Raw genomic sequence first — 144,179 nt, 5'->3', positions numbered from 1 at the left:
AGAATCCCATGATTGGGACTCGTATGTCATAGTCAAAGTATAATTGTTTGTCCACAACACATCTTGGTGTCTCAAGTCCAAGGACCACTTACACAATCGTGACGTGAATCAACCTGATTAATTGTTTGGTATAGTACCATTCACGGATTCGTACGGATCAATTCAGTAAACTCTTTCCACTAAATATCACCCTCTATCTATCCGTAATGTCTCCACACTAGTGGCTAGGGGACTGGCCATACTCATCTTATGAGTCAGGCTAGATAGTGTTATTCTATTCGGATACTTTAATGTCCTTCTCGAGTATCCTTCAAATATGAATATTTAGAACACATGCTTAAATACTATTGATCTCTGTATTACGATCTCATCATATTTCACCAAGTCTGATCATGTATTCATGGACTTCATTATAAGCATCACACATCCATTTTAATGAATATGTTCTATTAATGAACATGGAGCGAGATATGGAATATGTGATTGGCTTAACGATCACATATATTTCCGTCATTGTCGTAATTGGATACTTTGATTTCATTCTTGAATATCAATTGAAGAGCAATATTTAGGATACATCTTTAAATATGAGTGATTAAGAATTATGATATCATCAAAGTACATATCCTTGAACTTTGTCAATAAATATGGCTAGTTATGAATCCTTAATGATATCTGGAATGAGTGATATTCTTGTGGGTTATAGAATTACATTATCCCCTCCCTAGTGAAGAGAGTTTCATATGGTCCTCATAAATATCTTTATATTCCAACATTTGAAGAGCTTTATCAAATGTAAGAAATGACAATGATAGTTTGGCAAACTACTATGCCTCAACCAACAAGTTTGAGTGGAATCTACTCATTAGGGCCGATGGATCATCCTATTTTTTAAACATTTTATATTTTCCATATCTTTAAGTTTGGTTCCTATGATCAAAGAGCAAGCTTAAGATAGGTGATAAAACAGAAATTGGAGTTACTTGTATTTTTTAAGTCTTCTCATTTATGCAACAATATTTTTAATTTTCCTTACACGCAAAGAGCAAGGGTAGAATCCATAGTGAGAAAGTATTGAATATGTGATTTTTTGGGATTTTATATTTTTGCAGGAATTAAATATAATTTAATAAATCATTTTTTAAAAATTAGATACACTTATAATTATTTTAATGAAAATAATCAGAAAAAATATACAAAATTAATATTATAAATATCATGCTCTTTTCAATTGTCAATCTAGGTCGGCCTTAAACATTAATTAATAAAATAAAGGGATATTTGATAATGGTCATAATTCTAAATAGTTTTTATCTTGATCCTAAATATATAAACATTTATCAAATGAGAAAAGGATTACAATGGATAATCATGTGTGTATTAAATGATTAATAAATAAAACGTAGCATACATTGCTTCACATGAGGTATATTCATGTTACCGGAGGCCATTACAACTCAGTTTCTTATTTGATTCATAGTTATCTCCTCAATACAACTGACACTCTTATTCTGGTGTCTTGATCCACTTGCAAAGATTGAGGCATGTCAATTTTGGTATCATAGGTTAATGTAAGAAATGATTGCTAATTATCACCTAAGGTTTGAATTATTATAAAATATAAATCTTATTTCATAAATACAACTCTATTGGTTAAAATTAGAAAATACTTAATTTCATCTATCTATGACTTTAGTAATTAATAGTACATTACTTGATTAAGTAATAATTATATTAAACTTAATAATTAAATATCAAAAATATAGTATATCTTGCATCTCAATTCATCCTGAAACCAATTGAAGATAAATAAGGGCATTAATAAGAATTCCATTAAATCAAACAATAAAATTAATATAGTTTATATACCTTAAAATTTTTAAGATCATTTTCAAGTTTTATGATTCAAGTATAAAGAATAAAGACTTTAATTTAAGTGGCTAACGTAAAACCTTGGGGGAGGGGGGGGTGGGTGGGGGGGGAGGGGAGGGGGGGAATTAAGTTCTTTAAAAATTTCATTTTAATCTAGTCATCAATGTGAAATAAGGTCTAACTATCTTTGGAAATGAGGTAAAGGATAGGTAGACTATTATTTTCCCATAATATCTTAATGTTCTTCAGGGTTATCCAACCCAAGGTGAATATGGGCCCTAATCATGTATGTGAGAATCCCCCCCCCCAGAAAAATACTTGGAGATAAGGCATAAAAAACATACCAATCAAATAAAATATTTGGGGAAGGTTTTTCCTTTTTTTTTGATAGACCCAACATGTCTCATGTAATTATACATATTTTAAAGTCATTTTAGGATCATTTCATACGTATTTTCTCCAATTTTATAAGAATTTTATATTTCATGCAATAAATAGAGCAAGTAATAAAATAATGCATTTAATGTCATGTTTTACAACTTTAAATATTTCTTTGTAAAAATATATTTAAGACATTTTTATTTTTCTAATTCTGTATTTAGTATGTATCTATGCTATTGCAGGGAAGAAAACAAAGTTGGAGAAATAAATAGAAGAAAGAAATAAAAATAATAATAATGAAATGAAGAATGAAATATATTTCGATATATAAAAGTAAAATTCTTTTATTGAGCCAGCTAAGGAGCCGACCAGGGGCACCAGCACCCATGCCAGCCCAGGGCAAGCGAGTGCGCATGGCACTCAAGCCCGCCCGCAGCCGGCAAAAGGCAGCACCCGGCAGGCAAGCCCAAGCCGGCCAGACAAGGGGTAGACAGGCCCACAAAGAGGCCCACAACGAGGATCACACGCTTTGAAGAGAGGTATGGCTTTGATTTTGGTTCACTTAATCATTCATGCCAAGCATTTCAAGCATCTTTCGACCATTAAAGGGGCCCGAAGGCCTCCATTTCAAGCATCTTTCGACCATTAAGCCTTCACTGGCGACGGGGATCCCTCTCGGAGTCAGAGGCAGACTGCAATGTCGTGCTGTGGAAGACTCAGTTAGGCTTTAAGAGGGGCTGGAGAAGCTCAGATCTGTGCCAGGACGGAGGAGAAGAACGAGAGAAACCGCATACCAAAGCTAGGCGGCGGCGATCGGCGCCGCCACTCTTGCTTCAAATCAGGATGGATCAGTGAGTTCTTTTGTCACTCTTGTAGAAATTTAGTAGGATTTTATCATCATCTTGACTCCTATTTGTTTAATCCTTGATCTAATCCATTTTGAACAAAATTAGTCACCACAATTTCATTAGGACATTTCATTAAACACCGCATGTGTTCAGTGAATACATCTTGATTTACCTAAGTTTGACCCCTATCAATCTTATAAAAATATAAAAAATATAAACACATCCTTCTTACTCATCTTCTATCGGGCATTCTGTCCAATACCTCAAGGTCGTTCAACAGAAATACCCCTAATCTTCGTTTTTCTACTATTAAAAATCCTATATAAACTCTATAAAAACCATATAAATTTTAAATAAATCATACATCTATCTGATTTTGACCATCTCTTGGGAATTTGGTCGAACACCTCTCGGATGTTCGATTAAATCACCCTATATTTCATTAAATTGACTATAGAAGAATATATAAAAAATATATAAGTCATATAACAACATATAAAAGTACCTATACTAATCCTGAGTATTCTACACCTTTAGGTCATTTTATATCACAATAAATACTTCTTACTACCTCTTTAGTCCCTCTTAATATCTCTCTATACTTATCTAAACTCTTACTTAGTATTTTATAGTTACATAATTACTTATTCTCTTCCTATCTATCTTCGTAACATGTATAAATACTTTTCTAACACCTCTTGTTCTCACTTAGTATATATATCCATCCTCTTCTTAAGTACTCTATACTTTTTCACTAGCAACATTCTTAAATATAATATCTAATCTATTTATTCTTTATTATTCTTAGTTTCTATAAAATACATATTCATATAATATAGGATATTCCCTCTTCTATACTTATCTTATTAAACTAATCTTCCCTATACTTACTTATTACTTAATTCTTCTTATATTCACTATCTTTAGTGTTATTATTATTATTTCTTATTAACTAACAACACAATTATTAAATATATACCTAAAGGCTAGTCCCTGTGGAGACGAATTTACTCACTCTATACATTTGAGTAAGTTTCTATATTTTATCAAATTTATTTGATTGTAGGCAAATTAAATTCACAACAACAAATTAAAATTTAACGCACAATTTGCCTCCGTCAAATACCCCCAAAGACTTCCATGAATGGATGATGTTTAATTTCCTTCAACTTGACCCCAAAATCGTTTCTTATTTGGCCCACAGAGCCTTCACCTAGTTAACCCCCAAACTCCAATAGCATCCATTTAAATTTTGTATAGTTAGTTAATAAAATACTCACAGATATGTAGATACTCTCAACCAGATAGATTTTCCAGGATACTCAATAAGATAAAAAAAATAAGGATTTTTTTTATAACTCTATTGTAAATCATCCTCCCCACTTGGTTATTTCCTTTTATCCTCAATTTTTCAATGCTCTTCCTTTTTTCCCCTGTAAATTATTCAATACAATGTCAAATGGAATTATTCTAGATTATCTTTTCAAATAATTGAATAAATAGCTCTTGTTTTGAATAAAATTTTAAAAATCTCTAAAGGATGATCCATAGGTGAAGGTTGTTGATGGTGAAAATCTTACATCACAGTATTGTCCTCCTTAAAATTCTTCAATCCTTCATTAAATGGTGTAATTATTAAGCATGAAGATTTTAACATATATTAGCAATATATTCTATTTTCATTAAGAATTAAAAAATTAGCTAAAATATCTAACAAATGATATTTAGACCAAGGTCTCTGATGGTACGAAGTCTAAGGCACAATCTTGTTTTCCTTGTTACTTCTTTAACCTGCACTAGGAAAACATAATGCGAATTAAAAAATTGGTGTTGAAATTTTTTATTAAAATCGTGTGAATATCTTCCCTTTCTACAATCTTGGCGTTGAAGGAACATATGATTCTTGATGTTTGTAGTGAAATTTGCTATTAGTTCTAAGTCTGCCTGTGTGGGTATCGAGAACGAAAGGGTAAACGCTGTAAATTTTACAAAGCTAACATACAAATGAATTGATAATGAGAGAAATAAATATCTGCTTAAATTTGAAATGGGAATAATTACTAATTTGACATGCAATATTTAAGCCATAAAAGGTAAAACCAATTTTTTAAAAGTATCTGAAATAAACTTCTTCAATATATTATAAACATTTAAATTTGTTCTTGTACATTTAAGCTCTTATAAAATAATCCATTAAGTCCTATATAAATATCAAAAGTAGGTGGATAATTCCATGTTGGCCATCATGTTTCACTGGCAACCGTGGTCTCATTAACATAAATATTTGAAAAAATATATATCACAATAATTTTAGGCCTGAGTCGATGATTTGGCCCATTTATCAGATGGTTAAACAACACATGTCCAACATGCCATGTCAATTTGTTCGAGCCATGAACACTCAATACCCAAATTATGTCTTTAAATAGAGTAAAAATTGAGTAAAACTGGAAGGGGGTTTTAATATTTATTTACGAGTTTATATTTCCCCAAATCAAAAAGAGAGAAAGATTGAGATGGTTTTTTACAGAGTACTTTTTAATGCCTTCTTCATTGATTTTTTCAAGCCTAGTTACCTAATGGATCAGTGATTTCCCTAATTACATGTGCCTTTTTAATGCACCCAAATATTATCATTTGATGACCACTGTACCTAGATATCGATTTCTATGCGTGGAGTGGATGAAAGTCGAACCTAGGGTTGGGAAGAAATGTTTCTTTCGTTTGCGAACATGCAAACGAATGAACACGAACACGAACAGTCCAGATGGGACACAAACATGTTCGCGAACGGTTTGCGAACAGACGAACCGTTTGCGAACAGGTGGCATTCCCGAAGTAATGTTGTTTTCAATATAAATTATTATTATTATTCACTAAAAGAAAGAGAGAGAGAGAGAGAGAGAGGGAGGGAGAATGGGGATCTCTCTCTCCCGCCCTCATCTCCCATCTCCCGTGCCCCAACCTCTCCCCTCCCTCCCTCCCTAACTTCCTCTTTCACTTCGTCTCCTCGCTCCCTCTCCCGTGCCCCCTCTCTCTCTCCTCGAACCTCTCTCCCTCTCTCCACCCCCCTCTCCCATGCCCTACCGTGTGCGGCCATGCCCCCCTTTCTCTTCCCCCTGTCCCCCCTCCGGCCTCTTCATCTCTCCCTCTCTCTCTCTCTCTCTCTCTCTCTCTCTCTCTCTCTCTCTCTCTCTCTCTCTCTCTCTCTCTCTCTCTCTCTCTCTCTCTCTCTCTCTCTCTCTCTCTCTCTCTCTCTCTCTCTCTCTCTCTCTCTCTCTCTCTCTCTCTCTCTCTCTCTCTCTCTCTCTCTCTCTTTCTCTCTCTCCCCCAACCCCCCTCTCCTATGCTCCCCTCCCCCTTGCTCCCTCTCTCATTTCTCTCTGTCTCTCCCTCGCTCCCCAACCCCTCTCCCGTACTCCCCTCCCCCTTGCACCCTCTTTCTCTATCTCTATCTCTCTGATCATACATTTTTTTACCGTTTTAAAAAAGCGTAGGGTTCGTGAATTTTGGAATTTTTTAATCCCTTGTCGTTGTTGATTTTAGCTTGTACAATAAAATTTATAAAACCTTAACTTAAGATGTATAATGATAAGTAGAGGTATCGTCCAAGGGAAGCTAGTAAGAAATTCAATTAGTGATCTAGCTAAATAACTGGACCCTAATTAGGGCTAATTTAATATTCAATGAAGATCAAATCACCCCAATTAGATGAAGAATTTAGAGAGGGTAGAAGTGATGGGAAAAATAGAAGAAATAGGGAGCTCTAAATTGAATTCTTTGATCAAATTAAAAGGATCAAAGGAGTCAAGTAGAGGGTCTAAGAAGGAAATTTGATTTGGTTTTAGCTGGTTTTAGGGACTTGGTAATTCAAAATTTACTAATTATTAGATAATAAAGGGCAATTTAATATCTCCTAGAAATTAAACTTTTTATAATTTTTTTTCTTAATATGCAAATGGAATAGCAAGATCAATTTCATAATTTCTCATCTCAATCCTAGTATAGGCTTGTACATTCCGCTCAAGCCAAGCGATTTAGAAATGCAGACCAAGATCAAGAAGAACAATCACAAAATTTACTAACACATAATCCAAATCACACTAAAAATCAGATACAATGAAATGGAAAGCACCTAATAGAGTTGATGCTGGATGAAGCTCGTCTCTGTCTTGCAGTTGTGATAGAGCCACCTCCAGAATGACCCCCTCCTCTTGAAATTAGGTTTTTATACTTAGGTTACATGGTAAAAATTACTATTTTACCCTGATTTAGTAATTAATTATCATCCATCACTGTAGGCTTGATCTGAATCATTCAACCATACAGATAAAATAGGAGGTTGAGACAAGCAAATCCATAAAAACATCACATCCATTAGACTTCAGCATCAAAAGCTATTAATAAATGAATATTGACCAATCATAATCGTTGGATCAATTTTCATTTATTTAATTTTATTTTATTTTACAGGCAATGTCGTGTCGTTTTCTGATTGGCTGATGCATTTTGAATTTCAAATGGCGGGTTCATTCCCGGCGCGCCACATACCCCATGTCCTGGAATAAAGATAAAGAAAAAACAATGAAAAATAGACCTAATAAATAGCAATTTGCACTTACCAGTGCACCGTCATATTTCAAACCAATCACAGAGTGCCACGTTACCTCCCGTTCATGCACTTTGTATGCACAGCACGGGAGGTGAACTTAACTCCTGGAGAAAGAATGGCCTAGAATTTTGCAAAAACATCCCTGTTTAAACATGCAAGCGTAAATCCACGCCGCTCAGAAATATTTGTGTATATTCCATTCGCTCTCTCTCTCCTCCAATTTTCCTGAAAACCGTTAAAAAAATCATGATTAATTGCAATAAACCCCTGAAACTATTTTAATCGTATATTTATCCCTGCACACACGACCGAGAACTCTTTTTAAGGGCATAATTGCAACAATAATTTACGAAACCCCCCCCCCCAAGTTAAGATATTACTTTAAAACTCATATTTTCCTTATAAATATACTTTTTCCCATTTAAAAATTCATTTCTTCCTCAAATAAATTCCCAAAAAATTCCAATAAAATACTAGAAAAATCAATAATTCATCCTGCCATTAACTAACATTTTAAACCTGCCATTTGCATTTTAAACACAAGTATTTCAAGCTTAAATAAATTCCAACAAATTCATAAAATTAACAGAAAATTAAGGAAAAATCAGAATTCACTTGGAAAAATTAATTTACACGTTATATATGATAAACCCTATTTTAGACTCATTAAATGCATAAAAATGTGATAATTTCTTGAAATAAATACCAAACTTTTGGTGTTATCAATTCGCAAACGAGCACGAACGAACCGAACACGAACACGAACTGAATTGTTGATCTGTTTGTTCATCGTCAAACAGTGTTCGTTCGACGATGCAACACAAACTTCCCATCCCTACTCGAACCAGTATTGCATTTTAGGTTTTATAAATCCAAATTAAGGGATATTTTATAGGCCTTCACTTGGTATTATCGCATGTTCTTCTCCTAGCCCATTAGATGTAGGATCCCACTCTTGGGTGGATCCTATATCAATCGTTGATCTTTGGCCCACTTATTACCTATGTCCTCATCTTTCAGACATTTGAAATATCATAACAAATAACCACCATACTTATATGAGGCTGATTAGGGTCAGCAAAATACAATGCATAAATTCAATAAGATCAATCACTTGATGACATGGTAAAATATCAATGATGCATGAAAACTAATATATATGATGAATATGGTGACTTTAAATCCTTTTGGGCCTTTGATGCTCCTAATATCATGTTATTAATAAAAAATAAGAATGTTTTCATTTTATTCATATTTTTATGTTTAAATAAAATTACGTACTTTTACAGTAAAATATGAATGTTGAAATAATTATTTATTGGATATTTAATGAAATAATTCACTTCCTAATTATAATTTGGAGTGACTTGCTGATAATTACAAAAACATGGTAATTTCATGCATTTATGCGGTTATTCTCTTTCAAACGATCATAAAATATTGTATTAAGGGTTTAAATGATTTATCACATTTTAAGAATGAAATCCATGTTGTACATGGCGACAGTAAAATTGTCATCACTTGGCCGTGCTCTACCGCTTGGCAGCGCATACCACAGCCATGTCCATTTTGTAGATCGTAACAAACAAAATCATCCACTCAGACCATTTGCACCACCGCCATCAACCATCACCAGGTGCTGTTGAAATGCTGACAAAGGTAGTTATTTAGAATTCAGCATTACTTTCAACTATAAAATTATTTTACAACTCCCAAAATTATTTTATAAATTCAAATAAATTAGGATATTAGTAAAATTATTTTATCACTATTTTAGAAATATTTGTAATAAATTTTCTCTAAATTTCTTTGATTTAATTATATTTAATTCCTAAAATTAATATAAAATCCCAAAAAGCTAGAAAATAAAATAAATTGAACTTATTCAATACTTTCTTCCTATGGATTCAACCCTCTCTCCGTGTTGTAAGAAAATTAAAAATATTTTTGCATAAACCAGATGCTTGAAATGATGTAACTATTTCCATTCTGTAACTATTTTTACCAACCGAATGGAGTGGGCTCTCAATTCAAAGGGATCACTGGATCAAGATTCAAGAGCATTAGCCAGAATCTTAGAGACTTCTCCTTCAATTTGATTAGATGATTGCCTCATTATTATCCATTTTTTTTGTTCTTAAATGCATATCAGACGTGATCTGAACATAGATTTTGAAAGTTCGTGGATATCATTAAACAGATTTGGATATTCCAAAATGATTTCAATAAATATTCAAAGTTATGTCTCATTGCCTTAGCCATCTCAATTGTTCAAGACATATTGACCTGATCTACGTATTATAACTAGCTCATGTCAAATACATGTCCATAAATTTTTAGGACAACACCCACTGAATATAAGAACCAAATGGAAGGAAATTTCTCTCAGTGATGAGTTTTTCATGATAATAAAATGATGCTGACGTTTGATAGCATGATCAAACATTTTAAACATATGTTTCTGACATAAAATGTATATCAGATGAAGATAATTATGACAATATACTTCCAACACACCATATATGATGTGAACATTAAATCAGAGAAAATAAATTACCAAATGAAATTATGAAAAATTTAGGATCATTCATATCACTTGTCAGGCCAGGAAAGAACGAGATGAGTTAGAAAATCATTTGTAGGGATGAGATAATGGTTCGTATTGTATGAGTATAACTTGAAATATTCAATTTTTGAGGGAGACAAAAATTGGAAATATAAGAGACAAGAATGCAGGTGATTCTATATTTATTAATATCTTTTATTATAACTTTATACTTCTTAGAAAAAATCATTTAAGTAATAGAACTGACATTATGCCGTCATCCACTAACTATAGGAATTAGCTTGAAGAAATTTCACATGGGACCTTAAATTTCATTTCAATGAAAGAATTAGACTTTTGATAGCACAATCAATCATTTGAATAATTTTTTTTGGACCTTAAATGTATATCATAAGAGGTTATATGTTGTGTTTTGGTGTTTCAGGGCAGAGCATAATATACTGGAATGGAACTTTACAACTTACTTAAATTCAACTGGAAAGTTCAGTCCTTTTTTTGCCTTATAGATAACCATCAAATTCATTGGAAATAATCATAAATATTGATGGACTTTTCTTAATTTTGAGATCAAATACAAAACCTGGAAAATCTTATGCTGATTTTTTAAATTTTTTCAGACTTTTTATGGCACTAACACAATGTTTCCTGCCTGCAAAAGTAAGTATTAACCACATCATTCTTGAATAAAAAATTTAAAATGGGTGTACATGCTTATATTCAAACGGAATGTTTAGTCACTTTTCCCCCTAAGTTGACCATTGTATCCACATGAAATAACAATTATAGGGAGTGACTTTCTTAATTTTGATATGAAAGATATGAATAATATCCATAAAATATTATACAAATACTACACTTTAATAGTTTTCTCTCTTTTTACAATACTTATACATGGTTTCTTGCAAGGTCAACATACAACTTGACCATGTTATATGACAACAACTGAAGGTAATATGTCAACAACTGCTGACCAATCTACATACTTCACCACAAGCGACATAATTCGTTCAGCAGCAGTCCAGATTTTTTTGATCTTTATGGTGGAATATGCAAATACTACTCATTACAAATATGGTCAAAATCATTATTTAACGACATCTGAAAAACACATCCCTGAATCGTCATTAGGGGCACAAGTAAGCCCTTAATGAAGGGTATTATTCCTATAAAAATTTCACAATTATTCTGAGCTAGATATCTGATATTCAAAACTAGTATCCGGCATCATCTACAGTGCCATTACCCCGACCAATATCCATCATTGGCATCCGACCCAGTCCAGCCTTCCTAGATATCAGATTCTCCTATATCTTAATTTTCCAACATGGGCAAGTTGCGCACTTGTAGCTGGGCACCGTCATTCAATCGAAATCCCAGAATTGGCACTTAAAGGATTCCCAAAGAGCCGGTTTGGGTTTTCTTTGTTTGATCTTAATTGTGAATTATGTACGATTTCCATCATTTTTTGGGAATACATCATAATCACCCAAAGAGCTGGTCTGGGTTTTCTTGGCTTGATCTTAATGGTGAATTATGTATGATTTCCATCATCTTTTAGGAATACATCATAATCACCCAAAGAGCTGGTCTGGGTTTTCTTGGCTTGATCTTAATGGTGAATTATGTATGATTTCCATCATCTTTTAGGAATACATCATAATCACCCAAAGAGCTGGTCTGGGTTTTCTTTGCTTGATCTTAATGGTGAATTATGTATGATTTCCATCATCTTTTGTGAATACATCATAATTACCAGAAAAGCCGGTCAGGGTTTTCTTTGTTTGATCTCATTGATGAATTATGTATCATTTCCGTCATCGTTTGAGCATACATCATAAATACCACTCTTTATCCATAAGGGTCGAAAGAATTAAATAATGACATCATATAATCATATTCCTGGATCGTAATTAACAGAGTGATTTCATCCATTTGGGAAGGGTATTTCCGATCTTCATGGTCAAAAGAATTAAATATTTTCTGATAACGGCATATCGGATAACCCAGATCTGCTGCCATCCACTGGGTGGCAAATATACAGTTGAAACCACTAAATCTTAAAGTAATGCCATGATGTAAACAGGGACAAACAAGATAAATTACATACCAGTGATGCGATTATATATTTCCCAAAACTCGCTTTCCAGCACTGAAATCATTACCTTTTCAACGGGAGTCAACCCAGGACTGAAGACTTCAAATACCTAACCACAACATTTAATACAACGTAATCATTAACATGAGAATAAAACTATATTAGAAAAAGGAAGATTTCTCGTCCTATAATGTCCCATCAATCACTCACCGACTACAAATAATTCAAGCTGGACGTTCTCGCCTTATCCGCAAAGAAGAGACGTAGCCGCAGGGAAAAGGCTCTTATCCAGCTCTTCACTTCGATTGAGATCGGCCAACGCCATGGGGTCAGCTTACTCAGAAACGATGGCGTTCTTATCCCTTCACCGTTCATTTCTTTCATCGAAACCCTTCTCTCTCACCAATACAGCCAGATAAGAGCAACACCTGTGCCGTGCTCTCTCAAAATTGTCAAGCAACGTGATACCCTTGCCATCTCTCTCTCTAAATTGTCTGATAAAGTCGACAGCGAAAGCCCAACGATATTCTCGAAGAGCCCATCAAGTACTGCAATTATCAGAGAGAGAGAGACTAAAATGTACACCTAGACATGGTTTGTTCTGTTCTGTTCATTTACAACTAACAAAAAATTCGCACAAAAGAACCGCACAGGGCATTCGCACAAAGCGAAGAAAAGAACCGCACACAGATCTGTGTGATGTTCTGTTCGAATTCGTTTTTGTTCTTTTTGGTTTTCCAAACAGGAACGAATAATTCGCACAAATTCAAACAAAAAGAACAGAAGGACCGTGTCTAATTAGACCAGGTGAAAGGATGAAGAACACTTGATACAAATGTGATAGTGAGTGGAGTTATCTACGAGAGAATAGTGAAATTTTGAGTAGTGAAGTCAACTCCATCGGTGGAACATCTTGTGAACTAGTAGTTACTGGAAACTTATTCATGGAACTCTGCCATGTGAGGGACCAAGGAAAGAAACTACAAAGGTGGTAGGTCTGCGTAGGATGGCAACGACGGCGCAACGCACTTAATGCGATGGCTTTATCTTCACTCCCCTTTGAAAAGGACTTGCCTTTGTCGCCTCTCTCCCTCTGGTTGCGTACAAGCAGACTAATTATAGTAAGGAGATGAGGAGAGATAGGCTACACGCGACGTCTGTGAAGCTAATAAATGACGGCAGTTGCTGCGCCGACGAGTAAGAAATCCACATCTCGCCGACAGTTTTTAACTTGGATCTTCGGAAAAAAAAAGGGTTTTTGACTTCACGGGTGGAAAAAAAAGCTGGCCGCAGTACGCCATTAATTAAATAAGTGGCGTTGTATAGTAGAGGGGAGAATCTGTGAAGGGGGGTGTTTCTTTTTGGATAATACGAATATTTCTCTATATACCCAACATTATTCACACAGTTTGAGAGGAAAAGGCTTAAGAAAGAAAGCTAACAAGAAAGGAGAAAGATGGAGTGAGGGCTGCGTACCCGTTGCAGAATACTCTCTGGCTGCTGTCAGGGAAGAGGAATTGCAGGCATTTAAAGATAGGCGGTAGAGCAGTGGAGATTGTTCTCTACGGTCGGAATGCAGCTCGCCGGAGTATCTCTTCTGCTGCTGCAGCTCTGGCTTCTCCTCTCCGGCTTCGTCGCCGGTAGAGTAACCTACGATCAGAGATCCATTGTCATCAATGGGCAGCGTAGGATACTCATCTCCGGTTCTATCCATTATCCTAGAAGCACCCCTGAGGTTGTTCTTCGTTCTTCTTTCTCTGTTCATCAATGGCAATGTGGGTTCTTCTTATTTTCCCTCTGCGGATTTCAGATGTGGCCAGATCTCATTCAGAAGGCCAAGGACGGAGGCTTGGATGCGATTCAGACTTACGTTTTCTGGAATGGGCATGAACCTTCTCCTGGCCAGGTATTTCAGAGACTCGAATCTGATTTGTTTCTCGGCTGCGTTTCTCATTAATGGCTAATGGCCGCAGTATTACTTTGGAGGGAGGTACGATCTGGTTCGCTTCATTAAGTTAGTGAAGCAGGCTGGCCTCTACGTTAATCTTCGGATCGGTCCTTACGTCTGCGCCGAGTGGAATTTTGGGTAACGACTCTTGTTAATTGTAATAATTCGTGGAGTAAGATCTCAATTTTCTCTTCGTCGGCAGGGGATTCCCCGTCTGGTTGAAGTATGTTCCTGGGATCCGGTTTAGAACCGACAACGAACCATTCAAGGTTAGAATTCGGCTGAGCGTAAGCGTAATTAAATCGGAATTAGGAAAATTTGAGTAAAGTTTTGTTCTTTTACTTGAGAAATAGGCGGAGATGCAGAGATTCACGGCGAAGATTGTGTCCATGATGAAGGCAGAGGGGCTTTTTGAATGGCAGGGAGGACCCATCATTCTCTCCCAGGTTTCTCTCAAGTTCTTCGCCACCTGCATGAGAAGAACACATTAGAAACCGAGCTGTTGAATACTGATTAATCAAGTTGTTTTTTTTCTAATCATGTTCTTAGATTGAAAACGAGTTTGGGCCGCTCGAATACGACGGCGGAGCGCCCGCGCGTTCTTACGCCGAGTGGGCTGCAAAGATGGCGGTTGGCCTCAACGTCGGCGTTCCTTGGCTCATGTGCAAAGAAGACGACGCCCCAGATCCGATCGTATATCTCTCTTCTTAACTTTCAAACTAATATCGACAGTATAATAATCTGCAAGTTTGATTTTTTTTTTTTATATTCGACAGATAAACACCTGCAACGGGTTTTACTGCGACTATTTCTCTCCCAATAAGCCGTATAAACCGGCTATGTGGACCGAAGCATGGTCCGGCTGGTGAGTTTACTAAATCTTATAGTGGGAATTTCTGGGCAAACTTCTCTTGAATTACTTTGTTTTCCAGGTTTACAGCTTTCGGAGGCGCAGTTCCTAGCAGGCCTGTGGAGGATCTGGCCTTCGCCGTGGCCAGGTTTGTTCAGAAGGGTGGCTCCTTCGTTAACTACTACATGGTATGGTATAGATTTTCTTGGTATTCTAATAAAAAAATGTAAAAAAAAATGAAAATTTGCTGACCTGTTCGTCTTCCAGTATCACGGGGGAACCAACTTTGGGCGGACGGCTGGCGGACCTTTCATTGCCACAAGCTACGATTACGATGCTCCAATCGATGAATACGGTTGGTTAGAATCAAGCATCCATGGGAAATATAAGGGACCATAGTGAAATCAACGCATGTCCTTGGTCTCCTTTGCAGGGCTACTGAGGCAGCCCAAGTGGGGTCATCTAAGGGACCTTCATAAGGCAATCAAGCAGTGCGAGCCGGCCCTCGTTTCCTCCACCCCATCCTTGATTTCTCTCGGCAACTACCAGCAGGTTTCTACCTATCTTCATCTCTATCTCTGTTTTCTGTTCTTTTCTTTCTCTGAGTCTGAAAGCCTTCCGGGTTAATTGTTCATTCAGGCCCACGTTTTCAAGTCAAGTGCCGGTTCTTGTGCTGCATTTCTGGCCAATTATCACTCCACCGGAGACGCCAAAGTAACCTTCAATGGGTTGCAGTATGTTCTTCCCCCCTGGTCGATAAGCATCCTTCCAGACTGCAAGAACGCCGTTTTCAACACCGCCAAGGTGGTAAAAATGAGGTTTTTTTTCCTTAATTTGAGCTAATTCCGGACTTTGGGTTTCTTTCCTCCTGATATTCCGATGGAATTTCCAGGTCAACGCCCCGGTTGTGCAGGCGAAAATGACTTGGGCAGGTGGGTTTGACTGGATGTCGTATAACGAGGAGACCAGCGCCGACCAAGACAGAGCATTTACCAAGGTCGGACTCGTGGAGCAGCTCAACATGACGTGGGACTCGACGGATTACCTATGGTACACCACCGAGTAAGTGGGCCCACCCAGCTCAAGCGCGTTGACCGTCTGACCTCAGCTGTTGACCCTTTTTAGGGTTGACGTCGGCGAGGGAGAGCCGTTCTTGAAGTCCAACCAGTACCCGACGTTGACCGTGATGTCAGCGGGCCACTCGATGCATGTCTTCGTCAACGGGCAGCCTGCGGGTAGGTCTGAAGGCTAGTCAAAGTCAACTATCTTCGTTGTGTTGACTTTGGGCTCGCAGGGAACGCTTATGGGAGCATCGATAGCCCGAAGTTGACTTTTAGTGGACCGGTCAAACTGTGGGCGGGCAGCAATAAGATCTCGATCTTGAGCGTGGCCGTGGGACTGCCGGTGGGATTTTAGGAAATTCCGGGTTCTTCTGATGTTCTTGGAGCGCTCTGGGTTTATGGGGTTTTTGATCTTTCTGTGTAGAATGGAGGGGAGCACTTCGAGACCTGGAATGTTGGTGTTTTGGGGCCGGTGGTGCTCAACGGGCTTGCTCAAGGAAAGAGAGATCTTTCGTGGCAGAAATGGACGTACTCGGTCTGTCCTCTGTTCTTCGCAATTGGACAGGATTTTGTTGATCGTCAGTTGATATTCTTCCGGAGATCTTCGCATTTGACAGGATTTCCTCCAATGATTTGGTCCGATGACTTAATATTGAGTCTGCCCTTGATCTTCGCAGATGCCGAGATTTCTTTGATCTTGAGTTCTTACGATGATTTCGATGACCGTCTCTGCACCGATCTTCGTATTTGCCCGAATTTCTGAAATCTTGTGCTGCCGTTCTTCCAATGATTTCGATGATCGTTGTTGCACCGATCCTGATGTTGAGTCTGCCCTCTGATCATTGCAATTTACAGAATTTCTATAATCGCGAGTCTGTCCTCCGATCTTCGGCAGAATTGCTGCGATCTTGAGTTTTTTTCCGATCATTTTGATGGCTGTTATTGACCAGATACTAATCTCGACTGTCCTCCGCTGAATTTCTGTAATCTTGAGTTTTCTTTCTTCTGATGATTCTATTACACTTTCGAGTCGGCCCTCCATTTTTGCAATTGACAGAATTTCAACGATCTCGAGACGTTGTTCTTCCGATAATCTTGACGATCGTCGTTGCGCAGATCGGGCTCAAAGGGGAGCACCTGGGCCTCCATTCTCTGAGCGGAATTTCCACCGTCGAGTGGGCAGGAGTGAACCCCAGGCAGCCTCTCACCTGGTACAAGGTCAGTGTGACAACCTCTCAAGAACAATTACTATTTCCCGATGAATTTCTATTGAAGAGATTGGTTTCACAGGCTTACTTCAACGCGCCGGCGGGAGACGATCCACTGGCTGTAGACATGGGGAGCATGGGAAAGGGCCAGGTTTGGATCAACGGCCAGAGCATCGGTCGATACTGGCCTGCTTACAAGGCCTCCGGCTCCTGCGGTAGCTGCAGCTATGCCGGAACCTTCAACGAGAACAAATGCCTGAGCAACTGCGGCGAAGCCTCTCAGCGATGGTTAGGAGTGCTAGCGCTAGGGTTAGGGTTAGGGTTCTTGCTTACCTGATCGCTGATCTGATCGGATTTGATCATGGCAGGTACCACGTCCCGAGATCATGGCTGAATCCCACCGGGAATTTGATCGTCGTCTTCGAGGAATGGGGCGGCAACCCCGCCGGCATCTCGCTGGTGAGGAGGACTCTGGACAGTTGAAGACTCGAACGATCTCTCTCAGATTACTACACAGACGGCACCTCGCCGCGAAGAATCTTGTACATAAATTCATCCGAAACGATGAACTGAATCCCATCGCCGGTGATTGAAATATCAAAATACCGATCTGCAGCGGTTTCTCTATCTCGAATTGTTCTCGCCATTGAACTTACCGATCAAATCGCAGTTTAGTGCACAGAGCGAAATGAATGAATAGAGGAGATAGAAGGATGAGAGAGAAGAAAAATACAGAGGGAGATAAAGAGAGAGAGAGAGTCAAAATTGTGTGTGCCTAGTAAGGAAGAGATAGTGTGAGAAAGAGGAGACAGAGGGCAAGGATCCCAATTTTATTTATTGTTGAAGTTCAAATTTTCTAAAATTAGGGTTATTTTCTCTCCTGTCAAAGGCCTATAAATAGTTCATTGTTGTATTAACAAGAGGGTTGTTTTACTGAAGTGAGAACTTCTTCGCAAGGACTGCCCTAAACCTCTCTCTGCCACTGCCATGCCTTGTTGTCGATGCCAGGAGAGGGGAGCATATCATGTCAATTGCCATCGCCTGCCCCAACACCGTCTCGTGCCGCTATCGCCTTGCGCGTTCTCCACACCACAACTTGCCACGCCACGGTTCAACACCTCACGTCATCTACCATTTAAGTTTGGACGCTGCCTCGAACCCTGCAAGGGGTAGCTTCCCCTTGACCTCCTGCCAACTGACTGTGCAGTTGGTTTCGCTCTAGGCCCTGTCGAAGCACATGTCATCCGTTCCACCCTCTTGATACTTCTCTGACGCTCTGCATCACCATATCGTGCTGCACTCATGCCCCACTCTTTCACTTTTGGTGATCCTCATTATTTCATCTAGTGTTTCCTCTGTGTTTTTTTTCCGTCATTGATGACATCAAATATGTTGTGATAAATATGTATTTTTATGATTTATCTTACAGTTTATATCAAGAATATGCACAAAAATTATCACTTATTCATGCTGAAAATAAATTGACACTCAGTTTTGTAATTGGTCCTGATTAACGGGGTTTATGAACTAACCCCACTTGATTCCCTTGAATCAAGTGGTTTATTTTTCTCATGATTTCCTTGAAGCTTCACTTATAACAGGACTCAAGTAAATGGAATATTAATGGTGGAGAAGAAAGGGACCTAAAGCACAATGAAGCCCACTATGGAGCAGGCCCAATCCGGATCCCAAAAGGAGCTTAAGCCCACTCAAAGGAGAGACCTATTTGTAATGAGAAATTCAAGTGGATGGTTGTTGTTTCTTTCTTATTAAGGGGGGCACGAAATTGACTAGTAAAATTGCCAAATCCTGGCCACAAATTGTAGGTTTCTCAGATTGAGAATCTAGGATTCTTATTTATATACCTTTTCTCCCACATTGTAATGATCCCTGAATTTCTATCCCAAACAATTTTTTGGTAGCCTTGAGTGCAACCATGTTTCTTGGATCCACTTTGTTTGAGTGTCAGGTTGAGTGAAGATGGGAATCAGATCATCAAGTTTGGTGGGAACTGAAGAAGAATATATCCTTGGCCCGAAAGGGAGTGACACTAGAGGTTCGTGCATTTTTGGAGGTTCCTGCCTTCCACAATCAATTTTTCTGGCTTAATTATCACAGAAAGCGATAGTCAAGACTCATGGCTTTCTAACACCGCAAATGGTGCTAAAAATTCGTATTACAGCTCAAGTTATTGAATTTTTACTGAACTGAAAAATCGGAGATCTTTTATGTTTTTCTGTGCTGACACGTCAAGTCCGAGGTGCCCTTGTGGGAAACCCTGGCTCCCTCTGCCAAAAAAATCCTGTAATCTATTTTTAGTAGTTATTATTTGATTTCTTAATATTACAATATTGAAATAAAGTTTATCTTTGAATTTATTCTCAACATTATTTAGGTTTTCCTTCATTTCATTTGCTTAAAAAAATAACAAAACTATTGCCTCTCTTAGAGTTAATTTTTATTCTTATTTAAAAAACTATAATTATATAATCACATGGAAAAATATTCTAATTGATTTGTGGGTCTTTGTGGTTCGACCCTTACTCAGATATATACTAAGGAAACATTATAAATTTATTGTTTAATCCAAGAATTAAGGATGACTTGTATTCTTTTTCACAGTTATCACTCATTAGACTTGAGTATAATAGTTTATTGGAATAGGTTTGTGTCTTCTCATGGTCGTCCGTCCAGGATTTTGGACTTGGAGTTTTTGTTTTCAACCCAGTTGTTGTAAGACACCCTCTCCACCCTTGACCGGGAAAACGGGCTACACCATCATCATCTTCTCCACATTTTAATGTTTAAATTGATTGTGTTTATTTGTAGTCTTTTTTATCCATCATAATGAGATTTGAAAGGAAAGGTAAAGGAGAAAGAGGAGAGAGAGAGAGATAGGAAACCAGAGAGTTGAGAGAGGGCAGATGAAGAAGAATGAAAAGAGATGAGAGAAAGAAGACAGAGAAGAGATAGGAGAGAGGGGAGAGAGAGAAGGGAAAGCAGAGAGTTGATAGAGGAAATATATAAAGAAAAAGAAGAGAGATGAGAGAGGAGAGAGAAGAGAGAGAGGAGATAGGAGAGAGAGTAGAGGGAAGGGAAAGCAGAGAGTTGATAGAGGACATATATAAAAGAAAGAGAGGAGAGAGGAGTGAGAAGAGAGTTGAGATTAGGCAAGGGGATTCCAACAGATCGTTCAAATGCACGATCGGATCGGGCATTCAAACGATCGAATCTGAACACCGATCTGCCCCGATCAAATCCAATCCGAACCTGATCTAAGCATCTGTTTGGATCGGATTGTTCGAACAAGGTGGCTGTTCGGATCGAATGTTCGAATAAGATCTGATTCGAACACGTTGTTCGAATCGGATCGAATCGAATGTTCGAATCCAGCGGTGCCAGCGGCCGCCAGCGCCGGCCAGCGTCTGCCCAGCGCCGGCAAGCGGCCGCCAGCGGCCGCCTGCGCCACCCAGAGAGTGTCGCTGGCGCCGATGGCCATTTGTTCGAAATTGTTCGAACAAATGGCAATCGAACACAAACAACCCAATTTGTTCGTTCGAAACTTTTGATCGAACTCGAACAAAGGGTTTGTTCGATCGGAAGATTCGAACAAATCGTTCGAATCGGCTTGTGTTAGTTCGAATCTGTTAATCAAGATTCGAACGATCCGATCCGATCCGATCCCCGATGCCTAGTTGAGATAGAGGAGAGAAAGAAGAGAGAGAAGAGGGAGAATAGAGAGAAGAGAGAAAGGGAGTTGAGATAGAAGAGAGAGAAGAGAGAGAGAGAGGAGAGAGAAGAGATTTGAGAGAGAAGTGAGAGAAGAGAGAAAGGGAGTTGAGATAGAAGAGAGAGAAGAGAGAGGAGAGAGAGGAGAGAAGAGATTTGAGAGAGAGAAGAGAGAGAAGAGAGAGGAGAGAGAAAAGAGAGGAGAGAGAGAAGAGAGAGAATAGAGAGGAGAGAGAAAAAAGAGGAGAGAGAAGAGATAGAAGAGAGAAGAGAGAGGAGAGAGAGGAGAGAGAAAAGAGAGGAGAGAGAAGAGAGAGAAGAGAGAGAAGAGAGAGGAGAGAGAGAAGAGAGGGAAGAGAGGGGAGAGAGAGAGGAGAGAGAAGAGATTTGAGAGAAGAGAAGAGAGAGAAGAGCGTTGAGAGACAGAAGATAGGAGAGAGAATAGAGAGGAGAGAGAATAGAGAGGAGAGAGAGAAGAGAGAGAGAGAGAGAGAGAGAGAGAGAGAGAGAGAGAGAGAGAGAGAGAGAGAGAGAAGAGAGAGAGAGAGAGAGGAGAGACAGAGAGGGGGGGGGGAGAGAGAGAGAGAGAGAGATAGAGAGAGAGAGAGAGAGAGAGAGAGAGAGAGAGAGAGAGAGAGAGAGAGAGAGAGAGAGAGAGAGAGAGAGAGAGAGAGAGAGAGAGAGAGAGAGAGAGAGAGAGAGAGAGAGAGAGAGAGAGAGAGAGAGAGAGAGAGAGAGAGAGAGAGAGAGAGAGAGAGAGAGAGAGAGAGAGAGAGAGAGAGAGAGAGAGAGAGAGAGAGAGAGAGAGAGAGAGAGAGAGAGAGAGAGAGAGAGAGAGAGAGAGAGAGAGAGAGAGAGAGAGAGAGAGAGAGAGAGAGAGAGAGAGAGAGAGAGAGAGAGAGAGAGAGAGGGAGAGAGAGAGAGAGAGAGAGAGAGAGAGAGAGAGAGAGAGAGAGAGAGAGAGAGAGAGAGAGAGAGAGAGAGAGGATAGACAGAGAGTTGAGAGAGAGAGAAAGAGGAGGGAGAGAGGAGAGACAGAGAGTTGAGAGAAAGAGAGAAAGAGAGAGAGAGAGCAAGAGGAGGGAGAGAAGAGAGACAGAGTTGAGATAAGTAGAGAAATAGAGAGAGACAGAGAGTTGAGAGAAAGAGAGAAAGAGAGATAGAGAAAGAGAGGAGGGAGAGAAGAGAGGCAGCGAGTTGAGAAAAAAGAGAGAAAGTGAGGAGAGAGAGGTGAGAAAGTGAGGAGAGAGAGATGAGAAAGTGAGGAGAGAGAGGTGAGAAAGTGAGGAGAGAGAGATGAAAAACTGAGGAGAGAGAGAGTGTACAGAATGATAGAAGAGGGAGAGAGGGACAATTTTTCAAAAATACTTATACCCCTTTAGGTGGGAATGAAACTTTGATCCGCCCAAATTTGCGGACGGACGTTATTGGTCCGGTCCGTTCCTACTGAAATTTGGTCGGAGCGGAGAACCGGAAAGATCTTTGTTTTTCAGCGATTTCTTAATTGACGAAGCTTGGCATTGGATGATTCACGAAGTGAGTCCCTGCTTTCTTGTCGAAGGGTTGTTTTGCATTCGTCCCTTTTTTCGGCTCCTCGTTCTTGGTTTGGCATCGTTGGCAATCGCGATTGTTCGATCTTATGGACCTTATATTGCATTCTGATTATAATATCCATCCGTGCTTTGACGGAAATGAATTTCGGCCTCATCAGAGCGGGCGGGTGTGGAAAAATTGTGGTATTTGTGTAGTTTGGAGCCATTCGTACCCTCGATTTGCTTGATTGCAAAACTGGGATACTATGGCGGACATGGTTCTCCATTTATGAAACTTTCGTTGATGTGGATGACACCGTGATTCCCATGGTGGTTGGATATTTGGGATCTGGGAGATGCGTCTGCAGCTTTAGCGTAGTTTCTATTTTATGATAATGATTATATGCTTATCGACTTAGACTTGATGGGACGATTTTTTTGGTATGCTGGCATGCACCTTAGTTCAACGTCCTTACAAAAAATGTATCTAATCGCAACTTCCTCTGATATGGCCTCCAGACTTTACTGGATTTCTGCATCAGATTCAGATGATGAGTCTATTATGAATGACATACCTTGCCAATAGTCCAGAGGCAACATTTGCTAATGAAGCAGTTTTAAAACACAATTTGTTGTAATCATGCTATTATAAACTGCACCAGGTTACAGTTCATTTCAAATGATAATTAATTTGGTGGAATAACCATCGATTGATTGGTTTTGTGACTTTCTGTCTTGACTGACTTACTCTAGGTTCGTTTTCGTTTGCTAAATCTCATTGGACTGTAAATTCAAATTCATATTTATGATCCGTGAATTTTTTGAATTTCCTTGAGTTTCAAAATTAGGTAAGGTAAGCTAGATACTATCCTGCTACAAATCGGGTTAAAAAACTAAAATTATGTCATTTTTTTTCCATCGATGGAAAATAAGTTTTTTCCGGAACATGATTGCTATTTTATTGCATTTCAAAAATAAATGGATGGATACCTTTCTCCACTTTTTAAACTAAGATCATGAGTAAAATAAGTGAATGAAATCATGTAATATAATCAGCACATGACTTCACCTTTCTTCATCTGTCAGTCAGTTTAGGCTTGTCTTTCGATGGTAAAGCTTGAAGCTCAATGAGCGTTAAGTTCATCGGCCTTGTCTTGCACTTCATTAAATGTGGGAGTGGCTTGGGGAAACTTATGAGCTGGGTTATCTTGAACTTTTTAAGTATGAGGTGAAATGGGTTTTCACTCTTAATCAATCAGAGCACTCATTCATCTTTTCCTTTGGTTATTCTGCCTTATTAAGTCTGTTTTTTTTCTTCTTTAAAATTTATTTCCCTTAATCAGTGCAATTATTGAAAAAGAGAAATGTCCAGGTTTTCCTTTTGGCATTATGATGCCCTTGATTTCAGTTTGCCATCTTTTCTTCTGGGGTTATTAATAGCTCTATTCCAGGAATGGAGGTAGCTGATCTTCACAAAGTATGGGAGATAAAGGTCCTCAAAAGGCCCCGAGAAGATGAAGCCCGGAGGATGCTCGAGAGTGTTGCAAGGCAGGTTCAGCCTATCATGCGCAGACGGAAATGGAAGGTCAAAGTCCTATCTGAATTCTGGTAGCTGGAGATTTGCTTTCCTCACTTTCTATTTTTGAGAACTTTTGGAATTGAAATAAAATGATTCAAAAAAATCTCACTTAATGATCCTTGAAAATGCAGCCCAGCCAATTCAAGCCTCCTTGGTTTGAATGTGGGGCGAGGCGGTCATGTGAAACTGCGCCTGCGAAGACCTAGGGGAAACTTTGACTTCTTTTCTTACGAGGAAGTTCTTGACACAATGCTACATGAGCTCTGTCATATTGAGCACGGCCCACACGATGCCTTGTTCTACAAGCTCTGGGATGATATTCGAAAGGTCAGCTCTGCCTCCAAATCCTTTGGGAATTTCTTACATGGACCATGGAATGTGAGATTAGCATAGAATTTTCTCTCAAACAAGCATGGATAAATCTCTCTTCTTTATTTATGTTTAGTGATATGAAATTGCTTGAAAATTTTTAACTATGGGTGTGGATAGTTAACAAGTGGTACCCCTTCAACCCCAATTACCTCGTCAACATCGACATTATGCTCATCACGATCGTCAGCCAACCTAAAGTTTGTCATCATCAACAAGGCTCGATGACATTGACATTGATGACTAGCAAGCCCTCGCATTCAACCGTCGTTGTTGGTGGGACGCAGCAGACACTATTTTCCTCAATTCATTCAAAAAGGGTTTCTCATCCGACGGTTAATAATGTGTCATTTAGTGTTAAATTCCTCCTTACTGTCAACTTAAACACCAAATGTTTAAAAACATTTTATTTTCATTTCATATTAAAGGCCATATGCACTTTGGTCATCTCAATGGAGATGCGTCGTAGTCCTAATATGTAATGAAGGTACAAAAAAGGACTCGACTCTGGAGGTGCGCATCCACTTCAAGCAGCTTCAGTTCTTCATTGCAATCTTTGCAGGAATGCGAAGAACTGATGGCAAAAGGCATAGCTGGCACTGGACTGGGATTTGATGCTCCTGGAAGGCGACTGGGAGGGTATTCTCTGCAACCTTCTCTTTCATCTCTTCGAGAAACTTCACTAGCGGCAGCAGAAAGGCGTAAAATTACTGCCAGCTTGCTGCCTCCGGGCCCAAAGCGTCTTGGCGGAGATGGCAATATTATGGCGTCTCTTACACCAGTTCAAGCTGCTGCAATGGCTGCGGAGCGGCGAATTCTAGATGATCGATGGTGTGCTTCTGAGTCCCAAGAACGCTCTTGGATTAGTATTGCATCCGATGATGATGTGGAAGAACATGGTTCCAAAAGATCTGCTGTGATGTTGAACACATCAGTGACTGAGGAAAGACTTGGGAAGCGCATCCGAAGTGCAGACTTGGGCGGTTGTTCCGCAGGTCATGATTTACAGCCTTCAATCTCTGGGACTACATTTTCTTGTGGCCATGTCTACAACTCTGAAGACCAAACTGCTTGGGAATGTCCTGTGTGCACCCTAATAAATAAGGTAAAAGGCGCCTAACAAGGATAAAATTTATAAATTTTAATATCTCATGCCATTTTTATATTTTTTTCCTCTCAGTAAATTACCAGTTTCCTCTATCCTATGGGTTGTTGATCAAGACAACCATGTCCTTAAATATTCAGGCTAACTAATTTTGGTTAAGAATTGAATTCTTTTTATTGATTGTTTATATCTTTTGGGGATTTAGCCATTATCTCTAGCTTGTGAAGCTTGCGGCTCTGAGAGGCCGAAGGTCACAGGAGATGGATCAAAAGCGTGGTCTTGCAAATTCTGCACCCTTGACAATAGCGTGAAGGCAGAGAGGTGCTCAGCATGTGGAGAGTGGAGGTACTCGCGTGGTGCTCCAGCTTCCACTCGGGGACCCAATTTGGGCACTTGATTGTGGCTGTTGACTATAAAGGTGCTCCTCTTTTTCCACCCTTTAATTTCTAAAATATAATATTCATAGAATTCTAGAACGAGGCTCCATATTCTGTAATAGGAGCCTCGTCGACACCAGCAACCGGGAATCTGGTAGCTAGTAAACAGAGGTATTCTCTTGATTTTCAACTTAACAATCCATTTCTATACACATCTCGTGTAACCCACATGCAATATTGCCTCTGCTCGTTTTGCAATGCCTGAATCCCTTATGCAGTATGTAGCCCATTAATCATAAAAACTAGTTTGGGCCTGAGGAGTGCATCAACCTACATAGTAATATAAAACTCTCTACCGACGGAGATCAACATCAAAAAACAGGAATGAAGACTGGGCGACATTCATCTGCTGTTATCCAACTCACCTGCTCATTATCCTTGCTCATTTCCTACTGAAGAGTGTTAACCCGGGAGTAGTTTAATGTTGTCATGCCCAAAGTGAGAGTTGATCTCTGCGTCAGGTGTCCATGGAGGTTAAGTTTTTTAGATGTCTAACAGCTTGGATGTCTCAAGAGACATTCATGGGATGGTCAAAACTATTCTTGATCTTATCAAATATTGATGTCACAAAAAATTTCAATTTCAGTATACATCAATAATCTTGCTACTGTAGTTAGGTTTGCATGCAAAAATAATTCCCTTAGAAAACAGAAAATAAAGAGATAAGAAAACAAGACAAATCTGATCAAGATCTGCGCAACAGGGTCTGGTCTGCTTACCTGTTGTGGGGGTTGGTTGGTGGTGAGGATGTACTACGTGGGATATGGAGATCTTCGAATGGATTGTCAACCCTCAAATATAAAATATGGAATCGTTCATAGACAGTAGGCAATCGCCGGACTGCGGCAATCACCATGTTCATCCAACAGGGCAGGGTTTTCACTTGGTCCATTTGGGCATTGCAACATGTACATTTCAATGTTTTCAGTAATTCTATAAAAGTTTCAATGACACCAAGGATCCTCTATAATGAACAACTCCCTACTGTATAAAAGTCATCCTACTGTGCTCAATTTTTTTGGAAAAAATCGAGAACCTTTGAGAGAAATCATGTGATTGATCCATGCAAATTTCAGCCCTAAATTTTAAGTATGTGTAGGAAAATAAATGCTTGTAATTGATGCATGAATCTTTCTTTTGATCTTTATCCAACTACTACTTATGGACGCTGCTTTTGATTGAATTTGTTTTGCTATAAATAATAATATTTTAGAATGCTCCTTTTTTTGGCAGAGCCTTCATGTAGGTTATCTTAAAAATTGTCTAGATGGATGAATAATAGGTTATCTGAAAAATTTAACGTAAAAGTGTCCCTTAAGGTATTTGGGAGTTTTAAAAGTTCACCATTGTGAGAATACGTTTCCATAAATATTAAGGATGAAACTGAAGAGATTGTTGAACCTTGGATAAAGTTCTTAAGATATCATTTCTTGCAACAATATAGTTAAAAAAAAAAATCATTTCTTGCAACAAATAGGATTTGAAGACACTGATGACCACTTAAATATTTGTATACAATCACTAACATCATATGAGGATGTGTGAAAATATAAATAGATAAGCTATAGAAATAAAATAAAACCTTGAAGAACTTAACTGCAGTAGTAAAAAAGGCCTTCATACCTATCAATACAAAAGCATGATGAATAAATGAATATACTACTAGGATAAGGACATATAATAAGGAAAAGATTAAAAATTGGGTGGAATCTATGACAAGAAAAAGGAAGAAAGTGAAATTTCCATTCTCCAGAGCATAAATTCTTTATAAATTAGTATTGTGATAACCTCAATATCAGGGTTTCAATTCATCCTTGTTGTTTGTGAATTTAATCAGTAAAAAATATAAACCTTTACCCACTTTAGTAAATCTAATGAGAGATGAATACAATTGTCTTCGCAGGGAACACTAATTAAAGATGTAATATTCTTTAAAAATGATTAATGAGATGAGATGTATATAAAATATGGGATTGATGGACGAGAAAATGTGAGCTGAGAGGGTAATAAAATAAAGATGATTATTCTAGATAGTGATAATGGCTTTCTTTAATACGTCAATATGACAGTATTAATGATTGAGAGCAATACGGTACTGTGATAATACACAATTTTAATAGGTTAATATGACAGTATTCACATATTTCTTTGCATGCACATATTATGAAGCCTAAATAATTAAATCCATTTTTAAAATGAAAATTTGATATTTTTTAAATGTTAAAAGTATTTTTACAGATTTTACTGACATTACATTATGAAACAAATATATTTTGGTGTTGAATATCATTTTTCCTTTATTTTTTGTGCATGATATTCATGAAGATATGATTTTTTTGAATCAGAAAATATATTTTATTTATATTTTGGATTTCATTTATTTTATATGAATTTATTAAGGCATTTGGGATTAATCCTCGATTGCACCACATGGTGTGATCTGAACTGTCGAACTGTGATGCATCATTGTTTTCCACAAAAATTAAGTCATTGATCATTGTAAAAAGCACAACTATGGCATCACAAATCATGATGCCATAATGACCACTGATTGCTAACTGTTTTTCTTTTTAAAATTGCTGTGATGACATGGCCCAATCAGAATAAAGGCCTAGACTTAATATGACTGCAGAAATGAAGAGAGTGGAATTAAATTTTTATTTTTTTTTCTATTTTATCACTTTTGACTAGTCAAAAGTTGTAGCACCAACCTGATGTGTCACGAGACACGTCACCACATGTACAGGTGGCGCTCATGTATCTGATAACCAATGACACTTAAGAAGAAACACATGTACGTGGAGCAAGCTGATGAGGCACCATGTAACACACATCTTTTCATTGTTAAATTATTATTATTTATAATGATAAGATACCACAAGCCTTTTTTTTGTATTTTTTCCTCTAGGTACACATGGCATGACCTGCGCCATCGATGGAGGATGATGTAGAATAATCATGGCTAATCATCACATTTATCCCCAAACTAAAGAAAAAACCCTGATTACGATTTGGTGGTGGTGACAATGACGAGGGGAGAATTCTTTAGATTAAATCAATGACTAGGAATTTTCCAACTTAAGGGTTTCGTATCTAACGATACAGAAATATGATTGAGATGAAAATTTAAGGGCAGCTTTATCTTTATCTCCTCTATATATTTTTATGGTTGGATCTATATTCATCCCCCGATCTTTGTAGAAAACATCTTTACACTCACTTTCTCCTAGAGAGGCAGATTGAAAGAGAGTGAGGTTTTGAAGGTCCACCAAGGGTTTTATTGGTGTCTTGAGTGCTCGGATGAGGTCAACATATAAGTGGAGAGGCTGATTTGCATCAAGAAATCACCCTCATTCTGGGAAACTTGGTAATGTAAAGTTAGTCTCTTGCCTAACATTGTCTTCCTCCATCACAAACATTAGTCAGATCCATATCCCCTTTCTCATCTGCTCCACACCAATCCATCACCATCACACATCATCTACATCATCATGATCGAGCCCTTTTTCTCTCCTCCATTTAGATTATAAACAATTAAACACTATATTCCTCTATTTCCCTTCTCACTCATCTCCTACATCTATCATTTTCCCCTTATGCCTTCAACTATCTTACTCTCTCAATTCCGTTCATCCCATTCATGTCATGCTTCCTACTTCTGTTCTTACATCCTGTCACACCTTATTTAAATACTTAGTACCTCCCCTCTCATCTCATCATTTACATCGCATCATTACCTCTTACCCTGTACACATCCTTCTCATCCTAACCAAAAAACTATCTAAAGATACTAAAATCCCAAAGATATGTTCCATGTGGAGATGACATGTACTCATCCACTTTCTAGCATTATTGTGTAATTATTGGTGTATCAATTTTATTGATTGAACTCAAATCAATGTCATAATTTGAACCCCTAATTTGAGTTTATCAGAGTGATAACAATGAGACAAAAGAGTAAATCAAATGGGAGTGACATGATGAAAAAAATGATTCATTCAAGGGGGATGACAAGTGAGATGACAAAAATACAGATACATGAAAAGGGTAAGACATGATAGAAATGTATAAAGATGTAATGTTATTGTTGAACAGGAGCATGAAATGGATATAAGATAATGATGATGTTGAAAAGAACCAAAGCAAAGCTGGTATGCTTACAATATATCCCCACATTTTGCAAGATCACTTCCAGTTGGGATCGTATCGAATGGCAACACAGTGGGTCACCATTTCAAAACCAAAAGTATATTAATTGATTCTTAAAAAATAAAATCCTAAGTAAAATAAAATAAATCTATATCCTCACTTATAATATTAATAATAAATATATTCCTAATCAGACACTTAATTTCTTCAAGAATCAGATATCGGAGAATCCTTAAATATATTCCAAATCAACAAAAAAAATCATTTTTAGATAGTTTTAATCATTTTAAGCTGGATTTAATCATTCTGTTTTTGTATGGTTATGCTAAAAAGTGTATGTCCTTATTAAACTATCAAAATTACTTACTCCTTGTAAAGTAATTTGTTTTTGTTACAATTCCCATGATATTTGTTATCTTTTCATATTGATGAGAATAAGATTACTCTATACCTTTCACGATATCACCATTGATGAAAGTTACTTCTATTATGGAATCTTTCATTCCAAACTACTGACAAATTATTCTCTGTAACTACTCAAAATATATAAGCGATGTTTCTCTCGAAAAAAACTCTTTATCTAATAATAAATGTTTACTCCCAAAGTCAATGCACTTATTATATTTCACCAGATTCTTCATCATTCGATTATAATTTTTCCCTCAGTCTCATGTTTGTTGAAACCAAGCATCCCTCAATGAAGCACCACGTCACCTCTAGGTTTAATGGTTAACTCCTTGATATAGATCCTACTAACTCTGCAAACAATCCTTGATATTCAATTTGGATTTCATCCATGCAGGATGAATAAAATGCCCTTTTTGTAGTGACACCAGGATGGTGGGACTCTCTATATAGGCACATTCCATTTGCTAGCACAATGATATTGTTAGATGATAAGAATGACCATTGTATGGGTTCTCTTGTCCTTAAATTATGCATTAATATCCTGTGAAAAACATTTCACTGAAAATATAATTTACATTTGATTCCGTATTCATATGAATTTCATCAACTTCCTTTTTTTGATTTTATCACATGATTCCCTGCAAAAAAGTGATATCAACATGAATAACGTAAGTCTTAAACACATGTCAGTCATTGGAAGTCAGTCCACTTATTGGTGCCTCTATGATTTGATTATTTTTTTATTGTACGTACACATATGAAAACTGAAATCAAAGATAACAGGTCTCCGGGATCAAAAGGACGGAAATGAGGTACAAAAGGACGGAAAGGTCCATATCAATTATAACTTCCGGAGGTGATGATATTGAGGCAGATATGCCTGTTTTATGAATGAACAGAAGTTTGTTTTCTCCCTCACACACCTGAATCTGCATACGTGGAGATAAAATGAATGATAAAGATTATCTTCGAGCCTTGACCCCAATTCTGTAGGCCAGCAGGGAAACATGTAACTACTCTGACTGCTCTCAGATTTTTTCCTGTTTATTTTTATTCTCACTTGTAACTTGCAAAATATCTGGATGGGAAGAATGTACAAGCCCTTGTACGAGACATTTACTCGAGACCACTTCTAGGTTTGAGTAAACCACACATAAATGATTCAAAACTAGCAAGTTTTTCTTCATTGTATTATTAATCTTATATTTTTAATATCTTATAACCTTATCATAGCCGTCTCTCTTTTATCTATTTTGTCTTTGATCATCAAAAGAAGATCAATACATTCTGGATCATTCTGACATTCTCTCTTTTCCTGTCATCTATCTCTATCTACTTTTTATCACATCCATCTTCCTTTTAAATAACAGAACATTCATATTATTTAAACTTTGTTATATGTGGAATAATCTCTTACTCAACACAAAACTCTATATCAGGTGCCTAAAGAGAAGCATAAATTTATTGCATGTCTCATTAAAGCAACCAATATTTTCAGACTTAAAATGATGTTATCAATTTTAGTCGTTTCCACGGAAAGAATGTGTCAATTTTAGTCATTATTTGAGCTAATCAGATGAAAGCAGAACATCATAGCTAACATCAAAATCAGAGAGATTGTGAAAAATAAGGGTAAAGCATGATTCTGATAACAGTTTTCATTTAAAATTATTGGTTAAGTTGTTTATTAATATTAATTTAAAAATTATGTAACCACACTCACATTAAATATATCCCTCTGTTCAAGGGAATACCCTTTCCCTGATTGCTCAGATGTGCCGTGAAGGTGTACATATACATATTGGTTATGTAAGTGAAACCAACATGCTAAATCATTTTAGAAAACACTCATTTTTATGATAAGGTCATTAAAATTATAACTGTGAAAGTCATCTTGATCGGGATCAGGATAATATACTTCATGATTGGAATGAATTTTCACATAAAAATGACTTGACCAAAAATTAACCATCATGTACTTTCATCATATTCTGATTATGTTTGCATGAAAACAACATTTTTTTTCCCTGTTATGTTATTCAGAATTACTCAAGACACATAAACAAATCTTTCAAACCTAGATTTCATAATTCTAGAAACTCTGCCTTTACGCAATCTAAGAAGATTGAATTTTATAACAATGATATGCAAAAACATAAGTGTTAGTATGTTTCCTGTCAGCATATAGATTAACCCAACCTCGATTATTTTTTTGAATCTGCCAATAAAAATTGAAAGAAAATTTGCAAAGACATGATCTAGGATAATGACCTCTCTTCTCTTGTGGAACAAGTTAAATTCGTGCCCTACAAGGATGGTTGATGTGGCATGCTCTGGAGGGTCCTTATTTTGGTAGAACTACTCAAATGAATGAATGGCTAGAAATGCTCAAAATTTGAATAGTCATAAGTGGTGATCCCATGGGTAGTTTTGGCTGAAATTTTTGTGGGGAGATCCACCCCATATTTCTCTTTCCATAATCTATGGCCGAACCTATAAATATGTCCTAAAATTAGGCTCCTCTTATACTTAGTTTTGCTTTTCTCCATGTGGGAGACCTTGTGAAACAAAGGTGTATGAGTGACAATTTAGGGTTTTTACTCTTCCAAAAGTGAGTTTCTTCCTTCTCTTGATCTATCTTTGTGTCTATTGCAACATGCCAAGGGATCGGGCACAATATATGGGTCCGTGAAGGGAGATTAATGCTTGGGAGCATCACCAAAGGAAGAGGTAAGTCATAAACATTTAATTAAGATTTTTATTCCATTTCCCCCAATCTTTCTATCCATTCCACATTCTCATATCACTTCACTCTCTGTTATAAGATATTATACCCGATCAGTAGGGATTAATGGCTTCGACCACCCATTCCTAATTAGGGTTTTCATGTGAAAAAATTAATTTGGGTTTCTTCATCACATCCATTCATTCCTCTCATCCTATCCTCACTCCATGATTTTATTACTATCCTTATCTCTGTTATAAGTTCATAATTCTCGTGCGTAAGAACTAATAACTTATACATATAAATTAATTTTACACAAATCACGATATATATCTAGTATCTCTTCTTTCCACACTCTCTAATCTTAACCACTTTCTTAATCATTAATTTTTTCTAAATATCAATATTAATTGCAAAGCCTTCTCTGTGGTTCAACCCCTCTCACCAAGTCACATCAGTAATAAGTGAATTAGGGCTAATAAAAATATAAAAAAATATTATTGCATAACTCTGGAAACCGCACATCGACCAGATTAACCACCTAATTTTTGACTTATCAATCAAGTAGAGAGTTCTGTCTTTTTTGTTTATTTACCTTAAGTATTTTAAAATATTTGAAATTAAAAAGGAAATAACATAAATCACATGTTTAGTCCTAGTTTATTTAATTTATTGGTTTATGAGACAAATTAAATTTGTTTCTCTTGAATCAAATGTGAAGTATTCATAATAGTCTCCTGATGTTTTGTTGAAACTGAGGATTGAAATAAAAAAATAAATAAATGTGACCCTACTTTTTAACAAGGAGAAAAAAGCCCAATTCAACCATTTTAAGAGACCATTTCGTAAGGAAGCATGATTTGTGAAGCTAATTCCAAATTTGAATTTGGAAGCTGTTTTTTTATGATTAATGAAATTTCTATAAAGGCTGGAATTAAAGATATAACAGCCTCCTAGTTCCTCAAATTGGATCCAAGATAAAGAACATCAGGTTCACTCTATTTAATTTTATCTTCCCCTATTCATATGCCATCCTTGAATTCTTTATTGACGCACTGTTGGTGGCTTTAGTGCACCAGTTTTATTGATTACACTAATTCTAATGGGTTTCAGCTTCATAGCACAGTTCTTCAAACCTGTTTAACTGAGACAATAATGCCTTGTGCTCTAACTTGAGACAACAGGGTTAGTATATTTAACCTATTTTTTCACCTATTTTATATTGTGTTTGTTTACTATGGTATAATTCTAGAAGATACCCTTGATCCATATCTGTTCAATGCTACCAACCATGCCTGAGACATCATCCTATAGAAAAATTAGGGCTTTTCATACACACTATGTCACATTTTAATTGTGTAGCGTGTCGCGTGCCACCCCCCAAAATCTCACCTCCTTTGTGCAGGGGTATCCACAACCCTAGCCTGAAATATGCAACATAATGTATATTATTCATGTCTTATTCATTTCTTTCCCTAGAAGTTTCCAATAAAATTTGATAAATATTTGAAAGCTAATATCAAATAATGAAAATTTTAGTTAATTAAATTACTTCTCGTTGTTTTAAATTCGATAAATTTTTTAAAAATCATTAAATATCCAAAACATAGAAAAGAATCCTCAAAATTAAAGTTTTTTAGACTGAATATTGAATTGTATTACTTGTAAGGAAATTATGTGAGTTGTGTGCATTGGGTTCAAACCTTACTCCCTCTATGCTTTGTAAGGAAGTAATTACAAATTTTGGAGCATAATTTTAATTTCTGATTCGGCATTTATACATTCTAAACATATTTTGATTTCAATTTGTCACCCCATTGTTACTACTTACAAGTTGGAGTAACGGTTATGGAAGACTATAGGATAAGAGGGCTAAGGGGTGATAGGGTGAAGTTGGTGAGGTAGGTAATGAAGGGCGATGAGGTGTAGGGATCAGAGTTGACAAGAGAAAAATTGTGTGGAATTTTTCATTAGCTATTTATAGGTTTAAAATTTCATTCTACTTGTTATGATTTCCATATACGAAAGGATACTGTTTTAAATTGAAGTTAACTATAAGGAGAAGGACATGTTGGAGAAGTGGCCAATCATGCTAGGAAGTTAACTGATGGGTGAAAAAATCCTAAACAAGTGTGAGATTCTTTTTTCCCAAACACTTTGAAACCCTCATCCAGTGTAACTGGTCAACAAATGGTAGAGTTAGGATCATTAAGAATTTATAAATGCGCATAGTTATGCAAATCTCATGACTTTTGGGTGTTTATTTTTATGGAATGGTCATAAATACATTTTATCAAACCTAGATTGATTATATCTATTTTCAGAAAGTTGTTCTCATTTACTGGATTCCTGTTGTATTTTATAGATTGAATATCATTTTTTTGAAATATAAAACAGTCAGATTCTGTTTGGGGGGATTTAAATTTATGTATATTTTAAATGTGGTTCATCATAATTTCACATTGTCATACCACCTTCTCGAACCTGATTTACTTTGATTGCAGTGGATCACTGGATCCGGACTGTTGACTGATATGAGAAATGATAAGCTGTCTTAGTTATTAAAAAATGCAATTTTGGCACCATGATTTGTGATGAAAAAACTAATTTTTCAATTTTGAATTAACAGGTAAATGTGGCATGTAGATAAAAGGGCTAATCTACTTCATAATAAATCCGATGGAAAATGATGACATGTGGTGGCACTATAAAATCTGGATATTAAAACTTCTACAAAGGAAGTGAAAACTGCAGAAATGTTGTGAGTACATCGGATAATAGGAGCTGGTAGATGTAGACAAAATAAAAAATCTAACTGTGAGGGTGGTATTTTTTAGAAGACCTGGGACACATTATAGATATTTATTAATCGGTGTTGACACCAACTTTAATAATCTTGAGCATATCCAAAGATTCCAGAGACTTGAAAGAACATAGAAGATTAAAAAAAAAATCAGTGATCTAGAATCAAAATGTGATATCTAAAGCTCCAAAAATCATTTTGGGTTAAAAATGTTTGGGCCGCTTCTTTTCTCCATCATTTTATCATCATTACCATTGGACCGATATGTAGATCCATTTATCATCCGAGAATTAAAGTATGAAGATAAAATACAAGTGGAGAAGCTCTCCTCCATCAGAAAATATCATTGATCATGTCAGAAGATAATAATCAAAAGTGATATTTTGCACTTGCATTGTCATTTACTTTGTAACATCCGTATCCCTCCATCTTTATCCATGCATCCATTTCATCAACATCATATATGTCATTAACCCTTCTTCTTTATCATCATTTGTCATAATTCCACCATGTCACTTATTCTATAAATATCAATTAAATACATTAAACACATCTACCCTACTTGTCATCCTTCATCCTTTCACATTTATGAACTATACTCCTCATCTCTCAACTATCCCTACATTCCCCACCTTTTCACATATATTTATAATATTTCTTATCACCGTATCATCCTATAATACTCTTTTTTATCTAATACTTTCCTTATAAAATATCTCTTCTCAACCCCTAATCATCATTTAAAAAGAAGTCATTATATTCCTAATGACTTTTATCTAGAAATGGCACTTGCACATCGTTATCTATCATGTTTGAAGAGTTAAGGTGTTAACTCAATTATTATTGAGGAATAAAACCTTTAATACTGAGTTCACCAGGCGTCAGTGCAAATATGTTCATTTCACACAATGCAATCAAATGAGGGACAGTGCCAGCTCACAGTTGTGGACTGCCGATTACTTGGATGAGAGGAAATCATGGGATAAAGGTGAATTTAAAGGGTTGGAAATCACAAGAGACGAAGGATATTATTACTTGGCTTGTGTGTCGCAGTATCTTTCCATGGAGATAGTTTGATTAAGAAGTGATTAACTAGATATGTCAGTATGTCACACAATTTCACATGGGATCCTCCAAGTGCAAGGGTCCTGAAACCCTGGGTCGTGAAGATGTCCAATAAATTAAGAGCAAAAGTCACTCGATTATCATTCATCGTCGAGCGGTTCTCAATTACAGTAAGGCACGGATGGCTGGGAACTCTTGTAGCCTTTTGGGCATATTCTGACACTTGATCAATGCTGATCTTAAAGTATCACAAATGCACACCCCACACTTAAGAGCTATCTGAGAAGTAAAATGGTGAGAGCATAGTTGAGATCATATCATTGTTGAAATACCCGATGAATTCAGCCTATAGTAGAAGGTCAACAACATGCTAATCCTTAGGACCCTCAAAATGAGGACACCATTTTGAACATGATATTGAATGCAAGTGAGAGCGGTGACGACAAAATGTTTTTAACGAAGTTATCAAAACATGTTCCATACATTGAGTTCTCACATAGATGAAATCATGAAGCGACCCATCAATACAATGTTCTTCTCGTGAAGGAAGCTGAAAATCAATAATCTCTGACTCACATGAATTGTCTGCCATTTTTTTACCAAAATTTGGTAAAACTAGACTGAACTGATACCATCAGTTCAGGAATATCAAATTCATCAAAATTTTGGTACTGTGTTCGGTATCATGAGAAAATCAAACTGAAAACAGGACCTGAGGTACAAAAATATTTAAAAAAGAGGACGGTTGACATTTGAACCCGGTGTCACTCATACCATTCAAGAAGACGTTATGCCAACTGCACTACCGAATTTATCTGTTGCGTGTAAAAATATAAATACGAAAATAAAATAAATACACAAACAACTTATACAAAAAGATATATAAATATTAAAATAACATAAACACACAATTACGATTAATACAAAAATATCATACAAAAAGTACATAAATATGAAAATAACATAATATGCAAATAAGATAAATACACAAATAAATATCCAAATAATATAAATACACAAATAACATGTTTATAAAATACATATATATATAATATAAATAACCAAGTACATAAATATGAAATTAAAATAACTACGCAAATAAGATACATACTCAAATAACTTATTCAAAAAACACAAATGTTAAATGACATAAATATACAAATAACATATAAAAATACATAAATACTAAAATAAAAAACATAGGCAAATAAAATATACAAAAAATACATAAATATGAAAATACCTTAAATATGCAAATAATAAAAATATGAAAATAACATATACAGAACATACATAAATATGTAAATAATATATATAATCCATAAATATGAAAAAATACATAAATACACAAATAACATAAATACACAAATAACATAAATATGAAAATTACATAAATACCATGTATACTAAAATACACAAATCACACGAATATGAAAATATGCAAATACATAACTACATAAAAATGCAAACACTGATGAAGAGATTTTGAGTATTTAAAATGTGCACATCTTAGAGTCATTCTAGGCATCATTCTATTAATCTTATCTTTATTTTATTATAAATTCCCCTTCCATACATTAATTCAGGATAACCTTAAACATCACCATTTCTTGTCCCTGAAATTCTATCTAATGCTTTATGACCATTTTTTTCTCATTCAACAAAAAATTGGAATTATTATTTCTAATGATATTAATATTAAATAGCATTAAATAAAAATAAGAAAAGAAGAAAGAACAAAAGAAGGGGGTTAGTGGCCAGCTGAAAGAGGAGCCATCATCACTTAAGCCAGCTGCCAGCTGGTGAGCGCACAAAACTCAAGCCGGCAAGCAGTTGGTGCTCACCGCTCACACACTGAGGCCCACTGAGAGGTCCGCTCACAAATGTGGGAGATAAGTTATTTCAAATGATAGAAAAACAAGGTGATTATATAATAATGTTTATTTTCAATTCTGATATGGGATAAATGAGCCCTTTTATGTTTCAGCTCCGCATTGGGCCAGGCCAAGAAGCAACAAATTGATCCTGGCCCAACGGGCCGCAATCTTAATAAATATAAGAAGAAATTATGATCGGGCTTCGAGCCGACCTGGCTAGAAGCCCCAGTATGATAAGCCCTTCTAAGTAGAAGGAAATGATCTCAACCATCCAATCTCATTTCATAAGATTGGATGGTGAGATCTGTTTCTTGATGTTTTATTATTTTTCTTTGTTTTTTAGGCTTTCTGATTGGCTGCGATGAATGATGTGGATAGCGGGGCCAAGGGTTGAGTGAATCAGAACACAGGTGGCTAAAGGGGTGGTTGACGGAGCCACTGGCATGGCTAAGAGTGTACAACATTCAGAATGGGTCCATGGCTGCTATATAATTGCAGCCGTTGAACCCATTCAAAGGGGGGATCCGAAGGCTGGGGGGTAGTCTCGTCCTTCTCCACCCCCGCTGCTATCCTTGCTGGCCTATTGGCAGAGGCCAAAGGAGGCCAACAACAATTGAACCACAGAGAGATCCAAGGGCTCCTCGAGAGCCGTAGGATCAATCTTGATGCAGGAAACAAGAGAGAAAATTTGAAGGTTCTAAGACCTATCTCCTTCGTAGGAAATGGGGGCGATGACAAGGGCTCTTGAAGGTGACCTAGGAGCTTGAAGAGGTGCCATGATACGCTTCTACCACATTAAAGGGTGTTCAAGAATGTCAAGAAGGATCAGAGATCACAGAATCATGCCAGGACAGAGGAAAAGGGAAAGCAAAGCACACTAAAGTTAGAGGGACGGTGCACAGTGCCCCCCATTGCTGCTCTTCGAATCAGGGCATTTTATGAGTTCAAATTTCAGTTGACCAATCTCCCAATAGTATTATCTTCATGATCTGCAAATAATTCATCGTTGGTTATCATAGGAACCCAAAGTTTTTACTGATTTTGAATTTTGCATTCATTGAGCCATTCTGTCAAACACTGGCAAAGTGTCGACATGAATCCCAATATTTCTTGTGATTTTTGTCTATTAAAAATACTAAAAATATATTTCTTAAATATATTTTCTATATAGACTATGTTACTATCTACTTCGGATAATTATAATTATAAAATGATAAGAAAACGTGAATAGTCTTCTATTCAATATTCTTAACTTGTCCATCTCTTCTCTCTTTCTCTCTATGACCTAATTAATCCCTTAAGTCTCTTCTAAATTAGATTACACATCTTCCTCTTAAACTCTAAAAATCCAATGCCATATATATATATGCATATGCACCAATTTCCCTCTCCTCTTATTATTTTCCCTACGACTTAAGCTTGTCTAAACTAAAACAAAAATTAATTATAAAAGCATCATATAACTACCATTTTTCTTTCAGGCATTTCATTGAACGTACCATACTCATTGTCTCTTTATTCAGTATGCTCTAAATGTTCTACCAGGAATAAATTTCTAAAAATCCTATAAAAATGACCTAAATTCTCTAATTCACACCTACTTTCATAATTCATACTCTAAGAGCTAATCCCTGATGAGATGACCTTACTCGTGCTGTATGTCATTGAGTAATATTAAAAATTCATAAATATTATTTGCGAAAAGTGAAATTGATGATAATGAAATTAATAAACCCCAATTTTGCTTTATCATAATGATTTTCCAAAATTGATTATCAAAACCTTTGTGCACGAGTTGTATCTGATTGCTCAATGCCTCAACCAAGTCGTGTTGAGGTGTTCATATGTATAGTCTGTAGACAGATCTACATCATCCGTGCAAAATAAAATATTCTCCGTCATCTGGATGATCACCATTTTGATTGACCTTCATCGTTACATCATTCTGATCACATCATGAGTGGATGGGAGCCATAGGGAGAAGTAGGATAGGCTCATGAAGAATTCTGCCCTCAGTTAATTTCTTGGAAGATTATTCCCCTCTTTGTACTTAATACATTTTTTTCATATTAACCCCTAAAATTTAGTTGCATCTTCTGACATCTTAAAGACCATTCACGTGAGACCCTCTAGGCCCATGTATCACTCTTGTCAATAAATCCAATGGACATATAACTTTTATAGGTGAACCATATTACTTATATACATCCATTTAGATTAATTATTTTAGTTACGATTCAACCCATTTGATCGGTTGAGTTTCAAACCCATGGTGTGCTCTAGAAGATCCAATTGGCTATATTGCCTTTCTCATGGGACCTTTACCACAATAGTTATTTTTTAGACAAAGTACCTCAACCACTTGACATTTTTAGGAAAATTTAGTATGCAAAGATTTTTCCAACCCTAATCAGTCATCCATATTAGTATATTAGTATTGTTGCATTAGGAAATTATCAAAGCACTCTTCTCCGATATTGCACTACCTTGGCCAAGGACTTGTTTGAGCTATTTTCGCTTATATTAAGGTTAGGCAAGTAGACTTATAATTCTTTTGTCATTGTAATTATTTTATTTATTCAGATAAAAAAATTAATTTTTTAACTCACTTTGGTATGTCTAGTGGTGGGCAAGGTCATCTCCAAAAGGATTGTTGCTTATGGATACAATTAGTACATGTGTTATATTGAGGGAGGATACTATGAAAATATGTATATTAAAAGAAGTTAGTTACATAATAAATAGGATAATAAATTGAGTAATAAAAAATTTGATAATCAAAATTTTTAAGAAATCATATTTTTATAGTTTTTGGGGAAAGGTAGGGATTATGATGACATAATGATGAATGAAAAGGAGAAGAATAAAGAAAGAAGAGTAATACTAGGGATAATATGTATAGGAGTCAACATATTTTTATGTTATTATTATTCCTTTTAAGGTATGAAAGATAAATGATTTTTACGAAGAGAAACTATATTTATAAAATTAGATTATGGATATGCATGAAGGTAGTTAGTAGAAAAGGTATGACTAGTACAAATATATATATATATATATATATATATATATATATATATATATATATATAAAAGAGAAAAAGAAGTGATACATAAACAACGATTGATACAATAGTTTTAGTAAAGCGCATATTATTATTAGTTTTGTTTTAAAGTAGAAGATAAGGACTATTTGTGATATAAAAACCAATGCGAGTGATGCAATAGTTTCAGTAGAGTGCATATTATTATTCCCCATTTTTAAAAGTAGAAGATAATGACTATGTTTTGAGATAAAAACCAATGAAACCAATAAATTTATAGTAATATAGTACAATGTGTATTTTATTATTATTAAAATTTGAGAAAAAAATATATAGAGATGAAGATATTTTATGATATGAGGAGCAATAAAAAATGATTAAAAGAAGGCAAGGAGAGTAGATTATCTAAGTCAAATGAGGTGGAGATAGATTCATAAAATGAGAAAGTTTTTTATGATTTCTCAACATAACGTCAAAGGGAAAAAAGCAAAAATGATGGAATTTGTATGAACAGAAAATGTTCAACGAAATGCCACGATGAGGGTGTGATAAGAAATTTTATTCAAACTCTGATTCAGTTAAAAATCAAAATGAAATTTAATCATAATTCAAAACTAATAATCATCCAAAAGAGGATCACCACATTAGAATCTCTCTGATTTCAAACTTCAATGAAAGGGGCATTAATAGCTTCCCCCTAACATGGGTGTGTTTCTCTGAGTTCTGTCCTTCATTCTTGTGCTAATAATTACATTCTAAAGCTCCTACAGCTCTATACTGAGCTTCACTAGTTGTTCGAGAGATTTTCAAAAATATCTTCTACCCCTCCAAGCTGTAGGGCGGTTCTCTCGTTTTTCCTAAAGTTCTATGTTGGTAGATCCTGAAATTGCCAATTTTTTGGATTTTAAGGGCTGAGCAGGGCCTCCATATGTATTTAATGATGCATGATGGCTAGGACTGACATGGGTATGTAAGACAAAAGGTCAACTAAGGATGGATAAAAGAGACAATAAAAATCAACATGATTAATTTTTGAAAATTTAAAGCAGGAGAAAATGATGATGGTGCAGCCCCTTTCCTTGGTCGATGGGGGGGAGGACTGTATAACAACCACCCCAGTGAAAACTAAGCTCCAAATCCAATATCTTGAACAATAAAAAATGAGAAGACGCAAGTCTATTCCACTAACCTATTATACTAAGTCCGACGGTGGTGGTAAAACACATGATAAAATACTGGATAAAATAATGCGGATCACCAAAGAGGGAAGAGTGGACCTTTGGCGCATGAGTAGCGTGATAGAGTAATGCGGGAAGTTGTGGAATCATTCGTTGGCGGGAGCGGATGACATGCACTTCGATAGGGTTGAACGTAGATCCAAGTGTAAACGGGGTGCACTGATGCAGATGTCACGCGTTGAGGGTAAAGTGTTTGATGCAGACCCACAGGCAGCTGCGCGCACTGGCAGTGTGGGCTGGTAGAGGCGCGTGGTGGCCGTGCAGGCAGGCGGCTGAGAACAGTGGTTGCGCAGGTAGACAACGGTGCATTTTATCGTTAAGAAATGTGACCACGTGGAAGGCTGTGTGGTGTGTGGCGGTGCGTACGGCGCTTGGAGACGTGGATGGTGCGTGCAGCGTGAGATGGTATTCAGCAGTTAGGCAGTGCACGAGATGGGTTGCCACATCTCAGCGGCGGCTGCGGCGGTGGCAACAATTGATAGTGGCAAAGAGGAAGCTTAGGGAAAATTTTAAGAAGAAAGATTTAATTCCAAAAATTACCCATGATCCGTTATAATAATGGCCTATTTATAGGCCTTGGAGGAAAGATAAAATAGCATGAAATTTCAAAAAAAGTTAAGAAATGAAATCTTAAGAAATAATAAATAAAATTTGGATCCCGGGCTCGAGGGTGATGATGAAAATGTGTCATGACATGAGCCACCTCCTCTTGCGGTGGTGGTGTCGCGTCGGATGATTGGGCATGGTTTTCTGCGCCACCATTTAATCCCATGGACAATCCTTAAAAGTCCATGGACAATCCATAGACAATCCTTTGTTGAGCATGATGAGATTTGCTTCATTATCATTACAAGGTGTGGAATGGGCAGTGTGAAATTAATGTCTTAGGGATGGGTGTGAAATTAATGTCTTCTGTGGTTTTTGGGATGGGTACAAGGTGCAGTGTGAAATTCTCCCCTAACCCATGGGCTGGTGTGCGATGCAATCCATCAGAATTCTGAACCACCCACTGCCCCAAATCAAACAAGCTACATGACCCTTGTTGAGACAAGTTTTTCTTATTTTTTATTAAATAATTGATAATACTGCCCATTGACACTAGCCCAACCCCATACAGGGGGGGAGGTGGGAGTCAAATGCTCTCTGTGCTCGGCGAAGGGCAGTTGAATATTTGAACCACACCGCGAAAATGTGCAACCTCTCACAAACCGTGATCGGAGCATCCGTACGTGGTTTAGGAAAGATATAATCTCACTTTAAGACCTCAAAAAATAACAAGTAGGCATCGAAAGAATTCGAAAATTTTGCAAGTAGATCCACTGAATTAGCCAACATGGATAAAAACTGTAATAATATCTGAATGCATCATTATATAAACAGGGAGCTACTAAGAAAGTTGAACATGTGCCTTATTTCACCTCCAACAAGAGATTTCTCTTCAAGAACAGTTTAAAACAAAATGTAAACTAAAAAATTGATCTTCACCTCTTGGTTGCTTTTGGCAAATTGCTTCACAAGAGCTCAAGCTTGAGCATTTACAATTCTAAGATCTGAAACTGAGCTGTTTTAGTCATTTAACACCAGGAAATGCTCGTATGTTTGCCCTAATGCAATGCTTTATTATCTTTATGCTTCTACCGAGGTATTATTCTTATCACTCATCGATCCTCCTCCTCTGTAGGGATGGGAAATTCCCTGTTTGGCATCAAACGAATGCTATTTATTGATGAACAAATAAGGAAAAATTCTTGTTCGTGTTCGTGTTCGGTTCATTTGGGTTTGTTCCCAAACCGTTCACGAATGTTATGCTTTTTAAAAACTGTAAAAAATGTATGATCACACACACACTTATATATATATATATATATATATATAGAGAGAGAGAGAGAGAGAGAGAGAGAGAGAGAGAGAGAGAGAGAGAGAGAGAGAGAGAGAGAGAGAGAGAGAGAGAGAGAGAGAGAGAGAGAGAGAGAGAGAGAGAGAGAGAGAGAGAGAGAGAGAGAGAGAGAGAGAGAGAGAGAGAGAGAGAGAGAGAGAGAGAGAGAGAGAGAGAGAGAGAGAGAGAGAGAGAGAGAGAGAGAGAGAGAGAGAGAGAGAGAAAGAGATGCGAGAGGGCAAGGGGAGGAAGCAGGGGAGATGGGGTTTGGGGGAGGGAGAGAGAGAGGGGGGGGCACAGACGCATGGGAGAGGGAGGGGTGTGGAGAGAGAGAGAGGGGAGCGGACACATGGGAGAGGCGTGTGGGTAGAGAGAGGGGGGAGGGCAGTCTCAAGGGGTCCGGGGAGAGAGAGGGGCGACACGGGAGAGGGAGCGGGGAGAGTGAGTGAGAGAAAGAGAGAGGGAGGGAGGGAAGGGGGGGGGGCGAGAGGGGGGCACGAGAGGCGGGAGAGGAGGGCGGGGAGAGAGAGATAGCTGTTATTCTTCTCTCTCTATCTCTCATAGTGTAATAATAATAATTTATATTTAAAAAAACATTACCTCTGGAATACTACCTGTTCGCGAACGGTTTGTCTGTTTGCGAACCATTTGCAAACATGTTCATATCAGATTTTCACCGTTCATGTTCGTGTTCACTCGTGTTTGTTCGCATGTTCACAAGTGAATGAATTTTTTTTCCCATCCCTACTCCTCTTCGACATGAGTGCTAGAGTCCCTAGTTATCCTTTCTAGATCCGGGCATGTGTCTCCAACATGAGGCTTTTTTACATCTTTGTGTGAGACCATTAGCATGGAGATATTTCTACATTGCCTGTGGACAACTTCAGTTATCAGCTGAGGAATCTCAAACTCCACCTGAAATGGTGGAATAGACAGGTATTCAGGGATGTCCACGTATAAGTTGAGATACTAAAGATGGAGCTCACAACAATTGAGCACCAACTTTTAAGGAGCCTAGACTGATGTAGTTTGGGAGTGGAAGATTACTATTAATGAGCAGTTTGATGATGCCATGTGATGACAAGAGATTTCCTACCTCCAAAAATCACGTATTTAGTGGCTTAGAGAGGGTATCTTCTATTAAGCCTTGATTCAACGTAGATCTAGACCTAACTGTACGACCTTAATAGGAACGTATAATCAGGATTGAGAATAGTGAGCAACAGCTGGCATCACCTACTTTCGTTCCCTTCTTACCTTTGATCCAATAAAGATGACGAAGGATATACTCTCCTCCATCCCACACCTAGTGAGTGACTAGGAAAACACCATACTCACAACCCTTCCTATACACATAAAGATCAAGGTGGTCTTCTCACTTAGTAGGAACAATGCCCAAGGTCCTGATGGCTTCTCAGTTGAATTCTGCATAGCAACTTCTTCCCTACACAACGTCTTTCCCACAAACTTAGTAGATTATATCAAGAAGATCTTCATACACAATGTCTTTCCTAGAAGCTGGAAATCCATGTTCCTTGCGCTTATCGCGAATGTGGATAATCTAGTTTCTTTTAAATAATTTTGACCCTTTAGTCTGTATAATTTATGCCATAAGGTTATATCTAAAATTATTAAAAACTGTCTTGGGACCTTCCATGATCAGACTCTTCTCTCCTAAGTATTGTATTTTTATCAAGGGTCGATAGATCCATGACAATATCATGCTTGTTCATGAGTTAGCACTGTCCTAGACTCTCATATTTTGGGTTCAAATTTTGATCATTAAACTCGATATCGGGAAGGCCTAGCATGTTGCAACGCTTTGGTTTCATTGATCCATTCATCGATCTCGTTGATGTATTATACAGAATCATTTCTCTTTAATGGTGGATGGAAATTCCACTTGTTTCTTCACTGCTATGCGCAGTTTACAGCAAGGTCACCCTATCTCACCCACCTTTTTCTTACTGATTGTAGAGGTCTTCAGCCGATTACTCATAGGAGCGATTGCCCAATGTCTCAACAAATCATATTTCTTCAAAAGGAGTTTCCCTATCATCTCAAATTCCCTATTTGCAGATGATGCAATCCTTTTCCTTAATAGATCTAAAAAATCCATTGAGTGTACTTAAGGGCCTCAGGTCAGCTCATCAATGCCTCAAAGAGCAGATTTATGGTAGGATCATCTATAACCATAAAATGCTCAAAGATAATCCATCATTCACGAGGATGTCTACCTTTTGACTATCTTGGATGACCCACTGTTTTAATGCCTCATTGTCCAAGATGAGAAAGAAACTCGAAGGATGGAAACCCCCTTTTCTATCCCCCGAAGGGCACAGTCAACTCATACATCACGTCCTCATTAGCATCTCGCTGCATGCCCTAGTGGTACACTCTACATCTCTCAATGTTCTTATGTGATCCTTGGAGTGCCTATATGTACACTTCATATTGTTAGATCATTTAGAGGGAGGCCACCAACATCATTGAGTCTCTTGGCATAAGGCATGTCAACAATCAAAGAGGGCCCAGAGATCATGTGCCCTCAGGACATCCAGGACATGCTTTAAAAGAAGCCTATGTGGCATATGCATACCATGACCTTGTCATTCAGGCGCTTTATATGGGCTAAGTACAGTGAATGGGCTTGTCATGAGTTTGATATCAAAGGCCACAAACGGTGCCATCTTTGCAATGCCACTAACTAGAGATATCTGCGGTGACCCATTGGCTCATCGACCAAGGCATAATTAGTGCCTAGTACGATACTTGGCTTGCGGATACCGCCTTAGTTCGCCACCCTACTTTTGTACACAATTGACTCCAATTGACAATGGCCCAATTAGTAACAGGGAACATGAGACTCTTATGGGTGCAACATGGACTTCAGTTAGACTTCTTACCGATGGCTATGGCCACTAGAATAGGGACCTCCACAAATCGGCCTATGTGGACACTCACACTTGGTGGGAATTTCTCATGTTGTTCCTCTTGGAATAAATTTCGAGAGAGATTTCCTACATAGGCTTGGGGTCGACGCAGTTGGTACCTAGAAATTATTACTCGCGTCTCATTCTTCCTTTGAAGATTTGTGCGCCGTGGCCTACTTATTGATGATCGGGTGATCCATATTGATCACTCCATTAGCTCACATTGTCGTTATTACCTAGTTTCTCTTCAAGTTGAGACTATGGAACACCTCTTCTTCCATAGTGAGATTGCTTCAAAATGTTGGTGCCAATTACATTCCCATACTGAGGTCTCCACTACAACACGCAACAATATCACTATCGTATATTTTTCCTTTGTGTCATGGGCATAGACGAGTGGGGCTGTGTGTAATTGTGATATTTACGCGCATTCCATGCCTATAAACTCTTCTAAGCATTAAACCTGAAAAATATAAAATCCCCCGAGTGGCATCGAGAGCATGAGTGGATAGGTCTATGTGCACAACCCTTGGGTTGGTCGTACATGACACCATCTTTTTGCCAATAAAAAATTCTATTTTATATGGATATTTTGATATTCATCTTGAGTATCCTTCAAATTAATGTTTACTATACATGTTCAAAGGCTAGTAATCATGGTATTATGACCTCATAATAATTCACTTGGGCATTGCATGTGTTCAAAGATTTTATTATAAACATCACACATAAATAATAATCAATGAAGGCATATTTCAGTCAACATAATGAGTCCTGAAATTGGGACTGTCTTGTATGACACATTGTACCCATAAGCATGCACATGTGTCAATTAGGAGGGTAGGTCGCTAGATATGATATATTTGTACCATGTATTATACGTGCAAACAAAATCCATATTTTTATATTGGGGCGACACCTATAGATTACCAAACGTCAGTCATAGGCTCAGGTCCCATAAATGGCCCCACAAATTAGCACCTAATGAAAGAAGAAGAGCTGGTCCAAATTTGGATTTTTGAATTTTCATGATACTTCTCTGCATTTTTTATTGTGGCTTCTTTGAATTAGATCATATTGATAATTCTTGATCAATAATGGTCGTGAGAGTTTAATCAAAGTATTATTGAACCAGATTTTCAGAACCATCTTTAATGTGATGTTAAATGTCCTAATCAAGGGTATTTTTGGGTGTAATTAAATGAAATATATAAATAAATAACGATTACCTTTATTTAAGTATTTTACAATGTTCTTAAGGGTATTCAGTATCCAATAATTGGTATTAGCATCCAATGGCGTCCAGACACTACATGGTAGGGATATTGAAACCCATAAACCATATTTGATGTAGTATTGTTACATGGACCAATGACCGATATTTGCATCTGGTTCCATCCCAATTTTATCGGGTATTGGATGTGGTCGGGGACAATGCCGGATATCACTTCAGATACTATTGAGGAAGTCCTAGAATCCGGATAACTTCAAGTACATCGAAACTCAGAAACTAGCCAACGTCTTGAGGAAAGCTCTGCAAAACTATAGATTCTTCCACTTGCGCTCCAAACTTTCTTTGGCGGGCCGTGTCAAAGACAGAATGATGATCCGATGATCTAATTTGAAAATCTGAGCACTGTAAAGCACCATGTATAAATGATTGTATAGAGAAAACTAAGGAATGGCATCTATTCCAATTTCCACTGCTGAGCTCTTCCGGATCTCTGACGGACCCTTCTTCCCCCCTCGATTACAAAAAAAAAATTATTCAGTAAAACTACGAATCCTAGGCATTTCATGAAGGCGATTACGTTTTTTGTCTTGATTACCAGAGTTAAATTGAACAATGTTCGCCAAAGTATCGCCTTCATTAAGGCGCAACCCACTGTTGTGTCATCAATTTGATGTCCTCAAATGGCCGTCGTGGTAGTTCTATCGACAAGTCCAAGATACTTAACCCCACACTCCCGTCGTTGTCAAGCCTTGGACGCCTCGTGATCGGCCGCCAACTTTCCAGGTAACCAACCCATCACGGTACCCTCTAAAAGCAATTGAAATTAGTAAAAGATCAATAACTCATATCATCACGATAAAAATCAATAACTCATATCATCTCTATCTCTCTCTGAAATTAGTAAAAGATAAAATACATCCTATTGAGGCTCATTAAAAAACAAAAAATAATTCCACCCGCATTGGCCGAAAAAAAAGAAACCCATTTGGATGAAGATATTTCCACGAGCAATTATCAAATACCATTAACAGCGACAGATAAGTTTGAGCCCTTTAATTTAATTCCCTTCGGTTTTATTTGAGCCATCTATCGCTCTGTCTCCATCTGTGAATCTCCCTGCATGCTTTCCCTTTCTGATATGCCATAGATCGACATTTATTGGCGATGATCATCAAAGCATATAAGCCAACATCGACCAAGTCACATCGGACGTTTGTATCAATCGTTTTCCCGAAATTTGTTCATTCAACGACAGTTCCTATTCTACAAAAACCACTTGGATTATCTCAGGCCTAGAATATAACCCATGTACAAAGACAGACTGTGCGGACTGCGATGGAACTGAAAAATCATATTGTCAAGGTTCATATAACGTCCCAATCGAACGCGCCCATTAGCTAATTAATGGGAAATTGGGCACGATGATAACGGGAGGAAAAACAAGAAGAAAAAGAGAGAACGAGCGTTCTGATGTAATTCAATATTTTCATGGGCATCAGATAACCAGGATATCTCCAGTTTTGCTATTCCCGAACATCGAAGTAACTTTCCATCACTAGGGTTTCCATTTAAGTGTGCGCTGGCGTTACATTAATGGTTTGGTTACTGCTATACTGACTTCGGGCGACATTCAGATTGACCGAAGCATGAGTTCACCTTCTGCATGATCTTCTCTTTGACTGTTTACCGATCGAACTAAGAATGATGCAGTGAATTCTGGACCTGTCAGAACATAGATCTCAACCAGTCTGTCTCCGGGTTTCTTGTACTTGCACCAAGGTGAAATACTCTGGCGCATTGCCAGGATAAGCTCTGAACTGGTCCCGGAAGAATTTTATCCCATCCAGGTCAATCCAGCAAGTAAGAGGCTTAAGATTCCCCAAATTCATACCCAAGCTTCCTTCTATTGAGTCCAAGTTCAGAGGGTTTTGACAAGATCTAAGGCGTTGACCTGACGCGCTGTTTGATTGATTCACACGGAGAAAATATGGAAATAACGGTGCTTTAACGAAGGCCAAAGCTAGTTCTCTTCTTTCCAACTAACTCCTTAGAGCCATCGCCCTAACCTCCGCGTACTAGTGCGCCTCCCAAGTAGTTGAACGCAGTTAAGAAGGGAGAAGTTGCAGTCAAGTCCAACGCCAAGGACGCTAGCGAGAGCATTGAATACTCATCAACAAACCCCAAAGCAATTTACAAGTTGCAGACGGGTTACGTGCTTATAAGTCCCAGCTCGGGAGCCAAGAACTCGAACAAGTTGACAAATCTGTTGAGAAGAATAGCATGGCTTACTACACTCTTTTCGTTGCGTTGCTCGTTCTGGGGTTCAACGGAGGAAATGCCCAGCTACCAACGACGCTCATTTCCTTTGGCGACTCGTCTGTGGACGTGGGCAACAACAACTATCTTCCCACGCTCTTCAGGTCTGATTTTCTGCCCTACGGAAGGGACTTCGTGACGAAGACCCCCACCGGGCGATTCTCCAATGGCAAGATCTCCACGGACTTGATCGGTGAGGTTATCGCAGAGGGTTCTCTTCCTGGAAATGCACCTCGCTCTTCGCCTATTGAAAAACTTTGTTTGAATAAAATGCAGCTGATATGCTGGGTTTCGACGAGTACCCGAGGGCGTATCTCAGCCCAGAGTGTTCGGGGAAGAACCTTCTCACTGGAGCTGGCTTCGGTTCTGCAGGCTCCGGATACTACGACGCGACAGCCTTGACCCAAGTAAGTTTTATCCTTTTTGTCACTTTAAACTTAAGCGCTGACGTTATCTCATATGTTCGACGTGACTCGCCGACGAAATGGAAGCTTGATAAACCGGCCTAGCGAGTTACTCGGCTTTGATGAATATCGCGTCATGGTCGGATTTAACCTGAAAGAATACGTTGACGACGTAAACTATCTTAACAACGCTTTGGTTTGTTAATATGTGCAGAACGCGATTCCGTTGTCCCAGCAGCTGGAGTACTACAAGGAGTACCAGTCGAGGCTGGAGCGAGTGGCACGCGAGAACACGTCCACCATTATCTCCGAAGCTCTGTACCTCGTCAGCACGGGAAGCACAGACTTTGCGCAGAACTACTACGTAAATCCCCTTCTAAACAAGGTTTACACCCACGACGAGTTCTCCTCCTTCATCATCGGCATCTTCTCCAAATTCATCAGGGTGAGTTCGTTCTTCTCCTACGCCAAAACTCCCTGTTCTCATGGCAACCATCGTTGTTACTATTACTTCTTCTCCGCTCTTGTACTCTCTGCAATAAACAGAAAATACTAACTTGTGGGCGTGATATGGGCAGGATTTACACGGGCTGGGGGCACGCAGGATTGGCGTGACGGCGCTGCCACCAATTGGCTGCGTCCCCGCCGTCATCACTCTATTCGGCGGTGGCAGCAACGACTGCGTCGAAAGGTTCAACGTCGACGCTCAGAACTTCAACAAGAGACTCAAAGCGGCAGCGAGCTCGCTGAGCAAAAGCCTCCCCAACCTCAAGCTCGTAGTTTTCGACATCTACCAGTCCACTCTCGACCTCATCGAGAGACCCTCTGATTTCGGTAATCTCCTCTATACAAACAACGTCATATATCATCTTTACAAGGAGCCCATCAATTAAAAATTCGCAAAAATTTAAGAGGAGTTTGTTTAGAAACGTATAATTAGAACGGATTTGGCGCAATATAATCATGATTGGTAAATGTGGTAGGATTCTTCGAGTCAAGAAAAGGGTGCTGCGGAACAGGAACGGTGGAGACGTCGGTGCTCTGCAACCCGAAGTCGCTGGGAACGTGCCGTAACGCTAGTGGCTACGTGTTCTTTGACAGCGCCCACCCGACAGAAGCAGCGGCCATGGCTCTATCGGGCTCCCTCACGAGTGATGGAATTGACCTTATATTTTGAACTTCTGTGGGTTGTCTAGACCCTCTTGAACGTGTTGGAAATAGCTCGTTCTATGTGTGCAGTCGCCGGATACAGTGTTATGAATAATCCTACTATTAGATAAATGAATGTGTCGTTTTGGATGCCTTGGAGCGGTTGGCTGGTGAAGATACTCCTGGTTCATGGCCGGCTTCATTTGGTCACCTTCCATCTAGTATTTTTTCTAGATATTTTCAATGTAGAAGTAAACATCCAACGCACGCACTGGATATCTGCTGATTTGAAAATACCCCTCCTTTAAATTTTATGAAATAGAATTTCATGATCAACGAATTAATGCAAGGAGAATAGCTGACACTTTGTCGTAAAACCTCTTCACATCCCCCTGATCAATGTCATGAGAACACACTTTGTACAAATCGAGATAGAGAGAGAGATAGATAGATAGAAAGAAAGATAGATAGATAAATAGATAGAAAGATAGATAGATAGATAGAGAGATAGAGAGAGAGAGAGGGAAAGGGAAGGAGGGAGAGAGAGAGGGAGGAGGGAGGGAGGGAGGGAGAGGGGGAGAGAGAGGAGAGAGCGTAGAGAGGAGCGAGAGGGGAGAGAGAGAGGAGAGGAAGAGAGAGGAGAGGGAGAGGGAGAGGGAGGAGGAGGTTGAGGGAGAGAGAGAGAGAGAGAGGAGGGAGAGGGAGAGAGAGGGGGAGGAAGAGAAAGAGAGAGGGAGAGAGGGGGTGGGGGGGAGAGAGAACGGGAGAGAGAGAGTGAGCGAGAGAGAGAGAGAGAGAGAGAGAGCGAGAGAGAGAGAGAGAGAGAGAGAGAGAGAGAGAGAGAGAGAGAGAGAGAGATAGATAGAGAGAGAGAGAGGAAGAGGGAGAGGGAGAGAGAGAGAGGACGGGAGGGAGGGAGAGAGAGAGAGAGGGAGAGGGAGGGAGGGAGGGAGGGAGAGAGAGAGAGAGAGGGAGAGGGAGGGAGGGAGGGAGGGAGAGAGAGAGAGAGGGAGAGAGAGAGAGAGAGAGGGAGAGAGAGGGAGAGAGAGGGAGAGAGAGAGAGGGAGAGAGAGAGAGGGAGAGGGGGAGAGAGAGAGGGAGGGGGGGAGAGGGGGAGAGAGGGAGGGGGAGGGAGAGAGAGAGAGAAGAGGGGGGAAGAGGGAGGAGGAGGGGAGAGAGAGAGGGGAGGGAGGGAGAGCGAGGGAGACAGAGAGAGAGGGAGGGAGAGAGAGAGAGAGAGAGAGAGAGAGAGAGAGAGAGAGAGAGAGAGAGAGAGAGAGAGAGAGAGAGAGAGAGAGAGAGAGAGAGAGAGAGAGAGAGAGAGAGAGAGAGAGAGAGAGAGAGAGAGAGAGAGAGAGAGAGAGAGGGGGAGGGAGAGAGAGAGAGAGAGAGAGAGAGAGAGGGAGAGGGAGAGAGAGAGAGAGGGAGAGGGAGAGGGAGAGAGAGAGAGAGGAAGGGAGGGAGGGAGAGAGAGAGAGGGAGAGGGAGAGAGGGAGAGAGGGAGAGAGAGAGAGGGAGAGAGAGGGAGAGAGAGAGAGAGGGGGAGAGAGAGAGAGAGAGAGAGAGGGAGAGAGAGAGGGAGAGAGGGAGAGAGAGAGAGAGAGAGAGTACAATACATGACCTTAGTGGCCCCCTAAGAAATACTCCATAAAACTTAGAGACTCTAATACATGGTCTTTATGACCCGCTAAGAAATACACCATAAAACTTAAGAGACTCCGACACATGGTCTTTATGGACCCGTTAAAAATACTCCACTACATGGGCTTAATGGCCCTTTAAAGAAATGCAAGGGCTTAGAGGCTCAAATAGACGGCCTTAATGACCCTCTAAAGAAATACAAGGGCTTAGACACTCAAATACATGGCCTTAGTGGCCCCCTGAAGAAATACAAGGGCATAGAGACTCCAAAATATGGCCTTAGTGGCCCCCTAAAGAAATACAAGGGCTTAGAGACTCCAATATATGGCCTTAGTGGCCCCATAAAGAAATACAAGAGCTTAGAGACTCAAATACATGGCCTTAATGGCCCCCTAAAAAAATACATGGCCTTGGAGAATCCAATACATGGCCTTAGTTCCCTTAACAATACATGGCCTTTGTGGCTCCCTAAAAGACAGGCATGATCCTATTTTATAAAAGCAACCCCTCAATCCGGTACTATCAGGCTGGGGTTTTAACACATTCCATCAAGAATGATAATACCCCAAACTCAGATGGCTTTTATCTCATTCAAGGTAAGAAGAGATCAAAAGATGGGTATAATAAAACGAGCAGAAAACCAGTGGTTGTGGTGGGAGTAAACTCACACCGTGAAAATATCATCAAAGCTATAAAGGATGGAAAACATAGCACTATTCAGATATATAAGAGGTGAGGATTTTTAATAAGCAAGAGATTCCGGGGGATCCCTATGGACATTTCATTTCATAAACACAAGAAATAGTCGCAAAAAGCGATCTAGTGCTACTTAGATTTATTTTTCTTCAGATTCGCCTGTTCATGGATCACGTTCCAAGGCTTCATACAACCACACAAAAACTAAGCACGGAGGGACAACCCCGTTTGCCGGCAAAGATGGCTGGAAGAAATTCCTCGACTTTTACTCGGTCCGAACATACAGATCATTACTCAGAAGCACCTTTTTGTCTTTGGCACTTCCTGCGGGAGTACGAGGAGGTGGGGCTTGAACGGTGATTGGAAGGACCCACTCGCCTTTCTCCCTCCCCTCTACGAGCAGAGGATGCTCATACCTGATTATGAGTGTAAAAAAAGGAAGAGTAATAATCAGAACTAAAATTTGAAACTAAAAGAAGAGGAAAGATAGTGTATTCATGAAGATCAGATCTGCAGAGATGATTTAATTAGATTAAACAAGGGTTGCAAAATTTACACCTGATTATCTTCTTCAAAACATAAATTTCTGCCATATTTCAAACTGTATTCCGTTATAATTTGATTCAATTAGGCAGTAATGAAGTACACACCTACGCCAATCGACATTCCTAGGGTTGGTTAAAAACTCAAACCGAAGCACCCACTGGACGGAGACGCATGGGGTAGAAAACGACATTGGTCCATCGATGGGAATAGAGAAAAGAAAACTAGTCTCAGTCAGATCGGCCACAACAGCATGGAAGTCGCTTTGAACCTGCGCAAAGAAACAAAGAGAGTCAGCATAATCTAAAAGAAGAGTTACAGCACTAAATTGTTGGGTACCATTCTCCACGTCATATATCAGGACAAAAATGGGGCACGGAAATAACCTTCGTAATTGTTGGAGAAGTCCTTCGTGATGGATGAACAAATTGTCGGGCAACAGTTTCAAACGTTTCCAAAGTTACAAAGACCTAAAAGATGATGACACAGCAAACCGTAAGATGTTTTCTCAGTATCATAATGAACCAACTCAAGATTATAATGAATTCACATTAACTCATCACCTCAAGGCATCTTTGGACTCCTTCAAGCGAAAACCCTAACACACCGCCAATCTACAGAGGTAGCATAAATTATTTAGCCCTTCAGAAAAGAAAAGAAAGTTAACATTCATAAGGCCACTATGTACCGTGTCGCCAAAGTAGTAACCGGAATCAGAGCTCTTAGGGGAGAATCTGAGAAGCACTTGGTCGTCTATCTTAATGTTGTAAGATCTTCCCCGTATAAAGCCTTCCGCTGCAGATGAAACGTTTTCTGTAAATAAACTTCTAAAAGATGACACAAGATCAGCTTCAGATTTTAAACTTATTATGAAGTTATATCAGGATGTGAATACATGATACGCCTTCAACAGGTCCGACAAATGCATTTGCGTCATCTTTTGAGGAGGAGCTTGAGAGATTCCTTTGAAGGCTCATCGAGGAGAAGGCTGTAACATTGTTCCCTAAGGATTAGATATGTCTATCACTAGATTTTTACAATATCTTCACTTTCAAAATATTCGTAGAATTTTAATGAAATATTCTCAGTGGGCATGGGCATCGAACAAGAGAGTGTAAGATGCAGGTGTACCATTATAAATAGCTGATAAAGATAAAAACTCCACATAATATACGATAAATCTCAAGGCAAGAAGAGAAAGAAGTAAAGGATCATATTTGAGATTCAATGCCTGAGAAAACTTGAACACCTAATCATGATACGTGGACATGGGATCTGGTTGCATCTACTGATCAAGCTCTGCCCATCAGGTATTCAACTCACAGCTGTACTCCACAATGTCATTTTCTTGGACAAGATTAGTCTTCCTAGTCACAATTTTTTTTAGGATGGGAATGTTATTCTTCTGGGAGTTATTCTCATAAGCTGCATCCCAACTCTCCTGAGCAGAATCCTAAGATAGAAATTCTGCATATATATCAGGCCCAATGCTGTCTATTAGACAAAGATGCAGTGCAACCTCGATATCCATCTGGTGGTCATACTGCAAATCATCTAAAAGTGGTGCAGTACCAAAAAGATGTTTAATTTAGTCACCCATAACGGTAACCTGCATGTGACAAACCCTAGAGGGTTTGGAGGAGAAGAAGGGTCGATGGAGGTTGAGAAATGAGAGAATAGATTGACATAAGAGAGTAAGTGGCTTACATTGGGTATTTATACCCTATGAGAGAGAGGAAATAAGAGCTCTTAAAGGGCTTATAGAATAGGGCCCAATAGGAGGATAAGCACTTAACTAACACGCCCCCGCAAGCGAAGTATGGATGTCGTCCATATTGAGCTTGGATACAGCACGTTGAAGCAGCGGCCGGGACAGTCCCTTGGTGAGGACATCCGCTGCCTGGTCAGCAGAGGAGACGTATTCAAGGTCGAAGAGGCCCTCGTCCATACGTTCCTTGAAGAAATAGCGGTTGTGCTCCATGTGCTTGATGCGCCCTTGCTGTCCGGGGTTCTTGGCCAAGGCGATAGTGGATTTGTTGTCACAGAAGAAGTGGATTGGTCCCACATACTTCACGTGAAGATCGGCGAGGATGTTGTGGATCCACTGTCCCTCGGCTGCCCCATCAGCAAGAGCACGAAATTCGGCCTCGGCACTGGAGCGGGACACCTTGTCCTGCTTGCTACTTTTCCAGCTGACGAGGCTGCCAAGAACGAACGTGCAGTACCCCGTGGTAGACCGACAATCCACAACGGAGCCAGCAAAATCGGCATCGGTGTACACCTTCACCGTCTTGTCCGAGCTATGAGGGAAGAGGAGTCCCTTGCCCGGGCAGCCCTTGAGATACGAAAGTACCCGGTGGGCGGCTTGACTGTGGATCTCCCTCGGTGAGTGCATGAACTGACTGAGCAGGTTGACCGCGAATGCAATGTCGGGCCGAGTGTGAGTCAGGTAGAGGAGTTTGCCCACCAACTGCTGATAGCGGTGAGCATTCGTCAAAGGAGAGTCCTCGCCCTTGCCCAACTTGACGTTGGGGTCGATAGGAGTGCTCACTGGCGCACACCCGGTCATTCCTGTCAAAGTCAGCAAGTCGACGGCGTACTTCTGCTGTGAAACAAAGAGGCCCCGTGAGGAGTACGCCACCTCAAGGCCAAGGAAATATCGGAGAAGGCCAAGGGCCTTGATCTCAAATTCCTTGGCCAGGGCGGTGCTAAGACGAACGGCTTCAGCAGCATCTGATCCCGTGATGAGGATGTCGTCGACGTACACAGCAAGGATGGAGATCCCGGTCGGACGGTGGCGGAAGAACAAAGTGGCATCTCCGTTGCTCTGAGTGTACCTTCGGCTTTCAGAACAGCGGAGAACCGCCAAACCACATGCGCGGAGACTGCTTTAGTCCATAAAGGGACTTCCGCAGTCGGCAGACGTGGCCAGGGGGGCCGAGAGAGTAACCCGGCGGCTGTTGCATGTACACCTCCTCCGTCAAGTCGCCATGCAAGAAGGCGTTCTTGACATCGAACTGTCGGATAGCCCACCGGAAGTGAGCCGCGAGGGCCAGGAGGAGGCGAACGGTCTCCATCTTCGCCACAGGTGAGAACGTCTCGAAGTAGTCCACTCCGTAAGACTGGGTGAACCCGCGAGCCACAAGTCGAGACTTGTAGCGCTCAAGGGTGCCATCCGCATGATGCTTCTTGGTGTGGACCCACTTGCAATCCACCGCCCGCTTGCCAAGAGGGAGGGGGACGATGTTCCAAGTGCGGTTTCGGAGTAGAGACTGCATCTCCTCGTCCATCGCCGCTTTCCAATGAGGAGAAGCGATAGCATCGGCTAAGCGGCGAGGGATGGGATCCGACTCGATGCGAGCAAGAAACAGCCGGTAGGGAGTACTCAGCCGGTCGAAGGAAGAAAATGCGAAGAGGATAACGGGGCGTCTGAGTGCACTGACCACCCCCTTTCCGGAGGGCAATGGGCCATCCCAACTGGTCGTCATCGTCGAGAGAGGTTGAGGATGGCTCGGCCAACGGAAGATGAGCGGAAGCAGTGGGGGAGGGGGAGTCCTCGGGGGGAGGACGAGAAACCTCCACGGGAGAATCAGATGACGGAGCAGGGGAAGAAGACTCGTCATGGGAGGGAAGGAAAGGGTCATCAAGGGGAGGAGGCGCAACGGGAAGCGAGGAGGATGACTCGAGAGGGGACTGATCGGAGGAAGGAGGAAGAAGAGGAGCATGCCGGATGGCGGGAAGCGAAGATGGGGAGGACAGCACGTCCAAAGGCCCCTCGGGGGTCACCGACGGAGAAGAATCAAAGGGAGAGGGATCATGGAAGGAGGAAGAAGATGTGGGAGCGGTGGGCTCCAAGAGAGGAACGGGCCCCAAGTGGGGAGCCGAGGGAGCCTCATCCAACGGGAGGCGGGATGAGGAAGAGTGGTCCCCAAAATAGGGTTCATGCTCGGCAAAGGTGACATTTGCCGAGATGAAGTATCGCCGAGACGGCGGATGGTAGCACCGATACCCCTTCTGAAGAGAGGAGTACCCAACGAAGACGCACCGAACAGCACGAGCGTCAAGCTTTGTCCGCCCGGAGGCGTGTCGTGGACATATGCCGTGCAGCCGAATATCCGTGGCAAGAGACCCGTCCGCAGGCACGTGTCGGGGAAGGCCGCGCTCATCCGGTCCAGGGGGCTAGAGAACGCCAACAGCTGGGTGGGAATGCGATTGACGAGATGGGTGCTCGTCAGAACGGCATCGCCCCAATACGGCCACGGGGCCTTGGCGTCGATAAGGAGCGTCCGGGCCGTCGAGGTGACATAGCCGATGCGACGTTCGGCTAGTCCGTTCTGCTCCGGGGTGGCAGGGCATGAAGATTCGTGGAGGATCCCCCGGTCGGCGAAGAAGGCGTCGAGGTCGTTGTTGAAGAAGTCGCGGGCATTATCCGAGCGAAACCGCTGGATACCCCGACCAAACTGCGTCGCCACCATCGCACAAAAATGACGGACATTCTGCGCAACTTCCGACTTCGCGGTGAGGAGGTAGACCCACGTATAGCGAGTTGCCTCGTCCACAAGTAGAAGGAAGTACCGATGACCTTTCAAGCTAGGTTTCGGGGCAGGTCCCCACACGTCGCTATGCACCCGGAACAGCGGGACAGATGTGTGAGCCGAGGACGGAGTGAAGGAAGAACGGCGATGCTTCGCCAACTGACAAGCGTCACACACCAAGGTCTTAAGGTCCAAGCCAGAACATAATTCAGGGGAAAGACGCTGAAGAGTCGCAAAAGGCGGGTGGCCCAGCCGCTGGTGCGTCATCAGGAGTCGGCCCCACCGCTGCTCGGCCCCCGTCCGAAGTGTCCGGTGCACCGCGAAGCACTGCGACCGTCCCCCATCATCCAGCAACAGCAGCCCGTTCTCCCGCCTAATCCGTGTAGTCCGGCCGACCTTGTCAGACAGAAACATGCCGTCAGGTTGGAGATGAAATGAGCACTGGACGGCATCAACAAGGCGTTGTGGTGACAGAAGTACAGCCCGCAGGTCGGGAACGTGGAGGACGTTGCGGACCACACCAAGGCCGTCCACATAGACTGCCCCGATTCCAGCCACGCGTAGTCGTCCACCCCCGGCCGTGAGAACAGTACGTGCACCACTATGCCGGACGTAGGAGACGAACCGAGTGTTGAGGGGGGTCATGTGCTCAGTGGCCCCCGAGTCAAGCACCCAAGTCGTGTCCGATACGACCGGCGAGTGAAACGCCGTATGGCCGCAATACCAAGTGTCGGCAGGGGAGGAAGACGCACCAAATGTGCCTAAGTAGGCGGTCGAAGAAGGCTGCATGGCTGCCACCTGATCACGGAGCCGGGCAAGCTCGGCTTGGATGCTGTCCAGAGCCGTGGTAGACGTGCTCGGGGCCGGGGAAGATTCAGATTGGGCCAACATGGCCTTGCTGTCCGCCTCTTTCTTCTTTCGCCAGTCGTTGAGACGTTTAGTGCACTTGTTCTTCCAGTAGCCCGGCTTCCCGCAATAGGTGCAGACGGGTGTTTTTGCAGGGCGGGCAGCTGCGGAGTCGGTAAGAGGGCCGAGGACTGCCCAGCAGCGGCAGCAGGTGCTGCCAGAAGAGCAGAGGACTCAGCCGGGTCGGAGGTGGGAGTCCCATGGAGAAGGAGATGACTCTCTTCCTCCTGGAGCTCCTGAACCAACGTCTCGAGATCCGGAGGGCCATCTTTGTTGTGCAGGGCCCGACGACGAATGGCCTCATATTCCCGGTTTAGGCCGTTGAGAAACCCCATGATGCGCAGGATAAGCATGTTCTGGTAGGTCTTGCACTTGGGGTCGTCCGTTGGCAGGTAGTGGTCCACTTCATCCCACGCCTTCTTGTGTGCGAGCATAATCGGAGATCGACAGAGAGCCCTGTTTCAGGTTGGAAGCTTGAGCAGCGAGGCGTAGATGCGCCACCAATCATTCTCCCGCCCGCAAAATTTCGTGGCTTGGTCCCAAAACCCTTTGACCGTTTTCTGATGGGAAAGCGGTCGCGAAATCGGGGCCAATGTGAACGTGGACAGCCACCCAAGAATGAACTGCTCCTCGGCGTCCCAAGCCGCATAGTGAGGGTGATCGGCGGTCAAGGGATCCTCGGTGCAGTGCTTGTACAGTCGACGGGATTTGAGGGTGGTCTCGATGAAGCGAGACCACTGCAGAAGATTCGGGCCGCGGAGAAGAGTTGATTCCGGGACCAGAGGCAACGGATGAGTGATCTTGTAGGAGAGTGGCTTCTCCGCAAAGTCGGTCTCTGTGTAAGGCATGGTTTCCTCAAGAAAAAAAAAACTGGGGGGCGGCGGCGGCGGCTGCAGCGGACGGGGCGGGGCGGCTGCAGTGGACGTTTAGTGCGAGGACCTTCACAGCAACTGACTGGCTGCGGCTTGCTGTGCGGCTGGCTGCGCGGCTGGCTGTGAGGCTGGCTGCGCGGCTGGCTGTGCGGCTGGCTGCGCGGCTGACTGCGCTGCGGGCTGCGCGGCTGGCTGCGCGGCTGAGCGGGCTGCGCGGCGGCTTGCTGCTGTGCGGCTAGCTGGTCGCGCGGCGGCTGGCTGCTGCGCGGCTGGCTGGTCGCGCGGCGGCTGGCTGTGCGCGGCGGCTGGTCGCGCGGCTGGCTGGTCGCGCGGCTGGCTGCTGCGCGGCTTCTGCGCGGAAGTCCTCAGGTGAGAATGTGAGATCAAACCCTAGAGATCAAACCAAGAAGGCTGCAGAGAACAGCCTTTCTAGGGTTTCAAAGGAGAAACCCTAGAAATGAGGAAGGAGGGAGGGAGGGTGAGATCAAGGGGATCTCAAACCCTAAAGGGTGATGTCAAACCCTAGAGAGGAGAGGGAAGATCAGGAGCCCTAGGGCTCTGATACCATGACAAACCCTAGAGGGTTTGGAGGAGAAGAAGGGTCGATGGAGGTTGAGAAATGAGAGAATAGATTGACATAAGAGAGTAAGTGGCTTACATTGGGGTATTTATACCCTATGAGAGAGAGGAAATAAGAGCTCCTAAAGGGCTTATAGAATAGGGCCCAATAGGAGGATAAGCACTTAACTAACAGCATGTACTTACAGTATTGAGGAAAATTTTATACTGTCAATTAAAATTGGGCAGAGGTATCCTTGGGACAGAACAGTGGCAGGAAATGGAGAATGGCAGAGCGGCTGGGCCAAGAGACGGCAGGGTGACCCAAGTGGATCCTGTCAAATTTGGAGAAGCCGGGGTCCTCCATAGAAGACCCAGGTTGCTCACACGGAGATGGCAGAAGGAAGCCAAATAACAGAGCAAGGATGCTGGAGATCTGAACGAGTCAATGGAAGCATCCAAAGAAGACTAGAAGACCCTGAGAAGCTGGTGCTGTGAGCTTGAAGGAGGTTGGCATAGCCCGATAGAATCTGCCCCTAGTATGCACAGCTGTCGAGACAGCTGTCAAAAGAACGCCCGTGGTGGTAGGAGCACATGGAAGCACACCAAGAGCAGACTATCTCCAAGGGAAGACTGCCATCAAGGGTATGCACCGGACACTGACAATGGCCCATATGCCCCAGTAAAGTAACACCCCCGTCAAGCTGGTCATCAATCCGCCCATGCTGAGCTTGCAAACCACGTTTTTGAAATATCTGCGACTTGGTTTAAAGACCCAACAAACTCTACTCTCAACTTTCTCTTTGATAAAGTGGCAATCAGGTTCCATGTACTTGGTCTGGTCAAGTTGCAATGGTTTAAGAGAAATTAATATTGTATAATTACTGAAAAAATAAAGTTTGATGGTGTAAATGCGCTTAAATTTCAATTCCTACAAGTATATCTTCTTGCCGTTGACCACTCTTTCTTCATTTATGCCTTTGGTAGTGTCTTGAATAATACATATCAATTTCTCCTGGCGGATGCATAGTCTGACTCAAATGGTAATTTCAAACCGAATATCAGGTGATCTATCAAAAAAATAAAGGATCTTTACCTCAATACAACTTTGATTTTTTATTCTCCGTGCTCTTTGGATGCCCACAACCAGAAAGGATTTAATATTATCAGTGTACATTTTTGGTCAGAAATGTCTTCTCTTGATTTTTGACTTTTCAAGCCATGGACAATTATGACCATTCATGGGAATTTCTTGGCCTTGCATTGCTTCTTTAGCGCAAAAACCAGATGTTTAGGCAGACAGCATTGTTGAAGTACATCTTGCTTAAAGATGAAAAGTAGCACCTCACTATCCGCTATAACTTTTAGCACAGTTAGTAAGTGCTTTAATCTAACATGGTACCAGAGCAAGGTTGCAGTTTTAAATACCAGAAGCAACACACAGCACGTTCGGGCCACATATAGGTGAGCGACAGGTGTTGTGGGGGAGTGTTGAAGTACAACATCTTGCGTAAAGACGAAGGTAGCGCACTTGCTATCAGCTATAGCTTTTAGCACAATTGATAACTGCTTGAATCCCACAAGCATAAACACGGAGTAGAAGTGAATGAGAGAGTGGAAGGCAGAGTGCCAGGTAAATGAGAAAATGGGGATGCAGGAAAAATCGATTGGTTAATGCATTGTTTTGGACTTGCAACACGCTCGAACAGGGGATTGGACAAAAATCTTGTCAGACCAACGACTAACTGATTTCTTGGGCTTGCAACAAGCTCTAAATCAGATCCACCCTAACCCGGGGGAATTAGATGGTTGGGATTGGACAAGAGCTCCTTTCTCAGTGGGGAAAGCCCATGCACGGATCCGACAGGGCAACAAGGAAGACAAAAATATGATCCAAGCGTGTCGAGCCATTTGGCATCTTAAGGTTCCGCTTAAGGCCAAGATTTTTGGGTGGCTCTTGCTCTGAAAGAGATTGATGACCCGCGTCTTTCTCAAGAAGATGTATCCAGATGCCTCGACGGTATGCCTGTTGTGCACGAGAGATGACGAAGATTGTAATCATTTATTTTTTGGATGCCCTTTCGCACGCACAGTTTGGGCCACCCAAGCACAGTTGACGGTGAACATGTCATCAGAGGAGGCCTTTTGGGAGTCCATGCAGAGGACCGGTCCCAGACATAAAGAAGTGGGGATCTGGCTACACAGAAATGAGGTGATCTTCCGAGGGGGGAAGGCCTCTACAGATGGGCTCGCCCATGAGATTGAAGGTCTCATAGCATCATGGTTTTCCTCTTGACGGGGATGAAGAGGGAAGAGGAAAATGCGTACATGTAATAGAGTCCTAGGGCTCCAACCATGTACTTGTCAGGTGGTTACCGATTTGTTCAGGCGACCACCTCATATGTTTTCAAAAAAAAAATGCATTGTTTTGGATTAGGGCTAATCTAGACCAACATTAATATCCATTCTCCAATGATTTTTCACTGCTCTCCGAGGAGGCTTACATTTATATAAATGGGAACAGGTGACGGTTAAACGCAAGAGATGCCCTAGATATGATGGAAGATTGTATCAGGAGTTCCATCACTACACCAAAATAAAAAGAGAATTTTCATCATACAATGGGCAAAAAATATGGGAATTAATTGAGCCTTGAAACATGAATTTTTTTTTTTTGAAGAAAATAAGGAAGACCACCCGAAGCGGTGGTCAACCTGATGCTATTAAGAGAAGAAGCTGTGTACAAACCATATACAACCTGACCAAAATGGTCTGCCACTCACTTTACTCCAAACCAAAAAAATATTAGTGCCTTCACGTCCTGTAGGACATTCTCCATGGAAGCCTCCATGGAAACATGAAATTTGATGAGTGTTTGGATGTTTTCAATAAAATATCACACATGCAAGAAGTTCGGTCAGATATAGTTATTCGAAAAAAATAGATGGAGAATAAAAATGTGTCTCCATATTTTAAAGTAAAACAAAAGAGTAACAGAAAATAACATGAATTTTGTTTTTCGAAAGAAAAATAGAATGAATTTTATAAGTTCATCCAAACAGTTTTTCGTGTTTGTATCCTGTGTTTCTTTTCTTGTACAAACTGTTTGACAATAACATGATTCAACAAAACATGTTTCCTGATTATAGGTTTGTTGCTGACACAATGGAGAAGAAAGCAAGCACAATACCCTCAAGATGAGAAACAATTAGATAGCGGGTTAAATTTCAAAAAAAAATGTTTTTGGCAGTATATCGTAAGTGAACAAACCTCCATTGGCATTAGAACTCTCTGCTTGGCAGTGCCGTCCCTCAGTGTAGGACCTTGAACTAAATGACTGTAATGACAAGGATGTCCTTAGAGCCATATCAAGCCTTCCTCTGTTGGGGTAAAATGAAGATACAGATGAAGTTTCATCCTTTGAGCTGTCATACCCTTCGTCAGACTGATCAACTGATTCAAAAACTCTAACCTGGAAAGAACGTACAAGGTAGAGTTAAGGGGGCCGAAACTAGACTTGCATAATAAAAAAGGATTACTAGGCTATCAGTCACAGAAGAAATTTGACGAATTGTTGATAACCTATAATGAACCAAAAGGTAACTGCAGCCATTGCAACATCATGAATCAGGTTAATTCTAACTAGTAAACCTTAGAGATTAGCATTTCGTAGGAAGCCCTCAAAAAAAATTTCCAGGGAGTCATTTTTTTTTGAAAAAGATAGGGAGATCACACAAAATTGGTGACCCTCCTGATGTGATAAATAACTGATGAACATTAAGTACACCTAAGCCCCTGAAGACCTCCCCATGCATTGGAACATGGTCCTTTAAACAAAGCAGAGGTAAAACACACTACTGTTTATACAACAGCATCCACCAATGATTTTCGTCCATTGAAGATGACTTTATTCCTGAGAAACCATAATGCTCAGAGCACAGCGACGGATCTTCATGGCCCTGGCCCCCCCTGGTGCACCACAATGTAAAAAAACCCAGACGGCCTCTTTTTAGGAGACATCTGGCCACGGAGTAATGAAATGGTTTGCATAATGAAAAATTGGTCATAAGCAGCCTGGGTAAGATGCTTCTGCATTTTTGGGGCCTTAGGTATCATTTGGAGATAAGATTATGCTTCTTGAACTTATTTCACAGAGCTACAACGGGTAGGTTGTTTCGGACTCAAAACTGCGGAAGAAATATGGATCTCCTTGCTAAGGTTTTTGTCAGCCGAGATGTGTTTATTTTCCTTGTTTAGTCCCGTTACTTTATTATGTTTTTTGTTTCCTTTTTTGCTCACTTTCCTTTTATAAACTAATGGGCCCAAAATAATGGCCCACTAAGTGTATTTCGAATCTGGTATATCAGGTCAGAAAATGTGAAATGAAAGAACTCTCTTTTCGTTGGTTGAATGTCGGTTTCCTAGGGTTTTCTTGAGAAGAAGAAGAACAAAGCTGATGAGGTAACGAGATCATCCTCAATGGATGACAGTTTTCATTTTTGCCCTGTTTTGGACTGGAACACAGTGGACAGATCTCACTGTGATCCCAGATGCTCTGATACAAAATTGAAGCCATCAGGCTCCTGGGGAGAAAATGTCACAAAGGTACTATGGGAAAGAGCCCTTCGAGAAAAAGAAAGCCTGTATTTATGACATGGATCCGGTTAAATATCTCTATCAAGGATATATTTTGGAAGTTTTTAAAGGAAAGTACTAAAGAAGGAAGGAAGATGCCAAATGACTAGAGGCCTGAAAGTACTGATGAAATCTTTTATTCCATTCCACGTGAAAGATGCTCTTATTGATTTATGGACACGGGATCTGCCACAACCAGTCAGACCCAATATGTTACAATGATTCAGTGGAAACAAGGATGAGTTATCAATTCCATATTGTGTGAGCTCTCTTAGGGAAAATAACAAAAACAAAGATCTACGTGTGCTAACATTCCCTCACAAACTAGAAAAAGTCCAGACTTCAGTTCTTATTATCAGTCATACAAAGATAGATGTTCACAATTTTGCATAAATCCCCATTGTAATGATTAAAAGGGCCTCATCACCATGTTGCCCAACATTGTGGATTATGGGAATCAGTGAGAAAAGAATAGAACCTTCGATTCAATCGTCTACCTCTCATTATCATCTTCACATGTGGAAGTGAGATAAGCAAGTCATAGTCTAGTCCCCTCTCATAGCCCCATTATGATGGCAACTTCTTGAGTTCCCTCGTAGCCTCATTATGCACCTGAATAGGTTTGAAGCCCCTGATGAGTTCATTGAATTCCCATGGAGCATTTCATGCACAGAATATCAAATCAACCTTCAGCTTTGGTGAACGGATGCCCCGAAGGAGGCCGGATTCAACCGCAACGAGGGGTTAGACAAGGATGCCCTCTAGCCCCGCTACTCTTTGTTTTGGCCGTGGATGCCCTTGTCATAAGCACAATGGAGGCTTACTCCAATGGCCTGCTGAAAGGTTTTTCGGACCCCCAGTTTCCCACAGGCATTCCTCTTCTGCAATATGCGGACGATACCACTTTTTTCATAGAGGGGGCTGAGGATGAGGCTAATAACCTCCATCCTGCTTGACCTTTTTCATGGACTGTTCGGGACTACACATTAACCGTGCCTAATCAGCCTTTCTCGGGTTCAGATTATCGCAAGAGGAGGAAGCCCTCTGTTCTAGCGCCTTGGGGACACCTAGTGGTGCACTTCCCATGAAATATCTGGGTCTCCCATTGGCAGGGGTCGTATCAAATATATAGACTGGCATCCAGTAGTGGAGAAGATAGAGCGGAAGTTGGAGGGATGGCAAAGCAGAGTGTTGTCAAGGGGGGGACGGTTGGTGCTACTATGCCACATGCTGTCAGCGATACCTATTTTCTACCTCTCAGTGTTGAAACTACCAGTGGGGACCAAGAAGCACCTCGAAAGTATGATGAGAAGATTTTTATGGAAAAGTTCAGGATCGGACGAAGGGTGGGGGATATCCCTCGTATTGTGGGTATAGTGTGCAAACCAGTTTGCTTGGGGGGACTGCTAGTACTGAAATTGCAAGTTCTCAACCTAGCATTACTGACCAAGTGGGTGTACAGACTTATGGGACAGGATACAGCAATGGTTACATTAGTTTTGAAAGACATGTATGGCTCTGCATTCTGGCAAGGGTTGAGGTATGTGTTTCCTCAAGTCCATGATCTCTTCAACACCAACCTAGGAGATGGCACAGCATTCTGGTTTTGGCAAGATGCATGGTCCCCCGAAGCACATTGAAGACAAAATTCACACGCCTGTATGCCCTTGCAACAGTGCCACAATTAGCGAGTGTTGGGATGGCACATGGACTCCATGCCCAGGTGACACCTTATCTGACCAACAAATGGAAGATTATACGAGGTTGCATCAAACCCTAATCCACCTACGCCCGCTAGGAGGGACACAGGATGGGTGGAAGTGGAAGGCGCATCCTTCTCTGTTTGAGATGCTTATGCCAAGCTCAGCTGCGGACGAACAGGGGAGGAACCGAGGATCCTCTATGCGCGTCACATCATATGGCGACAAAAGTTCCCCCTTACGGTGAAATTTTTTTGTTGGCTGCTCCTCAAACGAAGAATAGTGATGAAGGCTGTTCAGAAGAAATGGCCCCCAGAAGCTTCAGCATTGTGTGCTATGTGCACAAATGGTGATGAGGAATGCGCTCACCTTTTTTTTAATTGTTCCTTTGCTTGAACGATATGGACTTGTGAGCCACTCAAGGGGATGGATATCTCAGCAGAGGAGGCCTTTTGGGACTCTATACAAAGTGGAGCACCTAGGGGGCGAGAGGGCAGGTTCGACCCTTCGCAGTGCTCTGGGCACTTTGGATGCAAAGGAACAAAGTTATCTTCAACGAACGGGAAGCCCTGACGGACTGGGTCATACAAACAGATGCAGGTTTTACCGCTGCATGGTGTAAAAGCCCAGGGCCAAGGCCCTGGTCGGCCTTTTAGGCCCTACATGTACTTATCGATAATATATTTTTATCTCACTGGGAGGGTCACAAACTTTGTAAATCTTTTTTCAAAAAAAAACCTTCAGCTTTGTAACCTTTAGTTAGGTATTTTTTTGAAGTCATCCGTTATTATTTATCAATTTCCATTCCTGATTGTGTCGGTATGTTAAATCTGCCTATTAGAGGTAGATTGAGGTAAGAAATTTGTGAGCTATTATTGTGGATTTATTTGCCATAACCGGCGGCAGGCCGCTCTTGTCACCCAGCTTCCTCTCCAAGGGTTGTAAACCTCCCTCTCCTCTGATCATTCACATCATCAAGCTGTCCATGTCATTGGAGAGCTATATCAACAATCAGTGTAATCATTGTCCTGGCCGATTTTGGATTATGCCAAAGAGGCAGGCCATATATGAAAAAGAAGCCACATCTGCAAAGACAACCTACGTTAGCATGGCGGCGACATCAGCAAGGTGGGCCACATGAGCAACCCATCAGCATTAGTACTGTGACAAAAGCATGCAACTGCATCAGGCTGGTCTGCCATGCCAATGGGTACGAAAAATCAGTCTGGACTGCCCCCCATCTTCTAAGATATCTTGATATACAGGAAAAATCCTTGGTCATCAATTAGAATTTCTTCATAATGTCCTTGACCAACATTTTAAGAAAAACCCAATTAGCCTTTACCTCACTAGAGATTTTTAAACATTTCTAAACATCCTCTTTAAATTACTACTCGCGATTTTCTAGTTTGGAGACCACAACATAGGGATATAACTATGTGATACTTTCCCTTGTAGAATTCAACATCATTTCCTGCTTAAGTATGCATCACACAAACTAATGTGCCTGCATTTAGAGTGACCCCATTTATGGGGATATAACAAGAACTAGTGTCATGAGGACATGACTACGAGAAGAGAATGAAAGAATGCAAGGAAACAGAAATAAAAAAGTATTAAATACTAGAAATGGTCAAGCAGCTAAAACATTTCCAAGCCAAATGTTAAATACCACCAGGAGCACTAATTATGGTCCGACTCTTTTTATTGTAGTACCACATCAATTCCTTCCATATCCAGTTCTTATGCACTTCACAACCAAAATATTGAATTGTGTTTCTCAGCTCAAAGAAAAACTTGCATAACATACCCACTCAGAGTCCACGTCCTTCTCTTTCCAGTATACATCCACTGTAGTTGTTGTATTTAGGGAAGTCCCTGGAACACATCCTGAGATACAAATGGGAGACCTAAGAGATATTTGAGAATTTGGCAGAACAGAAGGTTCTCAAGAAACAAATGAATGCACTACAGGGTCACAAGATAACATTTTACCATCAATTTGATCCTCTTCAGTTTTCACCATTCCAGTCCTTTGAGTACCCCATATCTGCAATGGCTGACGAGCTTCCTTCATTGGTTGAAATAAAAATTATAAGACCCCAGAAAAATAAAAAATACTACCATTTTATGGACAGGACATACTTAAAGCAACATACCAGCTGAACTAAGTCTTTTACAAGTGGCGCATGAAGAGGGTGATGCCCATTTTCCAAAGATAGCCACCGCCCACGAACCTCAGTTTTAACAAAGTACAAATACCGAATAGTTGTTCCCCTAAATGATGGTGGCAAGCTCCTCGGAAGTTCTACTCGAACTAGATCTGCAAGGCAAAATAAAACTCCAATATTTCACCCAATAATGTAAAAAAATTTACTAATTATCGATCACAAAGACATAGCCACGTGAAGTCCAGGACAAAGCTAAACAGGCAGGATGTAGATACTACATTCCCAGGAAGAGATAGTACATAATCTTCTCTCTGATGGACCTTTTATTTAACACAGACAAACTGCCAATTTATTTCGTTTCTACAATTATGCGTGTCAAACTGTGCAGTTCCTCATGTACAAGTCATTTTAATTATCATTTTCGTTATCCGCTTCCACAAGTCATTTTTGTAATCATTTGTGTGCCAACATATTTCATTTTCATTTTACCTTTTGGGTTATTATTTATCGCTTTTTACGAGTCAATTTTTTATCTCATCTCCTTCATATTTTAGTCACGTAATTGTGCTTCTCAGATTGCTTGTATCTCATTCAAAATGTGAGATTTTGAATTCAAGGAGAAACTCAGAACAAAGGTTGCGGTGACAGAGAGTCTGCAAGAAGATCTAAAGAGGTATCAGCAGGTACCTAAAAATGTCAGGTTCTCCATCCTATACATATTTACCACATTGCATTCTCCCTAACCAACTCAGAAGAGGCAGCAAGGGATAAAAACGAGGGGCCAGTGCATGTGGTACTGACACAAATGTACTATCTTCAGTTGCATCAAAACTGTTGTGCGATGTTCGGTGCGAATTTATGTGGAAATTTGCATCGCACAGTACACAAATTCGCACAAATGATTGTGAGAGAGGGGGAGAGAAAGAGAGAGAGGAGCCAGCGAGAGAGAGAAAAAAATAAAGAAAGAGAGGGGGAGAGAAGACCAAGCTATATACTCAAGAGAGAGGGAATAGTGAACTCAAGATAGCTTCGAGTTCACTCGGAGCTTTTGCAACCACCGTAGGAGGTGTGATGTATGCCCCCTCCCTCCGTCGTGACCGTGCTCATTTTTTTTGTTGACCAAGACCAAACTCCAAGGCCCCGAGGGAATTGGCGTTCCTTCCTTAAGAGCGGATTCCGGAACTATAACTAAGATGGAAGGCAGGTACACGATCCCGAAGGTCTGGTCCAGGTGTTGGAGGCATTATTCAACTGATATATCTTGTGATATATCATAAGCGATGTGGTCATGTAAGCGATAAGCAATCAATGGGATGGGCTGCTTCCCATCTCGGTAAATCTAAACAGAGTCAAAAACTCCACTCTCGAATCATCATCCAAGGAAACCAGGCCACCTTAAGTCCCTCCAACTCATGTATAGCCCCCTCAGTGGAAGTTGTCCTCCCAAAAAACCACCTCATTTTTGTGCAACAGGATGGGTCACAGCGCCGCCAGTAGCCAACAGCCTTCTTTCCTTCTATAGCCACAGTTCTGGTATGAGCCAAGAATTTCTCTTCAGAGTCATTCAGAAAAAAAAAGAATTTCTCTTCAGAGGTCACATCCACCCCTGATATCCATTGGCATGCCCAAATCGTGTGAGAAAAAGGGTGTTGACAATCTTCTTCCCCTCTTGAACACAACAGGCCTTCCGACAATGTATCTGGGTATAACCTTTTATAAAAGGTTTGTGTCTTCTCCGTCATAGCAGCCATCCGAATATCTTTACCTTCAGCAGGACGTTTTGCCGCCATATAAATCGACAAGCCTGGATGATTGTCGGCTCCTCCTCTCCCCCCTCTCGGATCCTTGCATCTGCCTCCCAGGCCGAAAAAGGGCTGTTTACATGTCCACCCCTCTTGTTCCCTGCCTTATGGGCTTAACTAGATTAGAGACTGCTGATACGAACCTGCTGGTTCATACCGGGGAGAAGACGAGAAGGGAGGGAGAAGTCGCCAGGATGGTTGTCAGCGTGCCGGGACGGACTCCGGCAGGATGAGGGAAGGCGGAATGGACAATGCCTACGAGAGGGGTCCGGCGGAATGGACGTCACCTGAGGGAGCCAAACACATTCTTGTGATACTTCTTGGCTGCCCTCCTCAAGGGAGGGCTGCTCTATTTAAAAGGATTACAAAAGGTCCAAATGACCTAAATGCCCCTATTGGGCTAAATGATGAAAGAGACCTAGATACGTCGGGGTCATATCAACTGCTGCATGTCTAGGAATTCTACATCCCCTTGATCCAATAGGACCTCATGGGTGATTGGGTTCCACACTCCATCCCAACAGTGCCGAACCTAGGCATTAGGGCTCTGTGTGAGTGCATATAAGCCTCATGCAAGATGCCCCAGGATGACCATGCATCCAACTAATACTGAAATACTGAGCCGTAGTCTAACTTGGCAGAGAAGAAGTTGCATACCCATGGGAAGATCAGTTTGAGTCCTTGCCAAATGGGTGATACCCCTTGGAACAGAGCTGCTTTTCTGTCCCAATTCAGCCCCCTACCATAGATGTTCTCCAGTGAATGAATGGCGAGGTCGTCTTGGGGATTTATAATTTTATCCACCCAATTTGTTATCATATTATGTATGTGTAGGAACCCCAACCCTCCCATTTTATTAGGTCGACACACAATGTCCCATATAACCATCTTATCATACTTTCTAGTCTCTTCCCAATTCCTGCTGTCATCTTGAATACAGAAAGATGAAAGATGGGGATAGCTAAGAGTAGTGATTGCAGTAGCACCAGGCATTCCTCCCTTGACAACAACTTAGCTTGCCATCCCTCCAGCTGCCATTCTACCATCTCTATAACCAGTTGCCAATCTGATTTCGTCATCCTCCCCCTTGCGACAGTTCCCTCTATGGGCTTAGACAATCACCACGAGCCTGGTTTAGAGAACGTAACTAAAGTATGAAGTTCATGCATCCTAAATGTAGTAATTGAGATCGCACTCTATTTCTCCAACATACACCATAGGGAAGCACACTATTACTTGAGTATGTTGATGGCATGATCCTGACAGGGACGACAAAGAAGAAATTCAGGAGGCCGACTCCCACCTCTCCCACGATTTAAATTAAACACTTAGGCAAACTAAATACTTCTTAGGCATAGCAGTTGCCTACTCACCTAACAACATTGCTATACCCCAACTCAAGTAAACCTTGGATTTATTCAGTGAGACTGGCCTGCTACACCCGTCAATCCAACCATAAACTTGACCCTGGAAAAGGAAGCTATCTTGACAAAGGGTGATACTAGGGAAGGTTCTTTCCCGTGACAGCTGCAATTTTGGTGTGATGTGCGGTGTGGTTCAAAAATTCGAACCGCACCACGCACCTGCCAGAATAATCTCACCGGACATCGGACAGAAGCCTGTGCGATGGGAATGTGCTGTTGCGTCTGAATTTGTGTTATAAAATTATTCCTTGCTCTCTCTCCCTCGAACATTCTTCTCTTGCTCCCTCTATCTATCGACATTCTCTCGCTCGCTCCTCTCTCTCCCTCTCACATTCTACCACTCTTCTCTGTCCCTTTTTCTCTTTCTGTTGCTCCTCTCTATCCCTCTCACTTCTATCTCTCTTCTCTCTATTTCTCTCTCGTGCTCTTCTCTCTCCCTCTTTCTCTCTCTATCGGTCCTCTCTATCCCTCTCACTTCTATCGCTCTTCTCTCTCTTTCTCTCTCACGTTCTTCTCTCTCCCTCTTTCTCTCTCTATCGGTCCTCTCTATCCCTCTCACTTCTATCGCTCTTCTCTCTCTTTCTCTCTCGCGCTCTTCTCTCTCCCATTCCTCTCTATCTTCTTCTTTTTCTCTGGTGCTCTTTTCTCTCTCACTCTTGTTCCTTTATATCCCTCGTTCTCTCTATATGGCTCTTCTCTTTCTCTCTCGCGCTCTTCTATCTCCCTCTTTCTTTCTCTATTGCTCTTCTATCTCCCTCTCATGCTCTTTTCTCACTCTCGCTTGCTCTTCTCTCTCTCTCCCTCTTTCTCTCTCTTTATTGCTCTTCTATCTCCCTCTCATGCTCTTCTCTTACTCTTGCTCGCTCCTCTCTCTCTCTCCCTCTCTCTCTATCGTTCTTCTCTCTTTTTACCGCTATTCTCTCTTCTGCTCACTATTCCCTCTCTCTCTCAAGTATATAGCTTGGTCCTCTCTCCCCCTCTCTTTCTTTATTTTTTTCTCTCTCTCGCTGGCTCCTCTCTCTCTTTCTATCCCCCTCTCTCACAATCATTTGTGCGAATTTGTGTAATGTGCGATGCACATTTCCACATAAATTCGCACTGAACATCGCACAACAGTTTTGATGCGACTGAAAACTTCATGCAAGTGTGCGAATTTTCAGACCGCACTGCACGATCTTCCCTAGGCGATACTGACACATGGTTGGTAAACCAATATAGCAGAGCCGGGTAGATAACTCCAATGGCATGAGATTACTCAGCCAGTTTACAGAAGACCTCAAAGAAATCCACGAATCTACTGTACATTGCACACTCAGATACCTGAAGGGCACAATCCATGTCGGAATAGATTTTAAATCGACTGGGCCATACAGATATCTGAAGCGTACACTAACGGTGATTATGAAGGTGACCTTGTCAACTGGAGAACCACTTCGGCCAACTGTGCCTTCCTTGGGAGTAACCTCATCTCTTAGAAAAACAAGAAGCAACCTGTCGTAGCTCGCCCCAGTGGTGAAGTCGACTTCCAAGAGCTTTTTTCAAGGCACCTGTGAAGCCGTGTGGACCAAATACTAGCTACAAGACCATGAGATCCCTCTTAACAAGTCAACCAAGCTGATGTGTGACAACCAGCCAACCATTGTTATCGTTCACAATATAGTTCATCACACCAGATGTATGTGGCAGTCGACTGACACTTCATCCAAGAAAAGCTAGTAAACAGCACCATTTTGTACCTCCAACTTTAACCATGCCGATCAATGTATGAATCTACTTACCAAAGGTATAAACAGCCCTTTGTTGAAGACATGTCTTCAAGCTCAGAATGAAAATACCCATTCTGAGCTTGTGGGGGAGAGTTATCCACCATAAATTCATTTGGGAACTTCTTCTAACCTTATTTATCTTTCTGATCCTACTTGCAATGTATTTTTTTTTAATATCCATTGTAATAGCCACCCAGCTTATGCCCGTAGTAAAGCACTCAGGTTTGAAGATTAAGATCCAAACCTGATACGTCTGGGTGTCAGCTGAAATCAGTAATATGATGAGTCTTTTCACTCTATTTCCTCTTAAGATTTCTCTTCTCTGTTCGTGCTGTGCCAGAGCTGCTTCACAATGGATCTGCTGGAATTGATAGTGCACTCTGGTGATCAGAGATTCCAACAGATTTCCTGTCTCACAGGCATCACTTCATCTGGGTAAGCCACCTCAGCATATTGGTGCCACATCAGCTCCTTCCATCACTTCAGCCCTTCTATCACGACAGCACTTTGATCATGCCAGCAACTTCATTGCCATGATGCCCTGCTCTCTTTCTCCCAAACATTTTTTTCTCATCTTGCACTTCTGCTATCGAGCCATCCTAGTGGATTTCTACAATGCTCACGTAGCAAACCAGCAAATGTATTTTTCTCTATCGTATATATAAATATTTATCATATATTAGGCAAACAAGAGATTATGGGCCAATAAACAAGACTGCCGCATATGCACCATCAAGAATACGACAGAGGGCACAAAAAAACTAATGAGGAAAACATCATGCGAAAAGATCCAGAGTACAGAATAAGTTCAATAATTCATAATGAATAAAATCAAGTAACCTGTGAGAGATCCAATAGAAGGGACAGTCAATAAGATAAAAATGAGAACGGCAGAGCCCAGCTTTGTTAACATCTCTATGAACTATATGATCGATTGGTAGATTATGGTAAAAAAACAAAGATAAATGATAGGTCATACTCACATGTTTTCGAGGCTTCGTGAGGTACTATTACTTCTGAAACAATGGAAGAAGTTGTAGAGTCCAAAAAGAGGCTTTCACCTGAGAACTTAAAAAGGAAAAAGCAAATCAAATAAGTTTTAAGAAAAATATAATGTGTTAATTAGAATGCAATGATCTTTCTGAGAACAATAGAAAATAATGACATAGAAAAAGAGTAAAGCAAAATTAATACACTCCAGAGACTATCAGTTTAATTTTTTTATGCCACACGTTGGCACCTAATTACTGCTTCAATTACAAAAACATGCAAGCTCGTTAAGCCTCAGTAACAGCACTCAAACCAACACCTAGTCCACAAAGAAAATGTCCCAAATGATTAAGCTTCATGGTTGCATTCGTCAATTATTACCATATTAGTTTCTAATTTTTTCCTGTATCCCATCATTATAACATTGCCACTTAGATATAAATGAAAACTACACACAAAAAGAAGAAAGACCACAGTAAGTAAGAAATCTTCAACCCTCTGGATAGGATCCGTCAACAAAAAAACCCCCCACATTTAATCCCACGAAGCAAATCTTGTGGCGTATTAATGAGGAGCAAGTCATCCATGTGAGGAGTTAAAGACAAGTGCCAAAGTATTTTAGTTTCTATAAAAATATCACAGACTGCCAATCACTTCATCCAAATTATTCTAGAAGCTAGAATTGAATAGATCTGGAATTTTTAACAGTCATGTGAATCAACCATGGCAGTGGGATAAAGAAAGCCAAGGCCAAACTCCTATTCCAATAAGTTTTTTGTCAACTCGCATAACCATGCTTCCAAAAAGCACCCGAAGGGATAATTGAGCATCATTTAAACCCTTGCCAAACAGAAAAAAATTGAGCCAATCATAGAACCGTGGTTGCAAATTGATTCTCCTAGTAATTGATCCGCGTATTGTAAATGCATTACATTACCTCTCTTCCCTTTGAAACCCGGCAACCGCATTGGCGTAGCAAACCACTGGGTATCTCGCCTTTCGACGCCTCTGATCTCGAAGACCATGCTGTCGACTATGAAGGAGGGTAAGACATCATCAGAGAGCAGAGGAGTCCCCTTGGGTGTCAAGTTCGATATCTCGATAGTTGCTGTGATCCAATTTCCAGGTCTGTAGAACTCCTTGTCTAATTCCAGCCTGAGAGAAGGTTGACCCCGTTTCGTCGATCCCAACTCCTTTTCATCGTGCGAAGTGGAATTTCCACCTCCGAAGAAGGAGAAACTCTGGGAAAGCTTCAGAGGCATCTCCTCAATGTGAATTGTCCATTCACTGCAAGGATCACGGGATCAACTGCCTCAAGGAAAAATTCACAGACGGAGAACCTATCCCACGGATGGATATCCCAGACTTGCAAATCCAAATGATTAGAATAAAATTTTTTCAGACGCCCAAATTAGAGAAAGAGTGGAGAATCCTCACCAGCAAATTAGGTAGAAATGATCCGGCCAGAAAATGAAGACAATAATTAGAGCATTCAATCTCTATATAATTCGCACTCAAGATTCCGCAGAAGGACAAGTCTGCAAGAATAGAGCTTATTTTCCGTATTTTTGACGTACTTTTCGAATCAGAACGCTTACCTGCTGCGGTTTTCCGGTAGTCTTGAATCAAACAATGAATCTTATCATTGTAGGAAGACGGCGATCGCGGCGGCGACGGATTGAAACAGGAATTTGAAGATCGTGATTCCTGAGATGGCTCCTGGAGCTGATGCCGATGCCGTTCAGACCTCGTTTCTTTGGGCTTCCAGCTCGCTGCCGCGATCTCGGGTTTCCGGTTCGTTCTACCCATATCGAATCTGATATCGATATCGGACATACTTCTAAGGATAAAATAATCCGAAATGCTAAAGATAATGGATCGAATACTGCATAACGTGAGGGGAAACTTCTTAAAATACTCTATTCCATACGGTTACTCAAAATTTTATCTTCTTATCAGGACATTGAATCTACCTTTTATTTCAATATCATGTAGGCCTCTGGGTTATAAAAAATTGGAAGTGATTATGAAATATTCGTAGGGGACAGTTAATAGGTACAAGGGGGGCAGAAAAACCTAATTGCTTTTTTTGTTATTAGTACGATCAAATTCAACTCACATAACCATTTTTATGCATAACGTTTAAGATATTTTATATAAGTTAGATGCATCTGCTCTGGCTCAATATCATGAATTATCCTGCCAACAACAGTTGCACGGCGAGATATGGGAATGATTAGCCGATGGGAATAATCTGTGAGGCCTCTCTCTCATCGGAGAGAAAAAGCATGAGAAAGGAATTGTGAGGAATATATGGAAGAAACGTTCTAGAATGGGAAGGTTAGGGATTTAAACCCACAAAGATAATTCCTCTCCTTGATGGTGGTACAAAAGACAATTAACCAACACTAGAGTTCATGCTAATGGGGGAACAAAATCAAAGACACTAAGTACAGACAATGAGTGCAAGTGTGAGGATGTGAAATAGGAACAATCAAGGTCATAGAGCAGTTCATTCTGCAATCCATTTATAGCTGGGGCAAGATGTCTAAGGGGGTACTGGAATGGGGACAAAGGTGGGTTTTGGCTTCCAACAAACACGGATGCAAGCAAGCAAACACAAGACTTAGCAATAATCATCAGAAAAAAGCGGTAGCAGCTCCAATCCATGTGATCATTCCACGCTTTAGATGTACTGTTTTTGGTGACTAGTACAGGGCCTTAGGCACAAGATTAGTTGGAGATGGGTCAAGACTGGTGAGGAGTAGCCTAGTATCCACCCAGATTAGTGCAAGTTGCTTTGGTGAGTACAAAAACTCTTCGCACATGCATCAATTATTTGTTTCATGTTGGCATCATCCCCTTCCTTTTTGGGGTTGATCATTGTTGTATTTTACCTGACACCATTGTCGTCATCAGATTCAAAATTTGAGATGGTGACAAGAACACTAAAATCCCAGAGATGCTTGTCTCGGCATTGAAAGAGTCATACTCTAGTGTGTAATGTGGGTGATATATCAGAGTTGGGTTTCCATTTCCTTGTGTGGTGGTATGATGGAATCAATGCTCTCGAATGGGGCATCACCACAGGTTCCATAATGCTCCATGGTACAAACAAGATTTTATTATTCATTGCTCGAAATTATTTGATAAATAGTAAGGAATTAGACTGCTCCATGGTACAGACAAGAGACAATGTCTTAAGGTATTGTAGGAGAAATAAGTAAGATCAATTATAAACTATTATGTATCTTTAGCTTACAACCCTAGGTGATGATAGAAGTTTTATTCACTCTTTTTTGGTTGCCCACTAAGCCGGCCCATGAACTGAAAATGGTTAAAGTAAAAATACAATTATAATGGCAGATATATTGTATTATCTATACTCTTGTCACATATGATCATTAAAGATGACGTGAACCAGGTCATTCTGGCCAAACATTAATATTACCTCTGAGAATAATGGCATACCACTTCACGTTGTCTCCTCAATACCAGCACTTCACTCATATGAATGTGTCAATATGTAAAGCTTCTACCCAGGATCGGTCGAAGTTGACTACCACTCAGGCATCCCTAAGAGAAACCTTTCGAACATAGCACTTGTTAAATATAGACCTAAAATTTGGGTGCAATCTTTGCTTGTGCAGAGTAGACAAGTATGTCTTTACTGCCAACAGTTTAAGCATTGTTTCCTTCCTCATTTGGTGTGTAATGCATAGGCAGGAGTTGAATTCTGAAGGTAAATCTATCATAATGATGTGTTGCATGTTCTATCATAAGGGTTTGATTGACTCAGACCCTTGACAGTACTTGCTGATGAGGTATTTTTTCATGTCTTTTGTTGTACATCTTGTGATAGTGGGGAAAGTCCTAGAATGTATAACACAACCTTCATATATGATGCCTCATCAAGCATTATGGCCCTATAGAATGGGTCTTGTATCATGGTACTGAGAACATCATTGCTTCTCTGGAGTTGCTTCATGTAGTCATCATGTTTTGAATGCATAGTCATGCACATAACCATCAAAGATGTCTGCTCGTCCCTAGGAATTCTCCTTTCTATGAATAAAGACGAGGCCATCTCCATCAATTGACTTAGTTGAGTGGCTAAGACCAAGGAAAATTATTCAATAACCTCCCACTCTTTATGATAGATATTATTTTCCTTTCCGTCAGATCTTTATGAAAAAAGGAGTTCCTACATTGATAACTTCATCATGGTTATCTTGGGTGCTACTACACTTTCTCACAATAGCTAAGCTGAGTTAAGATTGGCTTCAATTTATGTGTACTTCATAGATCTACACAGTGAAGACACAATTCTATTGATTGATGGATGGCCCAAACCTCTACTCTAACATTGGTGATTACCTCACAAAGATAACTGGTGCTTTGTAAAAGTGGGATGTCATCATCAGCTCCTTTTTCTGGCTCAGATTCATTTTCATAATGGTCAAGAGTCATCGTCTGTTTTTCTTTTTCTCCACTATGGCCACCACTAAAGCGATCACACTCATAAGTGTCTCTTCAAAAAATAATTTTCCTGTGTATGGCACACGGGACATGCCATCTAACTTTGAACCCCACGTTTCTATCATATTCTAGATGAAAATATAAGTGAAAGGAATTCCACTCAAGCATTCCATATCTGGAACAACATTCATTAATATAATATATTCATTATAATACCCGTGTGATGTTTATAATGAAGTCTATGGATACATGATCTAACTTAGTGAATAATGGCGATTTCATAGTACAATCTTTTCTAATCATGTGATCTAAATATTCTTACTTACCAAATTCTTGAGAAGTAAACTGAAGTATCAAATAGAATAACACTATCTAGTCCCGATAATGTGATAAGTATGGCAGATTTTGTAGCGATTAGTGTGTGAAGACACTAAGGCTAAATATTGTGTGCTCTTTAGTGGAAAGAGTTCACTAGCTTCTTTTGTGCAAATTCTGATTCTATTTATGGTTGTGTAATTGGTAATTAGACCTGAGACACCAAAGACATATTGTGGACAGATAGTTTTAATTTGTCAATGATCTACAAGCTCCTAGTAATGAAATTCCAAACAATCTTTATTCAGTACCAGAAAGAAGCTCATGGAGATGATTAAGTGATGAAGATGGGATCATCCACCATTATATAAGAAGATACAGATCAAAGAATACACTGCAATGAAGCCCTTGGCCAAGGTATTAGAATATCGTAGAAGAGTTCTCCTACAATTTCCAAACACATAAGTATTAATTTGGTTTGCTTGGCACCCTACGAATGGAAAACTAGACCTATCGAGCGGGGTAAATTGATCAATCATTAATTAATTATAATTATATACGTGATTATTTTGAAGTCTACTAAAGGTTATGGGCCATTGTACTCATTAAATAGATGGATATATGAACCCAGAGGGTCATACTCAAATATCTTCTGGAAGTTAGAAGCTATACTTAAGGTTTAGGAATTTTTATAAAAAAATTATACTTATTATAAATAGGGTGAGCCCTTGAATGAAATTAATTCAAGATAGAACTGTTTGAGACCCTGCCCTTGTTCTCTATTTTCCCCCTTTCTCCTTTCCATTCCCAATGTGATTGGAATGGTACATCAAGGATGATGTAGTAAGAACAGAGTTCTTCAAGATGAAGGAGGGGATTCAAGATGCCAGGGATCATGTGCATACATCTAGAGGCTACACACTTCAATAACTAAAAACTTCTCACTTAAGGAATCAAGAATTCATGGACTTAGTCCATGTGCATAGGTTATTTGATCAATAGGTTTAAATTCATGGATTCATGGATTCAAGATGTCAGGGATCATGTGCATACATCTAGAGGCTGCACACTTCAATAACTAAAAAATTCTCACTTAAGGAATCAATAATTCATGGACTCAGTCCGTGTGCATAGGTTATTTGATCAATAGGTTTAAATTCATGGATTCATGGATTCAAGATGTCAGGGATCATGTGCATACATCTAGAGGCTGCACACTTCAATAACTAAAAAATTCTCACTTAAGGAATCAATAATTCATGGACTCAGTCCGTGTGCATAGGTTATTTGATCAATAGGTTTAAATTCATGGATTCATGGATTCAAGATGTCAGGGATCATGTGCATACATCTAGAGGCTGCACACTTCAATAACTAAAAAATTCTCACTTAAGGAATCAATAATTCATGGACTCAGTCCGTGTGCATAGGTTATTTGATCAATAGGTTTAAATTCATGGATTCATGGATTCAAGATGTCAGGGATCATGTGCATACATCTAGAGGCTGCACACTTCAATAACTAAAAAATTCTTACTTAAGGAATCAATAATTCATGGACTCAGTCCGTGTGCATAGGTTATTTGATCAATAGGTTTAAATTCATGGATTCATGGATTCAAGATGTCAGGGATCATGTGCATACATCTAGAGGCTGCACACTTCAATAACTAAAAGAATTTGCACTTAAGGAATCAAGAATTCATGGACTCAGTCCATGTGCATAGGTTATTTGATCAATAGGTTTAAATGCCGTGATGATTATATTCATAGTCTTAGGTTGGCATAATCATGGCAACATGTGAGAATGTTTTGTCATAGTTGACTCCTTGGCTTGGCCGATAATGTTTTGCAACTAAGCCCTCATCCCATGAGGTAGTAATTGTGTTTTGACTTGGAATTTCTTCCATGACTAGTTTACTCCCATTATCTTCTCATATAACATATTCACCCTCTTAGAAAAGATGTCTCACTTTGCAATATACACTTTTTTTTGAAAGATGATCTAAGTTGTTCACCCAACAAAGTGGTGATCACCCAAAAATAAAAAGATAATTTAGAGCACAATGGGATTCATACTCAATAACTCAAGGATTTAGGTCAAGCCCTTTATCACTAGGCCATTCATTGTTTCTCAAACATGGTTTGGTCTTGGGGACACTAAAAGTAGTAACAATGTGTTCATTTTTGGGTATCCCAAAAATCTACAAATCTCAATCCCTGGTTACAACTTTCCTAGATTCTGCCTCTTCACACAGATTGGATATCCCCATACCTGAAATGACATAAAATTGGGTTTCCTTTCATTCCATTTCCCAAATGACAAATGGCTTCTATGTTTGAACCCCGTGTTTCTAATGTGTTCCTCTATTGATGGTATTGGTACACCCACTTCCAATCAAAAGCACACTGAAATTTTGTCTGCCTGTCATCTAGATGCATGACATTGACCTTCGACTCCAGCCCAAATTCCTCCAGCACGTTGATGAGGATCTTAGCCATCGACTCTTGGTTGGGCTTTCCATTGAGCTCAACAATGTTATTGATGCTCTTGCAATAACTTCAACAATCTTGGATCTAGTTATGCCGATAGGCCAAAACCATTCTCTACAATGCATGAGTCTACTAGGACCACTACCGCACTCAACATCAATTACCATCCCTTTGACCTTCATCATCTTGTCAAAAGGTTGCATCATCCATAGCATAAAGAAACATGCATAGGGAAGATGCTTCTCAAGTTGCATGTCATACTACCAAGATTCCATCCACCTGTAAGTATTAACCTAATGGTAAAGCTCATTTGTGCATAAAACAATCTGAGCAATGATGTCCCTCGTCTTCCTTGAGGTACACCACTTTAAGGGTCATCTTTAGCCAAACACACAAATTCTCCTCTCATTCATGAGCTGATTAATATGGAGTTGTGTGCTACTCTCACCCTTCAATTCATCATATTATTTAGGATTAACAATCTTCAAAGCTGCCGTAAGACATTTTCACTTTCGTCTATTGGTCGCACTTATACAAGCTTTGTAATGTTCTTCAACGAACGAATTTCACTCTCATATATTATATCCACATGTACATATAGTACTCTAGTATAGGGAACTGTTTGGTTTATCTACATGGCTTATCATTAGTGCTCACCTCCTTTTCTGGGTTTCTCATCAGGTAAGAATAAACTCGATAGATAATTAACAAGAACCCCATTTTTAATCTACCAAATGTGTGTAAATAATGAAATCTAACAATGCTTATAGGATAAAAGTTTGAGACACATACAAATTAAGAGCTAAATCTTTAAAAGTAAAACACTAATTGGATTACTGTGTGAGTTAGTCAAGCATAAATACACTAAAGACTAATTGGATTGTGGTTAGGGAGAATATTGCATAAGTTTGATATCAGTGACAGGGATAGAGCCAAAAACTTTGATGATGGTGTCGATGGGATAGTGCAAAGAATAACATCCGGATAAAAATAGGCAGGAAGAGAGATAGACATAGTAGAGATGAAAGATGGAGAGATAAATTGAATATTCCCCTAATGCAAAGCTATAGAAATGGTGAGAATAAACTGAGTAGAGAGGGTAAACCTGATCAATCATCCAAACTAGTTCAGATTATGATTGTTATGGAAAGATTATGGTACTGACCATTAAAGAATCAAACACAACGGGAAGTTATAGTCAGATAAATGGTTAGTTTAAAATCATTCTACTTATTAGTTGAGACATCATTATTGATGAACAAAAAATGACTCCTGAGAAACATACAGATCTTAACTCCATTTTTAGCATCATGTTACTGATATTATCTTTATCTCTATATGAATTCTAATTTCATGCATTAAATAGGTCATTTTGTTAAACCACCCCTTTTCAATCTAATTTTTCCATAATTTTCAGCCAATTAATGCTGATTAATAAATATGTTTAAGACATTATTAATTCAAATGGGTTCCATTATTCTGTCTAATGATTATTCTGCACTTTTTTGAGTGCTGAATAGAAATAAATTAAAAAAGAGAAAGAAGAAGAACCATTACAATAAAAAACAAAAAATGGTTTTAACGGCCAAGGCAGCTAGCCAAGCTAGGATTAGCAACACAAAAGCTGACCATTGGCAGGCAAGCGCCACAGGTTATGGCCACTTATGGTCGGCAAGCACATGTGCACAAGCAAAAGCGCCCATCATAATGGAAGCCTCAGCAAAGGCCCATTAAAAAACCCATATTCAGCACAAGCTGACACGGTGTCCCATGCAGGCCTAGGGAAAGGATGAGTGCACCATTAGCTCTAAGGGGTCCATGTCTGTAATTTAATCACAACCATTGACCCCTCTTGAAGTTGAATACAATGGCCAGGGGTAGATGCATTGCTCTACAACTATCCATCATCCTCCTCTAACTGCACGTTGGTTTTCGGTCAAGGGGGAGTGCCACACAGTTGACCCCTAGAGTTGATCCACACCATCCATGACCATTCATGATCATCCATCCATCTTGAACCTTCCGATGGACAATCTTTGTGTCGGTGGGAGACCCTTCTATAAGTGAAACGAGCAAGGGAAAGGAGTGACACTTCTCTCACTTCTTAGAACGTTGAGGAAGGTGCCTTGGGAGTGATAGAGCTCCTTCAATTTGTCCCACCACAATAAATTCAGGATAAAACAAACACTTAGGCCAAGGGGTGGCAATTGGTGCCCCCATTTTCCGAACACCTCAATTAGGGAGATTCAGGTGTGCTTTTGAACACCATAGGTAGATTGCTACTTGATTATGTCATTTGGATACTTTTATGTTATTGGACTGAAGGTTGGATGGGGTTTTATATTCTATCAAACACATCCCAGCATCGAGGAATTTTTATTTTCACAATTTTCAATCGGCTTTACCTTACAAAATACTTTAAAACTACTTGTTAAGTATTATAAATATTCACCCCTTAATTAATATTAATTCCTCCTATTATCTTCTTCTTCCCTCTCCCTATTTGGAAAATTAATTAAAGCCCTCCAAAATGAAAGAAAATAAATTCAACCCCTATATCTATAAATATTAAACTCGTCTTATTTACATAGCTTTATCTACTTCATTAAAATACCTATAATTAAATGATATATCTCCTAATCTATTGTAATCCTTTCAATGTTTCTATTTTTATCCTTATCCTACATCACACTAAAACAAAATCGTATTCACTACTTACCTAAACATAATTACTTACCATATTTATCTCTTCTACCTCACATATAACCTACTTATCAATGATAGTTACTTAGCTCGCTCTTTACCTTATTTCTATTCCATCTTAATTAAAACTCTATAAATAATTCTTCCAATACTTAATTCAATATCATCCCCCAATATCTATAGTATCTCCATGAATATTACCATAATAATAACATAAATTATATCTCATAGTATCTCTTTCTTTTAATGAATTCCTCCCACTTAGTAATCGTCTACCTTCTACCCTTCTAGTCTTCTTTTATTACTCATATTTCAGATTTTTGTTATTATGTACTTGTAATAACTCATTTCATCATCTTATTATCCCTAACCCTAACTGATTCATTAGATTCACCTCTAAAGGCTACCCCTATGGAGACAACCTCACTCCTACTCTACATATATACCGGAGTGCGTTACATATTTACAAATTTTATTTTATATTAATAATAATTAAAAATACACATGTAATTTGGTCACATTAGTTATTCTCTGCCATCTTGCAAAGGATAATCTATTTCATTTTTTTATTGTCTACATAAATATAGTCCCTTAATAATTTACAAGTGATATGCGGATAATATTTGAGTTCATCATCTACTAGATAATACTTAAGGTTTTAGGATTTATTCACTTGAAACATATTTCCTTTTTTTCCCACATCATTTATATAATTTGGGTCGGTCCCGTGGTCATTAGTGTGGATTCAATGAGGATAGATAATGGATGCTCTTTAGTGAAAAGAATCCTAGAATGGAATTATGCCAAACTGTCAATCATGTTGATTCACGCCATTGGTGTGTAAGTGGTCCTTAAACCTGACACTCCAAAGATGTCTATTGGACAGGAAATTGTACATTGACTATGACCTACGAGTCTCTAATCATGAGATTCTAAACAGTTTAATTTCCAGTGCATTGACTAGTCAATAAAGATGATTGAGTGGTCAAGATAGGACCGCCCACCCTTGTATTAGTGGAGAAAACTCAATGAAGATGATGCAATTAAGTCATTGGTCAATACTATGAAATATCAGTGAAGAGTTCTCCCAGAACTAACTTTGATGACTGATTATGGTTTAATAGTTAACCATACCTTAAGTCATCCTAGGAGCATCAATTGGATGATGTACTAGACGCACATGGTAACTAATGAGAAACATGTTCCATGAGTGACTCATTATACAATTCTTTATATCTTTTAGAACATGAGGTGTAGCTTAGTACCCCATAAGTTGGAGAGTTAACCTATCAATTGGGTTCAATCGATACGATATTTTTTAATTTATATGATGATATAATTAATTTGGAAGTTTAGTAAAGGTTATTGGACTACTAGAGTCATTGAGTAGATTGATACATAGGCCTAGAGGGCCACACACAAATGGTCTTTTGGACATCAGAAGATGAACTTAAGTTATGGGGCTTTTATGAAAAATACTCACTTAGTATACATAGGGGAAGGCCCTTAATGAAACTCACCCATGACATAATTATTTAGAGGCCTTCCCCTTCTTCTCCCGTCTGCCCACAATTTCTCTCTATTCATGATGCGATTAGGACAACGTAATGATGCTGATGGAGGTTGAATAAACATTGTCAAGGTGAAGTAATAGAGTCTGTTGGGTTCTACATGCCTTGAGATGGGTTAACAAATCAAAACATCTACAGCAAAAGTGATGCTGGACGTCGTTGATGGCGTCGTGCGGTAGGTATTTCACCAAGGAGATATAACTACGTGATGCGATAAATCATAGGCAAACGTAAGTGCATGCCCCAACTCGTGGGGTTCACCGAATTCCAAGCTTTGGAGTGGGCGACTGGTGACGATGATGGTGATGGTGACCTTCTGACCCTCCTCGGAGCAACAACAGTGACTACAACGTCGAACGGAATAATTCCTGTCACTCACACATAACGGACGGGCTCGCCCCGTACTTGGGAAATCACTTGTGACGTAGTTTTTTCGAAGTAATCTCTCACCTAAACTAACCCATGCATGGTGGAGTGCAGCCGAAAGTATACTGAAAAACTTAATATAACTTACGAGCGAGGGGAACGACGTACCTCATTGGCGGTGTCAATCGTCTTCGGCATCTTCGTTGGTGCTAGGAGCCGGTACGGGCATGCGTAGTGGAGTCGGGCCGGAGGATAGCTTGATATAGCTCAACAGCATGTGATGGAGCAATATTGGAGCGAGGTGTTGGAGGTTGGGGGCAGAGAGAGAGAGATCATGAACAACGGCAAGTCGGCTCAAGCGAACGACCAAGCTCAGTGGCACAGCCTCAAGGCGAGTCAACGCAAGTAGAGATAGGTGTTGACCACGAGCATAGTAGGCAACACGACGCATCACGTTGTTGTCTCTCGTCGATGCGGAACGAAGCGGCGCCGTCTCACGAGTGGAGTGATAAGCCAAAAATAGGGGTGAATTTTGCAATTTTATAATCCCTTGTCGTTGTTAATTTTAGCTTATACAATAAAATTTATAAAACCTTAAATTAAGATATATAATGATAAGTAGAGGTATTGTCCAAGGGAATCTAGTAAGGAATTCAATTAAGATGAGCTCAACGAGAACAGAAATCTCGTGTGGAGCAAAAGGGTAAAAGCTCGTTTGATTCTGATTTCGAGTACGAATACGAACCGCGAAAGCGTGGCCTATCGATCCTTAGTGATCTACTAGAATAATTGGACCCTAACTAGAGGTAATTCAATGTTCAATGAAGATAAAATCACCCTAATTAGATGAAGAATTTAGAAAGGGGGGTAGAAGAGATGGGAATGATAGAAGCGAGGAGCTCTAGATTGACTTCTTTGATCCAATTAAAGGGGTCAATTAGAGGGGATACGAAGAAAATATGATTTGGAGTTAGTTTTTTTTGGGGGATTTGGTATCAAAATTTACTAAATATAATATCTTAAAGGCAATCTAATATCTCCTAGAAATTAAACTTTTTATATTTTTTTTTCTTAATGCGCAAATGGAATAGCCAGATCAATTTCATAATTTCTACTCTCAATCCTAGTATGGGGCTTTACATTCTGCTCAAGCCAAGCGATTTAGAAACGCAGACCAAGATCGAGAAGAACAATCACAAGATTTACAAACACAAAATCCAAATCACACTAAAAATGAAATACAATGAAATAGAAAGCACATAATAGAGTTGATCCAAGATGAAGATCCTCTCTGTCTTACAGCTATGATAGAGCCACCTCTAGAGTGGCCTCCTCTCAAAATTCAGCTTTTTATACTAAGGTTAAATGGTAAAAATTACCATTTTACCCTAATCATTAATTAATTTTTATTCATAAATGTAGTATCAATCTGAATGACCCAGTTATACAGATAGAAAGAGGAGATCACGATGAGCAAATCTATAAAACAATCACCTCAATCGAACTTCAGGATCAAAAGTTATAATAAATGAAAATGGACCAATCTAAGCCATTGGATCGCTTTTCATTTATTTTATTTAATTTTTTTTCTACACGCAATTTCGTGTCATTCTCTGCTTGGGTGACGCATTTAAAATTACAATGGCGGGTTCATTCTCGCAGTGCAATGTATCCCTTGCTAGAAATAAGAAAAAAATAGAAATATGAATATTATACACAGTGTTGTACACGTACTGTTGCGTTTGTGCTTCAGACAACCAATGAGAGAACTACACGTCACTTCCTCTATGTGCGCTTTGTATGCACAGCATGGGAGGTGAACTTACCCCTCGGAGAGAGAATTAGCTGGAATTTGTGCGAAAAAGTCCCTCATCAAATTTGCGCACAAAACATATTTATGTATTTGTCCTTTTCACTCTTTCTCCATTTTTCCTAAAAAGCCATGAGAAAAATCCTGATTAATTTTAATAAAGCATTGTAATTATTTTAATTGATTACAACCACGACCGAGGGCTGTTTTAAGGGGATAATTGCTACGAAAATTTAAGGAATCCCCCTTTAACTTCAGAAGTTGCTTAAAAACTCTTCTTTTCCTTATAAATATACTATATTTTCATTTAAATATTCATTTCTTCTTCGATCAAATTCCCAAAAAATTGAATAAAATTCTAGAAAATTCTATAAAATTCAGTAATTCTTTCCCACATTAATTAACATTAAAATTAATTTTTAAACCTGCCATTTTCATTTATACAGAATTTTCCAAGCATAAATAAATTCCCTAAAATTCATAAATTAACCAAAAATTAGGGAAAAATTAGAATTCACTTGGAAAAACTATCTAACATGTAATTTATGATAAGAACCCCATTTTAAACTCTTTAAATGCATAAAATTGTGCAAATTGCTTGAAATAAATACCAAATTTAGGGTGTTATAATGGACCGTCTTGACCGTAGTGTCACAAGTTAGTAAGTGGCGCATGGCGGTAGTGAATGCATGCGGCTTAATGCTGCCTGGGCGAGGTGATCGGCACAAGAACTGCGCAATAATCTACGGAAATTGCATGGTAGCAGCGAGGGTGCCACTCGTGTGGTATCCCACGAAGCAAGAGGTGGCCTGACCGGGTTAGCGTTCCCTCATAAAAGAGACAAACATGACTGTATGGCTGGTCAACTGACACAGGGTGTCAGCGTAGGCCCTGGCCATATGGTGAGCTTTGGCGATGGTGCACTCGTTGGTTGTTCAGTGGACTATGGGCCAAGCATGAGAACCTAACCGATTGGCAAGCGCGCATAGCAGCATGCGAGTTGATCGAGCTGGCATCATGCGGCGATGGTGGACAAGCAAGCGCGAGTCGTCGGTGCAAGCCGATGCAACTGTTGTGGGTCTGCATGCTGTGCAGGTAAGACCGAATGGTCATGTCTGCCATGGTGGCGTCCACGGCAGGCGATGACCTGGCAACTCTGAAGATGCGCGTGAAGGCGTCGGCCGTTCGGTGGAGTCATGTGCATGAGAACCTTCAACCCGTCGTGGGCATGGCGACATCGTATTCTCAACGTCACAGTCCAATGGCCTACCAGTACTTTGGAGGTGGCGCGTTGGGGGGCCACAAGCAGCTTGAAGAGTTGACTACGGGATACCCCAGGGACACTCTGGCCAACATCTATCCTTGTTCATCTCTCCCCCCCCCCTCCTTTCTTCCTCTTTTCTTCTTCCTCTCGTGAGATCTGAACACAAAGAAAATAACTTCCACAAACTGAAAATTCCAGATGTCCGATCTGGGCATGGCCATCATGGCCATGAAGGGCCCATTACAATCAGTTCACACAAGGGGCCCAACAAGGGACCCATTTTACAACAATTAAATTAAAACAAAATGGGGGAACTTTAAATGATTCAAAATAAAAATGATGAGTTAAACATGAAAATACGGCCGCGTCACGATGAGTACATCGAGCTCATTATGATGAATAGGACACATAAAATGGACATGCGAATACGAAGTAATTAAAACAACGAACACGTGCGTGGGCATGCTTTACCTAGGGTATTAAAACTCGGGCGTCTTCACAGATGTTTTGGTGTGACGGTAGGGCTGGACACAGACTGGCGGTGATGTTGATAATGGCAAGGGTAGCTCCAAAGACATCTCCTGAGTGTCATTTGTGCACGCTTCCATCAAAAAGACTTAAATGAAATTGTAACAACATCAATAAAAAATGAAGAACCTATGCACATATCACATTCAATATTTCTTTGATCCAGGAGCAAGATGAGTTGAGCTGCTCATGTGTGCAGCCTCTAGACGTATCCATGCAGTCCTCGACATGTTGAATCTCTTCCTTCTCATTGACGAGCCCCCTTCCGTCTCTATCATCGTCATTATGCCATCTTGATCGCATCAGGCATGGAGAAGAAGGGGAAGACCCGTGAACAATTCTAGCATGGGTGAATTTTGCTCAAGGCCTTCCCCTATTTATACTTAATGGATATTTTTCAATAAAACTTCCAAAATTAAAGTATATCTTCCAAAGTCCAAACGACCATTTGCGTGTGACCCTTTAAGTCCATGTATACGTCTAGTTAACAACTCTAGTGGCCAAATAATCTTTATTGGAATTCCAAATAAATTAACTATATCATCATATAGATTAATTAACGTCGGATCCATTTAACCCAACAATAGGTTGAGTCTCTAGCATGTGGGGTGCCAAGCTACAGTATGTGTTCTAAAAGATAACAAATAGTGTGTATCGACTCACTCATAGAACCTGTTTGCCATCAGATACTGTGTACATGTAGTCCCTTGTCCTCTTGACGCTCCTCAGATGACTTAGGGTATGGACAATTGTCAAACCCTAATCAGTTGTCTAAGTTAGTACTGATGCGTTTGAAAATTATTCGAGAACTCTTCTCTAATATTTCACTACCTTGGCAAAGGACTTTATCTCATTGTCTTCCACGAGCTGTCACCTCTTATAACAAGAGTGGACAATCCCATCTTGACCACTCGATCGTCTTCAAGAACTTATTGATGCACCTAAACTAAGACTATTAAGAATCCCATGATTAGGGACACGTTAGTCATTGTCATAGTACAACTGTCCATCCACAAGACCATTCAAGAGTTCATACCGATTAATTTAGTGAACTCTTTCCACTAAAGAACACCCACTATCTATCCTTATTGTGTCCACATCAATTGCTATGGGAATGACCATGCTCATCATATCAATGAGGCTAGATAATCTTATTCTATCCGGATACTTTGATGTCCTTCTCGAGTATCCTTCAGATATGAATGTTTTGAACACATGCTTAAAGACTAGCGATCTTCGTATCACGATCTCATCATAATTCACTAAGTTCGATCATGTATTCATGGACTTCATTATATGTGTCACACGTGCGCTATAATGAATATATTCTATCAATGAACATAGAATGAGATATGGAATGTGTGATTCGCTTGCCGGCCACATATATTTGCATCAGATTTGACGTGTCAAAGATTGAAGGGATATGTCTAGAGGCTGCACACATGAGTATCTCCACCCAATTCGATCAAGGACAAAAAGAATCATGGATGTCATCCATGCCAATGTTATTCTTTCATTTTTTAATGATGTTGTCACACTTTTGCTACAAGGAATCATTATGTTCACACAGATCAAGGCCTCCAAAACCAAACAGGAGAAAAAAAATACTATATTTTTCAAAACCTTAACAGAAAAAAACAGTTTTCTATTGTCTTATTTTTAAACATAGATTTTATGTTTTTAATTGGATTTTTTTGCGGATTTAAAATAAACTCAAACTATAACTATTTGTGGTATCAGTTGGAACATACAAAGGTAATTTTTTTGTTTTATCTGTGTTGAATTTCACTCAATGTTATCAGGTTTGAAAGTTCAAAAATGTTCCAAGAGAATGAAAACTCCAACCTTCAAGAAAAAGATGAAGATGATGAATTCTAAAGGTTTTGGCTGCAATTATGCTGGGAGTGGTGTAGCACAGCTTGGGTGAAGGAATGAACAAAATATTGTTTTTTATCAGAGTCAGAGATTTGTTTATGTGGATCTAAATGGCCTACATGAAAGAGCTTTGACGATGATCAAGGAGGGATATCATAGAAGCCATATTTTTTATGTAAATGATAGAGTAATTAAATTTTATACTCTATAATACTTTATTTAAGCTCCTGAAACTCATTTTACAATGCATGGTTGAAGAAACCAAAAGTTAGAAAATGTTTTTTTCAAATGCTACAGCACTGCCATCTGAAGTCCAAAAGGTAGTTACAAAGGAGAAAGATGGGAATTCATATTGATTTTGCTTCTAGAGCATAAATTTTAATGAATATGTAGGGTGGCTTTAGCATCTCAGATCCATGTCGTATTCACGTCATGTATCTTTCAAGATGACATGACATGCTGTGGTCATTTTTTGTGTGCCCTTAGTGTCTTTCCAAAGCCCATCAAGTGCCCAACAATTTTTTTCTTCAAATAAATCATCATAAATCCGTAAAATTAAACCTATTTTCTTTCATCCAACCAAACTATGGAAAACGTTAATACCCATCTACTTCGATTTATAGAGGTCAAGTACGGTCATGTCATAATGATCCAAAAGTCCATTAAAATTTATGTATACAAAATAAATGATTAAAAATATCATAGATTAACTTTTTTAAGGGTAAGGATTGCTATTTTGTCTATTGATCAAGACTGGGTGTAGTTAAATGACAAATACTGAAAAAATAAATTCTATAATATTTAATTTTAAGTTAATATTTGAAATTTTTAATAAGTCAAATTTCAGACGGTGTTTTTTAATGATCAAATAATTCCAAAACCTTGGGAAATGGGTTAATGATAAAAAATATCATGTAATAAACAATAATTTTCTAATTCAAATAATTTACTTGGAGAATAATTAAAATATTGATATAATTTTAAAAAGCTTGATCATTTTGACTGAGAAACGATAACTTGAAATTATTTGGAAAATGAAATAAATATATGACCGTATGGGTTGAACTAGTCATTTAAAATATTTCACACTTTACAAATTTTAATCAAGATAACACATGAAAAAATACAATGATAGTATATTACATGGGACTTTTTTCCTAATAAAAGAGAGGTAAAATACAAATGATATTGAAATCATTTTCTATAATAAATCACCTGCACTAATCTTTAATAACTATTAGAAACTTTTTTGTTTTAAAAAAAAAAAAACTAATAAATAAACTCCTTACTAAACTAATTTAGGTGTGTCTCTTTAAGGTTTAATATCTTTCCACTTTATTAAAAAAAAACTAAAGTATAAAAAATCATGGAGATGAAGTGGAACTTGTCATTTGAGTTATTAATTAACAAGTTAATTATTTGATAATATCACATCACATAGTAATGGAATAATTTTGAAAACCTTTAATAATAACATATTATTGAATGAATTAAATGAGAACTTTTAGATTTCAATAACTTTATATTTTAAAGGTAGAAAGGCATTTTAAATAGCTTCGTTATAAGAAATCATTAAGGTGGAAAGTAATTAGTTAATACTATGAACACATTAGTGTACGAGTCGATATTTATGTAATAGAAGCAAGTGTCCAGAAAGTTGAAATAAAGTAACTAAATTTAGGACGCAACAATTTTGCCAATATGATACCTCATAGACTGAATGCACTCTATCCATTTATCACCAATTTGAATCTTTATATTTCTATACCATGTGAATTATCATCCTCTGTTTGTTGATATCATGATTAGGGAAGGTCCAAATCGTGCGAGCATTTTGTTGTGTGCGTTTGTACGGTGCGGTGCGAATTTTGCACATCACTCGGCACACAATATTCGCACACTGCACCTCAAAACGCGCAAGGGTCGGTGCGATGCTGTTTTGTGAGGTTGTGCAGATTTTTTTTTAAGGTGCGCCAGGGGAGGAGGGGGGGAGAGCTTCAACCCTTATGCTCCTCGCGCCTGTTTCTTCTTTATTCGGATAAAGGTGAATGGAAAAATCTGGTTCAAGGAGTAGTTTGGCGCGTAGGAGCAAGAAATGAAGATTTATGAGTTACGAAGTCAATTCAGATTCAGAAGAATGTAAATAAAAACTAAAATGCTCGGTGACAGTGAGCTGTGCAAATTCGTGCAATTTGCGGTGCGAGTTTCCACACGAAACCGCACCACACATCGCACAGGCCCTTTTGTGCATGCAAAAATTTGCACACCCGGTGCAAATTTTCGCACCGCACCGCACGACCTTCCCTAATCATGATCAAGCATTGTTTAAAAAATCTGCTCAAATCACAATGATTCTACATAGTCCTATATTTGATAATCACTCCCAAAAAGATTTTCTTCAGAAGTACAAGAAAATAACGTATTCAAAATCCCATATTCATGACCTTAAGATCATTTTCAGAATGGGTGTAGCCTCTACGTGGATGAAGACATTGCATGACAATGAACTCTAGTAAACCAGACCGCATACTATAATACCATTTAAGGTTCTGAGTTATGGAGAAACTTTTATAAAAAGGTCCTTGGTATTATATTATAAAGGGTTGAATTCATAGAGATAAGGTTTTGAAAAGGTGAAGATTCAGTTCAAAATATTTTTTAATTTTTTTCTAAGTTCCTAAATAGTTTTTGAACTTTAATATTGTGCTCAGAATGAATTACATTAAGTTAAATAAAATAGTTGAGATAAAATATATACTTATTATATGCTTAATAAAATTTTATAGTTTTATTAGCTTTTAAAAATTTATGAAATTTTAAGGGCAGTAAATGAGTTGTAAAAAGATGATATACCTTCGCCTACCTTTGTGGTGGTTGTTTTGGGGATCTATGCCCCAAAGAGGGTGGTAGTGTGTGTCAAGTGGCGGAATTCGGAGGTGACATGGAGTGAACAAAACACTATGTACTGTTTGGTACGAGAGGAATCTTGAGGCATGGTTATTAGAGTTTGAAATTTTGGATCTAGGTAATCTTCCTCATGATAAACTACTAATTAATATGAGAGAAAAAATATTTAGCGTTGAAAATAACATAAGACTTAGGGATGAATATAGTGCTACTTCTTATTCGTCTCTAAATAGATGGATTGAGATGAATGCTCTCTCAATCTGACACCAGTGAGAAATATTGAAACCAAGAAAACTGATGCACTAAGGCCACAATAATATTCTGTAACAGAATTCATGGAGGTAATACAAAGGGTGGAAAACACATTTTCAATAAAGTATCCCTAATGTTCTCAGCCCTTGGATATAGTTCTCGGGAATCATGGGGGTGTTTAATCTTGGCTCGCCAATTTGAACTCCCTATCTCTTTTTGTTTTTTAGATAGCGAGTAGTTAGGAAGAGGCTGACAAGGATGGTGACTACTGATCGGGCAGCTCTGAGGTGGTCTGTTGTCCACCCCTTGGTAAAATGGGGTCTGTGACTGTGATTTAGTTTCAGCTTTTTGACGCTCTCTAATGTATATCAGATAGTCAAGGGTAGATAAGTTAATCTAGACCTTTGACCACAGTTCCTGTCCTTCAGTTGGTGGATTCCATAAGAGAACAGGAATATCTAATCATACAACTCTAATGAGAGGATTGAGAGGAAAGACACCATTGACAATGCCTCGAGGTCTATTTTGTCCAGTTAACTTTTTCTATTCATGTTTTACCTCTCTTTATTGGAGAGTTTAATGGATGATGGGAGGCTTGTGTGGGGATCATCTGATTGATCTGGAGAAGTGACAGTTCTGTGACAACTCGACCAGCTAAGGAAGGCTTTGAGGAAGTTCAGGGATGGCCAGATCATGCCATCATGGAGGACGACATCTGGAGAAGAAAGTTGAATGAAGGTGCCAGATATCGATGTCCCTTTCTATTGTTTGCTGAGATTAATTTGGTTCTTTTTTAACTCACTCTACTTTACATTTAACCTATTTTTTCATGCATCAGATTTGATAGAATCAAAGTAAGAATCTGGTTTCAAATCAAATTTCTAGGAAATTTCTATTAATCAAACTCCTGTACTTCATCTGAATTTCTATCAGTTTTTCTTATTTCTCTTCAATTTTCTATTTAAACAATACCAAAAGTAGTAAAGGTACACATTCTCACTATCTCACTCTCTCACTATATCCCTATATATCTATCTTCCTTTAATTATGATATATTTGAGTCTTCTATCACACATATAACCTATCCATCAATGAAAATAAATAGTAAGAAATCCGATATCCTCTAGTAATATCTCTCTCTTTTTCTCTCCCTCTGTCTACCTTATTACTTTAATATCATAATTAAAATCTAAAAATACCATCTCTACTATATTTTTAAATGTCTTTCTTTATCATAATTCCATAAATATATTTCATCATCATAAATATTCATACATTTAACCTCTATAAAATAATAATCATACTAATAATATAAAATATATGATATAGTATACAAATTAGTTATATTTTTCTCTCTTTATTCGTTTACTTACAATCATTTATCATTCTACCATTTAAATTCTCAAACATTCCCAATTACCATAAAATCTAATAATCCTCTCACTTGTATGATCCATTTTATTATTACTCAATACTTATCCTATTATAATAGATTACTAATTTCTCTTACTAACCGTATTAGCATCCTATTCTCCCTGTTCTTAACTCAAACATTTGAGCTATCTCTTAGTACTAGTCCCTATGGAGACAACCTCACGTAAAACTGGATATAATTGAGTATGTTTAAACACTGATTTTATGGAGGAAAAAAATTACAGCAACACAAAATATACAGCAAACTCATCTTCATCAATCATTCTATAAGTTTTGATGAATCTAGGTGTTTGTACCATGTCAACATATGCATGGGCTACTGTGCTCCTCGATAATTGTTTCATACCTACTACACTCGCCATCGGTGATGTCTCCGAGGAGAAGTTCTTTTCCTATGATCTTGGCGGCACTACAGCTCAAATGCTCAAAATGACATGCAGAGTACGACAATATTACCCAAGGGATGGGTAATGACATCAACATGCACATTGATTACAATGAATGTATGTACAATGACATGATCAAACGAGTTAAATGCCACTATAAGTGTGTGATCGAATTGCTTAGTCTGTCCATAAATTGAACATCGGATTCAATGAACTTCATTGATGGCCAAGGTGGAATCACTCAAACAAGATTTTTTCATCTCAGCCTATATGAGTAGACTAAGTTTGAGCGAATCCAACTGACCATAAATGTTGATTTCAATCAGCTTAGACTCGTGGATCATGTTCATATTAAATCAATGGGGGCTACTATATCAGACAAAGCAATTTGGTTGTATGGGTTGATGTCAAGAAAATTAGTGTTAGTTATCTAACCAAGAGTGATCAACTTAGAATGTTCAAACCCTTCACCGCAAGTGGGGCCTCGTACCACCCAAGTGAACAATTGGGGGTGTATTTTAATGTAAACATCCATCTGCCACCCATAGTTTTTCCCCTTCAGGCATGAAAGCAATGGTCCAGGTGTCATTCGTTATTAAAGTATTATTTTTTGTATCTATAGCATTTTTTCAGTTAGGGTAGTTGAGAGATTCCTTAATTATCTTGGGAGTAGATGAAGACTATATTCAGCATTAAATACTTCCTAATTAGTACACAAATGATCATACTGGACACAATGAGAAAGTGGATATTGAGGCAATTGAGTGCATTCCCTTTTTCCTTTTCGTAGTGGTATGGGCCAGCCATGGTCTTCGCTCTGCATTGCCTGATCTGATCGGTACTCAAAGTGATCAACTCTTTCCTCTAGGTTGTTCTATGAAACAATTTGTTCAGATGGTTTGGCACTAGCTCTATCATCTGATTCATGGAACTCATCCTGATGAGTATCTTCACTTCTTGGCACAATTATAATGTCCCTAGAATGTGCAGATTCCAACCTTAAAGGTAAGGATAGTAGGATAATGGATCCCAAGCCCTGCCTGCTTTGAGTTCCACATGCAGGTGCGGTCTTGGAGAAATACGGTTCTGATTCAGTTAATGTGACATCATATGAAACAAAAAAATCTTGGAATGAGGTTGATATCATTACTATCCTTTGTGGGTTGAGACATTGCCAATGAACACATACTTAAAGGCTCTTTGATTGAGCTAATCCCTGGGGTTGTGCACATATACAACTGAGCATTAGGATGATGCTATAGTACAAGATTCAATGGACTCTCATATCCACGGATTTTAGGTGGGAGCTGATAAATCAAGTGAACTACTGTCCATAGAGCTTCATCCCAAAGATACTTGGTCACATCTTGATGAAGGAGAAGAACCCTAGACATGTGCACAACATGTTGAATCTTCCTGTCAGCAACATCATTTGCTATGGAGAGCTGACGGAAGATGACTCATCAAGAATACCATGCATAAGTAAGTAAATAATCTTTTGCATTTTCTGATCTGAGCTACCTTTCTTGAAGACCAAATTATACCTTCACTAGTGAAGGAAATGCATAATGACCTTAGTGACTTCTGACTTATTCTTGAGGAGATATGGCCATGTCAGCTTTTTGCAGTCATCAACTAGTATTAAAAACCCTGTTTCTATTTTTGTTTGTGTTTTTTTTTCCTTTTGTATTTTGGGTTTTAAGAGGGCCCCTATGTCTAATGGGCCCCCCTTGTTGAACCTCTTTCAAGGGGCCCATTACCATCCCCATATACGGGATGGAGTGGAAGCCCTAATCCCTTGGTCAAAGTCAAGTTTAATTTTTGGAAGGGATCCACTTCACAATCGTGTGAGAGAGAGGAAAAGAAGAAAGAGGATACAAAGAAGAGGGGAAGAGAAGGGCGCCGCTGCCAGAATGCTACTGCCCACCGCGGTTGCTGGTGCCAACATTGTGCCCCGTCAACACTATAGAATCTGACGTCAAGCCGCGTTGATGCCACGATCGCTAATGCCAATGCCGTCACCACGGTCGCCGATGCTGACACCCATGCTAACGCTGAGCCACGCCGACACCACGCTTGTTGACGCTGATGGCGACGATGTGCTCCGCCGACCACTCCTGCCGCCGACCACTGCTGCCGCCAACCATATTGCCATCGTTTCTGCCCTTCGCCTAACCGCCATCGACGCTCGCCGTCTGTCGCCACTGAGATGCACCACCAATCGCGTCGCCATCACTGCCATCCGCTGCCACTGAGACGCACTGCCGTCACATCGCCATCGCAACTGCTCAATTGCACTGCTGCAACATCACCCTGATAATGTCGTCGCTAACCACTCTGCTGCCCGTGCCGTTGCCTGCTCCGCCGCCTACGTTACCTGCGCCATCGCTGAGCACCACAACCGAGTGTCGCCCATGTCGCTGCCGATGCTGCCTGTGCCACCATCGCTGCCGCCTGCACCGCCATCACTGTTGCCCACTCCGTTGCCGAGCAACACCCACACCACTTGTGCGGCCGCATAGCGCCGCCCAAGCCACCTACACGGCTGCATAGTGCGGGCCATGCTGCTCGTGCCATCACGCTGCGTCGCCGCGCCACTACTACGCCGCTGACCGCGCTGCATGTGCTGCCACTGAGTGCCACCCGCACCACCCACGTGACCAGCATTGTCGAGCCATGCCATGCTGCCACTTGTCGTGTCTAGCCGCAGCCTGACCACCACCTGATGCACCGTGCCGGTGCCTGACCGCTGCGTGCCGCGCTGAGCCACCCACACTGCTCGTGTCGTTGCTGAGCACTGCCCGGGCCGCTCGCACTGTTGAGCCATGCCGTTCCGTGGCCTGGTCGCCGCGTTGCCTGCCGTGTCGCTCGCGCCCTGCGTCAATGTGCTGCCTACCAGTCACTGCGCTTGCTGCCCAAGACATAGCCGTACACCCCCGTGCTGCTCGCTCGGATGATATACAACGCCACTCGCCGTGCCCCCCCCCATGTTCGCGCAGTATCACCTCGTCCTCTACCTCTTCTACTCCAGAGTCACAACTCTTGCGCCACGACCCCTCCGCCAGTCGAGTGGCACCTTTCCCCCCTCTATCACAGCTCCACCGAATTCGCCTGCGCAGTTCGTGCACCTACAAGTATATCGACATTGAGACATCACGATCCTAGAATTACCTCGCTCCCCTTGCCCACCAGTGAATTTATCTTGTGCCATATACTTTCCGACTGCACTCCACCGTGCTCGGGCTAGAATAGGTGAGAGGATAAACCAACAAGACAGATTCTACTCGAGTGAATTCTTAGGTACAGGCCAAGCCCATCCATTACGTGTGAGCGCCAATGGACTTAGTCCGCTTTGTGCCGTAGTCGCCATCGTCACTCTGACGAGGGTCAGAAGGTCATCGGTATCATCACTGGTCTCTCACCCGAAGTTTGGAACTCGGCAAACCCCACGAGTTGGGCCTACACGTACTCCCACTTAGAACATCACATTCACGTAGCTACATCTCCGTAGGTTATTATCCATCAGACGATGTCACCGACAACGTCCGACATCATTCGCTTACATATTGTTGAACAGTCTAAGAACCCTTCTGTAGTTGCACTGCCTTGGTAAATGGGTAAGGAATTTGTCTTCTCCAAACTTTTTTTGTGGAGTTTAAGAGAAGAAAAACTGGGATTAAATATCCTACCAGACTACCGAGAAGCCATGCTTTGACTACAACATCATCTGCCTAATGCTTGCTATATTTCAGATCCGATGGCTTCTCTTCCTTCATAAGATGATAGTTCAACCCTCACTCTTCAAGAATAAGATCCACATGTTTAGTTCAATATAGGAGATTGAATACTGTGTACTTCATGGACTCAAGGATGCCATGATGTATTAATGGTGCACTGACTTGTCTTTGTTGGGCAGGTTGAAGAGTAGTTTTCAATGCCTCTTCCATCTCACCAAGTGTGAGCAGCTTTCTTCAAGGTTATTCCCATGTACCCTCAGCTAAGAAAAAAATGACACATTGTTATTGGTTGACTCCTATCACTCCAAATACCATGAACTATTCCATGTCTTCTACTATTGCCAACGGTGTTCATAGTTATTGAGTTCTTCTCCCCTCCTTGTAAGTAAAGCGCATACTTCCTCTTGTACCATGTTATCCAAGAACAATAATGGAAAAGAACAAACCCTAAATGATGAATGCAACAACACATTTCATTTCCCTTAAACACCTAGTTTAAATACCGGGCATGAATATTACAGAGTTAGGCTAATTGAAAGGCCCATTATCATGCATCTGATAGAACAAGTGACCTAATAACTCAACCTTTAAGCTGCCATCTAATAACATGATAACTATTGTTGAAATATCATGAATAATCGTAAATATCTGCATTGAAATGTGCATATTTGCATGTTATCATGCTTTAAACTGATTAAAAGTGCCTTTAATGTGAATTTTATGACTTATTAAGATTTTATGGATTTGTTACAGATTTGTTTGACTCTACATTCATGGACTTTGTTCCACATTTTCTTACATTTTCCAACACCAGATCTGTAGAGATCCATTGACCCCCTTCTCTCCTTTAGCATCCTCTTTCTATTTATTAGGCATTGCATTCCTTCATGATATTTCTAGCTCCTAGAACCATAAAACAGACTCAGGTTTTGAGGATAGTTGCTCCCCTATGGGTTGAACCCTTTCTCATTCTATACGTTCTATATTTTGAAAAAAAGGAATTTTTTTGATTTTATTGCATAAGCTAAATCCAAACGACATGATTAATCTTGCATTTAATCAAACCAATTGTAGGCTTATCAGCATCCACATGTATCAATGATGGACTGTCATATCCTAAAATCTAAGAAAATCTGACAGTATTAGATCACATATAAAGTCAAAAAGGGTGGATATATAGTGTTTAGGGAGTCTAACAATGCACTTATAGCGTAGCCATATGTTTTAAATATGGTATCCAATGAATTTGGCAACATGAAGACAGATATGATGAAATAATAATGATGTCTTGATAAGCCATAGCTCTAAAAAAACACACTAAGTTAGGTGAAAAGGCTTATAATGTCACTTCTTCAAGGAAAATATTTGCAGCTAGACAGCTCATCTCAACTTATGTGTGGGTCAATGGTCTTAAAATCTCTAGATTTTCAGAAATCCTAAGAGCATTAGATACAATTGGATTTATAGTTTCCAGGAAACTTTAACGTGTTGGTCCATGGAACAACAAGGATTGAATCATTAAGATCCTGGAAAATAACGAGTTTAATTTTTGGCAAACATCCTGGTTTGTAGTAAGTTGCCATCTGACATCATTGATGAATATGTTGCCTGCCATTTTAATCTTGTTAGCGAAAGCCTTAAATGGTGTTTCAGGCAGGTTTCTAATTTTCAGATCTATATGGGCTTTAGATGCCTCTAGGCTGTGACCTCTGACAACCAAGATGCATCGCAGGGATTGCAAGGATGATATTTATCATATTGTTGCTTCTGATGCATCTTGAGGGAAATTTTTCATCTTGTTGAGGACCGTGGACCCCCCTTAGTTGGCTGGCTGATGTGTTAGACACGTTAGGCACATATCCTTGAATTCCATCCAATGCGATGCCCATAGCAGATTGGGGGCTGAAAAAGATATTATTTCAAAGGAAATATAGAAGATGAAAATTAAGTTATGATAATATAAATAATGTAAATTACATGTTGGAATGAAATACATGCTGAAATTGTTTTTCACATAAGCGAACAGATTGAGGTCTAATGCGACTCAATTACTTGTTGTAAACTAATGGAAAACCGGGAGTTAAAATCACAAAAACTTTTACCTTTGACCTTGAAATTTTAATGATATTACCTGTGTCCAATTATCTAATTTGTATCTTTTGATGTCTGGGTTTTCCATTTAAAGGCTTATTACTTGTTTCGATCTATGTGTTTTTTTTCATCTCAATTTCTATATAGCTTCATTTTCCTTTCTCATTATCATTTATTTTCTTATTATTCGTCTACTATTTATATCCATTTTATACATCATTTTTCTCCATAATTTATGAAATATTTATTTCCCATTTCCGCATGTTTTTAATGTGAAAGTCTCTCATAATTGAAAAGAGAAAAATTTATAATAATCTTATTTGAGTTCTTTATTTTTGGGAGAGACAATGAAACCTAATGATAACATTCATATATTCAAATAGTCCCCACCATTTTCTATAATAAATAAGCCCAGGTTTATTAAGTCCACTATACACCAAAAACATGTGTTTTGACTTATCTAGGGATGTGAAATTAATATGATACACACATTTTGAAACTCATGTAATGTTTGACGGTTTCCAATTGTACTTTAAGTGGATTTTATGAGTAATAGTTTCTGGATTTTTAATTCAGCAGGCGATATGTTTGGATTTCATCTATGACGCAATACTGATTTTATCTGGAAACTTCATCTATCTATTTATATTAATTATTCATGTGGCTCATTAAGTTGTCTAATTATACATCTTTGCTGTTGTTTTTTGGATTAAATATTAAATAACATCAGACATACCTAGGAGCTCTTCTCATTCTTCTATTCATAATTCAATAATTTTAAATTTTATTTTCATTATATTTTTAAAAACTCCCTTTGTCAACCAATTTGCACAATTTTTATTTATTAGTTTATTTTTATTATTTTCTCATCATATAGTTTATTCTCATGTATTTTTTATAGATTATTAGTTTCAAATGGATTTCTAACTCAATTTCAAATTTTTTTTTTTTTCTCAGCATCATAGGGGATGTTTGCAAGTAGTTTCCATGATGTCTTTATCCTGATGGCTTTCATTAATTATTTCATTTTTCAATATCCACGTCCATATCCTTACTTTTTATTGCAATTATTATCAAATTCTATTCAATTAATGAAGATCATTACCCCTACCATTTCGCTTTTATTAGAAGAAAAGTGTCCCATTTCATTCTAGTACAATGGAGAAGTAACATTGACTTCTTTTATTCCTTGATCAGTCAAATCAATATAGAAAATTTGAAGCCCTTGATAGTTTTATAAATGAAATGCCATTCTAGTCAGTCATATGTTTTTTAACAGACATCTTTCTTAATGAAATGTCTTCCTGGATTTTTAATAAATGTGTTTGACCAGTAAATCAACTAAATATTTTCATGAATTAGATATCAAACTAGGTATTAATGAGATATTTGTTTTTAATATATCTGAAACTCAGTTTTTCATGTGGCATTGGATTTAATAATTTCATTTGGGTACAAACTTATTTTTTGGGTATATTGTTTACATAATTTCATGAATTTTCATTTCCATGTTTTTAGCATGGAGGATTCTTGTATTTCTTTAAATATCCCCTAACAAGATGGTCAAAATTAGATAAAACATGTCATGGATCCCCTTCGTGCATATTTTTTTGAATTCCTAATATTAAATCTTTGATATCATTTCAATTTTTCTACGTTTCTAATTGAATAATGTTCTACAATGGTTCTCTGTACATTGTTTCTCGTTTTTTGGTCAATAAATGTTAATAAAATTGTGTGAAGATTGCCTTTTTTGTATTGATGACATTATTTACCTTGGTGAGAACTAGGAAAACTGAGTTTCTTTCCCTTTTTGCAGATTTTTATTGAAATAAACTTATTAGGATACATATTTGTGTCAATAGAAATTTATTGTTTTCGTGAGGACTAGTGATTGTTGTTCCATCATAGTTTTATGCAAATTTAGTACCTCTATAATCCCTCATAATCTTTCTGCGCGCAATAAATTTGAATCATTGGTTCAACTTCTTTAATTATGTACTTACATTTTTCCATTTACATTGATCTTTGCTTTCGTCATTCAAGTTTTATGAGTCTAATCTTATATCTTATACAGCTCAATGCATCGACTTTTGTGCCTTTTCTCAGATGGGTCTTCAACAATTTGATAAATTATGTATTTTGACTTCATATATTAGAATTTGAATGAGGACATCTGAAATTCTGATGTGTTATTTAGATAGAGTGCTGAATCTTGTACGTGATAAGATACTTGCATTACGATAAGTAGACCATTATTCTGGTCTTTCCTGAAATGAATAGGCCCATCTTTTTTCATTTCACCATGAAAAACTCTTCTGATTATTTAGAGGTTTTATTCAATTCTGTTTTAGAAGGTGAAATGTACCTCCCATTTGTAGTTTTTCCTCCCCCAATTTCTATGACGCTTCAAATAATAATAATTAACTCTTATCCTACAACTAATACGATGGCTTGGATTAGTCAAGGCATCCCCTTTTGTGCCTTCCGCCTAATGGCACCTTGGAAATTTGATAGTATCTATGTTTTTCATAGATATCTTTGAACATTAAAGGCATGGCTGCTTAACTCTGATGTGTTCATTAGAGAAGATGAACATGGATGCGTGATCCGGTAATAATACTATCTGATGCGAGGTAACTTGTATTGCTATTAATATAGTATCGATCTGGTCTTTACTAAATTGAGGTCATTCAACCAGAGTTTCAAAATTACATTGTGCTCTGTGATTTTGAAATGTTTTTCTGACATAAATATGTCAATTCCTTCTCCAATTCACTTTCACGATTGCTCAGACTTGTGTCCAAGATCTCTAATGCTCTGTACAACCAGCCTAAAAAATAATGATTTATTTTTCTATTTCTCAAGATATCTCTGCCGGAGTGCTACCGTTTCGCTTTTGATCTTACCGATGATTACATATTCGTTTTCCATTCTGTTAGAGGATGACGAAAATTTCCGTTATCCGTTATCCGTTATCGTTTCTATAATCTATCTACCGCGATAAAGGGAGAGAGAGAGAGACAGAGCGAGAGAGAGAGATAGAGAGATAGAGAGAGAAAGAGAGAGAGGGCAGGAGAGAGAGAGAGAGGGAGGGAGAGATATCGAGCAAGCGAGGAGAGCGCACGAGAACGAGCTAGAGGGAGGGAGATATGGGGAGATTGAGATAGAGGGATGGAGAGTTGTTGGGGATTTGTCAGCCCCCCCCACCGCGGGAATGCTGGAGAAGGGGGGCTTGACTGGTCTACCCCCTTTGAGAGAGGGGGGCACGGGAATCAAGGCGCCCCTCTCCATCTTGTCCTTTGTGAGGAAATGGCCCACTTGGGTGCTCATTTCTCCCTCATTTCTTTTATCTTCATCACTGAGAGAGCGGGAAGGAGAGCAAGAGAGACTGAGAGAGAGGCTGAGAGGGAGAACGAGCGTCATAGAGAGTGGGAGAGAGAGTCAGAGACAGGGAGAACGAGCGTCATAGAGAGAGGGAGAGAGAGAGAGTCAGAGACAGGGAGAACGAGCGTCATAGAGAGAGGGAGAGAGAGAACCGGAGGACGACTGAGAGAGCGGAAGGAGAGCAACAGAGACTGAGAGAGAGGCTGAGAGGGAGAACAAGCGTCATAGAGAGTGGGAGAGAAAGAAAGTCAGAGACAGGGAGAACGAGCGTCATACAGAGTGGGAGAGAGAGAGAGTCAGAGACAGGGAGAACGAGCGTCATAGAGAGAGGGAGAGAGAGAGAGAGAGAGAGAGAGAGAGAGAGAGAGAGAGAGAGAGAGAGAGAGAGAACCGGAGGACGACTGAGAGAGCGGAAGGAGAGCAACAGAGACTGAGAGAGAGGCTGAGAGGGAGAACAAGCGTCATAGAGAGTGGGAGAGAAAGAAAGTCAGAGACAGGGAGAACGAGCGTCATAGAGAGAGGGAGAGAGAGAGAGAGAACAGGAGGACGACTGAGAGAGCGGGAATCAGAGCAAGGGAGACTGAGAGAGAGGCTGAGAGAGGGAGAATGAGCGTCATAGAGAGAGGGAGAGAGTGGGAGAGAAAGAGAGTCAGAGAGAGGGAGAACGAGCGTCATAGAGAGAGGGAGAGGGGGAGAGAGAGAGAGAGAGAGAGAGAGAGAGAGAGAGAGAGAGAGAGAGAGAGAGAGACACAGAGAGAGAGAGAGACAGAGAGAGGCTTAACGGTTATAAAAAAATTGTTTCGTAATCAATATCGTTATCCAGCTTAATGATATCGGTATCCATTATCGTTCTCGGACATGTTTTTGACTTTTCCAGATAACGGATATCGGATACCGTTAGTAGCACCCTTGCTGCAGTTCTATTAAGAGACCCGGTCATTCATCTTTTTGACCGAAACACTTGAACAGTTTTGATCGGATCCCTTTAGGTCGACTTTAATCGTTTTTTTATTCTGAGATATAGATCGGTTGAGCTGTAAGCTATAATTTCTGATATCTAAAACAACTTTCTATATTGGTTCTCCCGTAGATATAACTTTTCATTGACCTGCAGTTTTTTTATCCGTGGTTGACATTTACAGCTCGAGTAACTATTGAATGTAAATAATTGGGCTAAATAGAAAGTAATCTGTGGTTACTCTCTGGGAGTCAACTGTCCGCTTCCTCTTACTGCCTAACAGCTTGTTTGTTAATTCTACTCTTTATTGAAGCTATTCAGACTATCTAATTTGAGTGAAATTTCCGCGTTCAACTGTTTTTTTTGTATCTACAACTTTCTTTCTCAAGTCTCCACTGTCTTCCTCCAGTGCCATTCCTATGTTGTGCTATTACTATTGAGTTTATAATTGTTTTTCTCCGTTTGGTCGATATCTGATTCGTGTCGGAATATATTAACGTATCTCGGAAAACTGTTTCTTCGAAGTCCACCCGACCGGGTATCTGGAAAGAGGGCGAAAAATCCTGACGGGTTTGAGCGGGCGAATTTCGCATGAGATTTCATAGTACCCATCGCTAACAATTTTTTTATAAGACAATCTTGAAGATGAACAACCGAAAAAGGGCATGAACATTGCGCATTTTCACAACCAATCGCTACAAGGGCAACCGAAATAACAAATCGAATTATCTAATACCAGGCTTATTTCCCAAAGATCTACGCGACGACTGCACGCCCAGGACGAGTTATTCCCCACGCATACAAAACGGTCTTCGCAAGCCACTGAACTTGAAGGTCTGATAATCTCTCCCATCTCTTCAACTGACGAGGTCAATTCCCTGCGAGATGAGGGAGTCGGACAGAACCTGGTTCGCTGACTCAGTGGGGTGGACACTGTCAAAGAACACGTATCCAGTAGCGTTACGGCACGTTCCCGGCGACTTCGGGTTGCAGAGAACAGACGTCTCCACCGTTCCCGTCCCGCAGCATCCTTTTCTGGACTCGAAGAATCCTGCGCCATAAACCATAACCATAATTATATTAAAAGCGACAAGTTTCTGATCTCGATGACAGGAGTGCTACTCGATTCGTGTTACATAAATTATTTCCTTCGTTTTTTGCAAGACTCATTACAAAATTTTAATTGCTGAGTTCCTTGGTAAGATTTTGCTCTTTCGGGCGAGACCACGAACATAAAAAACGAAGCAGCGGTCAAGGGAGAGATGATCTTGTTTGTGGAGAGGAGATTACCGAAATCGGAAGGTTTCTCGATGAGGTCGAGGGTGGGCTTGTAGATGTCGAAAACTGCGATCTTGAGGTTGGGCAGACTTTTGCCCAGAGAGTCCGCCGCCGCGATGAGCTTCTTGTTGAAGTTCTGAGCGTCGATGTTGAACCTTTCAACGCAGTCGTTGCTGCCTCCGCCGAATAGAGTGATAACGGCGGGGACGCAGCCAATTGGTGGCAGCGCCGTCACGCCAATCCTGCGTGCCCCCAGCTTATGTAGGTCCTACTCAGAACATACCCACAAGTTAGTTCTATAGATAGCCTGGTGATTTTATTCCACTAATCTCTTATATAACAAAACACTGATCCAGATTCATAATATATTTTTCCAAAAGTTCATGTAGATAAGTCTAGCACGAAAAACATGATGTATCAATAATAAGAAGGAACTAAATAAATGAGAAAAGGGTTTGTGAATTGTGATAAAAAATCTCTATTTTTATCTTTATGCTGTGTGGATTCTTCTGTGGACCCTCAGACAATAGAAATGGCTACAGTGATTCTGTCAATGGCGGCGGGGAAGACGACACGTTTCTCACTAGCTCTAATGGGCCACCGGCAGGCAGTCAACCCACGCGGCTTGAAATTGAGCTTTCTGGTATGTGGCTTATCCTTTCGGAAAAAAACAAGCAAAATTTTTCTACGGAGTAGTAGTAGTAGTAATAGTAGTGGCTGGTCTTTGGCACATTCATCACCGACGGTAATGAAGAGGACAAGGAACTTCGAGATTTTTGCTTAGGGGAAGAACGAACTCACCCTGATGAAGCCGCAGAAGATGCTGACGAGGAAGGATGAGAATTCTTCGGGGGTGTAAACCTTGTTGATAAGGGGATTTACATAGTAGTTCTGCACAAAGTCTGTGCTTCCAGTGCTCACGATGTAAAGAGCTTCGGTGATAATGGAAGATGTGTTCTCTCGTGCCACCCGCTCCAGCCTCGACTGGTACTCCTTGTAGTACTCCAGCTGCTGGGACAACGGAATCGCGTTCTGCACAGAGACTCAAATCTTTGATTATAAAAGACGATAAGTCGAAATAAAACTGAAAACCTCGACGTCGTTTTTAAGATTAAATGTGACAGTGACGCGTTTTTAAGTAATTTTCGGGGGCCATTCTATTAAGCTTTAATGTCTTGGTCGAGACAGATCAACCATGTATTTCTGCCGAGAATACGAGATAAATGTCTGCAACTATGTTTAAAATAACAAAAGGTTAGCCATGCATCACAGTTGACGTGAAGACTTACCAGGGTCAACGCGGTTGCATCGTAGTATCCCGAGCCCGCAGAGCCGAAGTTAGCCCCAATGAGCAGGTTCTTCCCAGAAGCCTCAGGGCTAAGATACGCTCTCGGGTACTCGTCGAAACCCAGGTTCTCAGCTGCATAATTTACAAACCGTATCTTTCAAGAAACGAAGAGCGAGGTGCATTTCCTTAAAGAGAAGCCTCTGCGATAACCTCACCGGTGATATCGGTGGCAAGCTTGCCGTTGCAGAATCTCCCGGTAGGGCTCTTCGTCACGAAGTCCCTTCCATAAGGCAGAAAGTCGGATCTGAAGAGCGTGGGAAGATAGTTGTTGTTGCCCACGTCCACAGACGAGTCGCCAAACAAAATGATCGCCGGCACAAGCTGGGCATTTCCTCCTGCGATCCTTAGAACGAGTAGCGACACGAAAATCGCGTAGAAATCTCCGCCGCGGGAGCCCATGTAAGCCATTCTCTCTTTCTCAACAGATGTCTTCCCTTCTCTGAGTTTCAGGCCTGGCGAGCCGGCTCTTATAAGCACGTAGCCCGTCTGGAACGCGTTCATACGAGCGGACACGCAAGAGGGAAGTAAATTGCTTGGGGTTTGTTGACGAGCATTCAATGCTCTCGCGAGCGTCCTTGGGTTTGGACTGGGAGACTGAGTTGCCGACTAGACTGCGGCTTCTCTCTTCTTTCTTCCCCATCTTTACTGCGTTCAACTACTCCGGAGGCGCATTAGTACGCCGAAGGTAAGCGATGGCTATCAAAAGTTAGCTGGCGAGTCGCGCTGGACAGAGCTGAGAGAAAAGAACGAACGCTGGCCTTTATAAGAAGCCCACCATTTCCATATTTCCTCCCTGTAAATTCGTCCGACAGTACATCAAGTCAACGTTTGCATGACTATACCGTATATCTTGTCAAACCCTCGGTAAATGGACTCCAGCGAAGGACGATCAGCCATGAATTGGCCGAATCTTCTGCCGTTTGGATGGGGTGAATCTGTTCCGGTCCCGGTTAGAATTTATCCAAGAAGAGCACATTCGCTGATAAGCTACGAGTGCTTCTGCCCAGAGCGTTTTATCTTCGTTCAAGTACAAGAGATCAGTAGACAGACTGGTTGAAATTCTACGGTCTGACAGGTTGAGAATTCACTGCATTATTCCTTCTTCGGCCGGTAAACAGTCAGAAAGAAGGCTGTGCAGAGGGTTAACAGGTGCTTCGGTTTATACAAATGTCGGCTGCACTTGGTCCAGAATCGATCGAAGCCATAACTAATGCCGGTGCCGCACTTGAAAGAAAAACCCTAGAGAGGTAAAGTTACTTCTATAATCGGACAGGGTGAAATTGGAGATTTCCCGGTTGCGCGATGCCCAATATTATCGCTTTGCATGAGAACGCTCGTTTTTCGTCTCAACGTAATTATGCCTTTGAGTTAGCGCATGAGTGCGTTCGATGGGGACGTAAGATCAACGAAGAGAACATGCATGGATTAGAGGCTATGATATTTCAGTTCCATCGCTGTCCGCACACAATCAGAATTTATGCAGACTTAATCGTGTGATTCGTGGAGTACGAAGGATCATTGATTCAACAAAGTTCCGGGAAAACGATTGATACAAAGGTCCGATGTGACACTCAGATAAGTTAATACATACATTTTGATGTTCATTCCCAATTAATGTCGGTCCATTACACATAAGAAAGCGAAAGCATAGAGATAGATGCTGAGACGGAGACAGCGCAATAGATAATAGCTCATAAGACGGAATCAGACTTGGGTACCTATGTTAATTGTCTTCGATAACTGGTCGTACAAATATCTTCGTCCAAGTAGATCTTTCCGGGTCCAATTTGAACGTCGAAAGAAAAGATGCTTCATTTTTCACTGTTTTAAGAGAGAGAGGGAAAGGTATAGAGAGAGTGTGTGAGAAAGAGACGGAGAGGGATAGAGAGAGAGAGATGGAAAGATATAGAGAGAGAGTGAGAAAGAGACCGAGAGGGATAGAGAGAGAGATGGAAAGGTATAGAGAGAGAGCGAGAAAGAGACCGAGAGGGATAGAGAGAGAGAGAGATGGAAAGGTATAGAGAGAGAGCGAGAAAGAGACCGAGAGGGATAGAGAGAGAGAGAGATGGAAAGGTATAGAGAGAGAGTGACAGAGAGACCGAGGATAGGGAGAGAGATGGATTGAGAGAAAGAGGGAGAGGTATAGAGAGAGAGTGAGAGAGAAGGATAGAGAGAGAGGGAAATGTATGGAGAGAGAGTGAGAAAGAGAGGGAGAGGGATAGAGAGAGAGAGGGAGAGGTATAGATAGTGAGAGTGAGAGAGATGGGAAGATATAAAGATAGTCAGAAAGAGAGGGAGAGGGATAGAAAGAGAGGGAAATGGATAGAGAGAGAGAGGGAGATGTATAGATAGTGAGAGTGAGAGAGATGGGAAGATATAAAGATAGTCAGAAAGAGAGGGAGAGGGATAGAAAGGGAGGGAAATGGATAGAGAAAGAGAGGGAGAGAGAGAGAGAGAGAGAGAGAGAGAGAGAGAGAGAGAGAGAGAGAGAGAGAGAGAGAGAGAGAGAGAGAGAGAGAGAGAGAGAGCGCGCGATAAGCTTGCGATTTTTATCCGATCAAGTGCCTTTAGACTAGAGTGCAACATGGTCGATTAGTTAGCCGGAAGGTTTGTGGCGGATAACGAAGTGTACAGAGCTTGATAGCGATGGGTGGAGGGCGGAGGGACAAGCACCTTGGCCTTATCGCCAGAGCCACCGGACGTCCATGTGAGGACGTCAAATTTATGAGACAACGTGACGGTTCAAAAGGGCCTTAATGAAGGCATCAGCCGGTGCTGGCCGGCCTACCAAACAGGCCTGCCCTCTCGCTGCGGAGCAGCTTGGAACGTTCAAATCTTCGTTAACTGGGCAGGGAATCGTATGCAAGTTGCGTATCCGACACTCCGGTAGATGAATTAGCTGGCATCCAGAGTCATTACATTTCGCTTATTATGTTTCCTCTTAATGAATTACCAGACCCTGATGGCCCACTCGGTATCGAAGAAAGCCATGGTCAATGGATGCTCAAAATTGGGATAAATATCTATCACGGTTTATGAGGGCCACGTTATTCTGGATATCGATAATTTTAACTATTAGTCGCTCTAACGAGTCAAAATAGCTGTCTTCGTAAAGATCCATTAGGTAGATGAGGGATCAATACAGTACCATGGGAGAAGATCCAAAAAAATAGTTAGAAACTGTAGCCCGCAAGTAGGTGAAGGCTAATGTAAGCGTAATGAGCGATGTTGGCAATATAAAGAAAGAGGATTAAATATAATATTCCAGTGTACATAAAGCATTGAATGGACGGAACAGTAGGTGCGTGAAAGACAAAAAGAGTGGGCGGTTCAAACTATTTGGTGATTCAAACAGAGATGATGGTCTTTGTATTTGAAATTCATATGCAAAGGCAGTCTGGAAGATACATGATGAAGTGAAATATTGAGAGAAAAGTTCACAACTACTGGTGCCAATAACTTTCTCCAAAATGGAGCCTCCCGGCCTCAAAGATATTCCAGTCGGTATGAAGTATAGTGTCATTTATTTATAAAGGGTAAACTTAGGAATGTATCAGATTCTTTTGTAAAGCTAAATTATAAATAATTGGTTTACAGCTACATTGTTAGCTGTTCCCACATCATGACATCAGAACATTTACAGCTACAATTTAGGAATCTACTTGGTACTTATCTACAACGTTTAAATAAATAATTCAAAATATCTTCTAAGCTAAGAAGGATGTAGAGGGAAAGGGAAATGAAAACATTTTATGTTGATTTATAAAGATAAGGAGTAACTAATGGGGGCACTGGTTTATTAACCAAAATTTTATTAATTATTATCTAAGTAATTAAAATATTGCAGGTTTTTCTATCTATGGAAACGGATAGAAGATAAAGTGGACTCGGTGATTTTAATACACATTAGGCTAGTCCATAATGTTGTCCTAAAGATATCTAACCCAGAGTTGTGAAAGTCCTAACTAATGATTTTGGTTGCTTCCCCCAATATAAATCTTTTGGTAATGGGGAGCTTTAACAGGAATATCGAAAGAATAAAAATGTGATCCAGTTTTGATATCTTGAATCACGAAGTCTTCCAATGATGATCAGAATGCCAGCTTCTCCAAGTCAGCACTCAAAGCCTACTCTGTAGACCCGAAATGTAGTTAACTATTAGATTATTCCTTTGTAATGCATACCCTTCTATGTTTCTATTAGAAAATATGAACTTAGTGACAATATGTAGTTAACTAATGTTATTAGACTTCACCTTGCCTCTTGTCAATAAAAAATATCACGCGGTTTTAATAATAATTTTATATATCTTCAGATATTCCTTTAAGTGCAACAATTCATAACTACATATTATTCTGATTTTATAATACGAGTTTTCTTCATTTTCTTGTATTTTCATGGAACTTTGGGACCTCTGATTATTATTAAGTAGATTTTTTTGTATTAACAAATAAAAATTGATTTATTTATATATGCTTTTAATTTAAAACCTAGTTTAATCCCATTTTTTAATCCATTCTGCCTGCTGTTGTAATATGATTCTGTCTGATCATGACCAATCACTGGCTACAACAAATGATTGGCACTTCCCAATCATTGGTTATGGTGATGTAAAACGTATTTGTCGGGATCGATCGACACGTGTTACAATACAGGAAATAAGATAATATGCACGAATTTGAAATATGTATGACTTTTGATAGTACTCAAAACGAGTGCATATGACAGCTGATAATCCAAGAACACACTTCAATTAATTCCAGGCAGAAAAGATTAATCACAATTAAACTCTCAATGTCCCATGCAATGAACTAGACACTTATGACGTGAGGAGCTTGACAGCCTGGTAGCATCCACGTCTTTTGTTATCATGCGATTAGTCTTCTACCACAAGAATATCCTAGGACTCGACGAGGTGGTTGACCTATGTGCAATTTTTCAAACACAACATAGGAACAGATAGGGGACGACGACACTGGAGAAAGCACTCAACGAGGTGGTTAACCTATGTGCAATTATTTCAAACACGGCAGAGGAACAGATAGGGGACACCGACATTGGAGAAAGTAACAATACTGATAAAGAAGGGGAGTCGAGAAGAACCTGGCATTAGGAGAGACAGTCGATGAAATGACCGCGCCAATCTGAATAGAAGTGTGCGATTGGCCTTCGGACGAATGCCTTTGATAAGTACTCAGCCTTGTGCGGGTGAGACGGCTGGGTGATGACGGCTCTAGGCTTTGGTCGATGGCAATGTTCCACGCAGAGGCAAGAGGGTTGGCATGCACGATGAGATGATGCATAGCGTGGATAGGGACGCGTGGCGCATGAACGCGCGGAGCAAGAACGCATGGCACTAGGGCGCGGAGTGTAGGCCGCACAGTGTGGGGATGCGCGGCACGGAGGCACGCAGTGCAGAGGCACGCGGTGCAGGGACGCTCAGTGTGGGGCTCGCAGTGCAAGGGCGCACGCGGCAAGCGACTTGCAGTCGACAAGGCACGCGGGTGTAGCGCACATGGGCGCTAGGGCCGAGGGGGCCGCAAGGGGTCGCAGGAGTCAACAATGGTAGCGGCGGCTGTGGTAGAGGCAGTATCAGTGGTAGCGATGACGGGGGTAGCGGCGGCTGCGACGGCACAATTGTGGCGGCAATTCAAAAACAAGGGTTCTTGAATGGCGTCCCTTCAAGAACTCATCTTCTAGAGGAATTCCAAGAATCTATGACGGTTGAGAGATGTCCTCGACAGCTATTCATTCCACGGAGTGGTCTCAAGGTGGGAGATGGGCACGGCAACGAGGGATCCCACAATCTCAACACATTGTAGATCTACAACTGCACTACACTTTCTAAAAGAAAACAATACTTCAAAGAAGAAAAAACTTTCAATTTTATAAAATGACAACCTGCCTATCCATGGACATGCCATCCCTTTATATAGGGAGGGAGGATGCCCAAGTGGCCAACAACAAGGGAAAAAACCATTGCGAGATGATATCCCCTTAACGTACATTACAAAGACGAAAGAAAATAACGAACGAGGCACAAAATACAATGACCCAATCCGATTGTTCGAGGAAATTAAAATACAAAGAAATAATATACAACCCTTACGGATGAGAATAAGGCCAGATACTTGAAGCTAGAATTACGAACATCAGCTCGAGCAGCTCGGCGCGGTTGAACTTGTCCGATGTTGATGCAGTCGCGATGATCCCACATCATATGGTCAATGGTTTGTAGTGCCTCCCAATGCACTTTCAGTTCACCTTTTAATATAAAACTATGTAGAAAAAATTAAAAATAATGGATCCAATTACAAGAATGTTATTTGACGCATGGACACTTGCAAATGGAGAAAAACAAAAAATTCTAATAAATGCACCAAAAACCTTTTTATGCAGTATCATAGGTGGGATTAAGTAATTTACAAATGGAAAAATGGTAGAAGTGTTGCAATTCAGTATTATTTTTTAGTTTCTTTGTGTATTCTTGGGAAAATTAATGGGGCATTGTTTGATTCATGATTTTTAATGCCAGTTATTGATACTTTTGGGAAAATTTGAAGACATATATCAGCACATAATTTTAAGAATATTTTTTAAGTAATATTTTAAGACACAAAAATTGGAAAATCTGAGGATTTTATCACCACTCTAGGTGATCCGTTATATAGATAGAGTGTGATAGAGAAGTAATCAATATGCTAGATTTCTCCAACTTTTAAATGCAACTTTGAATTTTTCAGATGGAGTTCCAAGTCAAAATTTTAAGTGTAGTTATATATTTATTCTCCATCTTCCACACACCTGTATAAACATAGTTCAAGGGCGTCAAATATGTCATAAATACTTGAAGAAAATATGAGGCAATATGGAAATATCTTGATGGAGTCTTACATATTTATGGTATCTATCGAAAGCATAAATTTAAAAACTCTCTGAAACTATCGTGAAACTTTCATATAATCAAATGGATAACTTCAACAATTTGAGATAAAAAGAGTGTGATTATCCAACTAATACGTTATCAATGAGGCTAATTGGGGAGAAAGAGAGATATTTGGTGGAACTTTTTAATAAGTTGAATTCTTTAGAGAGAAGGAAGTAGTTGTTATACTTGAATATTACTTGGTGGGAAAAAAGAATGCTTTGAAAAAATTAAATTTATTTATTTGATTATATGCTTGGTACATTAGCCTCTTGATGCTGCTCATCGATGACAAGTCTAGAGGGGTATAAGAGCACATCTTGTTCCAAAAGCCATTGATGTATAGTGTGCTACAATAGGATCCACCATTGGTGCACATATGCACTAAGATAGAGCACACCAAAGTTAATTTTCCAGCATTGGGTGGGGGGAGGCAACCAAGTGAGGGCAGGATTAGTGCCTTCTTGCTAAGTGTGATGTTTAACTGTTTCCACATGCTGATGCTCATATAAATTATTTTGACAATACTTCATAATGTCATATCTAAAGAGCCAACCTGTTAATTCCTACAACCTAAAAAATCTTACAGTGATTTTGTGAATGCTGCTTGCATTAACAAATTCTAAAGGTCAATAGTGGTTTACTTTGATTTTTACAATAGTCTACAAAAAAATCACCATTTCTTTTAAATATTTATTCTAATATCTGGGAGTCTAAGAACAAGTGCACTAAATAGCTAAAGATACCGAAATAACCTATTGTTGAATTAGTTTAATGATTATATTATTTTTTTTGGAAAATTTTAAGGAAAACAAAAGTTAGAAAATGTGTTAGTGATCTTATAATATGATACTTTTCTTTACATTGTTTATAATGTAATGGAGGTTCATTCACTTTGTATGTGCACGCCTGGTAGTTTATCTCTGATTATTCTAATTATAATGAGGAGTTTCAATTAATTTTTCAAAATAAACCACACTATGCTTACCCCAAAGTTAGTCGAATTTCAGATTGTTATATTATTCGGAGACCAAAAACACAATCTAGTGTTAAATATTATTTACCTAACTTTAAATGACTTGTATTTTTTAGATTCATAATTTTGTGTACATTATAAACCTATTTAAACTTATTGTATACCAACTATGTTAACATCATAAAACATACCAGAGAAGAGTACATTTAAAAAATATTTAGAGAACATTTTTCAAATAAAATGAAGGAACATGTATCAATAATTTATTTAAATATATAAATTATCTTTTGCAAGAATATTTTTATGATTAACCTTTCTTTCTTATCCATATCCGCCGTGATGGCATCACACTACGGGGATAATCTATCCTGAAAAATATATCCAAAATTCATTTTATTGCATTATCTATGCCTGATCACATGATGAAGATGGTTGATACAGGAATATTTTGTGTGAAGCCACTAAGGAGAGGAATTGGGTGTTATTTGGGAAAGAGCTCATGCAACTGATATGTAGAAATCTGTGAATTGTTTCAAAGATTTTTTTATGCAAAGTAAATTCTTTTCATATGTGTATAATCTATCTTTTGAGCTGACACATAAACAACATATTATCAGTAGATTACACATAAAGAACATATTGTGTAACCCATTTAACAAAATGGATAACTCTTTTTTTATTGTCAACATTTGATTTACCATAATTATGTTACCATAAGAGGAAGAAAAATAAGAAAAACCGGGTTATTCAAACTTAAAGTAGAAAATTTCACCAATAAGATATGAAGACTTACTTCCCATTTGGGGTTGTGTAAAAAATATTTTCATGTCAGACAGGTTTCCAAATTACACTAGCAAAATGTCAATGGATGCTAGTGTATTGTAAATGAAAATTAGAGTACTTTATAATAAGTTAATGAAGTAATCATTTAAATCCAGTTATTTGGACATTGTTTTCAGATTATTAGAAATAATATATGGGATATGTAATAGTTATTAAAAATTCACCTCTTTGTATTTTCACAATTAGATTTTCTGCTGATTTATTTGTTTTTATTTTTGTTCCTTTTGAAAGTTATTAAGAGTTGGTCAACTGGAAACTATTGAATTGTAAAAGAAATTGTTACATTTTATTTCTTCTGGAACATAAATAAAAATATGCCAGGATAATACCTCTACTTACAATACCTATAACTATTCTAATAGCAGTTTTACTTCTATTTTTCAAAGAGACAAAAAAAATCGTCGCCCTGTACATGTATCACAAATTTTGACTGAATCTGACCTTGGATCTATAAGCCCCCATTTTGAACATCAGAAGGTTTCTATCTGGTTCTGGTAATTCAATAGTAAATAAATATATTTTTAATACCAGAAAAAAGTGTGTTTTACTTTAATTTTTTATAATTCATATGCATCTGGATCTGTTCATAAGAAAAGGTTGAAGGGACTTTGATTTATTTTTTGGGCAAATAGAAAATTATTAATAATACATATTTAAATATCTCTTTGAGAAAGTGCCAAAATTTCCCTCACTAGTAGTTATGTTACACCCATACATTAGATAAAATTTATTATATAAGCTATTCAAATAAAAAAGTGTGTTTTACTTTAATTTTTTATAATTCATATACATCTGGATCTCTTTATAAGAAAAGGTCGAAGGGACTTTGATTTATTTTTTGGGAAAATAGAATAATATTAATAATACATCTTTGAAAATCTCTTTGAGAAAGTGCCAAAATTTCCCTTACTAGTAGTTATATTACACCCATATATTAGATAAAATTTATTATATAAGCTATTCTTATAAATATTTAGGATCATACTAGGCATGCATCTTTATCTGTAATGGTGCACCAATAATTTATTTGAATGGATATATTATCCTTCTTTTTTATTTTTTCAAGATTATACTTTAATTTTTTTTATTTTTTCTTAAATTATTTTTAGTGCAGTAATTACCTGTGTACAATTCGTATACAAACTAGTTTCAGAAAATTTATAATTATAAAAATAAAAATTTATATTATCTTTATAATTTTTATTAATAGTTTTCACAAATTTTTGTTTTACTGTAATTCGTTTTGGGATAGTGGAGTAGGGGTAACTATATTCAACCCCATGCGCTTTCAAAAATTCAATGCTTAATATTTGGGGTTTCCGAGTATGCATTTGCTTAAATATGGCTTAAGGAAGGGCTTTTAAGCCTTTTGCTCAATTATGTGGTATAATCATTTTTTGTGGAAGAGAAATATTGACGTTGTAAAATGAACTCAAAATAATGTCCCTTTTATCTTATTGTATTAAGTAAATTTACTGTAAACTAACATTTTAATGACCTTTCTTCTTACACCAATAAGGACGTTCAACATTTAAAATATTTCATGGTTGTGATGAAACTAGTGTACGACTGATGAACTCGAATTTACGTGTATTAATTATGTCATTGTTGTGATTTGAGTCCCATGAAATAGATTTATAAACCTCAATTAGTATAGTTATTAAGAAAGGGTTGATCCTCAAGGGATCTATGTAATCAGATTAGATAGTTTCTTTAGTAATGAGAGAGGAATATTAATAATTATAAGAAGGTGATTTGGGGTAAGAGATGGAGTATTACTGAATTTCAGAGGATGTCTGAGAGTAAGAGAGTGTAATTAGTATATAATTAAGTATTAGATATGGATTTTAAAAACTTTTTGGAGATAATTGATTGATCGGAATAAGAATTTAAGAGTTATGATGAAGAGAGACAGGAAATAAAGACTTGAGAAGTCGAGATGTATACTCCCCTCAAAGAAAGACAAAACCTAAATTATCCATGGAAGATAATACAATGAAAAACCCAATCCAAACCTTCACACAAACCTTGATGAGCGTCAGCCATAGGTTGGGTGATGCTCGATTTTCTTCGATCATGATCCTTTGCTTGTTCTTGCTTCCACAACACTGTCTATGCGTCAAACAATGAATAGATTAGGCCTTGAACCTCTCCTTCACCTTCTGGTAGCCTGTTGCTAAGGAGATACCAAAAAGCCCGAAGAGAAAACATTTTGGTTCTTCTAGGGGCTACATAGGGTTTAGAGGGCATTTGGGGTCATCAGTATTTTTTGTCAAATATTTTAGAATTCAAAACCAAGATTGAGCCATACCAAATGAAAGATCATGATGTAGGGAGGCTGTCATAAAACTTCATGTGAATCCAATATGTAGATCAAAAGATATTGCTGGTTTAAATTGGATTAATGCGGACCGTCGTATCAAAAGGTCCACCAAGTGTGACATGTGTCGCACCTTGATTGGGTGCAATAGTGTCACTCTTTTTTAAAGATGATTTGGAACTTTAATGTGGACTATCCATTCATGATGATCATGATTGGATGGTCCATGATTGTGAATATACTCACTTTAATAAAGTGCAAACTTAGGTAGGGGACTACTATTTATCACACCCATCCACATCTGATCATGATAGGATGGATGCCACGTCTGATATGTATCATGCATCAGATAGAGGGAATCAACGTTGGTAAATCATGGCCCTCCGATCGCCATTAGGCGGCTCACATTTCTGACATGCATCAAAGATCAAAGGAAGAGAGAGAGTTGCTCGTTTGATAATTGGATCTGAATTCAATGATCATCAGGGGTCGCGTGTGCCCTTGAAAAAGGTCTCCAGGGGAAAGTGAACACGTCACGTGCTCTCAAGGCTTTTGTGGGACTTTAGTCTGACATTGGTAATATGTTGACCATTTATGCATGTATAAACTTAACAATTTATGTATATTCAAATCACAGATTATGCAACCCACACACTTTCTCTCATGTGCGAGTTACATGCACACCATGTGTGCAACCTCACGTGCTCGTAGTGTTGGGCCTTTCCCAATGGCCCATGTGGTCGGCAAGGACATCTACATTGTGGGTATCCCACCATATTGGGGGATCTGTCCCACCTGCAACGTTCACGATCTGGTCCGATAATGTCCTATGTCACCCATTGTTAAGCCTCACCACCCCTTGAGCCTCAATAGTGATGTGACCAAGGGACACCATTTATCTCCACCCATTCTATCCCCATTGAGGCATGAGCATTTCAAGTCGGTACAAGAGGAGGAAATTAATGTTGTAGGGGAGCGGATGTATCGCAAGTTTCTTGTGCAGTAGTAGGGCATACCATCGCCCAACAACATGTGGACCTCAAAGGCAGATCTCCACCGACTAAGACCATGACTTGTTTGCCCCCTAGAATATATCATTGGCTCCAACTCGTTGGAGCCGAGTTCTTCCCCCCCGGGAGGATGATGGAGGACAATTTGGAAGATTAAGCCCAAGCTCGTTAAGGGGAGAGTACTCAAATTTACCCAACAACAGCCACGTGGCAGAGCCCGAGCCGATGTGAAGTACTCAAATTGCTGATATCAGATTTGATGATAGTTTCCTATCGTCTTATATTTCATGTATGCATGATTTCCTTTGACTTTAGGAAGCCGACCCCCCTTTGTACGGGTCTCCATGTCTGTTTTGTTTTGCATGTGTTTGTCTTTTGTTCATACCATTAGGGGAGAGTCCTTGTTTGGACATCTCCCCTAAGGTGGCCCGATAGGGCAACCACACATCCCCTTCTACTATAAAAAAGAAAGATGATACTAGTTTTTTTGTTTCGAGACTCTTTGAAGAAAAATACAATCCTGAAGATGGACACTCTCGATTGTTGTCGTAAACAAGCTACCATCAATCAGAACCACCTGCTGCCGATGAGATACCTTTGAGCATCGGAATATGCTCCATCAAGTCTGAAGTGGCCGTCTAAGCGTTGCCCCGTGAAGTCGCCCCAGCCTCTTTGCGAATGCTTGGCACCATAGAGCTGGCGTCCCTGCCCCCCCCCCCCCCCAACTTGCAGTCTTGCTGTCCTTGACACGCCCCCCTACGGTTCAGGCGGCTTTCGATGCAACATCAGTGGTGATCAGTAGCGATCCCCTGGCCATAGTTGCACCTCACGTGGCTTTCGTGGGTGTTTGTAGTCACGACCCCGCCACCAACGGGCCTTTGCCATTGTCCCCCTCTTGGAGTCCCCATTGCACCATCACGTGGATGCTATCTCGTAATCCTGTGATCGCTGCCTTCCGTGCAACATTACTGGGTGCCAGTAGTAACCCAATGGCCCAGTTGCAACCCACATGGCCTCCTCGCGTACCCACGACCTTGCCATTTGCAGGCCTTGCCAGTGGCCCCCTCCCCCTGCCCCTATTGCACCACTATGCGTCTAATCTCTCGCATTCTTGCGGTTGTGTTTCACATCCCAATGGACCCAGCCACGCCTTCTGCGCCGCTTCTGCTTCGCACGTGCCCACTAGCTGTGCTAATGGCAACTACGGTCATTTCCAAGTGCAACTCACACATGACGTCACCTTTGCACGGGTCTTTCAATCGTACTATTTGTCGCAACCCATACGTACGTGTGACCTTGCTTACCCTGCCGCACCCATGGCCATTACTGCACCAACATGGGTTCCCTCTACTACACTCTTCTGTGGCCATGACACGCCGGCACACAGCCCCAGTTGAGGCTCGGCCCCATATGTCACATCCTCCTTGCTTTTATAGTATCATTACATTCTTCAGTGCCGCCCTCGTCTGTTTTGCTGTCGAGAGTTTTCAAATTGTAGGAATAACCACCAAAATTGTGTTAGGGACTTTTGATTTTCTTTGTGTCAAATCTACATCGCTCTCGACGACGATTGTAGACACTCATAAACAATGGTTGTCCCCCACTCTGTTGTCCTTCGGGCAGATCATCTGCGTCTTTGGGAGCCTATCTGTTGCCAAGACACCTCGTGTCGACTATCTGGGTTATTGTCCTGGGTCAGTAGGTTTCCGTCCTACTTCTTGCCGATTCTTCGAAAGAACATATCATCTAATCACGTTTGTTTGCATCACACATTACCACCCTCTCTTTGTGGTATAACACAAGCCATTTGATATTTTCACCTCGTGTTGCATCAGACATCACAAGAATGAAAAATATCATTAATGACATAAAGTCCATCCAATTGTGATCTCAATTTCCCTGGAAATAACTTCATACAATATTTATAAAGACAGAACTTTTTGGTTCGCATGCAGATTCATCCTCTTCAAGACCTTGCCATGAAAGTGCTTCCTTTTGGACTTCGAGTTGAGATAATTCTCATAACTTGATTCGTTAACTCTTGAATTCATGTAGCTGCAAAAGGTGACTCTTTCCTAAATCATCCAAAGGGATATTAAGTTTCATAAATAACCAAATATTCCTTATGTTCAATTTCAACAGGAACGTAACAAGCTTGCACATAGACTACTCAATATGGGGACATGCCTAAGGATGTTTTACATGCAGTCTTATAAGCCCATAGGGCATCGTAGAGTCTACTTGCCCAATCTTTCCCATCTGGCCTTGCAATTTTTTCCAAAAAAAATTTAATCTCTCTATTAAGAACTTCTACCTTCCCATTAGCTTTAGGATGGTATGGAGTAGTCATCTAATGATAGAATCCATATCATTTTAACCAATTCCTAAAATTGAAATTGTTGAAGTGACTACCATAATCACTAATGATTGCTATTGGGCATCCAAACTGACTAATATTACTTAAAATACATTTAAGGACTACTTTGTTGTAATTGGATCAATTGGGAATGGCTTCCACCCATTTGGAAACATAATTAACTACCATGAGGATATATTCATATCCCTCAGAAATTGGAAATGGTCCCATGAAGTCAATTCTCCAACTTCTTTGGTTGGCGACAAGGGCATGTGATCTTGCTTGCGCAAATTCACTGCAGCTTTGCATGCTAAATAAACTTTACAGAATTCAAAAGAATCTTTGTGCAATGTAGGCCAGTGGAAGACAGCTTGCGCCATCTTAGAAGGTGATATTTTAGGAGAATAATGTCCCCCGTACGGAGAAGAATGGCAAGATTCTAAAATTTTTCATTGTTCTTCATAGGGCACTCACCTCCTAAGTATATGATTTAAACTCAGGTTTGTTCCAGAAATTATGATTTATTTCTTTATAGAATGTTTTCAAGCATTAAAATCCCAATAATTAGGTATTTGACCTGAAACCAAATAATGTACAAGGTGTGTGTACTACTGTACCTTTGTTGCTTGCACTTCCAAGATCTGCTCATCAAGAAAATGATAAAAAGGGTGATGGTGAGTCAAAAGTTATTCAAGAAAGATGATATGCAAAAGGATTATCACACTCATTGCCATCTTTAATTTCTATATCAAATTTTTGCATTAATAAAATCCATCTCCTGAGTCCAGGTTTAGCTTCCTCTTACTTAGTAGAAATTCCAAAGCTACATGATCAGAAAAAACAACTATCTTACTACCTGACAAATAACTCCAATTTTTTTCTAAAACAAAAATAACTGCAAAAAATTCCTTTTAAGTGGTGTAATGGACTTGTGTTTCTCCCATGGTCTTGCTAGCATAGTAGATGCCCACCGGCTTCCTTTCAGCTTTTTCTCCCATAACTGCCCCTACTACAAAATGAAAGCTTATTTGACATGCAAAAAGGCAGTTTTAGCTTGAGAATCAAAAATGAAATCAACATCTTTTGAAAGCAAATTGGTCAAGGCTTTGGATATTTTGGCAAAAGTTTTTTTTTAAATCTCCTATAGAAGCATCCATGGCCAAGGGAACCCTGCAACTTACTTGAGGTTTGTCGGAGGAAGACCCTTGATCACTTCTATTTTGTCCTTGTCTACCTCAAACCCACGTTTGCTGACTTGATACCCCAGCGCTATCCCCTCTTACACCATTTGGTTTTGAGTATGGTTGATAAGCTTAAACTTGGGTATGAAAATCTAGTTAATAATGTCGTTTAGAATTTGGCTTATGCAATAAAATTTGTACTATTTACCCTTAATCCCAAAGAGAAAGGGGTCGAACCAAAGAGAGGCACTTCTCAAGAAATTTTTATCATATTTTTTATGAATTAATTCCATGGATGAATTAATTTTGTATTCAGTGAGTCTTATTTATGCTTAATTTTTTTTGTAATTATTTAAAAGTATTTAGAGTATTTATATTGATGTTTATATTTTCAATCAAAAAAATTTAGAGATAATGATTTTATTCCTATGTCCAAGTAAATCGAAACACTAAAATGCAAGACAATGTGATTTTTGAAGAGAATGTTTTATGTATTTAAATTGAGAATTCCTAAGCAAAGCAATTGGCTTATAAATTGGACTTGAAGATGGATGAAGTTTTTCGTAAAATTTTGAATTTAGGTATGTTAGATATGGAATTGACTTTTCCAATAATTTATTTCAAGATCAAGAGAGAGAATGTGTGCAAGATAATCTAGAGAGAGCAAGTAGGAAAAATTGGATAAAATCAGTTTTAGGTGAAATTCAACTCTGATCTATGGATCTAAGATGCAAGATGAGATGAGAGATAGTTTAGACCTGGGAATTTAAGTTCAGATATTGAATCAGAATCAAAATGCAATCCTAAACACCATTCAAGTCACTTCCAAGGTCATGTACATTTTTCCCATGCCTTGGCATTTTGAAATCATTCAACAAGATGTTTAAATAGTGAAGAACAGTCAACTTCAGAAGCAAATCATGTGTCCTTCTTGGATAACCGAGTTGGGGGAGAACTTTGTCAATAGTTTTTCCCTTCATGTCGACCACTATTTAATCGTATGAATCATAGAGGGTGAAAAGATGAACCTACCCTCAAAATTTGGGTGCAATCGTACGGTTGGATCTCAAGATATCTCATTTTTAAAATCACTTTATCTCAGCGATCTGATTGCTTTTTATCTCTCGTCCATGCGGTTGCCAGCCAGGTGAGAATGGGGCTTCCTGATTCACCAAGAGTATTCTCCTTGTTTGCTCTGCCTTCTGATCATGTGCTGCCAGATTTTTGCATTCCAAAAAATAATGCAATCATTGCTGTAAAGAGAGAGAGAATGTACCTTTTGAATAGCTAGGAGAGCAACATGTTGGCCCGCGTCAGCTCCCTTGGTTGTTTTTGAAAAAAAATAAGGTGACTGTGATTTCAATAAATGCACTCGGTTTTTGATTCACCACGTGCATGACTGGCTTTGATTGGCTTTGATACCAATATGATGTAACACGACGTGTCGGGATCAAAACACTTGTGGTACACCACAGGGAGGGGCGTACGATTAAACCTGGGTAACAACATGAGGAGGCTAGAGCAGTGGCATGCTCCCAACTACCCAAGTAATCAGCTCGAAGACCAACGAGGTAGGGAACAATCACTGTCCATGAGCAGAACAACATGAGTGTAAGACTAGGGTAACAACATGAGGACTCTACAAGTGTAAGACTAGGGTAACAACATGAGGAGTCTAGGGCAATGACAGGCTCCCAGAAACCTGAGTAATCTGCTCGAATGACAATGGGGTAGTGAACAATCACTGTCCGATAGTTTCCATGACATACCAAGGCATTAATGTCACATCATTTATAAGTATCTTACCAATTATAGACGGTCCTCCTCCTCCTTTTGTCGTGTCCCGCTAGTGTTCGCCCGTCCCGATGCCGGTACCGGATACCGGTATCGGGACGGATGCTGGACGGATGCCGGTACCGGAAACTTCCGGTATCGGTTTTTTCCAATATCCAGATACCGGATATCGGTATCAGATATCGGTTGCTACAGTGCCGATATCCGATACCGATATCCGTCCGATACCGTGATCCGTCTCCCGTCTCAAGGGGACAGATGACGGTATCGGATATCGGATGCGGATATCGGTTTTCGATATCTGCATCGAATTTCATAAACATTTCATATAAGTTAGTTCTTTTATGAAATTTCATATAAGGTACGTATTTCGAATTTTTAAAGTTTTGAACCTTGTTTTCTGGCAACGGCGGGAGCGGGCATCGGCGAGCACCGGCGGGCAACGGCGAGCAACGGCGGGCAACGGCGGCGGCGGGCAACGGCGGCGGCGGGCAACGGCGGCGGCAGGCAACGGCGGCGGCGGGCAACGGCGGCAGAAGGCAACAGGGGCAAGTCGATTTCCAGCTCTCTCTCTATCTTTCCTCTCAGCTTCCTCTTTTTCTCTATTTTTTCTCTCACGTTATCTTCGTCCTCTCTCAATTTCCTATCTCTCTTCGTCCTCTCCCTCTCTCACTTTCATATCTCTAGTTTACTTCTCCCTTTCTCAATTTCGTAGATCTATTTTTCTTCTCCCTCTCTCAATTTCATATCTCTATTTTTGTTCTCCCTCTCTCAATTTCATATCTCTGTCAATTTCCTATCTCTATTTTACTTCTCCCTCTCTCAATTTCATATCCCTATTTTACTTCTCCCTCTCTCAATTTCATATCTCCATTTTACTTCTCCATCTCTCCAATTCATATCTCCATTTTACTTCTCCATCTATTAATTTCATAACTCCATTTCTCTTCTACCTCTCTCAATTTCATATCTATATTTTACATCTTCCTCTTTCAATATCATATCACTATTTTTTTCCCCATCTCTTAATTTCATAACTCTATTACTCCTCTCCCTCTCTCAATTTCATATCTCTATTTCTCTTCTCCCTCTCTCAAATTCATATCTCTAGTTTACTTCTCCCTCTCTAAATTTCATATCACCATTTTACTTCTCCATCTCTTAATTTCATAACTCTATTTCTCTTCTCTCTCTCTCAGTTTCATATCTCTATTTCTCTTCTCCCTCTCTCAATTTCTTATCTCTATTTCTCTTCTCCCTCTCTCAAATTCATATCTCCATTTAACTTCTCCATCTATTAATTTCATAACTACATTTTCTTTCTCCCTCCCTCAATTTTATAACTCCATTTCTCTTCTTCCTCTCTCAATTTCATATCTCTATTTCTCTTCTCCCTCTTTCAATATCATCTCACTATTTTTTCCCCCATCTCTTAATTTCATAACTCTATTACTGCTCTCCCTCTCTCAATTTCATATCTTATTTCTCTTCTCCCTCTCTCAAATTCATATCTCCATTTAACTTCTCCATCTCTCAAATTCATATCTCCATTTTCCTTCTCCCTCTCTCAATTTTATAACTCCATTTCTCTTCTCCCTTTCTCAATTTCATGTCTCTATTTTACTTCTTCCTCTTTCAATATCGTATCACTATTTTTTTCCCCATCTCTTAATTTCATAACTCTATTACTGCTCTCCCTCTCTCAATTTCATATCTCTGTTTCTCTTCTCCCTCTCTCAAATTCATATCGCCATTTAACTTCTCCATCTATTAATTTCATAACTACATTTTCCTTCTCCCTCCCTCAATTTTATAACTCCATTTCTCCTCTCCCTCTCTCAATTTCATATCTCTATTTTACTTCTTCCTCATTCAATATCATATCTCTATTTCTACCCCCATCTCTTAATTTCATAACTCCATTACTGCTTTCCCTCTCTCAATTTCATATCTCTATTTCTCTTCTCCCTCTCTCAAATTGATATCTCCATTTAACTTCTCCATCTCTCAAATTCATATCTCCATTTTCCTTCTCCCTCTCTCAATTTTATAACTACATTTCTCTTCTCCCTCTCTCAATTTCATATCTCTATTTTACATTTTCCTCTTTCAATATCATATCACTATTTTCTTCTCCATCTCTTAATTTCATAACTCTATTACTGCTCTCCCTCTCTCAATTTCATATCTCTATTTCTCTTCTCCCTCTCTCAAATTCATATCTCTAGTTTACTTCTCCCTCTCTCAAATTCATATCTCTAGTTTACTTCTCCCTCTCTCAATTTCATAACTCCATTTCTCTTCTCCCTCTCTCAATTTCATATCTCTATTTTACTTCTCCCTCTTTCAAAATCATATCACTATTTTTCCCCCATCTCTTATTTTCATAACTCTATTACTCCTCTCCCTCTCTCAATTTCATATCTTATTTCTCTTCTCCCTCTCTCAAATTCATATCTCCATTTAACTTCTCCATCTCTCAAATTCATATCTCCATTTTCCTTCTCCCTCTCTCAATTTTATAACTCCATTTCTCTTCTCCCTTTCTCAATTTCATGTCTCTATTTTACTTCTTCCTCTTTCAATATCGAATCACTATTTTTTTCCCCATCTCTTAATTTCATAACTCTATTACTGCTCTCCCTCTCTCAATTTCATATCTCTATTTCTCTTCTCCCTCTCTCAAATTCATATCTCCATTTAACTTCTCCATCTATTAATTTCATAACTCCATTTCTCTTCTCCCTCTCCCAATTTCATATCTCTATTTTACATCTTCCTCTTTCAATATCATATCACTATGTTTTTCCCCATCTCTTAATTTCATAACTCTATTACTGCTCTCCCTCTCTCAATTTCATATATCACTATTTCTCTTTACCCTCTCTCAAATTCATATTTCTAGTTTACTTCTCCCTCTCTCAAATTCATATCTCTAGTTTACTTCTCCCTCTCTCAATTTCATAACTCCATTTCTCTTCTCCCTCTCTCAATTTCCTAACTCCATTTCTCTTCTCCCTCTCTCAATTTCATGTCTCTATTTTACTTCTTCCTCTTTAAATATCGTATCGCTATTTTTTTCCCCATCTCTTAATTTCATAACTCTATTACTGCTCTCCCTCTCTCAATTTCATATCTCTATTTCTCTTCTCCCTCTCTCAAATTCAGATCTCCTTTTAACTTCTCCATCTATTAATTTCACAACTACATTTGCCTTCTCCCTCTCTCAATTTTATAACTCCATTTCTCTTCTCCCTCTCTCAATTTCATATCTCTATTTCTCTTCTTCCCCTTTCAATATCATCTCACTATTTTTCCCCCATCTCTTAATTTCATAACTGTATTACTCCGCTCCCTCTCTCAATTTCATATCTCTATTTCTCTTCTCCCTCTCTCAAATTGATATCTCCATTTAACTTCTCCATCTCTCAAATTCATATCTCCATTTTCCTTCTCCCTCTCTCAATTTTATAACTACATTTCTCTTCTCCCTCTCTCAATTTCATATCTCTATTTTACATTTTCCTCTTTCAATATCATATCACTATTTTCTTCTCCATCTCTTAATTTCATAACTCTATTACTGCTCTCCCTCTCTCAATTTCATATCTCTATTTCTCTTCTCCCTCTCTCAAATTCATATCTCCATTTAACTTCTCCATCTACTAATTTCATAACTCGATTTTTGTTCTCCCTCCCTCAATTTTATAACTCCATTTCTCTTCTCCCTCTCTCAATTTCTTATCTCTATTTTACTTCTTCCTTTTTCAATATCATATCACTATTTTTACCCCCATCTCTTAATTTCATAACTCTATTACTGCTCTCCCTCTCTCAATTTCATATCTCTATTTCTCTTCTCCCTCTCTCAAATTCATATCTCTAGTTTAGTTCTCCCTCTCTCAAATTCATATCTCTAGTTTAGTTCTCCCTCTCTCAATTTCATATCACCATTTTACTTTTCCATCTCTTAATTTCATAACTCTATTTATCTTCTCTCTCTCTCAGTTTCATATATCTATTTCTCTTCTCCCTCTCTCAATTTCATATCTATATTTCTCTTCTCCCTCTCTCAAATTCATATCTCCATTTTACTTCTCTATCTATTAATTTTATAACTCCATTTTTCTTCTCCCTCCCTCATTTTATAACGCCATTTTTCTTCTCCCTCCCGCAATTTGAAATCTCTATTTTTCTTCCCCCTCTCTCAATTTCATAACTCCATTTTTTCTTCTCCCTCTCTTAATTGAAGACGAGCTTGTCTGATTGAGGACTGGCAGACTGTGCCGAACGAGGGTGTCTACACTCCACTCTTTTTGTGGGCAACGACGGGGGCAAAGCGTTTCCCCTTGCTTGCAGCCGTCGCGAGGGACTTGTTATCTGTATGTGCGACGAGCGCCCCCGCCGAGCGCATGTTCTCAGTTGGCAACGCTATTGTCACGTACAAGCGTTCCCGTCTCTCGCCGATAAGCATTGGTACAATGACGTCGAGCTAGGCAAGGATATTGAGGACGACGAAGATGGTGGGGTTAGCTGTTCTCGAGGTACGCGTCACATAACTCAACCAAATGTTATTTATACATATTTATCACTACTTATCACTTCTCTTATGCAACGCAGGTGACGATCAGGTGAGCAAAAATCTTTGACAGAGATGTTGGGCTTATGTTTTTTTGACATGGCTGCATTCATAGCATACCCGTAAATTTTTTGACCGAATATCAAAAAACCGGATACCGGCGAACACTACTGTATGGTGTCTTTTGTCTTAGTAGAGTTTTAATGCACTGGCCAGTCATGTAATTAAATATCCCGAATTTACTACGACAATACAGTTGAATGCACTTGCCATTAATTTCTTCATCCCATTCACTAACTATCAAACGCCATAAATGAAAATTAACTACAACCCGTGAGTATGTTCGCTTGAAATGAAAATCGTTTCCAGTTCTTAATTCAATTAACTATATATGAAACACCATAAACTCAATTAACTTAATATGTTTGTTACTCTTAATAACTAAATCTGCACTCCTCAATACACTAACTACAACACGTGACTTCTACGCTCCCAAATACACTAACTACGCTCCCAAATACACTGACTACGCTCCCAAAAACACTAACTACAACACGGGACTTTGTTCACGTAAATGAAATGTGTATTTACTCTTTAATTCAGTTAACGCAAATTTATTATTATTTTTATGAAATACATCACGTAATTCTGTTAGCTTAAAATAAAAATTGTTTTCACTTCTTAATTCAATTAAGAATTATTTATTACTATTTTTTATTGTTTCTGATAACTACAACACGTTAGTTAATATTTTTGTTACCTACATCTATGCTCCCAAATACACTAACTACAACACGGGACTTTGTTCACGTAAATGAAATTTGTATTTACTCTTTAATTCAGTTAACACAAATTTATTATTATTTTTATTAACTACAACCCGTAATTCTGTTAGCTTAAAATAAAAATTGTTTTTACTTCTTAATTCAATTAACAAATATTTATTAATATTTTTATTAAGTACATCACGTAATTCTGTTTACTTAAAATAAAATGTGTTCTTACTTCTTAATTCAATTAAAACAATTTAATAATATTTTTTACTGTTTCTGTTAACTACAACACGTTAATAAGTATTTCTGTTAACTACATCCACACTCCTTAATACACTAACTACAACACGTGACTTACTTCTCTTAAAGTGAAAACTCCATTAATTTATTAATTCCACTAACTAAATATCAAATGCCATGAATTTTTCCAAGATAACATTAAAATTCTTAGTATTTTTATTAACTGCAACCCGTAATTCTGTTAGCTTAAAATAAAAAAAAATTTACTTCTTAACAAATATTTATTAATATTTTTATTAAGTACATCACGTAATTCTGTTCACTTAAAATAAATTTTTTTTTACTTCTTAATTCAATTAAAAAAATTTATTAATATTTTTTACTCTTTCTGTTCAGTACAACACGTTTATAAATATTTTTGTTATCTACATCTACACTGCCAAATACACTAACTACAACACGTGAGTTTGTTCACGTAAATGAAAATTGTATTTACTTTTTGATTCAATTAATACAATATTATTATTATTTCTATTAATTACAACCACACTCCTTAAGGTCATTTTGAAATGTTAACATCGTTATTAATGGGCCACGGGGCGGCTCAAATGCGTTTCAATTAAAAAGTGGGCCGCCCGTACTTATACTCTCCCGGAATTTAAAATTTTCCGGTATGGGATAGCAAAAACTGTACAAACAATTCGCCGGATATCGAAAACCGATATCCGGTATCCGAGATCTGCCACGTCCCTACCCCTCCGATATCCGATATCGATATCCGTCCACCACCTGAGGGACGGATATCGGCCGATATCCGATATCCGAGATCCTATACCGTCCCTCTTTAGTCCGGATATCGGATATCGGTTGTCCGATATCGGATATCGGACGGATATCGGGACGGGCGAACCCTATGTCCCGCTATTCCTTAGCTGGTACTCAAGCTTTCCATCCAGCTTCTGCTTCTTCGAATGATATTATGTTGTAATCAAAGATCAAAAAATAATAAGATAGAAAGGGCGAAGTAGGAAGTCCACAAGTGAGTACCCATGAATGCATAACATGATTAAGACATCAAACCTGGATGAAATGAAATCTGCTCAATGTTGTGCGCATTTAAGCCTGAGGATTCTAGCTCCCATGTGACTCCAACCTACGCCCGTCACTTGCTCTTTTAGATAGGTCATCGGGCACTAAGGATAGACAGGCAGAACCACTCGACACCGTATCCGTTCCATGATGATTGCACCCGTCTACCACCTTCTCCTTCTTTATCTCATGCTCTCTCTTTTTCCCCCCTCTTTTTACTTCTTCCGCCTTTTTTGTCTCATGCTCTCTCTTTTTATTGTACCACCTTTCCTTTTTTACCATCTTTTTTTTCTCCTCTTCATTTTTCTCTTCCTTTCCTTCTTTTCTTCATTTTTTTCTCCTTTCTTTCTTTTCTTCCTTTTGAATTCTCATCACTTCTTTTTTCCCTCTCTTTTTATTTTGTTATTTCCTTGTCTCTTCTCCCCTCTCATTGGCCTATCTTTTGCCCCGTTTTCTGCTCGCCCAATTCCATTTTTATCGCACATTTTCTCCGCCTTCTTTTTCTTGTCTTTCCTCTTCTTCTATGATTTCCCCTCTCCGCAGACATCTCGTGACGGACCTTTCACACCAAACATTATTGCAAGACATTAGGACTAAGAATTCCAACCGGGGGCTTAGCATGAACGACATCCGCATGTTACCTGAACGTTGAAGTCATCATTCCATTATGATGGACCCGAGGATAGAGACGCATCCCCACTGAATAAGAAGAACATGAAATATTCGACGACTGGTATAACGCTCTAACACAAAGCGCGCATAAGACTCATCAATCCCATATATGTACAGAATGCAACCCCAACAGTCATAGCAAGGCAAGTTAAAGTAGATGAAATGCTGTCTAGAGGCATTAATGTAATGCCATGTATGAGTGGCGTACCGATTCTAGACAGTCATTCTCTTTTTACGATGTCCTGCTATTCTCTCGCTAGTCCTCAAGACTTCCGCCCTGCGTCCGCTTCACCAAAACATACTCTGTTGTGATAAAACACCAAAGAAAAGTAATGAGATAGAAAGCGCGAAGCAGAAAGCCCATGAGTGAGTACCCACGAACGCATAACATGAGTAAAACATCAAACCTGGATGAAATGCAATCTACATAATGCCGTGCCCATCTCAGCATGAGGATTTGAGCTCTCGGGCGACTCCGACCTACGATCGCCCCTTATTATTTTTAAAGGATCATTTGGAACTACACATGTATGAGTGTCTTACAATTATAGAGGGTCCTTTTTTCCTTACGCTTTCCTGCTATTCCCTCGACTGCCCCATGCTTTCCACCCTGCTTCTGCTTCATCAAACCGTATTATGTTGTAATAAAAGATAAAAAAAAAAGCAATAAGATAGAAAGGGCAAAGTAGAAAGTCCACTGGTGAGTACCCATGAACGCATAACAGGATTAAGACATCAAACCTGGATGAAATGCAATCTGCTCAATGCTGTGAGCATTTAAGCCTGCGGATTCTAGCTCCCATGCGACTCCAACCTACGCCCGTTGCTTGCTCTTTTAGATAGGTCATCAGACACTAAGGATAGACAGGCAGAACTGCTCGGCACCTTATCCATTCCATGATGATTGCACCTGTCTACCACCTTCTCCTTCTTTATCTCATGCTCTCCCCCCCCCTCTTTTTACTTCTTCCGTCTTTTTTGTCTCACTTTCCTCTTACCTCCTCTCCTGTCCTCGGCCATTTTTTTTCCCACCTTTTTTTCTTACTATCTTTTTTTCTCCTCTTCATCTTTTTTTTCATTTCCTTCTTTTCTTCGTCTTTTTCTCTTCACCTTTTTTTCTCCCTTTCTTTCTTTTCTTCATTTTCAATTCCCTTCACTTCTTTTTTCCCTCTCTTTTATTTTATTTTTTCCTTTGCTTTTCTCACCTTGTCTCTTTTCCTTTCTCATTTGCCTCTCTTTCTTGATTTTCTTCTGATGATTCCCCCACTTTGCAGACGCCTCGTCATCGACCTTTCACACCAAACACGATTGCAAGACAGTAGCACCAAGAATCCCAACCCCGGGCTTAGCATGAACAACGTTAGCATGCTACCTGAACATTGAAGTCGTCGTCCCATTGTGACGGACTAGAGGATAAAGACGCATATCCCCGCTGAATAAAAAAAACATAAAATATTCAAAGACTGGTGTGATGCTCTAACACAAAGAGCCCATAGGCTCATCAATTACATATATGTACGGAACGCAACCCCAACAGCCATACCAAGGCAAGTTAAAATAAATGAAAAGCTGCCTAGAGCCATTAATGCAACATTGTGTATGAGTGTCTTACCTATTATAGACGGTAATCCTCATTTTGCGCTGTCCTGCTATTCCCTCGCCAGTCCTCAAGCTTTCCACCTTGCTTTTGCACCATCGAACAGTATTCTGTTGTAATGAAAGAGCAAAAACAGTGATAAGATAGAAAGGTGATAAGCCAAAAATAGGGATGAATTTTACTAAATTTTAATCCCTTGTCATTGTCAATTTCAACATATACAATAAAATTTATAAAAACCCTACTTAAGATGTGATGCAGGACGTACGCCCAGGACGTCGTCCCGTCGTCACCGAGTATGATGGCTCGGCGACAATAAAGGATGTGTATCGGGAGCGGCGATGTGTCGTCTGATGATACCCTAACGGGTATGTAACTATGTGGATGTAGAATGCCCTACGTGTCGTACGTGCAGGCTCCGATTCGAGGGAGGTGCCGAGCTCCAAGCGTGGACGAGAGTCGCTGGGTGACTGCGACGGGGGGCCCTCGAACCTCATCAGAGAGACGGAGGCGTCTACGGCCGAACGGACTCAGTCCGTAGGGCTCGCACGTGACGGACGGACTCGTCCGCACCGGTAAGACACTCAAATCGTAGTTTTCTCTCGTTTTACCACACTCACCTACCTAGCCCGAGCGCGGTGGAGTCGAAACGAAAAGATACTGCAAGGAATAAATAAACGAGCGTCGGAGAGTACGGCGTACCTCGACGACGGGCTCGAAGTGCAGGAATTCGACGACGGCCGATGTCGGAGCGGGTTGGATGACGGGTGCCGGAGAGATCACGGCGGCTCGGTGGGCAGCGACGGTGTCGGAGCAGTGGTAAAGATCGGTCGTCGAGGTCTAGGCGTCGGAGCGCCTATCTTACGGAGTGGCGGTGACGCGCGGATGGCGCGGAGCGGTGCAGGGCAGCGTGGTTGTCGGCAAGCGGCGCGGTGGGACGACGGCGCGAGCACGGCGGCGGTGTTGCTGCGGTCGGACGTCGGCGGTCATGGCGGGCGCAGCACGGGGCGACGGCCTGGCGAGGGCGTGAGCGGGCGGCGGCACAGCGATGCGGCGACAGGTGGCACGGCGGCGCGGCAGCGCGAGATGGCACGGCAGAGGTGCGGGCGGCACGGCGGCGGTGCGGCGGCGCAGCGGCGGTGCGGCGGTAGCGCTGGCGGCGCGGCGGCGCGCGCGCAGGTGGTAGTGGCGGCGCGCGCGGCGCAGCGCGGCGGTGCGCGCGCGCGTCGTGGCGGCGCGCGCGCGCGGCGCGTGGCGGGCGGCGCGGCGAAGCGGCGGGCGCGTAGGTGGCGCGCCGCAGCGGCGCGTGGGTGTCGCGCGCGCGCGCGACGGTGGCGCTGGACGGCGCGCGCGACGCGCGCGGCGCGCGCGGCGGCGCTGCGTGAGGGCGGGCGGTGCACGACGCCGGCGGCCCTTTCTCCTTCCTCTTCCTCTTTCCCTTCTTCCCTTCCCTTCCTCTTCCTTCTCCTTCTTCTTCGCTCTTCTTCCCCTTCTTTCTGTTCTTCTCAAACGAGGAATTGAGACCCACAACCTGTTCGATAAAATGCCTTACTGAAAGAAAAATGGGTCTCCCTGACCTAGGGCGCCCTCTCTTCCTTTATAACGGGGAGAAGAGTTGGGCCCTAAGTGGGCCATCATGGGTCCGACTAAGGGGCCCTTCTAAATGGGCTCCCCTTAACACATACAAGACAGAACTGAAGAAAATAAAGGGGAAATGAGGGGGAATTTGGGGGAAGAAACGAGGGGAGAAGGGTGGATGGAGACATCCATCCCCTCGGTGGAAAAACAACGAGACACGACCGTCGCGGGAGCGACGAAACAGGACAAAAACGGTCGGAAGAGATGGGGTAAAACAAAACATGAACGAAAGAGAACGGAAAGCAGGGAAGATAACCGGAACAAGGTCACCCGGTCTTCAACGTTGTGGGCGCGGGGCGCGGATGACATCGATGACGATCCTTGATGGCGTGCACCATCAAGATGTGTAATGATAAGTAAAGGTATCGTCCAAGGGAAGCTAGTAAGGAATCCAATTTGATGCTTTGCTTGAGTAATTCAATCCTAATTAGAGTTAATTTGATCTTCAATGAAGATCAAATCAACTTAATTAGACGAGGAAGTTAGAAAGGGGGGTAGAAGAGATGAGAGGAATAGAAGAAATAAGGGGCTTTAGATTGGCTTCTTTGATCCAAAGAGAAGGCTCAAAGGGGTTAATTAGAGAGGTTAAGAGGGAAATTTTGATTTGGTTTGGTTGGTTTTGTAGGTTTGATAATTCAGAAATAGCTACACTATTAGATAATAAAAAAGGGAAATTTAATCTCCTAGAAGTTGAAGCTTTTTTATAGTTTTTTAATGTGCACTTGCAATAGCTCGGTAAATCTCTCAATCTCTCCTCTCAGTCTCAGTAAGGTCTTGTACATTTCCTCAATCCTAGCGATTTAGAAGTTCAGACCAAGATCAAGAAGAACGAAGAAGAAATTTAACTAAAACATCATCCAAAATACACTAAAAGTTCAAATACAAAGAAGAAAAAGGTACCAAATAGTTTTATCCAAGCTGGAGCTCCTCTCTGTCTTGCAGTTGTGATAGCGCATCATCTAGAATGAGCTTCTCCTCTCGAAATTCTGCTTTTATACTTAGGTTACATGGTAAAATTTATCATTTTATCCCTATTTAGTAATCAACATTTATCTATCAATGTAGGCTTGATCTGAATGATCCAACCATACAGATAGAAAGAGAAGGTCAAGACGAGCAAATTCATAAATAAATTATCTCAATCGGACTTCAGGATCGAAAGTTATGAATGAATGAATTCAAACCAATTTTAGCCATTGGATTTAAATCCATTTATTTGTCAATTTTCTTTTGAAACACGCCATGATGTGTCATTGTCAGCATTGGTGGATGAATTTCAAACTTCAAATGGCGGATCCTTTCTTGTTGCACCACGTACCCCCTAACGAAAAATAAAAACAAAGAAAAAAATCGAAAAAATAGACGTACATTTTGAAATGCACCTAAGTGTGCATTTTTTTGCGGTATCAAACGAGTCGCAGAGTGCCACGTCACCGCCCATGCGCATGCAATGTATGCGCCACACGAGCAGTGAACTTTGCTCCTGATGGCTTCCCTCATCATGCATCGTCGTATTCTCATCCAACGGCAGAGATGATTCCACGTCGATCGCGCGAAAACCACTCTGGTGGTTTGGTGTTGAAGTCCTTCTGAAAATGTGAAATTTCTGCTTGACTCCCCTAAAAACTAATTGTGTATAAACCCCTTCCACACTCTCTCTCCTCTGATTTTTTCAGAAATTATTAAACATACCATGACAATTTTAATTAAATCCCTGCAACTTTTACATAATAATATCTATGCCCCTACCAAAACGACCGAGAGTCATTTTAGGGGTATAATTGCAACACGTATTTACGAAAACCCCCTAGAAGTTTGAAAATTACTTTAACACTCATTTTCCCCTTATAAATGTATCCTTTTTGTCTTTAAAAATTCATTTCTTCCTCAAATAAATCCAATAGAAATCAAATAAAATCCGAAAAATCCTAGAAAATTACAGAAAATTCTAGAAAATTCATTAATTCATCCCCAAACTAGTTAGCCTCAAAATTAAATTTTAAACCTGCCATTTTTATTTAAAATAATTATTTCAAGCTTAAATAAATCCCACAAAATTCATAAAATTAACAGAAAATTAGGAAAAAACCAGAAATCATTTGGAAACATTAATTATATGTAAATATATCATAACAACCCCATTTTAATCTCGTCAAATGCATAAAATTGTGCTAAATTGCTTAAAATAAAGACCAAATTTAGGGTGTTATCAAAAGGGTGAAGTAGAAAGCCCACAAGTGAGTACCCATGAACGCATAACATAATGAAGACATCAGACCTGGACAAAATGCAATCCACACAAATGTCGTGCCCATCTCAACCCGAGGATTCTAGCTCCCCCACGGCTCCCCCACTGTTGCTTATTCTTTTCGACGGGTCATCGGGCACTACAGACCAACAAGCAGAACAGCTTGACCTTGTATCATTTCTGTGATGATTGCACCCGTCCAGCACCTTCCTCTTCTTCTCTTGCACTCTCTTTTCTTTGTACCACCTTTTTTTCTTACCATCTTTTTTGCTCATTTTGTTTACCCTTGCCCTCTTTTTTCTTTTATTTCTTTCTTTTTCTCTGCTCCCCTTGTCTGTTATCCCTTCTCACTGGCCTGTCTTTTGCTATTTTTTCTACTCGCCCAATTCCTTTTATTCTTGCCCATTTCCTCCGCCTTCTTTTTCTTGTCTTGCCTCGCCTCTCCTCCGATAATTTCCCCTCTCCGCACACGTCTTGTCACTGAGCTTTCACGCCAAACATGATTGCAAGACATTAGCACCAATAATTCCTACTGCGGGCTTGGCATGAACAACATCAGTGTGTTACCTGAACATTAAAGTCGTCACCCCATTCTGACAGACCCGAGGATAGAGACGCATATTCCCACTATATAATAACAATATGAAATATTCAACGACTGGTATAATGCTCTAACACAAAGCGCGCGCAAGACTTCTCTATCCCATATATGTACAGAAAGCAACCCCAACAGTCGTAGCAAGGCAAGTTAAAATAAATGAAAAACTGTCGAGAGGCATTAATGTAACACCACGTATGAGTGTCTTACCGATTATGGACCCTTCTCCTCCTCCTTTAATGCATTCCTGCTATTCCCTTCTAGTCCTAAAGACTTTCACCCTGCTTCCGATTCACCGATCCGTACTCCGTTGTGGTAAAAGACCAAAAAAGAGAAATAAGATGGAAAAGGCGAAGTAGAAAGCCCAAGAGTGAATACCCACAAAATGTTTAAGACATCAAACCAGGAGGAAATGCAATCCATGCAGTGTTGTGCCCATCTCGGCCCAAGGATTCTAGCTCTCGTGCGACTCCGGCCTATGATCATCCCTTATTCTTTTCAAAGGAT

At 39.8% G+C, this 144,179-nt stretch overlaps 5 protein-coding genes and 2 long non-coding RNA genes across 20 annotated transcripts; 3 read left to right on the top strand and 4 right to left on the bottom strand.

Moving 5' to 3' along the window:
* Positions 1-12,238: 12,238 nt before the first annotated feature.
* LOC144703720 (uncharacterized) lies at positions 12,239-15,562 on the bottom strand. Its single transcript, XR_013581603.1, has 5 exons — positions 15,425-15,562; positions 14,665-14,791; positions 13,851-14,553; positions 12,585-12,922; positions 12,239-12,483 (listed from the first exon to the last, which is right to left on the bottom strand). It is a non-coding gene; the product is annotated as an uncharacterized LOC144703720 (long non-coding RNA).
* LOC144703719 (beta-galactosidase-like) lies at positions 13,948-18,068 on the top strand. The gene is made up of 18 exons (XM_078575966.1): positions 13,948-14,109; positions 14,185-14,280; positions 14,348-14,460; positions 14,525-14,591; positions 14,676-14,768; positions 14,872-15,015; positions 15,099-15,187; positions 15,255-15,360; positions 15,440-15,527; positions 15,606-15,724; positions 15,812-15,976; positions 16,065-16,234; positions 16,298-16,407; positions 16,467-16,576; positions 16,658-16,768; positions 17,350-17,451; positions 17,524-17,729; positions 17,810-18,068. Exons 1-18 carry the CDS (start codon positions 13,948-13,950, stop codon positions 17,922-17,924), a joined length of 2,166 nt encoding a protein of 721 aa, XP_078432092.1. The 3' UTR covers positions 17,925-18,068.
* Positions 18,069-22,540: 4,472 nt separating this feature from the next.
* LOC144703718 (zinc ion binding protein) lies at positions 22,541-27,111 on the top strand. 11 transcript variants are annotated; one of them, XR_013581602.1, is made up of 6 exons: positions 22,716-22,906; positions 24,154-24,310; positions 24,413-24,608; positions 25,213-25,755; positions 25,974-26,173; positions 26,255-26,344. XR_013581602.1 is itself a non-coding variant. In XM_078575956.1 (6 exons), exons 1-5 carry the CDS (start codon positions 22,810-22,812, stop codon positions 26,150-26,152), a joined length of 1,185 nt encoding a protein of 394 aa, XP_078432082.1. In that variant the 5' UTR covers positions 22,716-22,809; the 3' UTR covers positions 26,153-26,173; positions 26,896-27,111. The 11 variants fall into 11 exon arrangements, 10 of the variants coding, with proteins under 10 accessions (XP_078432084.1, XP_078432088.1, XP_078432082.1 ...); XM_078575956.1 differs by lacking the exon at positions 26,255-26,344 and adding an exon at positions 26,896-27,111 and having other exon boundaries at positions 25,961-26,173; XM_078575957.1 differs by having other exon boundaries at positions 25,961-26,173.
* Positions 27,112-51,783: 24,672 nt separating this feature from the next.
* On the top strand, positions 51,784-53,562 carry LOC144703717 (GDSL esterase/lipase APG-like). Its single transcript, XM_078575954.1, has 5 exons — positions 51,784-52,052; positions 52,136-52,266; positions 52,478-52,708; positions 52,842-53,097; positions 53,247-53,562. The coding sequence occupies exons 1-5, from the start codon at positions 51,824-51,826 to the stop codon at positions 53,438-53,440; spliced, it is 1,041 nt and encodes a 346-aa protein (XP_078432080.1). The 5' UTR covers positions 51,784-51,823; the 3' UTR covers positions 53,441-53,562.
* Positions 53,563-55,810: 2,248 nt separating this feature from the next.
* Positions 55,811-79,454, bottom strand: LOC144703716 (immunoglobulin). Of its 4 annotated transcripts, none has more exons than XM_078575950.1 (14): positions 79,250-79,454; positions 79,089-79,189; positions 78,589-79,016; positions 77,645-77,722; positions 71,658-71,821; positions 71,494-71,569; positions 71,309-71,388; positions 66,434-66,635; positions 57,188-57,280; positions 56,981-57,087; positions 56,856-56,906; positions 56,679-56,762; positions 56,400-56,563; positions 55,811-56,165 (listed from the first exon to the last, which is right to left on the bottom strand). In XM_078575950.1, exons 3-14 carry the CDS (start codon positions 78,911-78,913, stop codon positions 56,015-56,017), a joined length of 1,575 nt encoding a protein of 524 aa, XP_078432076.1. In that variant the 5' UTR covers positions 78,914-79,016; positions 79,089-79,189; positions 79,250-79,454; the 3' UTR covers positions 55,811-56,014. The 4 variants fall into 4 exon arrangements, with proteins under 4 accessions (XP_078432076.1, XP_078432078.1, XP_078432077.1 ...); XM_078575952.1 differs by having other exon boundaries at positions 78,589-78,991; XM_078575951.1 differs by having other exon boundaries at positions 78,589-78,938.
* A 31,358-nt stretch (positions 79,455-110,812) lies between these two features.
* On the bottom strand, positions 110,813-113,349 carry LOC144703715 (GDSL esterase/lipase APG-like). Its single transcript, XM_078575949.1, has 5 exons — positions 112,989-113,349; positions 112,775-112,905; positions 112,287-112,517; positions 111,498-111,753; positions 110,813-111,258 (listed from the first exon to the last, which is right to left on the bottom strand). The coding sequence occupies exons 1-5, from the start codon at positions 113,332-113,334 to the stop codon at positions 111,065-111,067; spliced, it is 1,158 nt and encodes a 385-aa protein (XP_078432075.1). The 5' UTR covers positions 113,335-113,349; the 3' UTR covers positions 110,813-111,064.
* A 23,513-nt stretch (positions 113,350-136,862) lies between these two features.
* Positions 136,863-138,572, bottom strand: LOC144703493 (uncharacterized). The gene is made up of 6 exons (XR_013581541.1): positions 138,333-138,572; positions 138,135-138,207; positions 137,999-138,071; positions 137,800-137,894; positions 137,561-137,618; positions 136,863-137,478 (listed from the first exon to the last, which is right to left on the bottom strand). It is a non-coding gene; the product is annotated as an uncharacterized LOC144703493 (long non-coding RNA).
* Between the last annotated feature and the right edge of the window lie 5,607 nt (positions 138,573-144,179).

Source organism: Wolffia australiana, chromosome 5 (genome assembly GCF_029677425.1).
Source record: "Wolffia australiana isolate 7733 chromosome 5, ASM2967742v1".
Lineage (NCBI taxonomy): Eukaryota > Viridiplantae > Streptophyta > Magnoliopsida > Alismatales > Araceae > Wolffia > Wolffia australiana.
Note: the sequence above shows the minus strand (reverse complement) of the source record. Positions and strands in the feature narration are given on the sequence as shown.

Excerpts from the sequence above, each read along its gene's own strand:
- LOC144703719 (XM_078575966.1), top strand. The coding sequence starts at position 13,948 with ATGCAGCTCGCCGGAGTATCTCTTCTGCTGCTGCAGCTCTGGCTTCTC. Across the intron at positions 14,281-14,347 it reads ATGAACCTTCTCCTGGCCAG|TATTACTTTGGAGGGAGGTA; the intron begins GTATTTCAGAGA and ends TAATGGCCGCAG. Across the intron at positions 14,769-14,871 it reads GACCCATCATTCTCTCCCAG|ATTGAAAACGAGTTTGGGCC; the intron begins GTTTCTCTCAAG and ends TCATGTTCTTAG.
- LOC144703718 (XM_078575956.1), top strand. The coding sequence starts at position 22,810 with ATGGACCTTATATTGCATTCTGATTATAATATCCATCCGTGCTTTGAC. Across the intron at positions 24,311-24,412 it reads AAAGTCCTATCTGAATTCTG|CCCAGCCAATTCAAGCCTCC; the intron begins GTAGCTGGAGAT and ends TTGAAAATGCAG. Across the intron at positions 25,756-25,960 it reads TGTGCACCCTAATAAATAAG|CCATTATCTCTAGCTTGTGA; the intron begins GTAAAAGGCGCC and ends TTGGGGATTTAG.
- LOC144703717 (XM_078575954.1), top strand. The coding sequence starts at position 51,824 with ATGGCTTACTACACTCTTTTCGTTGCGTTGCTCGTTCTGGGGTTCAAC. Across the intron at positions 52,267-52,477 it reads ACGCGACAGCCTTGACCCAA|AACGCGATTCCGTTGTCCCA; the intron begins GTAAGTTTTATC and ends TAATATGTGCAG. Across the intron at positions 53,098-53,246 it reads CGAGAGACCCTCTGATTTCG|GATTCTTCGAGTCAAGAAAA; the intron begins GTAATCTCCTCT and ends TAAATGTGGTAG.
- LOC144703716 (XM_078575950.1), bottom strand. The coding sequence starts at position 78,913 with ATGCCTCTGAAGCTTTCCCAGAGTTTCTCCTTCTTCGGAGGTGGAAAT. Across the intron at positions 56,907-56,980 it reads GTTACTACTTTGGCGACACG|ATTGGCGGTGTGTTAGGGTT; the intron begins GTACATAGTGGC and ends CTACCTCTGTAG. Across the intron at positions 56,564-56,678 it reads CTTCTCCAACAATTACGAAG|GTTCAAAGCGACTTCCATGC; the intron begins GTTATTTCCGTG and ends TTCTTTGCGCAG.
- LOC144703715 (XM_078575949.1), bottom strand. The coding sequence starts at position 113,334 with ATGAACGCGTTCCAGACGGGCTACGTGCTTATAAGAGCCGGCTCGCCA. Across the intron at positions 112,518-112,774 it reads ATGCAACCGCGTTGACCCTG|AACGCGATTCCGTTGTCCCA; the intron begins GTAAGTCTTCAC and ends GTCTCTGTGCAG. Across the intron at positions 111,754-112,286 it reads TCTTCTGCGGCTTCATCAGG|GACCTACATAAGCTGGGGGC; the intron begins GTGAGTTCGTTC and ends TGTTCTGAGTAG.